This window comes from Diuraphis noxia, unplaced genomic scaffold, assembly GCF_037042655.1.
Source record: "Diuraphis noxia isolate RWA-SAM2 unplaced genomic scaffold, SU_Dnox_SAM2 contig0004, whole genome shotgun sequence".
NCBI lineage: Eukaryota > Metazoa > Arthropoda > Insecta > Hemiptera > Aphididae > Diuraphis > Diuraphis noxia.
Genome location: NW_028301714.1, coordinates 72,135,955 through 72,280,133, shown reverse-complemented (window position 1 = coordinate 72,280,133; position 144,179 = coordinate 72,135,955). Strand labels below are relative to the sequence as shown.

Here is a 144,179-nt window from a genome sequence, read left to right as displayed (position 1 = left end):
ATTTGTGGTCACGCATTTTATAGTCGTCGACGCGTATCAGTGTTAAAGAAGTCTGTTTTGTTACCTATTTTATTATTTTAAATATAAAAATAACAAGGAATTAGTTTTGGCGGCCAAGAGTCTAAATGGCTCGTAAGAAGCCTAAAAAAAAAAAAAAAAAAAAAATATAGAACAATTGAAATATATTGGACTTTCATTTCACTCAGGAATGACGTGTGCTATGGATTAACTTGCCATACAATAAGTAACATTACAATTATTGATTCCATTTATCTCGTTGTGTTCACATCAAAAAATATTAGTAACAATATAAGTACGTACGATTTACAGTAAAAACAAGAGTAATACTGACTAGAACACAGTATATTAATTACATTAATTAATGTAACTACTTTTATTTTATTGTTAATCACAAACTTAATCCATGAGTTTTTATATCTCTATAATTTGTAGAAAATAATTGTATTCTATGTATTTATAAACTTATTTATTCCGAATTTTTGATTTTTATATTGATCGTTCTATTTGGAAAAAAAATTGGAATGTGTAAGCTTATAAACATAGAATTCAAAAATTTTCTTCAAATTATAGAGATATAAAAACTCATAGATTAAGTTTGTAATTAGCAAAAAAATAAAAGTAGTTACATTAATTAATGTCCTACACCGTAGTATAATATATTTTACCTAATTAAATTTAATTTTACATGCTATTTATGCCATTTAATACTTTATAATATTTATTTAAAATTTTATGAAGATCCTGTGCAATTGGAAAAACATTGTGATTAACACTGATTCACGATTAAGAGAAACACACATAGTTATTGAGTGTTTCCACTAATCGTGATCACATCATCTATCAATAAAACATTTCACAATAATGTACGGTTTTTGTGAATTTGACACATACGTCCAATTTCATTCCAAAAAAGAATCGGTAGGTATTTAAGTTTTTCAAGAATAATATTTATTTTAAATCTTCATCCAAAATAATAGTTGGATTTTCGCCACCTCTTTTTTAGTTGCTTGTCTGATAAATCTGCAAAATTAAAATTAAAGGCAATATTAACTGATTATTGTTGAACAATTTTAAATATCAATACTATAATTCATCCAAACAATATTTGTTGTACACATGCGTATCTTTTTTATCTTTAATAGATTTTTTATTTTTTATTTATAGATTAAGATAACCTCTATATTAAGGTTTTGAAAGAAAATCGTATATATTATTATTGTTCATATTAAAGTGATCATATAAAAAATTATACATCATATTTTAAATATATGAAACACTAACTTTCTATACATTTATATCTTGTTGGTTTAATGATATCATTGGGTTCTTCTTTTACTATTTTGATACTTGTTCCTGACTCTGGGTTAGGCAATTCGTCCTTTACACCATTGTCCTATTATAGAAAATATACTGTCAATATTTAGTTCTACAACTTAACTAATCTCATATACCTACTGCATCAAACATTATATTTTTACCTTTGAACAATATATTTACCTACCTATAAAGCTATCTTAAGATAACCGAATAATAACGAATCATATTATACATTTATATAACAGATTTAATCACCCTTATATAATACGTTCTACCCGTTTCCCACCTCAAACATGGCCTACGATAAGTCGGTAACATACGCCATGCTATTATATACATTAAATTAATTAAATGAAAATAAGAATAATACAACTACCAACATTAAATCATGTAATGGCCGGCTATTAAGATAGTCACGAATTTTAATTCTTAGATACTATTCAAAAAGTACTATAAAGTATAAACTTTCTATTATAATCTAAAATCAAATGTTACCATGAATGTCGGTCCGACATTATTTATTAAGACCGTAAAATTGTGCACATTATATGCACTTACGAAAAAATATGCACCAACCCACCAAATATGCATTTATATGCAAAATTAAAATTGGTCTACGGATTCAATAAAGTCTGAATCGCCGACATTTCAAACCATCTTATAAGTGCATATACTTGCATAGGATCACCATGAAAATGCATAAAATTCGTCTCTAGTTATGACTCTAGCCTATAATTAGGTACTAAACATGGATTTAGAAATTAGTGAAGTTTTCGAATCGAAAATTAGTTTTGTAGTGCGCAATCCAGTACCGCCTAATATATTTGATAAAATACCCGAAAAAGTAGGTAGGTATTATAAATACCTTATTCATAGTGGGTGGTATAAACAGGTAGGGCTGGCCCCGACAGAAGAATTCTGGGCCGTTTACCTCCCAGCCCGCCTCTGATGTCGACGGTGGAGAGTGTGGTCTTGTAATAATCTCTTCCACTATAACCGATTCTGATACCATACATTTTTCCATGTTGGTTCGTCTCATCGGTTGATGCATTAGCATACGCGAGTTTGGTAAATTCTGGTGGAATGGAATTGCAAGCTTATTGTTCGATTCGCTTCCTAAACGAACGTTACGTTAAAAATATTGTTAATTACTATTGTAGGTAGGTCGATATAATAATATGTATTATAATATTACTTTTTATTGAGTCCAAATTATTGCTTGGTAACTTTTTATCTAATATGAAAATATTTTTGATTGAAATATAATTAAACTCAATATATTTTATTTATATGAAAACTAACCTTCTACAAAATGTAATGTTTGTTTTTTCATGACATTATTTGAGTTTTTATCAATTATTTCGATTCTTCTTCTTGACGATTTGTCCTTTTCACCATCGTCCTATTAAATTAATAGAAAAGATACTATCAAGATTTAGTTCTACAAAATAAGTCCTATAACCTATAATCTAGCCAACCAAACCCTTTAAGTGTCCATTTATACAGACTGTACAAATTAAAATAAATATGACATAAATAAATAAATATTTTGATTACTTTTACAATTTTCACGTCATTATTATTTAATAACTGCTTCTGCTTGGTAATATAACGATACAATAACCCAACAACGCTTACAGCGCCAAACGTAATTCCTGCAACTATAAACTTTCTTAACATTTTTTGAACGCAAATTGTCAGCAAATGTATATAATATTCAAATGAACAATTAGAAGAATTATATTGAATGAAATAATGTTTGCTATGTTGTTGCTATGTATTTATTATAACAATATTTGTCTCCAATCAGCGTTGCCCGGACAAAAATTTGTTTTTGTTTAAATGCATAAGCATTGATTATAAAATACTACATACACAGTATATTTTATATATCAATGGTATAAGTTACAATAACATTATTATTTTTTTTTTTATTAATCCGAAGTCCGGAAACAATAACAATTTGTTTCTGCAATTAGCAAATGAAATACAATGATTTATCGTTTTCCTATTACTATTATATTATGATAATCTGTATGCTGTAACAAAAAGCTATTCTTAAATCTCAAAAAATAATTTCTTAAATGTTCAATAAAAAATATCGAGTTTACGATTGTTATGACTTATTATTATCAGTGTATTTGTAATTGTATGGTCCCTTATGTCTAAAATAATTTTTTTTATTAGCTTAAAACATATAAGTTATTACAAATTAAAATTACATATACGAGTATATAGTATACAATAATATGATATCCTTCTTATCTAGATGATAGTATACTTTTCTCATAGAAGTTAATGTCAGAATTATTATGATGATTAATATTTACTTTAAAAGTAAAGCCTGGAAGAAAATAAAAATAAAAATTTAGTAAAAAAACAGCAAATTGTATTAATTAACTTTCGGTGTTTGGCGTATAACACCAAAATGACATTATAAAATAAATTTATGAAAATTGTGATATATTTATCTACCTAAAATCGGAAAACTGATCACTGGTCACAACGACACAATATACCTATTTATGAATTTCTAAAACATTTTAGATTCTGTGCGGAGCAAGGAATGTATTGATTTTGCCATGATGTGTGTTTTAGATTCTGAACAAAGTGATGAATGTTTTGATTTTACAATGATGTGTGTGTGTTTTTTTTTTTTTTTTTGTGTCTGTGTACAGCATTACTAGTCGAAATAATGCTTCGATTTCAAACTTTGGGGGTGGTTTCCGATGTAAAAGTGAATATCCTTGGTGCATTATAGAGGTCAAAAGTAAACATCTTCCAACAGTTTTCAAAAAAATCGAGAAAACAAAAAAAAAATGACAGAAAAACGGGAATTTTCACGCAAAATCAGTTTTCGACCAAATCGATTTTTTTATATAGTTGTAATTCAAAAACTAATCACTTTAAATACTTGAAATTTTCACCAAATGTTTATGTTAGTGTTATCTATCTATATATATATATATACTTATATACATAATTTTCAAAAAATTTTGACTTTTTTTGAGTTATTTATAGACCACTGAAATTTTCGATTTTTTTTGAGAATTTTTTTTTGAAGTGTCGGTAAAAAAATGTTGGACGACCAAAAAGACTTGAAAATTTAATACACGGTTTCTTATGAGTTGTTCTTATTGTAAATTAAAAATCGTAAGTCACAATTTTTTTTAATAAGCGTTTATAGTTCAAAATTTTACGAAATCTGTCGAAAACGCGAAAATTTGCAAGTAATTTTGAAGTTGAAAAATCATAAAATCTTTTGCGTTTATAACTAAGGATTAAAAATACAACACTAAGTTTTTCATAAGTTTTCCTTCAAGTAGCTATAGAGAAAACTCGAAGCATCATTATAGAAAAAATTTTAAGTACGTTTGAATTTTAAATTTTTACGAAATAGCGTAACGATAACGATTTATCCTCAAACGAATTTAAATATTTGTTATTATTCAAAAAGTATAAGTCGTAGATACGTGAACATTTTATCAGTTATTAAGATTGGCATTTTCTTTACATGATTTAATTTTAAAAATATTTTGACTTTTTTGAGATATTTATAGACAACTGAAATTTTCAATTTTTCTGAAAAATTTTTTTGAAGGGTTGATAAAATTTTTTGGCCCCATCAAAATACATGAAAATTGAATACAAAGTTCCACATTAGCTATTCTTATAGTGGTTAAAAATTTATAAAAATACATATGCACGATTTTATTTTATTAGCATTTGAAGTTCAAATATTGACTTAATACGTAAAAATTACGGCAATGTTCAAATTATCTTGGATAGAAATTCATAAAAGTTTTTCTTTTTAATTCTAAGATTTGAGAATTTAATACAAGGCTCATAATATATTTTTACAACAGCAGTTGAAAAATAAAATAATTGTATAGCCACAATTTTTTTTTTACATGTATTCAAATTTTAATTTTGACAACATACGTAAAAATCACAAAAATTCGTAAATTATTTTCTCCTAGAAATTCATAAAAAATTTTTCTTTTATACCTAAGATTTGAAAATTTAATACAAGGCTCCTAAAATAGTTTTACAGTAGCATTTGAAAAATAAAAGAAATATATAGTCACACATTTTTTTTATAAGCATTTACTGTTCAAATTTTGACTAAATACATAAAAATTACGGCAATGGTCAAATTATCTTAGATCAAAATTCATAAAAGTTTTTCTTTTTAATTCTAAGATTTGAGAATTTAATGCAAGGCTCCTAAAATATTTTTACAATAGCAGTTGAAAAATACAAGAAATGTATAGTCACATTTTTTTTTTACAAGCATTTAAATTTTAATTTTGACAACATACGTAAAAATCACGAAAATTCGCAAATTATTATAAGCTAGAAATTCATAAAAAATTTTCTTTTTAAATCTAAGATTTGAAAATTTAATACAAGATTCCATACAAGTTTTTCAATCTTTATTACAAAAAAAATGTAAGGTTATACAATTTAACACCAAGTTTTCCGAAAGTTTTGCTTCAAATAGCTATAGAGAAAATTTGAAGCGTCATTACAGGAAAAATGTTTTGAGCGTTCAAGTTTTAAATTTTTATGAAATCGCGTAATGATAACGATTTATCCTCAAATCAGGTATTCGTATATATTATAACTTATAAGGTATTATGAATTATGATAACTACATGATAACTAAACTAATTGATTAACCATGCCTTATGCAAAATGCGTCTTAATTGAAAAATAAAATATTTGTTTCAAAATAGAATATATGACAATATTTAAATATAATATATCCTAGACTGACAAATCATCTCCGTTCAGAATCGTTTTTCGTATACAATGATACCTATCATTGCATTCAAATTTAATCCCATCCATTACAGTAACCTACTGTACAGCAGAGCGACATCCACGACTTACCCGCTTTTTTTTTATATTTTTCTATATAATCGGGATAAACAAACTAAAAATTAAGGGAAAAACGGGAAATTTTACGCACAATCAGTTTTCGACAAAATCGATTTTGATTTTTGGTTTAACTTTTAAACAGATTTTCTCCAAATGTTTATATAAGTATATTCGCAATTTTCAAAAAATTTCGATTTAAGTTGAACTATTTATAGGCATATTTTCAGTTATTTTATAATATATATTTTTTTTTAAATGTATTTCATACCCCGGCATTTTGCATTTTTATCATTTTGATATGTTTGTTAATAAATTGTCAACGATAGTATAATAAGAAGTCACTCGTTATGTAGTAAACAAAAAAACTAATAACGTTTGCTGTTGATGTTTTTAAGTTCAATAATAAAAAAAAATATATAATAGTAATATTTTTTTAATCTAATACTCTATGGCTAGCTATACTTACCCGATACCCGATGGCATTGACAATTATTTTAATTATGTTTTAGGCCATCTAAGATTTTAATTAAATACGTTTTGTCTTGCTTTCTCTTTAGTACGAAAAGTGCAGCGATCGGTACGGTTCCATTTTTGTCCGATCGCGTTTGTCTTGGACCACGTTCATAAATTAGCAACGAATTATCATCATGACTGTACCAAAGCTCGGAGATGAACTACAAAAACCCGTGACAATTACAGATGATGATTCGAATGGAGCCGATAAGCCAGATTTGAAAGGAGATTGGTTAAATTTTTTTTTATTGTTGTTGCTGTATACGATGCAAGGAATACCATTAGGCATAGCATCGGCAATGCCAATAGTTTTGCAAAGCAACAAAAATGTATCTTACAAAGATCAAGTAAATATCTGATTTGGCATTAAGAATTGAGTGATGTCTAATATGCGATTAATATTGTATAATTTAAATGTATAATAATATACTTTTGTATACGATTTATCGAAGTTTTGTGATGTACTCATATAAAATTGTAGCATACTTACACGTGGTCGTGTTTTGTTTCAGGCTTTATTCAGTCTAGTTGCATGGCCGTTCAGTTTAAAACTGATATGGGCTCCTTTGGTAGACGCGCTGTACGTACAAAAGATAGGAAGAAGAAAATCTTGGCTTATTCCGGTTCAATATTTAATGGGTAAGTGTATATTTATATAAATGTATCCGCCATACACGCATATATTCAAACGAGAGAGTACTTAACCTATTTGATATATCTTTAGATTAAGTCATGATTTGTGTATATTAGCTGCATTTTTCTGATTATCGGTGGTATGTGTATTTCACGATCACGAATCCAAGCATTTGAAAAACATAAAACTCAATGCTGTAGTGTATACTAGTGTGGTATATTTTTTTTAAATATGTCCATTAAAGCATTTCCGTATATTATAATATAGCACAAGATGATTCTGTTATTACGAACCACTCATAATTTTAAAAACTATTAATGTTATTAAAAATATTTTTCGTACATGATTTCAAGTTGTTACGAAAACGCGCTAAAAAAAATTTTTTTAATGTTTTTTTGGCCTTGTAATATTTTATTTTATTTTTTTACTTTTATAGAATGATAACATACAGTTTTCATTTAATCTTTGAAAGCAGATATATCTACAAGTATTTCAATGCATATAAATCGAATTTAAAGCTAGCAATTTGTGAGTTTTAAGTATTTAAAGCATAGCAGAGTGGAGTGGTATGCCGCGGTTACCTCGCAAAATATTTGTTCATTAATCCACTCATTTGAACTTTCAATAATTAGATATAACTCATAAAAAACTCTTCGTGAATTCGATTTTTACTTAGGAAAATGCTTAATTTTGGAAAATGAAGTCAGAATTGTATAATGACATTCAAAAAGTGAAAAACATAAAAAACTGCATTTCATTATGAGTGAGAATAGTGGGAATCATGTAAATTTTGTTTTCAAAAACATTTATATTATTTGATATGATGAGCGTTAACGATACATACTAGTGGAGTGTGTTGTCCATATATTTTATAAAATCGTTTATGTCAAACAGGAGCATGCTTTATTTACATGGCGGGCAATATCGACGAATGGTTGCCAGAAACGCGAAAGCCAGAGATACTGAAATTGGTATCAGTCTTTTTCTTCGCGAAAATCTTGGCCGCCACTCAAGATATAGTCGTCGACGGTTGGGCTCTGACAATGCTCAAGAAGTTAGTGTGTTGTTAATTTGTTTATTATTTCAAATTAGTACAATATTTTGCTATTCGTTTTTTTTTTTTTTTTAACAGGAATAACGTAGGCTATGCTTCTACTTGTAATTCGACCGGTCAAGTGATGGGCATAATGATAAGTTCTGTGTTTTCGGTTTTATTGACTTCGGAAGACTTCAGCAATAAGTACTTACGGATTCAGCCGGGCGTAGGAGGAGTGTTCACTATGAAATGTAAGAATGTAAAACCCATTTTGGTAGATCTTTAGTGGATGGTAAAAAAAAAACACTGCAGACTGTCAAAATTAAAAATAAAACTAATTCTTAAAATATATAGGTTTATTCTATGTTTGGGGTATTCTATTTACATTGATAACTACATTGATTGCAATTTTCAAAAAAGAAAAAGATAACAGATTAGAGGAAGACCACGTAAAGCTCAACATTGTTCAAAACTATTCACTACTATGGGACATTTTAAAATTACCTAGTATTCAGTTATTGGCAATAGCGTTGCTGACAGCTAAGGTAAATATTGTATTATTACCTCCAAAGCGTAAACTATGTTTTTTTTAAATATTTTTTTCACATTAATTTTATAATTGATTTAATAACTCTCTCTATATAATATATATACGTATTTCAAATCTTCCATACTGATATCATTACATACATATTTGACCTTTTACAGGTTTTGATGAAATGATAGGCTAATCCATTTTCTGAAATCAATATACACTCAAATTTTTGTTTGATTTTTATTCTTTTATCAATCAATAATAATGTGTATTGTGTAATTATTAAAGATTGGATTTGCTGCAACTGACAGTGTGTCGATTTTAAAACTCATTGATGCAGGAGTACCAAAAGACAACATTATGGTTATACACACAACAATGTTTGTTGTAAAAATGATTTTGCCACTTGTTGTAGCGAAATACACTTCTGGTCCAAAACCTTTGAACGTATACCTATCAGCAACACCCATCAGGTAGATATACTTAAATATCTATAATATTGGAGGATATAACTGTTCAAAAATGCAATAAATAAAAATAAATCTGTGTTCATTCATTAATAAAATTATAACTATGAATCATCTAAACCACAATTAACAATCAATATTGAGTGGGTACACATTTCGACTACGATTTTGCAATACTCCATAGTTCCATTTGAAAATTGGGTCAAACTGTGGTTAGCAATGTACTCCGAAGGTAACAGAAAAATAACTAAACAATTATCTCCATCAACTGCATTAATTTAATTTAACTTCAAATTTACATTGTTGATAAGGCACTTCACTTCGTATGGTTAAATGTTGAATTAAACAATAAAAATCTCCCTACATCGAGTAAAGTCGTAAGATTAATAACTTTGTTTAATTATAATTAACAAATATTACAAACGGAATGTGGCAAACAATTACCGAATTACGTATCAAAATATATCATAACTTCATAACTTCTATTTATAATTCTAGGCACTGTTAATATTTCTATAAATATACATATATAATACAATCAATGTATTACCAAAACTATACGGTTACATTGAAATCTATCCTACTGTGTCCTACTCAGTCTACATTGAAAGTTAATTAGTATTTTGTACCGATGAAATTGCTGCATCACCATATTTCGTTGATTCTTACATGCCATATTTACCAAGGCAATATGGTACATACTTGATTAGGTGTTAATTTTGACCCACATTGTTGTCACCCACTGAGGCCTTATTAATTGAAAGTAATGAATAAATAAAACATACAAGTTTTGTCACGTGTTTAGAGGTTTAGATTAGGTGAAACCGAAAATATTGGTTATGTATATTATGTATTGTATTTTTACGAGTATTTTCAAATATAATTAATATTGAAAATCTTCGTAATGTTCTTTCTTTCTGGCTTATACATTTAAAATGTGCCAATAAATTATGAAAACCAGCCAACAGCCAAATTACGTATCAAATATAATTTTATGTATAAAGATATCTAAATGTGCAAAATTTTGTGCAAAAAAACGAGCATTTTTGGTCAACAACTGAGAGGATGCGTAAAACAATGAATAAACTATCGACTTTTTCTGACTTACACAACTGACTGTACATAATTCTTATAGTAACGTATTTATGAATTTTTCGCCCCAGGTAAAAAAAACAACTTCTTCTTCTAACTTAAATTTCTTTAGCAATAGGTTTATTTGTAAAAAAAAAAAACATGATGGTTTATTAGTACCTATCTGAATATCATTATTTTTTGTTATCACCCAAATAACCTAGGTACCGTATTATATCAAAATCCTCTCCAAAATTTACTGCCCAGGGCTTGTGCCCCCTTGGCTCCACTAAATACGTCATTGTATAGTATGAAATATAAAGCTAGCAAATTTGACAATATAGATTTTTTCAAGGGAACTAAAAGTATATGTAATATATATTATAAGTAAAATTTAGCATTCTGATCGATTATATGTGACAAATTAAAAATGGAAACAAAATTATTTAAGTTAGTTGTATTTATTTCAATTAGTAATTTTCTAAATTCAAACTAAACCAAAATTTGTAAAAAATATATTATAATAAAGTTATAAGTTAAAACGCAATATTATGTGTTTTGTATTTATCTATTTGTAGTTTTTTTTATTTGGATTTTTTCAGTATTTACACATTTTAATCTTTATTAAATATAAAAATAATATGTCGCTCATATTTCACGTAGATCAGTTCTGCCACAATAAAACCAGCATGCACACAACGCTATTTCACGAAAAAACCTTGTACGAAATTTCACTTAGATAATGATTTTCACGCGCAATTTGGGAAAGTCATGAATATGCAAGAACTTGTTTTTTAAAAAATCTTGACAATTCGGTAAAAATATTGATTTTTTAATTTGCCATGGTTTATAATTGATTTTATGTAGAGGCCTACTTATTGTTTGATAACTATTAAATGGGAATATGCGTCTTATGAATTAAACATTTAATATTCTTTGTAATATATTAAGTAATCGTCTTCATAAACATATTGTTTTAATGGTTTTTAACAATACTTCGACTATTATAAATATGACTTACACAATTTTCAGTTCGATAAACAATGTTAGATTATGACCTACGTATATAGTTTTAAATCATAATGTTGATATGTTTTTTTTTTTTTAAATAAAATCGTTTTGTCTCTCATCTTGTTTTGATGCACAATATTTCCTTTAACTTTTTCAACATTGATGTTTGTTTTAATATCAATTTTAAATTTTATCATTATAAAATTCTCGGGTTTTTTTGTAAATTCTTTTAAAACTATAATACTCTGACAATTTAATAGCACATTGTGTTTCTGGTATTTTTAAGTCATGAATTCAAAATATTATTGTTTCCAAACTGTATTTTCAATCTCAAATCATAAAAAATTACTTATTATGAATTACTATACTTATTTCTTCTTGTAAGATCTTCCTTATTTTTATGTGTACGATGTATACGTAAAATGATTAATTTAAATAAAAACTCAAACGAGTACCTTGTTTCTGCGAAATAAATATTATGTTATATGTACCTATTGTACCTACTAAGAATAATAGGTTAATTTCATGATAATAAGTTTGGAAAATATAAGAGCTATGATGAACTTAAGTCTACTATGATGAAACAATTAATGTAATTAATATTAATATATTAACACTTTATAATTTGTAAAAATTGTCTGAGAATAATAAACATAAAATTTAAATTATGTTTATATATTTTTAAACAATTTTTTAAAGAATATTATTGTTGTTATATATATTTTAATGACGCAGAAACTACTTTGACCTTGATTTAGATAAGTAAATCAAATATTATAAAAAAAACTCTTTATGTATGGGGGTTTTTATTTATAAAAATAGAAGATTGTTTTATCATTCCTTCCGAACACTTCTTAAGTTGTACAAAAATCACAAGTATCTTATAGTATGGTTTTTAAATACTTGATATAATACGTATATAAAAATTCAAAAATCTGGTTTTGAATAGCTGCATTATTAAACAAAAAGATGGGGTAACTATAATACTTGTTAAATATATATAATATATTTCTGGTATTTATTTTATTAAAACGTATAATTAAACACCAGTATATAACTGTCACTGTATTTGTGGCGCTTGAAGAAAATGCTTTTATCAATTATAAAATATGTACATTTATATTATAAAATTCTTGGAAATTTAAATGGTTTTAAATATAATTTCAGATTACTTTGGAATATTTCATTTTTGGTGTTTATTTATTATACACCGACATTAATAACAATAAACGGGCTTGTTGATATTCCAATATTTTACTATGCAATTTTAGTATTTATATTATCAATACATGATGTGAGTAATAATTATTTATTAATTAATTGGAGATTACGCAATTTTAATTCATAGTAGTATTCATTTTAATTTTAATTCAGATAGTTTAGTGATACATTTTGTTATCAAAATGTATTACGAGAATATCATGAAAAATTTAAATGTAATATTATGTAAATCATATATCAATAACGGTGTGATTTAATTTTTATAGATTCTAGCCAACATTATGACTGTAGCTACATTATCTTTTTTCTCTCGAATAAGTGATTCGCGTTTTGGTGGTACCTATATGACATTATTGAATACACTTTCAAATCTAGGAGGAGCTTGGTCGTCTTCAGTCGCTATTGGAATGATAGATTTTCTAACGTTTAAAGAATGTTCTTTAGACCACAAGAATAATTGCTCAACGCCAAATCTAAAAAACGTAAGAAATTTAATTATAATTAGTTGAATAATATATTAAGCAATGACAATAATTATCAATATTATAACTTGTTTGTATATTATGATATCATTCTCAAAAATGTTTTGTTTGATCTTGTCATGGACTAGTTGATTATTATATCTAAATTTTCTGTATAGGAATAATATGTGAGCATGTGGTTGTTTTAGGATAAGCAAAAATTATTTGTGTAAGGAAGTTATTCAAAATTGAATTTAATTTGGCTATATACATTTTAATATTAATTATAAATAGACAAAGCAGATAAAAGATATGTATTATTTACTTGTGTTTATTTCTCGAAACTTACAAATGGTGTTTTTCATAGTTTTTAGATTTAAACGATTTGGTGATGAAATTATTAGTAGCTATTTTTTTTTTTAAACTAGAAATTTGAACAATCTGTAAAATAATAATTTAAACCAAGAACAAGTGATTTAATGATTATATAGAACAGATAAAATAATAAAGGTTAAATAACAACAATACGTTAAATTAAATTAAGATTATTTACATTAGTTCGGACAGGAGACTTGAGTGAAGAGGCTATCCATTGATAGTACTTCCATGGGTATAGATATTTAAAATTATTTTTATTTTTTATGCAATTTGTATTTACATTATTTCATATTTTTTTTTTAGATGTGTAAAACAAATGGAGGGGATTGCGTTGTTATAGTGAATGGTTATTACGTAGAAACGGCTGTGTGTACCATTATTGGAATCGTTTGGTTTTGTATTTTCAGAATTATCCTTAAAAACGTTCAAACTAAGGGTCCTTCTCATTGGTTGGTCAATATAAAGAAACCTTCCAGTTAGGAAAATGAAATAAATGTATAATATTTCTGATAGTGATGAATATTTCAAAGGCCTATTATTTTAGTATTATAGATCAAAAATTGCTATTAGGTTCTCTATTGAGACATTACATTATAATATTAGTTGTAATAATTTGATTACTGATTATTCCTATAATGTTAGATTTGTATCTATTTTGTGGTTGTGCCATAGCCGCAGCATACCGGTTCGTTAGAAATCAAGTTAATCTTCATGGTTCTATGAAGAAATAAAGAGGTTTGCTAACAAATATGTGAATAGAAGCTAAAATCTAGAAACTAGAATTTGTACGCAAAAACGTGATCGCTGAACGACTTTTCATCAAGTCTTAGGCACAATCAATCGCTTCAAACGCTTGAAGCCATACAACATAGTTTAAGTCACTATAAAAACATTGACTATCTCATTAGAGATATAACTCCAAAACATGTATTAAGTATTATTATTTATAACTTTTACATCCATTTTACAATATACCTACTTATAATGTATTCAAGTAATTAAATCGGTTAATTAAGATGATTTATGATAGTAAAGTATTTTATAATTATATTTTGAACAAAGATATTCAACATATTATATTATAATATGAATGATACCTTAAATTATTATTTTTGTATTTTATTTTATTTTTTTTATTAGGGGAAATTGAGGCAACATAGGCCATTGGGTGTAGGGAGATACACGGTGGGGATTATTTTTGTATATTTTTGTTTGTAGGTTTTAAAGTTGGTAGGATCCTAACATGTGTTTGTGTATGTGTGACAAGAATTTGTTGATAAAAATCCCGAGTGCAGATCACCCATCTGGGAGCTAGCAACTGCAGTCAGTACGTATGCTCAGTGCGTTTCCACAGATTGAGCGTACGAAACCGCCTCACCAACCCACATTGTTTGTTTTAACTATTCAAATTATTTCATAATAATATAATAAAAAAGCGGGATAAGTCGTGAATGTCGCTCTGCTGTACAGTAGGTTACTGTAATGGATGGGATTAAATTTGAATGCAATAATAGGTATCATTGTATACGAAAAACGATTCGGAACGGAGATGATTTGTCAGTCTAGGATATATTATATTTAAATATTGTCATATATTCTATTTTGAAACAAATATTTTATTTTTCAATTAAGACGCATTTTGCATAAGGCATGGTTAATCAATTAGTTTAGTTATCATGTAGTTATCATAATTCATAATACCTTATAAGTTATAATATATACGAATACCTGATTTGAGGATAAATCGTTATCATTACGCGATTTCATAAAAATTTAAAACTTGAACGCTCAAAACATTTTTCCTATAATGACGCTTCAAATTTTCTCTATAGCTATTTGAAGCAAAACTTTCGGAAAACTTGGTGTTAAATTGTATAACCTTAGATATAAATACAAACAATATTATGAATTTTGAACTACAAAATAATTTGCAAATATTCATGGTTTTGACAAATTTTTGTCAATATTTGAAATTCAAATGCTAATAAAAATTTAATTTGAATTTCCGGTGGACATTTTTTTTGTGATAAAGATTGTCTATAAATAACTCAAAAAAAGTCGAAAATATTTGAAAATTAAACTGTATATAGACATAGGCGCACATAGGGGGGTGCTTGGGGGTGCTTAGCACTCCCAGGTTTAAAATTAGCACCGCATAAACTATTTAAAATATTTATTACATAGTCATATCTTTTGAAATATTATTATATAAATCTGTTTATGTATATCAGGATATTTTGAAAATATTAACAGTTAGTTTATCAGCAGAAATGATGGTTTTAATGAATAGTCTACCAGCCAGCTTTATATATGAAGGCATGAAAAATCAATGTTATAAAAGTTCGTTTCCAAATGTCTGTAAGCTATTGGAAATAACAATTCCAATTTCTTCGTTAACGTGTGAACGCTCCTTCTCAGCTATGCGTACATTGAAAAACTGGTTACGCACCAATATGGGCCAAGAAAGATAGAAAGATTTACCAAGCTATCTACGCTTAGCATTGAGAGAGATCTTACCAATAAAATAGAGGGGGAAATTATAATGCAAACATTTGCAATATCAAACAGAAAATTAAATTTTGTCTAACATTAATAATTAATGATTACATGTTATTATAACTTTTAATATAATATTACAAAATATTTATTTTTATTTTTAATAAAATTTATAATTATTGCAATGCAATTATTATAGTATCAGGGTGGTTTAGTGGGGGGGCTTCGCTCCCCACGGGTCTGTGTACTATAAATTATTTCAGCACCCCCTAAATTCACACCCTATGTGCGCCTATGTATATAGATATCACCAACATTAACATTTGGTGAAAATTTCAAGTATTTACAGTGATTAGTTTTTGAATTACAACCATATAAAAATATCGATTTGGTCGAAAACTGGTTTTGCGTAAAAATGCCCGTTTTTCTGTCATTTTTTTTTTTGTTTTACTCGATTTTTTTGAAAACTGTTGGAAAATGTTTACTTTTGACCTTTATAATGCACCAAGGATCTTCACTTTTACATCGGAAACCACCCCCAAAGTTTGAAATCGAAGCATTATTTCGACTAGTTATGCTGTACACAGACACACAAAAAAAAAAACACATCATTGTAAAATCAATACATTCATCACTTCGTTCAGAATCTAAAAATTGATGTAATGTTTAATAGAACAACTAAATAAATTCATTAGTATAATGCATCGCAAATGTGTGTATTATTTTCATTTATTCATTATTAATTTTTTTGTGTGTTAAATGTTGAATACATTAGTCCTAAATAGTTCTAAAATGAGACATTTATAGACTTATAATGCTTGAAATTGTAATTTTTTTAGTTAGTGCTTATTTGAGGGTAATTGCTACATCGATTAATACAATTTTTTTATCATAAATTGTGATCAAAGTCGAAAACCGTTTGTAATGTTGTCAGTTACCATAAGTTAGTTAGGTTAATTTTATATTCCTATAATACCAACATACTTTACTTAAATATTTTCAAAACTCTAATTTTAAATTGATTTAGTAGGTTATAATATATTACAATTACATGTTTTCCGATTTGGTGGATTAAGAAATACGAACTTAATTGACACGGCATAATACTACTTCCTTAACCGATTGGTCATGAAAATCACAAATAACTGCCAAGGTAAGAATTTTAATCTGACAATATTAAAAGAAATCTGCTAACGTATTAATTAGTGCGATCAGTGCGTACACAGATATTTTAATGGTGAGGGATTATAAAAAATTATGTTTATAGCGTATATGCACATCTATATCAAAAACATTTTTCAATTATTTAATTTTATTAATTATATAATTTTTTATACATTTATATTTATGGTAAAAAATACAAAATAATCACCCTTCAGTGTGTACCCCACTATAGGTACAATTGGTGAAAATCTTCCGGTCGAACGCAGATGCTAGGAGTAGGTTATTAATATGATATAATATGTTAAAATATTAGTGTATGGGAGTCAAATAATAGCGGTAAATATAAAATAATGGTCTAGGTTAATATTTAAATCAGAAATTTATATCTATTGGTAAAAACATTACGTCAAAATCGGATGAATATATATTGTTGTATTTACAAATTACAAACGCCTGTAATGGCTACCATAATGGCATAGAAGAACGTGGAGAAATAGATATTTAAGGCACCAACATTTTTATTTTTTATAAGAAGTGACAATTTTGTTTGCCTAAATATTTTCCTGTAGTTTACGTTACTGTTCACCCACCAAATAATTGCAAAGATTGTTTTTGAATTCTTTGGGAGCTAGTTTATTTGTTTTTATTCATTATGATATACAAGTATACAACATTATTTTACTAGTTTATTTTAAATAACTATTATAAAAATTCAAGATACAGTTACTTTGTATAGAACGTAATTTAATTCTTAGTTTAAGAAGATTATTTTCATGATTATATTATTTAAATTATTTCTGTTGAAAATTATATTTATACCTGTTCAATTAGAAAGTTTTCGATGTAACTTGAATGAAATGTATCATTAATTCCAAATGGAATGTTCAGAACAAGGTGGATCGGTGTACTATAGTCAGCAGTGATGTAGTAAAAATTTTGCTGCCCTGGGCATTGGCGTATAAAGAAATTATTTTCACTACAGGCAAATTGACCACTGGCCAAGCATAGTACTAATATTACTAATATAGACATAACTAGAAATTGTTTAAGGAGCCGACTGGTCATAATCATAACATAGACAATGGAAAAAAAATTGCGCAATATTATGTAAAATTCATTTTTCTAAAAAATAGAATGCACCATTGACGTATGTCAATATAATTTTTAATCATTGGTGGTCATAAGTTATCATAGCAAGTGTATACATTTTAATCCTAATTTTCATAGTTCATAGAATATCGAAAAACAAAAACCTTAGATACTTATAACATAAAAGTATGTACGGGAAACGGCAGGGTGAAACTACAGGTTGTCTTAAAAAGATCCGACAGAAAAAAGAATTATGTTAATTAAAAGTGTGACAAAAATTGTTATTATATGATAAGTAAATAATTTAAGAAATATAACCAGCAAATTCTAAAAGATCATATTTTAAAAAAGTTATTACGTTTCAAATTAATTTAACAAAAAAAATGTTGAATTTTAAAAAAATTCTAAAAATAAATTACTTGACTTAGATGAATCTTTTTATCATCGAAATTGTTCTTATAATAAGATTCACAAATAAGCTATTTTAAATTTATCCAAAATAATTTTTATCAATTTTAAGTTTTATATTTTCAGTATTAAAAAAAAAATTTAATTTTATTAAGAAATAAAAAAATATACTAAAAATTAGTGTAAGTTTCTATGAATTATATAGAAAAAAAAAATTTAAAAATATTGAATACAACACAAGTTATCCACCATATGTCAGATCATCGTCAGACACCCTGTATACATAAGGCAATATGTATATAATGTTTGAATTGAACATATAGTTTAACTATTGCCCCTTACACAGGAGCCTTTTATACGCTATTGGCTCTGGGTAAACATTTTCTTCGTGTCTCCGTCGTTTTATAGTAAATCATGTTTAAAACATCAATTTAATTTACCAATTATCTAGTCTATTCAAAGAAAATTATTATAAACTTTAATAACTTTTTTTTTTTTATTATTAAAAATAGTACATTTACAATCTATACAATGGTATAATAAGTAAGTGTGATGAAAAAATGAAAAAATAACATTAAATACAGAAAAGGAAGGCTCCCAGCAGTGCCACCTGACAAGAAATTAGGGTTTTAATTTTTTAGTATTTTCTCCTTAGTTGATTTTTTTTTAAATTATAACTTATAACAATGAATTATACTATTGAAATATATATTTTTACTATTCATCGAGTAAAGTACATAAATATATTTATTTAAAGTTAAAACAAATAAACACCTGAGTTAAATTAAATGTTTTGATGAGCTTTCTTCTGTCAAAATAATCAGTTGACATGATGTTGTCAACTGATGTACTCCAATGTCTCCAATGTTAAGTTTAGTAAAAAAAAACAACCATCATACATGAATGATATTTTATAAATTTAACCCATCTAAGAGTAAGTAAGTACTAAATGAGCGATCCGCGGAACTAGGTCAACATATAAATGTGGTACGTAATATTATGTGATACGTTATAATTTTATCATTAATCATTCCTTAAAATATGTTGTACCTATAATTACAATTTTTAATGATATGACGCATAATAAAATATTTTACACCCCAAGTATTTTACACCCCAAAATTGTTATTATATATTATTGGTAAAATATATAAAAAGTAATAATTATAATTAAATATATAAAAAAATAAAATCTAAAGAATTATTCAAAAAATTTTAAACATTCGTCAAATTGTATACATACATATATACATATAATTATTAATACACAGGTTATATATTAATTAATTTAAAATTTTTAATACAGTTGATCATATTGTATTGTCTGTATTCATATATAAAAATAAAATTGTTAATATTATAATATACATTGAATAAAAATAACATAATATTTTGTGGATATTATCTTGAAATCAATTGATTTTTGTCTTACACCCTAGATATGTATAAGTATAATGTATATACTTTGTACAGGGTGATTCTTTTTTTAAATGTACATGTTGTAGTATGAACTACATGCTATCTTGAAATAATCTAATTTATGTATATTTTTAATTTAAATTTTTTGTTTAATAAAATCAATACATTCATTACTATTTAGAATCTAAAATATATTTATTACTATGAACAATAAATAATAACATATAACCTAGCTTTGTATTAATAATTATATATATAATATATACAATATGACCAATAATGTGTAAACATTTTTAAATAATACCTAATTTAATACTTTAATTTTAATTTTTATATATTTAATTATTGCAATTTGATTTTTTTTCCGTGGCTTATTTTTCTGTGGATTTTTTTTCCCGTGGATTTTTTTCCCTGGATTTTTTTCTTGGCTTTTTTTCCATGAATTTTTTTCCTTGGCTTTTTTTCCTACATTTCTGCTCAGTATAATTAATATTACCTACAATAATAATATGTACCTTGACCGTTTCATTACGACACTGCCGAACAACAGAATAAAACTAATCATTGCCAGGTATTCATTTATATTGCTTATAATTCATCAATTCATGTAGAATGAATTATTAAAGTATATTTTTCTAAACATATGTTGGTAAATATTAAGTTTGTTTTATCAAGTATTTTTTGTTGTTGTAAAGTAAAACAAAATGTTTTAATATCATGTAAGCAATCTAGTAGTAAAAAGGTTAAAAAATTTGCCTTTAAATTATATTTTATTGAAAAGTAATAAGTGATAACTAAAGAACGGATTTTTACTATTTAAATGAAATTAATATTTGTATTTTCTGTTTAGGTATTTTAAATGTAGAAAAGTTAACTATACAGTCGAGTATGTCTCGTGAAATTTTCAATATACGTATACAAATTGCATTTTAAATATTTTAGTACGCAAAGAAGTGAATATTTTTAAATACCTACTTCAAAGATAAAGTAGTCATATTTTTTTATATAAATCCTATTTTGTGGGTTTTTTTTATCACTTTATCGTAATGAACGCGTGGGTATTTCGACAATTACGAAAGTAAAAATTTTAAAATGTATATTATTTTACAATTGTTTTCACGTGATAAAAGGACAACGATTTCGTATACGAAAGAAAAAATGTTAGTTCATAAATACAGTAATAAAAACTTTAACGCAATATTATATACTCAAATGAACAATGTTATTTTTGTTCGCATTTAAATAATTTGATATTTTTACTTTTATGCTAAAATTAAACCCGTTGTTTAGTGCGATAGCAATTACCAATTATCATGACCAAATAACTTATAAATATACGTTATTGATATAATGTAATTAGTTATTTAGCAAAGGGTATTATTAAATTAAGCTGATCGTACGTTTACTCCAAGGTTAACATAATTATATACTAATACACTTTTTTTTATATTTATATTAATCTTGGGTATACCCTTTTGAGGGGCAAAGACATGATATAAATTGCTTAGATAGTATAATAGTATTATAATGATACCTAACTACTCTCCTGTAATGGACGATAATTTTAAATACATTCGCACTCAGCTTAATTGTAATAATAGATAGTAGTGTTTTTTGATCTTATTTCCATTGCGGTTGACATTGTTTATCCCCTATTATAATGTTCGCCATCATTTATTTAAAATAATATATATATATTTAAAAATATATAACCTTAAATAGATAGATATATTTTGGAAGTAAATTTGGCGTTTAATATTTTTTGTGCATATATTTTTTATATGTACTTTATAGACAAATATTTTCTATTATAATAGATATCGTTAAAATCATAATGCAGATAAAAACTAAATTTTATTTACATCATGGGTTTAAAATATTGTTACAAAAAAGGAAATAAGGAAATCGAGCCATATGAATGGAAATCGGGTCATCAAGAATTCAATTATTTATCATGATTATATATTTATATGGGCGATATTGAGCTCAATAAATACTTATATATCCATTATAATGATTGATGGACTTCGGGTTTCACATCAGGTATTATAAAAATGTAAGAAATGATGAGACTCGGAGAGATAAATGATTCTATCATGTAATTATTATCTTATGCCCTTATATGTAGCAAAGAATTAAAAAAAATTCATTTTATACATTCCAGAAATACTACACATGCTTTATTCATTTAAGAAATGAAAAAATCTGTAGTAAACGTTCTGAATAAAAATAAAATAAAATATTATTTTTTATTTATTTATCATAATATTTAACATCAGCAACAAAGGTATTAGTCACAATTAGTATACACACATTTTTTTTTAAATTTTATTATACATATAGGTTGGTTTTTCTAAGAATTAGAATGGTGGTAGCGTCCGGTCCGAGACTGTGTCCAACGTAATGGGTACGTTTGAATTTTAAAACAATTCGATTTTAATATTATTAATAATAAATGGAAAAAAAATATTATTGTGCTTAAATAATCTGTTTATTATACTATTTAAAAACCGTTTATTATAACTAATTTGAGAGTACAAAAATTGTTCAATACTTGCCCAGTATAGTCAGTTAGAGTCTTCTACGATTTACAGCAATATAGGTAGAACAAGTAGGTAATAAAATAATTGACTGTTACAGTGCCACAGTGGACTCATTTAAAAACACAAATTACTTAAACAGTCGAGTCCCTAGTGAAAATATATCATATAAATGTATTAAAAAATTACATAAAATTAATCAAATATCTTTAATTTTTGATAAACAAAAATAATAAACATTTTAAATCAGGCTCTTTAAAATGAAAAATATATTATGATTCATTATTTCTAAATAGTTGATATTTTTGAATTTTAAATGGTATGAACGTCATTCGTGTTCTTAGGTAATTTTGATACTGAAGATGGTCCGGCATGGTGAATATTTTGTCTCATTAAATTTAAATCTTCAGTTGTCGGAGCATTATTTATATAATTTACATTTTACAGCAAGTTGTTTATGTACAAGTTTACTTAGCCAGTAGCTTTTCACGAACATTTATCTTTCATTAATTATCATAACTTAATACGATAAATGTCAGAACACGATTCGGACACTTGATGATCTTTTATAGGTAAATAGTTAAACGTTGGTACTCAACTCGGTCTATAAAAATAACGGAACTCATTTCGAATTCACTGTTATTTGTACAAAAAAATCGACACTCACTATGTGAATATTTTATTATAATAATTTGTATAATATTTAATTTGAAAAAACATATTTGCATGTATCAACAATATCATTCATTACAAAACAAGTTTTCATTTAATTATTATGGTAGTATTGTTGAAATAATTGAAATAATATGTTGGTTATTGTACGGTAGCATTGATTTATACAGGTATGTATCTATTTGAAATCAATGACAGTATATACATAATAATAATAATATTAGCTCTAATTTATTAGGACCAAAACGCCACTGTTCCCTTCTCCACGACTGTCCAGGCGTTGCGTTATGTGGCGAAATGTTTTTATAAAATGTGGGCGAGGAAAACATAATAATATTATACCTAGCTTAGACGCCGCACCATAGCCGGTGACGTGACGCAAATATCTCGACGTCCATGGACAATATTCTAATATACTGAATACTCCATGCAATTCATTAAAAAAAAATTGTTTTTTTTTTCATAATTCATACTGTACTATAAATCTAATACCTATTTGTGTATTAATATTTTGGATTAAACTATATAAATTAAATTGTTATTTATGTAATTATGTGCAGTAATAATAAATAGTGCCTATATTAATCATACATAATTCACGAAATGTCTATAATTGAACACAATATTATATCTCAGGATATACGACAAGAGGTATTAAAATTCTAAGGATGAATCATTTCAGTTTTTTTTTTATATATTCATGGTACCAAAATGATTTCACGCAATTTCAAAACCATTACTGAGCCAACTATAGGAGCTATATATAGCTATTAATTATTATAGTGTTTTAACTGCAGTATGTCGACGATGAGATTTAGAATGTTGACACCTAGTAAGGCAAACAATTATTTTTGATGGATACGTTCATGGAAATTATTAATATCACAGCTTAACGATAAAGACTCTTAGTTTATGCTCTGTGGTTTTAATAATTAATACGCGCAACATTTTGTGCTATGTATAATTATCTTTTTATTGTTGTTTGTTCCTTATAACGCAATATATTATAATTATTGACTAGGTATTGTTATCAGTTTCATCTTGGTACTATTAAAGTTATTTCCTCAATGGTTGGATCACAGACAAAATGTTTAAATAAAAAAAAAAAGATAACACAGACTCAATAGTAGATTAAAAACACATCTTGGCGTTTTAACATTTTTTTCAGACTAAAAATGGGGTTATAAAAAATAAAAACAGGTGCCAATTTATACCAAATGACGTGCATGGAGCACGCTGGAAAACGTCCATGTATCCCATTAATTAGCTTATCCGTATTCACCGAAATGCAATACTTCTTATACAATGACAGTTAGCTCAGAACCGTACAAGTGGGACGTAGTCTGAACAATTAATAAATTAAAAGATGCAAAAGAAAACGAGTTTAATAAATAATAAAACAGTCGATAATTTTCCATCAGAGTAGGTACATATATTTTAAGTACACACACACACACAAAATTCAGTCATATCTTACTATAAAACAAAATTACTATATTCATAATTTATAGCGATGTCATTCAAGAATTATTTTACTCGATACAACAACATGGTTTTAGTATGTAAGTATTATAGACTATAGTACAAACTAATTACCAGTACATGAAATGGTTATAGGAATTTAAAATCGGTTACCGGTAGATCACACGATTTACCACTTACTAGTCTGTTGGTAGATATATAGTGACAAGGCCGGATGTAGGGAAATCGGAATTAGCCCATCCCTGGGTATAATATTTTCTTAGGTATTTCAGCCGTAAGATGTACAGCTCACGTCGATATATTTTCTTATTTTTTTATTGTTAATACATTCGTAAGCAACAAATCAGCAAAGTAGCAGACCAAATCATTTAAGGTACGTTTTGTATTTTTTATTACTAATCTAAGATGACTGATGAAGGAATATTGAAAGGATTAGTTTTACATAGATTTCGAATTAAAATAAAGCTTATTGATAATATTAATAAAAATCAAAAGTTCAGAAATAGTTAATAAGTACTATAAAATAAAGCCGTTTTGTACCTAATAATATGATTATGATTTGAATATTATTTAATACCAATACTTTTAACAATATTTTATCGGATAATAATTTATTATAAAATAATTATAAAGGTAAATCGATTAATATAATATGCACGTAAATATCATCCGATGATCATAAAAAATGACCACATTAATATTTGTGTATTCACTTGTAGATATTTTTTCCTCATTAGAATATTTTAGGTATCTATAAGTATTAAGTTGGTAGGTATGGAAATATGAATTGTAATTGCAACCGAAGGAGTTTTATTTTTAAGAGTACTTATCCGAGTATCTTATAATTAAATATTTATAATTTATTTATTTTAATTATAAGTATTTTGTTATCATTTTTGGTTGCTAAATGACAAAATATTAACCTAGATCCGGCACAAGAGACCATACATTGTATTTATTCCGTTCTTATTCTCTTATAAATTATATTTTATAAATATGAAATTAATAGTGGTTTATATTGACATTTTTAAAAGTTTTTAATTTTCATAAAAAATATTATAAAGATAATAGCGTTGAAATTAATCACATTATCTTCTCGTTTCAGTTCTTTTTCTGTCAATAAATGTATTGCTGTTTTGTGTAACTATCATTAATTTTAATATAAAATAATACGATTATTTCATGGTTATCTACAAAATAGATGGAATTCTGGACATATAATTTATAAGCTATAACTCTCCATGATAATATTAATTTCCATTATACTGATTAGAGGGTTGAGTGATCCTTTTCTCTTCTGATTAGCATCTACGTCTTATACGAGTGTTATACATTTTAATGTATAAGATTAGACCTAGTTTTTATTGCCGTGGGAAGTAATGAAAAAATAGTGAATGAGTTTTTTGATTGAAATATACATAATATTAAATATATACGAGTATATAAACAAGTAAACGATCGATAAGATTTATAACTAAAAAGCTATTATTATAATACCTCATGTCTGGTATATTTGACTTAAACAAATTAAAAAATACACCGAGCTTAACACAAATTTGTAGCATAAATATTAATAGTATATCATTACCATACATATAAACACTACATTACTCTGACTCTCTTGGCTTTAGACTCTGAGTGGACTGTGAATGTTTATTAGCTTTACGATGGATGCATGTTAAATAATTTTTTTGTCCCTTGCCACCGTCTGTATCAATAATAAAGCTTTAATTTTAACTGTAATTTTTTCTCTGATATAGATTATGGTGAAAAAAAAGAAAAACTGTAAACTAAAGATAACATGTTAGGAAATCTCTCATTAGAGACACCTAGTGGCTTTACAATAATATTTACAATTTATTACAATGACATTTTATTTGAGCAATTTATAAAAATTTTAAGTCACGGTATCAGTTCCGCATGAGTCGTCTGGTTGGATTTCCGGGAAGTGCTGGTGTAGCAAGGTCCTTGATGAGCTGGTTGGGGTTGGATTGAAGTTTTGCGTGGAAGCGTTTGTAATATAGAGTGGCTGTATCGTTGACAGAGCGTATTTTGAGATCAGGGTTTATAATGTTATTGGAGACATACCAATAAGGTGCACCTGTAATTAGACGACAGCAGATATTTTGGAAGACTTGGATGGTTCTCTTGTTTGATTTTTTGGCAGACCCCCATACTACCATCCCGTATGCCCAAAGTGGTTGTATGAGAGTTTTGTATAATAAAATTTTAATGTTTAATGTTAGATTTGAGCGCAGGAGTGACCTTACTTAGTGGGTGCAGTCTTGAATTCAACTTTTTGCGTTTATTCTTGAGGTGAGCTTACCATGTTAGTCGTCTGTCTTTTGGTAATTTAGCAATTTGGTATAAATATTGATAATATTTTATTCAAACTGATATTTTCAATGATTTAGACTAATATTAAGCTTTTTCCTATTCATACCTTATAATAACAAAATAGATTTCAATACAGTCTGACAGACCTCTTCTGCACAGAATCATATTTTTGTATGAAAAATTTAACAAACACAGATCAAAGTGATTTATTCGATGATGAGATACATTCGTCACTAACAATTGTACAGCAAGAGTTTGACTATACTTGCCTACTATTTCAAATTACATGTTGAGGATAAACGGCGGTGCATTAGATATTGTCCGGGCCACAATACTTTGGAAAACTTGAAATCTTTTAACTATATATGATTTTTGCAAAGCTCTAGCCCGTACGCTAAGAAAGGTTTAAAAAGAGTTATATAAATTGAAAGTTTTTTTTTGAATCTAATATATTAAAGTGATTTGTAATTAAACCATGCACACGCGCTGGTATTTATAATCTTTATTTCAGTTCGAAAGATTTGTTTTAAAAACGATTATACCGATAAACGATAAACTATTATATTGGTGCTTTTTTTTTTACTTTTCAGAACATCCTTGGTGTTAATGTTCCGTAACAAGTTGGTCAAATTTAAAATTAAAATAACATTACATTTCAAAAGATAAATTAATTAAAATAATTACAATATAACGAGTAGTATACTAATTATAGTGATTTTCAAAAAAAACATGTTGTGGCCGTTATAGTGCATGTCGTTGTTGTATTATTAATGTATGTATGTAAGTTATTATTAAAATACCTGTAAAACTATTATATAATACGGTAATAATAATCGAGAATTATTTTAAATTTAAAAAATAATAATAATAAATAATAATAGCATAATATGTACTTCTACGCAAATATTATATAATGTACCAGCTGAGTGATAAATATTTATCTATTTCCTATTTGATTTGATTAACTTTATTTACAAAATATGTCACGACATAAATTTAAAACCTACTTATACCAATATAAACCTCAATATCACAGCTAGTTTTTTTTTTGGGCACATAAAAGTATAAAAAAAAATCAGGTTTTCTACTTTTGATTTAATTATGCCACGTACCTATATTGTTTTATGTAATATTATGTAATATTGCGTGCTGTTCAACGGTCGGCGGTCACAACATAAATTATTTGAACTTGTCTGCAAAACGTATTCCCGGAATTCGGATAAAAAATTATTGAAAAAATAAATTCAAAGTGGTATTTAGAACAACTGTACAGTGTACGAACAAATTTAGATTCCCCGGTGTGGTTAAGTAGACCATTTAAAAACAAAGCGCGCCGACGAATGTCGTTGAAATGTTGTCTGGAGTAAAGGCAAGTATAAATCTTCAATGAAATAACGCAGCTATACTCGCAGTTTAATCACTACATTTCAGCCATATATTAAGTATATTAAAGTGTAATATATTTATATTGGCAAGGAACTGTAGCTTTTCGTTCCAATGATTTCAGACATTATGTCGTGTTATTTTGAACATTTTTAATATACCCACTCAATCGGAACCATGGCTAAAATCTTCTGTGTAGCGCTAGGATCTATAAATTAAAAATATAAGCGTTCCGAGTGGACAAGTTGTTCCTGAACTAACCCGTTAAGAAAATATTCACTTCACGTCTTATACATTAAAATACGTACCAATATATAAGATAATATTATGCATATGATATATATATATATATATATATATGTATAACATAATGTATACACTATATATAGGTGCTCCGTGTCTCAATGAAAATTATTCACTAACCAGATTATCAGGATCGTATTTACCATTTTTTATTTTTTTTTAAGCAGGGTGTCTGGTGCACTGTGTTTGTTCTCGTACATACCAACAGGCCGCCTACTTTATAGTATAATATATTCTTCTGTAATACCCGTATCCTGATCTAACATTCTAACCTATACCTATGTATATGTATCATGCCATCAAGGTGTGAACTGTTGAGTACTTGAATGGTGAGATTAAACTAATAATTCAATTTTTAATATATTTAGTTGTCACACAAACATTGAACATTTCAATTCGACTGTAATCAGCTACTATAATATTATGATATTATATTTAAGTGACACGCAAACAACAACGAAACTTTTTTCGTTTTTTTGGTTAAAGTACAAACATATTATAAAACTGCTTAAAACTTAAATTGCATACGAACAATATTACGAATTAGTTAATGGACATTGGCTGACGGCGCAGAAACAAGTATTGTCAACTGGCGGGCAATAGGTTTGCATTAATTTACGTATTGTATATTACAGGCGTGAGTTTTTAATAAAAAAAAAATCACACACCACATTAATCATATTTTATTAGAATGATTAGGTATAAAGCTAGAGGTGGTATTTAGTATATCGAGATACCGACAATCGTCAAAATACGTGATGTAGGAATGCATAGCTAATTAAATTAGTTAGTAATACAGAAATTTAAGTTTTACATTTATAATATAATATATATTATACTCCATTGAAAAAGTGTTGAAATAAATTTGATTTTACCGATCCTGAATATCTTTAAGAGTTAAAAGTTAAAATTATATTTATAAAGAACGCTTTCACGTTGATAAAGTCTACCATGGCTAGTGTGCATTATAGTTACTTCTCGAGCGATTAATGCGGAGCCACTCATATTATATCCATATTATAAAATAGAGTCCCTAGTATATTTATTGGAAAAAAAATTACGACATTGCAAGTATAGGTTTAATTAATCTTTCTTTAGACGAATTCCTTTGGTCAATCGTCTAAATTTAGCAAACGATGAGAAGCTTTATGAAAAAAAAAAAAAACTGTTTGGGAAAGGAATTTTATGAAAAGTTCGAGTGTCATTCTTTTTTTAAGAAGAAACTATCACTGCACGAGATTTTTAGATAGTTGATGGCTTGGATCAAACAAAACACGGCCATCCGTTAAATTATTTGATTTGGATGGAAACCTCAATTTGAATTTGAAACCAGTTTTCTAAAATTAACAACAACAGGGCAATAACGTGGTTATTACCAAAAAATATACCTAGGTCATTGTACTCGACCACGCACAATACAATTATTTAGAGTTATACAATACTTACTATGTATTTAGTTTCGGTACTGGTTTGCATCGTCCCACTTATGTATGTGAAACTATTATCGACTCTGCGGCGGCGGGGGTGGGAGGCTTGGATGTTTTGTTTTCCTTCGGCCACCCACATAATCGATATCATATGCGGATCATACTCATAAACGGTTTGATTTACAAATCCATTAATTTACAAGACCTACCGTTTCCCAAACAAGTCGTAGAACACAGGAAATAACGTGGTCATAATTAAACGCCTTCGAGTAGGTCACACTCGCATCACACACGACATTTCTATTCATTACTAAATGAAACTATAATCACAAATAAAATATAAAATATAATTAGAACCTAATAACATAATTTTATCGGCTAACGACCTACCTAGTCGTTGACGCCAAAGATATTTTGCTACATGATATTATTTTAATCTGTTAAAAAAACACACACACATACACACGCACGCAGAAAAACAAATTCCTAGTATTATTTTGTTTATTTAACGTAGCCTACCTACTTATAAATAATATTACAACCTTGATAATCCTTAATTTATTTCAACCTCATGGTTTCAAAACGTCATATTGAATAACATTTTTTCCTGTTGTCGTTTTTTTTTTTTTTTTTTTTTTTTTTTGGGAGTGTTGAATAGTCCTACGACGTATTTTAGATAATTGGACATTTTGTTTTTTATTCCATTATAATTTTTTTTTTTTTTTTTTTGTTAAATCTACCGAAAGAAAATATAAAAACATCAGTTTCTAAAGAATTCAATTATTTTTGTTTCGTTAAAATTAAAAATAATAATGTGGTCCACATATTGAACGAATGGTAAATCGTACACGAATACAAATTTAAAAGGCCACAGTGTGACTGTTATTGTATTTTCTCGAAATATCCTGGGAAACCGAGAAGAAAACCCACGAGGAAGCAAACTCGTTTTAGACAAAATATTTTTTCACTACTCTTATGTGAACCGAGATTTGTATTTTTTAAATAGTTATACTTTCGAGTGTAGATAAAAATTTCAGATGACTACGATATCAATGGCATAATCGGTTCCATCGATTAACATAACTCTTACCAGTACCAGTATTTCATTGTTCGTTTGCAGTTTATCAGACAGCAACACTTGTGAACTATAAGACAGTTTGCTCATACCAGAAATACTGTGGTTTCTAACTTCTAGTTCGTCAGAAGTATAATTATATTTGACACCGCTATTTAGGTATTTCGTCTAATCCAACGCGATCACTGTAGTTGCGATTAACCATTAACCTGACCATCACGAATTCGTGCTACCATAACCTGGCGATTCAGCACCCTGATTCCGCGGATTAGTGAGAATACGGTTACAACTGATAATATCTAATATTATGTGACCAACTCTGACTTGATTTATGATGGTCAAATATGTGAGTAATTGTGATTTTTTTTTGTTCTCTTATTTTATTTATTTTTATTATAATCAGTACCTACCTATATATTAAATTCACTTCCAATCAATATGTTAATTATTATTATTGTACATATACCCTCATATGTGTATATACCTACGTAATATTGCGTATACATAATAATATGTATACGTATAATGTAATAACTAATAAGTAGTAATGATAATAATAATATGTAATACGTTGTTAATAACTAATAAGTTATAGTGATAATAATAATGTATAATACGTTGTTAATAACTATAATAATAATTATAATTAAAATCTTCGGGCGGTGAATAATATTAAAATAAATAAATTATGGACGACCGGTACTTTATTGCGCATTTTCGTGTTTGATTTTTGTAAAAGTAATGTTTTTTATTTTTACATCAGTTCAGCTAACAAGACGTATCTACATAATATGATATATTATTATAATTATTATTTACTATTACACTAGTGACATTCCTTTGGACGCGTGTTTAATGTTGCTCGTAACTCACCTCAAAGGCTTGAACACATCCAATAATTGGCACGCCAAATGATTAACTGTTGCAGCTCGTACTTTGCACATTCCTCGCGAACTTACCTCAACCTCGTGGTTCCGGCTGGCTAGATGTACATGTTATATAATAACCATAAAATCAGTGAAAATGAAACTGGACATCATCTAAGGGCGAAGGTCGCAACCGTTAACCGATAACATTCCGTGTAGCCAGACGCTGCGGATAACTGGTTTTAAAAATTTAGTATCGTTCCAACATCAAATAGGTACTGGCTATAAACCTTTCAGTCTAACGTAGGACTTTGACCGTTCATCGTCGTACCCACTATTATACCTTTCTTAGCCCATCTAAAGATCGCGGGAAATCTTTACATTAATTGCATCATTCTCAGGATGTTTAATAAATCGAGCGATGGATAATATTATAATGTCTTAAACGTTTTTTCGTTTTTAACTCACACGTAAGGCATCATAATTAAATAACTCAATTTTTTTTTTCATATTTATCTTAAATCTTTATTGGGTGGAGGCAAACACGTTCAGAATAATTGTTCACAAAATTCTTACTTTATGAATAACTCAGTGTTTCAGAAGATAACAATTAAAAAAAATATATATAACAATAATAATATTTAATACGTTCGAGAAAATTATGTTAAATTACAAATGTTATCTCTACAACAAATAATTTATATAATACTGTATTTCTATTAAATATTAAATTAAATGGATATTATTATATAGGCACTTACCAATACTTATTAAAACTAATGTGTTACCATTTTGTATTTTTTTATGATTATAATATACCATATAATAGAAAATAATTATTATATGGACAAATTCAAATAAAATTGCACTATTTTGTTTAGTATCACCGATCCGTGTTCTCTAGTCAAATTTACAAATCAAATCGTTTGTTAACGACCAAGTTCTATAATATAATAATAAACTATGTTTAAATCAACCAAACACAAAGATGAATCAGTTGAAGTATATGAAGTGCCACTCAAATCTAAGTCAGAAAAGCCAAACTTGGACGGAGATCGGTTGAATTTAATCCTATTAATAATACTATACACAATACAAGGATTTCCTATAGGCGTATCTACGGCTCTTCCGTTGATTTTACAGAGCAAAAAAATGGTAACCTATGATGATCAAGTAAGTGCATATATATACTATTTTTAAATTATACGATACTTCATTATTTTATAAAAATTACTTTGTTCACCTTAAGTAACAATGAAACATATTTTTATAGTATAAAAAACAAAATTATATGTTTGTTAACTTAGATAAAGTGAATTTATTTTAATTTTAGAGGGCGCTACACCCGCATGTGTTCTCTGTTTCTTTCAAACGCATAAAATGACAAATTTTACATTCTCAATAATTTATTTAACTCAAGGATATTTAATTTAAGACCGAATTGACTTATTATCAAATTTAGGAGCGCGAATATTATCTAGTGAGCCTCGTAGATTTTTTTAGATTTTTATCTTAAAGCAAGTTATGAGTAGTTTAAAATGCTCAAAAAAATATACCATTTTAATTTTTATAATTAATTATAATTTTGATAATTTAAATCATAACAGAGTTAAATAGATTATTGAGAACGTACAATATACCACATTATACGCGTTTGTAAGGGACATCGTATGCAGGTGTAACGTCCTCTTAAACATTATTTTTTAAGGTTTCATAAAATAATTATTTTTAAAATTAAAAATCACCATACAAAAAAAATTTTAATTACTTTATGCACTTTTAATATTTGCAATGTAGAAACGATAAAATTGTCCATATTGAGTTTTCATTTTATTTATGTCTAACATCTTTAATTAGATACAAATTTTTTTATCAAATATTATAAAACAAATTAAAAAATAACTTTAGACTAATTGCTTGATTTACTGTTTGTAAAATGATGAAAATGCGTCGGGGATTTATATTAATTAATTATAGAATATTATTGTTTGTTTTATTTTAGGCATCATTTAGTATGGCATTATGGCCTTATAGTATTAAACTCTTATGGGCTCCAATTATAGACGCACTCTATATAAACTCGATTGGTAGACGAAAATCCTGGCTATTACCTCTTCAACTATTATTGGGTATGTAAATTTAATTTTTTCAGCACATACCTATCAAGGTATGATAATACTAGGCACAATATTATAGAAAAACAGAGTGCCTACGATCAATCAAATATTTGAAATACAGTAGAACCCCTCTCGTACGCCCTCGGCTAATCCGCCGCTCCGGTTGATCCGACCATAGTATTATTGATATGAATACTATGTATGTAATTTAAAAAGTACAATTTAGATTTTCCATTTTATAAAAGATATATACAATTAATTGCTAGTTTAATATTTCCCTTATTAGTCTTAGCTAAGTCTAAAATGTCATTTGCTAAACAAAAATCTATAATTAGTTTTTTTTTTAAGTATTGTAAAATATAATAAATTTCTAATATAATCTTGTATGTAATATATAAATAAAAATGTTCTGTATATTCTGATAATCCGACCTTTTTCGCGTTCCGACCACACCCCCAGTCCCGGAGGTGACGGATTAGAGAGGTTCTACTGTATATTTAAAAACAACATTATTTTAGTTAATTAAATGTTTTTCAATATGTTGACATAAAATATCAACACGATACTCATACTTTAATAAAGAAAGTTTACGAATTATTCACTCTTTAATACATGTAAACCTAGAAATGTTCAACTATTTTTGACATCGAACAGGGGTCACATTTTTTTATATGGCCTTCAATATGGATAATTGGTTGCCTGAGACGGGACGACCAAATCTTACGATGATAGTGCGGATGGTCTTCGTTGTTAACTTTTTGTCCGCGACACAAGACATCGTCGTCGATGGATGGTCGCTGACGGTGTTGAAAAAGTAAGTACCTAACGCAATGGGTTTCTATATTATTTAAAATTATTGAGCTTTAACATTTTTCTTATTTTATTTTCTCTTTAGGAAAAACGTGAGTTATGCCTCAGTGTGTCCTTCTATAGGAGTACCAATTGGCATGTTCTCTGGTTCGGTTTGTTTTACTTTGCTGGTATCTGAGGAGTTCAGTGTCAAATATTTCGGAACGAATCTCGGCACAGGAGGAATTATGACTATGAAAAGTATGGAAATAAAATAAAATTTAATATATGTACAACATTTTAGTGGATATTTGACTTATTTTTGTTAGAATCAATTTTTCATTAAAATACTTACATTATACTTTGAGTAGTATAAGTTTTTTATAATTTCTTTGTTCATACACAACTGTTCTTAAATATTATAACTTTTTGTGTAGATATGATAAACAAAGTATGCAGATTTTTAATTAATTTATCAGAAGCATACTTTTATATTTTGGTCATTTCTAACAATTTTTAAAAGATTATTAGTTATTTTTAATCTTTAATTGTATTGTGATTTGCTTAACAATACATGTTCTAATTATTACAGTAAAGGTACATTATATGGTGTATCATTATCCACACCCACTTTTTATCACCCACTGATCTGTTTGGCTTACTATTGTTCAACCCACTAAGAAAAAATTTAAATTGCTCCTATGCAGGAAGGGCCATCATTTTTTCCGGTTTCTTTTTATTACCTAACGGTTTTTTTTTTTAATTACATTAATACATATTTTTTGTTTTTGTTTCGATTCGTTCACACTATATTCTTAACTAAGCACAGGTACGTTTATTTTATCGAAATTTTTGAAACTGACTATTGACTATTTAAATATTTTCATGAGTCTATTATTATAATAATTGCAATCATTTTTGTCTTATATTTTATTTACTTAGGTTTTTTTAGTATTTGGGCTATCATAATTTTGATGGTAACAGTATTCATTGGATTGTTTAAAAGTGAAAAGCATAAATTGGAAGATAACCACAAAAAAATCAGCGTATTTGAGAATTATATACTATTGTGGGACATTATAAAGCTACCTCGTGTTAGAGTATTGGCAGTAGCATTGCTGACAATAAAGGTGAATAATAATAACAAAACATACCTACTGACGAATATCTATTTAATTTAAACTCTGACTTAAATACAGTAATATTATTACAATAAATGTATACCAAAACGGCTAAGTATACAACACATTTTATTTTTAACATTAAATTAAGAATTGTATTTGTTTTATTTGACTATTTAGTATTTGTTTGAAAATAATATAACCTCTAATGTTTTTTTTTTTTATAATTTTATGATCCAAATAAAATTATAATATGTACCTATATCTGAGTGGAGATACGAGGTACACCTCTTTTGTACGCAAAAACCTGTCAATAAACCCTGGCCTTTTGGGAAATTCACTGGATAAACCACAACTGATCGCATTAATTTATCCATTTTTTACAATCTTGGAGACCTCAAATGTTCTCAGAATGTTTATTTTAATATTATACAAAGACATTCAAAATGATTATAAAATGTTTATTGATTCCATGCCATAATTAAAACATTTTTTTTTTATATACATGCATATAAAATGTAATCCTTATAGAGATTTATAATACTTGATAAATAATCTTGCATGTATATTAATATTACATACGAATATATGAATGATATTTACTAAAACTATCAACAGAGTGACAGGGCTGTGAATATAATGATGTTGTATATTTTATTCTAAATTAAAAATAAATAAGACTCAAATTTGATTTAACTATTCAAAAATACAAAATTTTATTTCGCTTATTTTAGTGTATTTTATTCAGTTCATATCAAGGCATATACTTATCTAGCTTTTAGTTAATATTTGGTTGCAAAATTATAGATTTGGCTAAATCGAATACCAATATTGTACTTGAATATAATATATTGTTTAAAATATTCATTATGTACATCTACATTTTTCAAAAATATATACATACATACATATTTTTAAAGCTAGGTCATTTAAATTTTTTTGATAAAAAAAGTTATGTATAATATATATATATATATATGCAGTCAGAATATTCTTTGCATACTATTTATTACGTTTTAAGCTATTATATATTATTTATAATCGTGAATTAATTTTATCAAATAGATTTTCCATAAATTTACATATTTTTGAAACCATTTAAATGTTCTCGTATTTTAGTGTGTAATTTCATGCATATTTAATGTCTTTTAGCGGATGAGATTCATAGAATTGACTATAAATATATTTGAAGCATCGATTTCGAAATTTGAGCACTTTAAAATTTAAAAACATAACACTACCGATATAGGTACATTTCATAATAAGTCACCTATTGATTCAATTAAAAATTATCAGAATTTTTTTTTTTTAGCATATTTAATAATAATTTATTGGTCATCCAGAATAAATCACATTAATAAATACACTATAATGGTCCAACTGAGGATATTATATTATAAATATATTATTAACATTATTGTATTATGATGTTGACATTTAACAGTTAATGTTTCTTTATCGATAGAATGGAATATACAAGTATTCTTATAATGTGATATTTATACAGTTTCACTAAAGATAGATTTCCCCAATTGCGGGAAGTTATTAATAAAAAATAGTTTCTCTGTAGTCCATTTTATTTAAAACGCTATGTCTTTGTATTCTAGATGGGATTTACTGCTTCGGAATCTGTAACAAATTTGAAATTAATTGATGCTGGTATACCTAAGGATGACATTATGATGATCACTTCAGTAATGTATGTCATGAAATTCGTTTTTCCAATATTTGTATGTAAATATGTTACTAGTTCCACACCAATGAGTTACCATCTGAAAATTACGCCTATCAGGTAAATAAAAGTAATTTATTATATTGTAAGTATAATGAAATTTATAAATTTTAATGATATGGTAAGCAATATAGTCAAGCATGATTTTTATATTATTTTATATGGGTGATGCATAAAATATCTACATTTGTAGTCAGTTATAATAACGTTAAGAATCGTGTGCACTTGTCTTTCGTAACTACGGGAATAAACTAACACTACATATCTTCACATTATCATGGATAACTTAAGCTAAGTTTTATGTTAATCGATATGCAATGGTATTATACAATAATTTGAATAGATGAGAATACTACGAAAGCAATATTATCATTCCTATCCGTGTTTTGAAGGCCTCTGAAATATTTTAAACATGAATTGCAATATTTCCAGCAATAATTATACAAGGTTACTATTAACAAGTGCTATTATCATAAGTGCGTGAGTTGGACCGTTTGTCAGCTGAAAATAATAATAATATTCCTATTTGAATATTAAATAACATCTTTATCTAAAAAACAAATAATAATTCCGAATGACCCAATTAATTTTGACATAACGAAATTAAACATATTCAATTATTTTAATTATAATTATAAATTATAATAAATGATGTTAGAAAGTATATTTCACAATATATAGCATAGACAGTATATAATATATATAATAAATATTTTATATTAACATATGGTAGTAAAAATAGTATTGGTAAAAACCCGCAGGACTAATAAAAAATATAAATTTTAAACACATTTTAATGAAACTCAAGGACCTAGTTAATCAGAAATTCAATTTTAATAAAAAAATGAATAATTAAATATAAAACATATACAATCATGTCGTCTTAGTACTGTCAAGAATAGCATATGATTGATTATCTTAAAGACTTTAAAGTCAAACTACTATATATATGTAGGTTTACGGTTAGATTGATACTTCTTATAGGTAATTATAAAAGTTTGAAATCTATTCAATTACTCTATACTTAACTATGTTAAGTAATATAAAAATATATCAATTTTATTCAGATAACCCATACAGAAACATATTTATATGAAACTTATTTTTATAATTTATGTGATAAATATTCAAATTAGGTTTGTGCTAAATAAATGCACTAGTCCGAAATCTTCATTTAACCATTCACTTACACACATTGCGTAACCAATAATTTTTTTTTATTATAGTGTAGTTTTGATCTTGTAAAGATAAAACTATAATAATCCGTATTCATTGCCAACCAAAAAAGGTTGTAAACTTGTATGATCTTAGTTCGTCTTACTATTCCCAAGCGCTATGTGCCAGTGTGCCTAGCTAAGTACAAAATGTCGAAAATGTGTACGTAAGAATTTACGAAACTTGAATGTTACTTGGATAAATGAAACAGCTAAACTATAAGCTATAAAGGTAATATCGAGTTTTAGTTATAATTATTTTAATTATTTGATATATTAAAACCGTTATCATCTAACCAATTTTACTAACCGAGCATAATTAATATTTACTAATGAACAAATAATAAGGTATCAACGTTGTATATTTCACTACTTATTATTAAAGAATTAAAACTTCTAAGTAAATGCGTTTAACATAAAAATCGTGTTGAATGATTGTTGGGCTTTAATAAAAATATATTTTCTGATATGTATTTATTTTTTTTTTAAGTTAAGGCTTCGAAATCTGAGGTCATATACTTGAGGTTTTTCTATTGTAGGGGTTACGAGTGGTACAGTTGATACAGTTAGTTAGAAACACGTCTACAGTGGCAAGAATTTTGCTACTAAGAACCCATGTGGTCACTTATCCAGGAACTAGTGGCACTGGCCGGTGCTAATACTCAGATCACATTCGTGAACGAAGCCAGTCACCACGCCATACCAAGCCACTTTCTGATAGTTTTTGATATTAATGACCACAGGGCATAATATGATTATGATGAGTTATAGCCTTTTTTTTTTTTTTTTTTTTTAGTTTTTTTTTATATAATCTATTAAATTGATTATTCATAATTTTTGTGTGATGAAAAATCATTTTTAATTTCTTATTTTGAGGAATACAGTGTTGCCTTGATATCGTGTTGATTAAAAAAAAGATATAAACATAATAAATAATCATTTAAAAAAAAGTATAGGTAACTGAACTAACAGAAAATGCCAAAATGTTTTTTTTTAATAGATTGTTTACTTATGTTGGTGTTACATAAGTATAAAATAATGAGTATAATATATAAATATTTAATAATATATATAACATGCATGGTTGCTGAATCAATAAAAACGATTAAATAATATAAGGATTAAGGAGTGATAAATGCTGCTACACAAAAAATCAACTTTCACCTGTGTGTAGGCACATATTCTAGCTTGTTATAGGGAAATGGAATTTTCGTGTTATTCACGTAAGTACTAACGATTTGTGTTTTTGGAGTTTAACTTGCGAACGGGTGAAGGGGGCATGACTTGAAAGATGAGAGAAAAAATGGTTTAAAAAATAAGTTTCAGTGAACATTTTTGTTTTTATAATATAATATAATCTGTGAAATAACACATTGCCGTAAATGTATTTACCTGCAAAACACTAGTAACTTGTCACTATGTATGATATTATTGTATTTTATGTGTCTAATGAAATAGCAGCATAATATATTGTTTTAACAAAATATTTTTCAGATTAATTTGTGGTGTTTTATTCTCTGTGTTGGTTTATTATACACCAAGTTTAATATACAAAGATGGACCTATTATTACCATACCGTTATATTATTATCTAATATTAGGATTGGTATCTCTTATAAACGAGGTGAGTTAATAAATCTATATCAGTTAGGTAGTATTATTTCCTTGTTTTAAATAGCCCTTTAAATGTAACGCCTTAAATTGTATACCTAATATATTGTTTCAAGCTAGTCCTAAATTGTAACTATTATATTATATAATATATATATATATACATATTTTAATTAATTGAATTCGTATGATACCTCTATATAAAATAAGGAGTTATATGTAGAGATATTTATTAGAATAATACGTTCAAATTAATAGTCAAACCAACTTTTGAGTTGGTATAAAGTTTCAAGTAGAAACTGTACAAGTATCAATAGTATAGTTTATAATAATAAATTATCATAAGATTATATTATTATTTATGCTAATAATAAGTATAATATAATATTATAATTATTTGTTTTTTTGACGTTAAACAGTATTTATTTAAGTTATGGGTTTTTAAAAATAAATAATAATATTAAATTTTAAATTTTGTTTTAGATGTTGAGTTTATTTTTGATGCTGACACTAATTGCATTCTTTTGTAAAATAAGTGATCCCCGTTTTGGCGGAACGTACATGACACTATACAATACATTTTACTTTTTGGGATGGTTAATACCAAATACATTTGTTTTGAGACTGATTGATATTTTAACTTTAAGCGAGTGTACTAATAATGTCGAAAATACCTGTTACACGAAAGATTTAAAAAATGTAAGATATCATTGAATATTTTGACTGCAATAACTATAATAAATATACATAATCGTTGAACAAATTTAGTGAACATAAAATATCCATAATTAAAAATTCATATTTTTAAGTTGATTTTTTAATATTTCTTTTTTAGCTATGCATTACAAATGGAGGAACTTGTGGGATTCATGTGGATGGATACTATGTAGCAATAGCCATGTGTACAGCTTTTGGGTTCATTTGGTTATTTACATTTAGAAATATCTTAAAAAATTACCAACTAGTGGACGCTTACCATTGGATGATACATGGAAAACACCTAAATAATGATGAAGTAAATGAACCATGCATTATGTCTTCAGCGTAATTTCAAACGATGGTTATACTAAATATATGGAACTTTAAGTATATTTTGAATATTATTATTGTGTAAATTAAAACATTTTGGTTTTGCAATAAAAATTTAAAAATCATTTATGTACTTAAAACACATGCTTAGGCAAATGCAGAATGAAATGCTGCAAGAAGTTAAATAAAATTATTTTGTTTGGTAAACTTGTGATTTTTTTTTTTGTACCAAACAATTATTAAAAAAACCGGTTTTTCTATTTTGTGTGTATAGGCATTCAATATAGGAAACCTTGGTATACGTCTTCCGAGCGCACTTAAATATTTACTCATGAAAAACGTCAAACTACTGATCAAATGATTAAATGTTGCTTATAGTATACTATGATATTATATAACTTATAATAACAATAATTAATATTATATTTATCTAGTCACCTTGATAAACTTAACCAACTTAATATTGATGAAATTAAAAAGAAGATACACGATTTACTGAATATAATCTGCACAAACATGGTAACTAAAGTTTGTGCTATAATTTTAATATCGAACAAGATTTTCAAATGTATTATAGAAAAAAAAAAAAAAAACGAGTAGTAAGCGAAATAAAATTATAACACATTTTTAAACTTAGTTTATTGTAAACAGAGATCCTTTGACGCCATATTTTCTCCTTAATATTTTAATATTCGAACTAATTGTATTAATTACATATTATAAATATTTTTATTTTTATTTTTAATATGAATGCTGCGCAAGATAAGAATAGTCTCTGAACACGTTATTATTGACAGAGTAAGTTAGCGTATAAGGGTCCTATAAGAAAGATGCATTCTGTAGTAGGGAACGAACCAATAATGAGCAATCCAAAGTTTTCAATTAAGAAGATAAATTGAACTCCTACGATATATGTCTTATTACTCAAGCGTTTTAAAAGTTTGCAACATAATATCATTCCAGTATGGGAATCAAAACTAAAATCCGTATAAAAAAAAAAAAAATAATACCTTATTCTTTCTTGCTATCCACAGAACTTACATTTGAACCGTCGATTGAGTAAGTATAATTAATTGAGAAGCGATGCCTTAAAAATGACATTTTTTTTTTTACATTAAATAGTAGTCCAATACTACGAGTATTAAACCACGAGACCAGGTTGTTAAGATTATTCTTGAGTGCAGTGGAGTCAGATAAGTTTTCAATTTTCCTAAAAAGTTTTAAGTAGTTGGCAAACATGAGTAGTTCTTAGTTTTTGACAACCTCCTTAATGTAATTTGCATAGAAATAAAACGAAATCGGAGATGAAGACCTCCCTGACGAACTTCAGAAGAGTTAACCTTAGTTATGGAGGATTTGCAGCTGAATACATAAACTCATTGAACTCTATTAGACAGATAGGATTTGAATCACAATAGCAGTGGCTCATTAACCCTAGATTTAAATAGGATCTCAATTAGGCAGCCATGGTGTCAACTCTAATAAAAACTTTAGTAAAGTCTGTGAAAATAACATCTACTTGGATGTACTTTTCGATAGCCCCAAAAACAATATTGTTAAATACCTACCATTAAATTCATAGTGGCCGCGCGTGCAACCAGGTCTGAACCCATATTACTAATCGATTAGAATTGATGAGTTATATGTGGTTGGATACTTCTCAGAACTAATAGTTCAAAAAGTTTAGATATGTGGCTCAAAATTAAAGCGGGTCTATAATTTTGTACATCAGCCTTATCGCTAGATTTAAATACCTTATTTTGAAAATAGAGGGTAAAACCTCGCTATTGATGGAACGCCTAAAAAGTAGCCACAGTGGAAAACGTAATAAAGACTTTACATTGTACAAGAAGCTCTTGACAGGGTTTCAAGGCCTGTGGAATTCACATTTTTTAGACAATCTTGATCAGCGTCAACATCATCAACATTGAATAGGCTGTACTGAAATGTTTACAAGAACTAAGAAGGTTATAGAACAAACATGGAGTAGGACGGTCATTAGACAATGGAACGGTTATTAAATATTATTATTATTAGTTAATGTCGAAAAGAATTCAATTTTTGTTTAAATAGTATATATTTAATTAAGTATTCGTCATGTTTAAATTAAAATTAAATGATGAAAAAATAATTTATTTTGAACCAACAAAATATTCAAAAATAAAAAAAGCGGGTAAGTGGATGTCGCTCTGCTGTACATAAGGTGGTGGGGTGGACCTCTGACTAGGGTAGGTTAGATTTGAATGCAATAATAGGTATCATTGTATACGAAAAACTATTCTGAACGGAGATGATTTGTCAGTATAGGATGTATTATATTTATATATTGTCATATATTCTATTTTGAAACAAATATTTTATTTTTCAGTTCGGACGCATTTTGCATAAGGCATGGTTAATCAATTTTTCCAAAAACATTGCATGTAGTTATCATTATTCATAATACCTTATATTATCATAGATATACCTGGTTCGAGGATAAATCGTTAACGCCATTTAATAAAAATTTAAAACTCAAACGCTCAAAACATTTTTCCTATAATGACGCTTCAAATTTCCTTTATAGCTATTTGAAGAAATACTTATGGAAAACTTAGTGTTGAATTGTTTAACCTTAGATATAAATACAAACAATTTTATGAATTTTGAACTACAAAATAATTTGCAAATATCCATGGTTTTGACGAATTTTTGTCAATATTTGAACTTCAAATGTTAATTTAAAAAAATTGTGTGTAAATATTCTTATAATTTTTTAATCACTATAAGAATAACTTATGAGGAACTTTGTATTAAATTTTCAAGTATTTAGATAGGGCCAAACAATTTTTATCGACACTTAAAAAAAAAATTTTCAGACAAATTGAAAATTTCAGTCGTCTATAAATATCTCAAAAAAAGTCAAAATATTTCGAAAATTAAATCATGTAAAGAAAATGCCAATTTAAATAACTGGTAAAATTTTCAAGTATCTACGACTTATACTTTTTGAATAATAACAAATATTTAAAATCGTTTGAGGATAAATCGTTATCGTCACGCTATTTCGTAAAAATTTAAAATTCAAACGCACTAAAAATTTTTCCTATAATGATGCTACGAGTTTTCTCTATAGCTACTTGAAGGAAAACTTATGGAAAACTTAATGTTGTGTGTTTCATCCTTAATTATAAACACAAAATATTTTATGATTTTTCAACTTCAAAATTACTTGCAAATTTTCGACAGATTTCGTAAAAATTTGAACTATAAACGCTTATAAAAAAAAATGGTGACTAACGATTTTAAATTATTTTTAGCTACAATAAGAACAACTCATAAGGAACCTTATATTAAATTTTCAAGTTTTTTTGGTCATCTAAAATTTTTTTACCGATACTTCAAAAAAAATGATCATAAAAATCGAAAATTTCAGTGGTCTAAAAATATCTTTAAAAAAGTCAAAAATTTGTGAAAATTAAACTGTATATAGATAACACTAACATCAATATTTGGTGAAAATTTAAAGTATTTACAGTGATTAGTTTTTGAATTACCTACAATCATATTAATAAATCGATTTGGTGGAAAACTGGTTTTGCGTAAAAATAAATAACGGTCAGGTTAGAATGATTAGATAGAAAGAGTGGCTAACCTAACAGATTTGTGAATAATATTGATTGACGATTGTTATACATAATATATGTGATCCAAAAGCTTCGAAAGAGATTTCGGCTTACACTCGAATCTTCGTTAGAGCATGATAATTGGTTGAACACATGAGAGTATAATAATATTTCGTGGTTGTTTTTTTTTTTTCAAATAATAATAATATTTATTTCCTACATTAATACTGTATTACATAGATAACATATTAACATTGATAAAATAGTAAATTAAAATATTGTTGGTCACCTCTAAGCAGCGGTGGCTGTGCGGAGGTGAATATTCTCCATCTGAGCTTAGAGGCGCCGACTTTTAGATATTAGCGCGGGGGCAAACTCTTCTATGAAGTGAAAAAAAATTCTATAGTATGCTGTTGTTTGCTTACTGGGAGGAGTAATTACCAAATTGTCCCTTAACTCTATTTTAATACTCCTCTAGGGTGCTATAAATATATTTGTTTATAATTTATAAATAATATTATTTGAATTGAAAATTTTTAGTTTATATACTATAATGGTAATAAAATCAGTTCCGTCTCTATATCTCGGGAAAAATTGAAATGACAGATGTATTTTTAGACAAAATATAAAACCAAATAGTAGTGAGCGTCGAGCGATCTATAGTATTTATAGATCATATTTAGGTAATAAACAAATATCCAACCGTCGATGTTCTAATGAATATTTTCATGTTATAATCTGGTATTTTAACCAATTAATTATTATTGTACACAACGGGGCACGGTGGCGAAATAATACTTTTGCCCCCGTTAAATCAATGTACGGAGGCGATGGCCCCCTTTGCCCCCGCGGAGTCGGCGCCTATGTCTGAGTTGATAACTATTGAGTAGTCTGATCGAGATAAATCTAATATGTTCAAATTAAGTAAAGCTAATACAAAGTGCGATTATTAATTATTAGATCTAATGAAAAATAGATTTTATGAAAATAAAAATATTCTCCTTAACGTGGTGAGATACTACATTAGTTACAGTCATGTATATAGTATTGCATGTATTCTACAAGGCTTTATTTTTACAAAAAAAATGTAGTTTTTATTTAAATATTTTCGTAATAGTCACGATGTTGATTTTTCTCTTGGTTTTGAGTTTCAGATCGACATTCTTGTTACGTTCGAGTCTTGAATGCGTTTAAATGGTAAACAGTATTTTGTTTTTAAATAGTAATCACTCGGTATATTAAATGTCTAAAAATATAACCTATAATTTGTTTTAAATTTTATGCAGGTAGCATAGTTTTATATAGTATTAATATTTCAAAATTATGCTTTTATTGCCGAACCTTAGAATTCTTCAGCCTTAGAATTTTTATTTTTTTAATATTACTTTATTTTTAATTTTGTTATTTAAATCAAGTGTTGGAATACATAAATAGATTTATACGTTTCTTTCTGGAGTTCTTTCTTGATTATTGGTTGGTACCTAAACAATTTTCGTTTCATAAAATATATATATAACGAATTACCTACACGAATCGTAATTATTATCGATTTAGTTCTATAAAAAACTACCATATTAATTATGCCGATTCTATAACTTACCTTTTAGATACCTATTCTATATGTCATTAATAAAATAATAATTATGAAATGATTAAAGACTTATTAATCGATAGGTACATAACCGGTTGTAATATTAATAAGTTGTGATTAATCTAATTTAAAGTTACAATACCGTTAAATTAATGCGCCTTCATTTAACAATAACTAAAAATCTTCACTTCTACGCCAACGACCATACCACGTTGAATACACCAGTTCTCGTCCGATCACTGAAGTTAAGCAACGTCGGGCGTAGTTAGTACTTGGATGGGTGACCGCTTGGGAACACTGCGTGCCGTTGGCTTTTTTTTGTTTGTGTATTATACAAAATAATTAAAACTTTGTATATCAAAGTTTTAGTTATAGATTTATTTTATTAAATACTTCGATTTTTATGCATTATATTATATTAAAGGTATTTTTAAATATTTACTCTATTCGACTGTTGGAGAAAGTTAGATAAGATTGGATATTTATAAAATATAAATAAAAAAATAGGTATATAATAAAATATAATAAGATCATATCATTCATAGAAGTTTTAACACTTAATTTCATATCGCTCATGGCTTGTCATGTTCACGAAATTCTTTTAACCCTTTAGGATAAGTAAAACTGTTTTATACATTTAGCTTCTATTTATAAAGATATATTGCTTTTAGTAATTTATTATTTTATTTTTCTATTAGTACTAAATGATACGGTCTTATTATATAGGCATAGGGTGAACCAATTATTGCATTATAATATACATAATAATTATTATAGGTAATAAGTCAATGTCGACGTGTCATATTTAGTATTTGTAAAACTATAAATTATAAAATAGTTATAAAATTCTCAAGTATTTCACAAATATTAAACTTTTAACTCTTATAAAAAAGTTGATATTTTATTTTTGATTTATTTCAATATTATTTTAAAGTAAATTTAAGGCTGATATATAATTTATTTATAGATATTTTATCCAAAAACTATATCAGTCGATAGTATGATAAGCGAAAAGTACCAATATAGTATACATATACATACTATATGTATTATAGTGAAAAAAAAACGTTATCAAGCGCAATAAGAAAAAAAGAACGTGAAAGTTATCTAATCAACTTTTTTTTATATAATTGTGCATTTATAACAGGATGTTTAAATGGGTAATTCAAATACACTTTCAAAGAAAATTAAAACTTATACTTAAGAATTGAAGTAATACGTAATGATATTCAGATTAATTTATAGAGTACGAGTGATTCGTAGTAGTTATTACATCGGTCTGTATATTATAACTTATAGTGATCGCGTAAACGTAAAAAATAAATGTAAAATTATAAGTAATTACTGGCTGTTTAGGCGATGACCCGCTGGTCACAAAACGATAGCGTGCATTCGACTGAACGTTACAACCATTATATTATTTTTTTTTTTTGTCGACGAAAAACCCTAATTATTATATTCTGTTTGAATTATATAATAATAGTTAACTAGACGTCTTAAATGGGCTGCAGTGCTGAACTTTTCGAATTCTTCTCGTAATATCATCGATATCTCGACCGATTCCGTCCGCGATTGGGTAAATCGTAAATACCACGTTCGTCGTGCAGTGATGGCGACCAAATACGTATTATAAAATAGGCAATCGCGACGGACGTATATCTATAATATTTATATTATTATTTTAATATCTTTGAAAAACGTCCAACTCGAACGCTTTCGTGTCAGCAGTAACCTACCTACCTATATTATTATTATTATTATTATGCACGTAAACGTTCGTTTTTAGTTTACGCATATTATGATAGTTAATAATATTATTACATACCTATACCTATCTACATCGTCGTAATGCTGGCCGTGAACCTAAAATAATTTATCATAATACAATGTCAGTGTGTTTAAACATTCGAGTCGTTTAGCGTTTAAAAACGAAGCACTACAACATATACCTCGGTATAGGTAAGGTGTGGTTGGGTAGTACGATTATGAGGATTGTTGTTATAATAATAATATTATTATTTCACGCTTAAAAAATATTATAGTCTCGTCGCGTGCGCTGTCGCTGACGTATAACGGTTGTTCGAGATTTAATGGGTTAGAATATTATTTAATATTTATATATATTTAAAGTTTTCCTGACGTTAAATCATCGAAACTTTGGTACCAGTATAAAATATTTGCGTTCTTAACATTTCTATACATTGAATAAGATTTTAGCAAGATTCATAATTTTTAAATTTTTAAATTATTTAATAATTATTGTTATGTTACACATCCCTAACAGCTATACAATGTATTCATACAAAATAAATTATATTTACAATAATAAAAAAAGAGTTGATCAGCTAATCTAAAACTTCAAATAATGTTATGTTAATGTATCTATATTACTATATACTGTCATGTATTATGTTATACTACTAACATACAGAACATTCAACATAATATTATGATGTATAATATTTTCGTGTAAATATGAAAGCCAACACACTGTTTCATCCACTTATTATAGTATAGTGAAATCGCTCCACATTATTTTCATGACACTAACGTGCACGACTTCAGAAAATGGAAAATGTTTTGAAGTTTTTACGAGGTGAATGAAATTTATGTAATCCACATTGGCGTGATCTCTTGTTTAAGAATTATTATCATTATAACATCTATAACGATAATAATAATATTTATTATAAATATTATAATGTAGGAATATAAATATTATATAATATTAAATATATAAATACGTTATAGCTACATCATAACTTTAACTCTAGTTTCAATATATGTTCTATAACATGGAGAAAAAATAATTACATGAGAATCTACAAAGTTTTTGCTACGAATAGCTGAATAAATCTTTTTGACCATTAGTCATAACTAAAAAATATCTTGAATGTAAATGCGTAGACATCGATTATTATACTACAATACTTTGAAGTTTAATCAACTTGTATTTTAATTTTATATGTATATTGCTATCATATAGTTATTCAACTTTCTTTATTGATGATCAGATAGTTTGGCGAAATTTATTGATTAGATACTATATTATGTTATTATTAAATATAAATATAAATGTATTTTATACAATACAAATAATATTGGTTACAAGTATCAAGATATAAAATAAAGATAAGTTTAAATTATTACCAGTATAGTAGGATTAATTTTATACTTTTATTCCTTGTAGTACTTTGTACCTATTTTTAGTGCTAGACAAATAAATTCTGCAAAATATATAAAAAATTAAGAAATCAATTTTATCCACTTGACTATAAGTGGTAAATTATTTTTCCATATTGTGTGGTGAAATGTTATTTTCACCATATTATGAAATAAGCGATTTTACTTAGTCAATTCGACATAACAACAACGAATGACGATAAGCGAAGTTCAATTGCGTCTAATACATGTGACTGCTGTGGTGGTAAAAATTAATTACACTTTAATTTCATTCCATAGTACTTTTGTATGCCTATTGATCATATTATAATGATATTCAATAATCAGCCTTTCTTTTTTAAGTTAATTACAATAAATTATTCATTTTAACAGTTGATATGTTAATTCTATTTACATATCAATCGTTTTTAATTATCTTAATTAAATAATATTAGGTATATTATATTTCACGAGTTGCTATCGATAAAACTATCGATGGAAACAAAATAACAATAAAACGTAGAAAAAAAAATGCTCGAAAAAAAAAAACATAGATCAAAAACGGTACCTTCACATACTTACACGCTGTAGTAGTAGTGATTAGTGAGTATAATTGTGTTCGATGGTTTTAGAATGAAATTAAAAACTCATATAGGTCGTATATATAGTACGCCCGTTTTTTAGCACAAATAATAATTACTATTAAAGCACTCTACTGTAATACATTAACAACGATAATAATTATTTACATACGCGCGTCAAAAACTATTACTTTATCATTTACTTTTCGTGCGGCGACAGTTCTGTAATTTAATGTTTTTCTTCTCTCTCTCACACTAGTCAGGTCATATTCCGTTGCCGTAATGAAATAAACGAAATTCACATTGTACATCGTTGCATTATTGACTACTACAGCATTTATCGTTTTACAAGCGTGTAGTACAGTTATTTTCGTTAAGACAATAATTTGTTCGCGCATAAAAACAAGGGGCTAGGTAAATTGGGTCCAAGATAAGTTTGGTACATTTTGAAAGCAGAAAATTGAATCCCGGTAAAAAACAGTTAATAGGTAAGTTGAGTCCAGGGGAAAAAAATTATAGATCCCGGCTACTAATTAAAAATATAAATAATAAATGTCATTATTATTATAATATATTAGGTACCTACATTTTATATCGATTAAAAATATTAGTTATTAAAAAAAAAATGTCATTATATAGGTATATATATTATATATAAGGTGTCACGCGAGGTCTTACCCATTGCGATATCTTCCGAAATAATGGAGGTATCAAAATTTTGGTTTTGTAATAAGACTTACAGGGGTATAAGAACTACAATTATTTCATATTTTAATTTATTTTAATGTTTATATGACAATATAACAAAAAAATATATACGTACGTACATAATATTAAGATACCAGCTGATACGTACGCACAAGCCTTACTTATCGATATCTTCATTACTTTTAATCAAAGGTACGATAGTACGATGTTACAAAGTTATCGACTTTCAATAGCTGTGATTACTGTAGGAATTTTTAAGAGTGTATCGTTATTTTATCGTTGGAAAAAAAATTACATATTAATTAATAATACTTTATAAATAATATTATTTTTGATTTTGTTAATTACTAGCTGGGACTTACAATTTTTTTTTTTTACAGGACCCAACTTACGATCTATACTACCTTTTTTTCCCCAGGCCTCAATTTACCGATTAAGGTAAATCATTTGAGACCCTATATTTACCAATCCTGAAAAATAAAACCCGTATAGGGCATAGGTCATAGGCTATTGTAAACAAACATAATAATATTAAGTTTCACTCTTTTTTTTCTCCCCATACGTGCGGCGCGGCGTTCAGGTGATTTGGAAAATACGGGTCACAGAGAATTCGAAACGACGACGTCAATTCCGATGATAATAAAATTATTAATTAATAATCATCATGAAATCGTTACACCGGTTTCGGTCGGAATTTCGGGACCTAAAAAATCGAACACGAAGTGTGATGACGGAGTCAATAATTTTCCAATGCTATGACGAGACTTGGAGGAAAAACAATATTACAGTCGCTGCAGAGATCATTTATATGAGATTTTCGCATGGCGTACATCGACGATAACTCCGTTTCAGGTAGTATGCGATTTTTTAAATTTTATCTTTAAATCGAAATTACCCATATTAGTAGGTATAATATTACAACCGAAATCAGTGAGGATTTGATGTCTATCGGTATTGTGTTTATCTCGAGAGTGTATTATTTACGTATATTATACGATGTACGACGAACGAGTCATCTCCGCCGAAATAATAGTACACAATCAGTCGATCTCGCCTGTAGGCTTTATACCGTGACTAGCTGAGAGCTGTGGGCGCCTACTCCATAGTAATAATACCTAAAAATTATTATTATTATTATACGATGACGTCGTTGACACGCGAAAAGACGTTCTCCTTCTTGGCACGATTCCCCAAACTCGTCGGAAACGAAAAAGAAAAGATAGGTACGGTGAACATTGTAACAATATTCAAATACGAAGCGTTTTCTTTATATAATAATAATAATTTGTTATCGTGATATTGTTATAATTGCAGTCGATCGATCGCGGCAACCGGTTGTCCGGCGCAGAGGTTAAGAAGCAATAAATATTCGTCGCGGCTCATTATAATTTTATATACTTATTGTGGGGTACCCATGTATTCTATAATGTTATTATTATGGTCAAAGTGTGTGTGTGCGTGTGCGTGATAGCAATCGACCATCGACGGATCGCTTTCAAAAATGATACACGCTCGACTCACGTGTGATATTACTATTATTATTATTATAAATGTTATTTATTTATTTTTTTCATTCTCAACGAGGCGCGTATTAATGTTAATATTAAATTATTTATTTCCGTCAGCTACCGTCGTCGTTATCGGGTAAAAGTGCAGCGAATTTCTCTCCGCAACTCGATGATGCTGACGATGCGGGACGGTCGACACGATAATATCATTATTACTGTATAGGTGTAGGTATACCTATACTCTAACCTACCTTGGCATATCGTTACAACAACTGCCGGTCGCCATCACGCCGCGTGTGAGATTTCCAATAAACCATGCGATATATTATATACAGCCTGCAATAGTGTAATATATTGAACCTATAATATGTATTATGGGCACCTACCTACCTAACCCGATAAGGACCGGCTGAAAGCCAATTTTTGCCAACAAAACGGCGAAAACGCGTTCGAATTTCTAGCGGCGTTTACGTAATCCGCGTGGACGACGAAAACGCGCGACCCGCAGCGGCTGTCGAAAGTAAAATATTATAATATTATATAGGATTGGGATTGGAGGTAAGGTACGCGCCGGAAGACGTAAAAGACTTAGGGCCATTCTTACAATGCTCGGTTAGTGCCTGATAACACTAACCGGAAGAATTTATCATGAGTTAACCGATAGAATTCTACCGGTTAGTCTTAACCGACACTTAACCGGACATTGTAAGAACGGCCCTTAGAGTGCAACACGCGCGAAATGTGTATTTATAGTTTATATATATTCATATACGTAATAATATGTAATAACTATGAGTAAGCAGTGTTTTATATTATTATATTGTGTGTTACATTTATTTTGGCATCAACGCCGAATACGGATGAAGACTGCGACGGCGACAGCGATCGTGGTTTTCAATGGGAACGAATCGTGGATAAAAAAAAAAAAATTAAAATAAAAACAATTTCGATGGTATGAGATTTCACTAAAACTATATAATATACAACAATAATATTATGGTCGAATAAGATAACAACAAAAATAAAAACATAATTGCAGGTCATAAAATCCGCGTACATAATATCACGCAAAAATCAACCAATCGATTATTGTTATGATATATTATTATTATATTAACGATAATCGATGTAATCTTCCAATGATTATATTATTTAATCCTAGGCACGCACATTTATATGTCACAATTATAGCGTTGATTATAAGTATATAAATATTAAATAATACGTACAATAATATGACGTATCATATATGTAGACATGTAATTTGTGAACGAATGAAATATTATTATGCATCTATTATACGTATCTACGATATGCGTGATAATAATATGCAACCATTGGCGTCTTCACTTACAGAGACAAAATATTAGTTGTGCTTGTATATAATATGATACGCACTGCGTAACCGCGTATACCGTGATGGTATACGTAAACGCAAAACGGTTAAATAATAATTAGGTATGTGATGTGACATATATAACGACGTGTATCGTTTACACCGTTCACGCTGGTTTGTTCGTCTATATAGTGTTTTTCGTAAACGAACATTATATTACACACGCGTACAATATGTAGATATATCGTATCGTTTAATTACCAGTGGGTGAACAAATAATTCAAATGACCTTAAAAATGCCCACATTCACATATTCCAATGTCCGTTCGCGAACCTAACTACCGTTGTTGCAACGAACTTGCACACAATAATAATCGTATTATATATTATACTATATTCTATTATTATTATTATTATATTTGTCTAGAACGTGATCAAACACAAAAACATAATTCAATATTTTTCACGCACAAGTTCAATGTGTGTAATGTGTAAACCATCCGCCGACCAACGAACAATATTTCATATTATTATATTGTTAAATAAATCTATCAAAGACGTGCGCAATAATATTATACATCAGTGTTTCTCAACCTTTTTTTTACGACAACACACTTATTTAGATTCATAAAAATGGTAATACACGAAAATAATTGGTAATGGATTTTTGTAAAAGTGACATTTATTATATACATAATATACTATATCGTGTAAATTGAGAATGAGACTATTTTCACGATTGTTTTTCTCATCAATGGTTTTTCGTCATCACATCACAATGCATAATTTCACAGTTGCGTAGGCAAGATTTTTTTTAGTTGTGGGGAGAGGGTGCTCATTACTCAGGTAATGCTTTTACACAGAGTTGGTTTAACTGAGGTCTCCAATTATATAAGTTTAGCATACTGATTTCGAGGTTTTATTTAAGGTTTCGGTTTTTATATGGCCATTCAAATTTGTATATGCAGTAACTTTCACAGACCATAGAAATAATTTTCTAATCGCGAGCATTCGCGACCCATCACCGGCCGAGACAACTGTTATATACTGGGAGATTGATTTTTATTTTTACTATATCTACCTCTATGGTTGTATAATCATTATTGTACGTAACAGTATTGACTCAATAAGTTCACCGAATATTTATTAAAGCAAACAATATATTATATGCGTTTAAAAGTAAAGTAAAGCATATTGTAAAAAAAATCGAACAGGCTTAAAAATCAGAAAGTCGATGGACGTTAAACGAAACGACCGAGTGTAATAAAATAATGATTCACTGCGTAAAGTATTTCTACGAATAACAATAACAATTATCGAGCGATACCTAGCTATAATAATATGTAATATTATTATTATACGTTGCGGCCATGGAGAAAAGGTGTTTTCGATTTCCGACGTCTATAGCGTACGTCATGTTTTTATATATATATATGTACCTATATGGCATAGTTGTACTGCATGTTGAATTGTTGATATTACACAAACTATATTAAATTTAATAATATCATTTTCGAATTAAAATTTTCAACTCGTGCCGCTGCTGCTATACATATAGCTAATAATTATAAATTCACACAAATGATGTACTCGGAAAATTTTTAGATTATTATTCGCCTAAGTGAAACCCAATCTAATATAATACTTGGCAATAAATTGTGGCGTTTATGAACTTTGGACTTTGAACGGTCTTATTGCTTGTGTCTCGAATTAATGTGTATAAAAAACGGCCAAATGTCTCTCTAATAATATAATATAGTCGGATCGTTGTTGTTTTTCCACTGTATTTTAGTTTGATTGTTAAAACGTTACATATTATGATAATGATATTATTGCACTCGGAATGAACGACGAACGTTTAAACCGAACCGTGACATTAGTCATTACCTAGCTACTCATTATAGTACGTACTTCGTACCCATATAGGATGATTTGTGTGTCTGTGTATGGTTAAAGCACGGAGGATGTACAACTATATAATACACTGAAATGCAAGGCAATATAAATATAATAGGCCGGAAAAAGTGTTGTTTGGAGTGTAATTCAAAAACCCGAGTCACTGAAATAAACGTTAACTACACGACATTAGTGCGAGTGAATGCGTTTTTCGTAAAGATAAAAAAAAACAGTTATTCCTTTTTGTTTTTTTGTATTATTCTCGAATTTTTGCGTTTGTACGTCTTATTCTAATTGCTCTGTCTCGTATTTGGTGCGAAAATCTGACGAATGATTTTGAAGTTTTAACGGTACCGTACCGTTTTACGCGAAGAATTTGTCCTCAAGTAGGCGTAAATTACACCCATCATCATTATTGCGTATACCTACTACCTATATAGATATATAGTATATATACATGCAACTACATTCGTCTAATTATGACATGTACAGGGTGATTTTACCAGAGAGTATGCTCAGCCACTTTTTCTTCAATAATGCATGCAGTTATTTAAATTTTTATTTTTGTTTGGGATTTATAAATATTATATTTAAAGACCATATTTTCAAATCTTCGAGATTTTTCATATTATTATATAGAAGTGAATATAGAAACTTCTGTTTTTTGAACGAGAAATTCTCTTTTCAACGGTAATTTATTCAGTGGATAATTTTTCTGAAAAAATAGACGTATCAGATTAAAAATTTGGACGAGTAATTTTTTTAGTTACATATTTACCTTTGTGTTCTGAGGATTAAAGGTCTTTGGCGTAATGGGTTTATAATATATGGGGACTTTGGTGATTTAAACATTTTAGTCGTTATTATTAATCTATCAGCATTAATAATATTTGTAAAAATGACCATTGTATAATTAATAATATAGTTGCTGCAGTATATTTGTATACTGTTATATTATATATTTTTATAAAAAAATGTTTCAACACTATTATTCAACAAACAATTAAGAAACAATGCAATAACCAAAAACTACTCATTTGAATTTTTAAAACAATTATCCACTAAAAACCTTATAGTAAAAATGTGATTCTCATTTGAAAAACTAAAGTTTATATTTCCACATGACATTTGTAGTACAAAAAATTTCCGAATATATTTTAAAATTCCAAAAATGAGAATCTGAATTAATTAATTATCAAAGGAAAAAATAGGGGTGAATGCTTAGTGAATCATCTTGTGTTATAAACAGTGATATAAATGGGATATGTATGTACATTTAGGTGTAGGTATGCAAAATGTTTTCGCTTCCCCTCCCCTAGTGACTTCTCAAAAACCACTCTTATTAATATACATTATAGTATATATAATATTAAAAATAATTATGATCATAACTTGTATCTATTATAGTAAGTAGGTACCTAAAATATGTATTTTTTTTTGTTTATTTATTTAATCGGTATATTATTATTATCATCAGTAAAATTTTATAATAAACACAACTCAAAAACTTTTTTAATTATAATGGTTTATGACGCTATGAGTAAAAAAAAGACAAACTGAAAAATTTGTTCTGCTGTATAATAGATGGTATAGTAGGTATTACTGTAATTAATTACTCTAATTATGTTTAAATTAAATTCAATGATAAATCTATGTATACGAAGAAAAATGAATCTAAACGAAGACGGTCTGTGAAGTGGTCAGCCTATATGTTATGCCGGGAGATGGTATTTTGCGCCACTTTTATTACTTGTAATTTGCGCCACGAATAGGTACATTTAAGTACGTATGTAATTTGCGCCAAAATATAACATGTATTTTGCGCCACATATACTAATTAATTTTGGTATTTTGTGCCACTAAAGAAAACAAAATGGAATATGTAATTTGCGCCACACTTTCAACTTTAATAGCAGTTGGAATTTACCAGCAGATAAATTTAGCGATATCGCATAGGATATACAATAATACGTTCTGATGCGTCCGACGCGTGTCACATATCGTCTCAATATCGTCGAATTATTTATAATTATGACTGATTTTTATATGTTTTATTAATTAACGACAATTTAGATGTTTAATATGCATGGAGTTTGATTTTTTATATACATTTATTTATAATTACGAGTTTAATATGACTGATTTTTATAATATGTTTTATTACTTAACGATAATTTACATATTTAATATACATGGAGTTATTTATATTATTATAATATAAGTGGCGCAAATTACTATATTATAAGGTGGAAAAAAGCGCAAATTACAATTTTAGTAGGTACTCTAGGGCACAGATTACATAATTCCTTTTTATTTAATTTTATTTGGCGCAAATTACAAATTTAAAAAGTGGCGCAAATCACCAAAATACATTTTTAGACGTAGCGCAAATTACATATATATATATTTTTTTTTTTGGTTGACTTTGGCGCAAATTACATACGCCCGTTATGCCTAATGTCTATGAAATAGTTGACAAATTATTGATGACAAATTTCGTCAAAAACTTTAATATAAACGCCTATTGTTATAACTTATAACTAATGTAGCTATGCATTTTCGGTATTCCTCAATAAATGCTGAAAGAACAACTCAAGAAGAACCTTGTATTAAAATGTTAAGCTTTTTACTTGAGTACGATAATATATTTTACATGACTTGAATAAAGTTTAAAAAAGTAAAACATTTAAAATGTTTATAATAACTTTAAAAGAGACAATTTATTTTTGAAATTTATCTTGTTTAGGAAATGGGAATATAAATATTTAATATTTCAAGATTATTTCGAAAATTACTTGGAGTTTTTTTTCATTAATTGTCTACATGAGAAAAGACTAGATAAACACACCAATCCAGCAGCAATTCAACTACTCGATAATTTTCAAGACATTAGACGTCTTATTAGACTAAGGCTGGGACCTCTCCACTGGGAGTGATAACCCAAACAAGTTTTTTTGTATTTATGTACACCTCTTAAATGTATTGTTGAAGATCATTGATCCTTATAATAAAAAAGCCTTCGAATGGTTTTAAAAATGTCAATTGTCTCTAAAAGTACACACCAATTTTCTACAAAAAAACTTTTTTTAAAACGTCTACAGAGAATTTTTTCTACTGTAAAAATGTTATACATAAATAGTGTATTATTGTAAAACCAATACTGCATTCATCGTTCTACTTATAATCTAAGACATAATATTATCTAGGTATTTCTACTAAATTCACACAATGCGAAACGATCTGTCGCGTTTGAAATTGGCACACGTCCTATATAATAATAAGAATAATATACACGTCATCGTTTGAGGGAGGCACTATATATACGACGTGTATAATATAATTTTTTTTCTGTTGACCGTTTTATTTGCACAGCATACTGCACAAGTATGTATTCAATATTCATATATATTATATTAGTATAATAGCCACGTATACAGGGTGTAACAGAATAACTGAAAAATCGAATTAAGGTACTTGATATGACACCTGAATTTAGGTATAGCTATTATATTTAATCATCTTGATTTCACATTCATATAATCGCGTATATTGATATTTTTTAGTTTTTTTAACCATCGATTGGAACAAAAGTCACATTGCACTCGGTCGGTTATAGTTATATACGTATTTTGTCAGTTATTCCTGTTACACCACCCTGTGTAATGTACCTATATCTTATTCCCTCGAATACCGCCCTAATATAAGTACCTTTATTCAATCTGTCCTTCGCTGCTATACGTTTACAAGAAATGTCGCGCACCCCCCCCCCCCCCCCCATCCAGAACGGTAAACAGACGAACATTTTATATGCGTGCCTGTATACAGTGCTTGCGCTATATAGATATATGTATATAGCTTACAGGCATGCAGTTATAGGCACGTAATACGTTTATGTGCACGTTTTGACTGAACAATGGGACTTTGACAAAAGGGGCACCCGCCAATACACTATAATAAAAAGGCTGCTCCGCTGTTTTCGCATGCTGCTGTTATTATTTATACATCTATATAGGTATAAATATATATATATATATACTTATATAAATATAGTATATATATATACTTACGCAATTCGTTAAGCTGTTCGTATTAATATACTCTTGAATAAAATATTTTTAACCGTTCAAACGAGTTGTTTTTTTTCCTATCGTGTATAGATCGAGAAATATATACTGAGAAAATATAATATTATAGTTAGCTACCTACGAACACATAATATTAACACGCCTATCATATTATTATATTTTATACGGCGATTTTGTATCATGCGCCAATTAGTGCTTAGGATGAATTTATTATAAGATTGCAAATAGAAAATATGTTACGTATTTTTTTATGTATGTGCGTATCGGTATCTGTAAACTATTTATATGTTATTTTCAATTTTACTTTATTTCACGATCTTTATTATAGGTAGGTGGTATAATCGTTGTAAATATCTCAAACTTTATCGTGTTAAATCAGTATAACAGAATGTGATTAAAACTTTACGACAGTCCTTGTACGCGCCTAAGCAGGTTATACTATAGGTACACTATAATATTTTATCAATCTCTTCTATGTGTAAATATATTTATGTTTATTGAAAATGTCCTGTTTTGGACTTTCCGTTCTATACAGATTAAAAAAAAAAAACCTATCGGCGTATAACTTTGTATTAAAAAGGTAGATACCTGCAATTTGTACTCGATCGATCATAAGTCGTATAATGACATATACTACCTGAACACAGTTGTATTGTGGCTAGTGCCTAAAGTGTTTTTTAAACGAATAAAAAAGTGAGCATAGAAAAAATATGGAAATCGTACCGAGTGCAAGAAAGTTGTAAAATTATAATTTATCGATTTATTGATCCAATATTTGTATAATGTGTGTGTACTTAATAACATTATAATGTTATTACGTTTATTTATTTTCGTATTATGTTTACGTTGTTAAAAATAACCTCTTATTATAAAATTAAAACGAGCATGTCTCTTTAAAAAATATGTATAACTTTACAAATGACCTACGGGACTTTTCGTGCATATTCGACCGTTGTTGTATGGTCTACGCGATTATGTTATACAAGTATAATGTTTATACATACATAATATATTAATCATTGATTGTATTATGTACAAAACGTTATGCATACGCAGCTATCGGAATGAATATAATATGTATGTATATGTGTATATACTATATATATATATATGTCTCTAAGCTCTAACTATCTTTCTCTCTTTCTCCGCGTTTCTGTATTATAATTACACGTCGTTGAACGGTATTGCACGTCACGGAGAAAGGACGAATTATTGTTGTTGTTGTACCAACTTATCTATACATATATAATACAAATGCGCATGTATATAATATAATGATAGTATTATATTGTGTGTACCCTGCCTGTATACATCAACCGCACGATTCGAACTGTGTCGTTCGGTTTCCCGCGGTAGTGGATAATTGATTTATTGTAGTGCACAGACGTCTGCTCGTACTTCGAGATACATATTAATTAGACGAATTAATGGAAACGAAATAATATAATAATAATATTAGCTCGCCAGTGTTGTGCGTTTGCATATTACCGTGGTTATAGGACGTTAACCTCGGGAGAGAACGCCGCGTGCCTTGCTGCGGACTACGGTCACTATATACATAACATACGATAGGTTTAATAATAATAATATAATATGTATATTATTATGCCGTAGAGACAGACGAGTAATATAGTATTAATATTTAAGACTAATATATGCGTTAGTTTCCAGTCGATGTACATGATACACGTTCAAACGAATCGAAAGCATTACAGAACGGATTTGCTAATTCGATGTCATTTCATTGCTCTGTTCGGATGCATTAAATACAAAATATAATATAAACAGCCGGCAAGGTCGGTATAGGCGCGCTGCCGATGGTGGGTTGTCGTGCGTATTGCATTCCAGCCAAACAAGTTGGTCAACAAATTTACTAATTTAGTTCAGCGCAATATCATTTATTCGTGTATTATTATGATTTATTTTTATATAATATGTATTTTTATAATTTATATATAATATATAAATGTGTAATAATACACTCTAAATCCATTAATGGTGGGTAAAAAAATTAAACGTTTTAAAAAATATTATTCTTATTGGTTACGTCAAATAACAGTTTAAAAATATAAATCGATTACGTATTAATTAAGCGAACGAAAATACCTGTACACGTAATAACGTTTCTAAATAATATCTATGGTCGTAATATCAATCGGGTGAAATTTTAATATTAATTTATTTGATAGATTCTCCTAGTGTCGAATACCTACAACTATCATTGGTTGTGTGCTGAATATATTTACTTTAATTTCAATTACTTATTTATATTGTTAGTGCTCATACAGCTATATATAGCGATTATAATAATATCAAAATATGTATTGTTTTTCAATACAATACGTGCTTAAAATAATTATTTGCAACTATAATAATAGATTTTATCTACAGATTAAAATGTAATATTATAATATTATGTTTAAAAATCAATTATGACAATCAAGTGATTTATACATAATATTATAGTCATAGGTCAAATTGATTTTATCCTTAATTACATCGATGCCCCACAACTGCAAAAGTACCAAACGTCCAGAAATAAACATTAGTCACTAGAGTTATCATTGTTTATTACAATAAATTGTGGTGAAATAAAAAAGATGTAAAATATATAACACATATTTAACATTTATCAAATACTATGAAATTAACATTAGTATCAATATTTGAACTTTTTTTTCCTTTATTTATATATACACAATCTGTTCCTAAAAGATACAATAAGAGTATTTGCTATAAGTTAAATAAGTAACATGAGAATTTGATAAAAGAAGCCACCCAATGATGGCACTTTAAGTTTTGAATTAATATTTTAAACAAAAAAAAATTTTTTTTTTTCTATTTTAAAAGATCTCTACACCATTTGCGCTTTAAGCGTCTTGAAGGATTTCCAGGAATAGCATTTGTTGAGAGAGCTTTAATAAGAGGATTGGAATGAGAGAATAGACGATTGTGGAATCTGTTATAGTAAATTATTGCTTCTTCTTTGACAGATTTAATTTTCAAATCAGTGTGGTGGGTATGATTTGAAACATATGGGGGGGCCGGGGGGGGTTGTTAGTTTTCTTAAAGCAATGCTTTGGAAAGCCTGGATTCGGTTTATATTCGATTTTTTAGCATTTCCCCAGAGTTGGAGACCATAAGGCCAAATGGGTTTGATAAAGGTTTTATACATTAAAAGTTTCATATTTAGGTTTGTGTGTTTGTTATTCAGTAGTAAAGTTTTGAGCATACGAAGTCGGAGGTTTAGTTGAAGTCTTTTTACGCGCGTATGATGGGCCCAGGTGAGTCGACGATCTAGGGTTAGGCCGAGGTATTTTATATTTTAACTTACGTAAAAATCTTCTATTTTTTCATATTAGTAAGTAGTAATTTATTTTTTGAATAATATTCCTGAAATTTAATGGTATGATAAACTTAAATTATAATTTAAAATCTAGTTAAAAAAAAAATTTTAAAAATACGCGTAATTTGTATTTTTATTTAACACTAAATTTCTCCAGTCTCCAGTCTAATTTAAAATTAATTTTAATGATAATAATAAATAATTTCTACCTACTATTACTAAATTATAGATTTTTTATAATAATTATAACAAATATTTTTTATTTACTTTTCTCTTATTAGATGTCTATGATTCATTCTGTTATAATTGATTTTTAAATGCTATACCTAACTAAGTAAGTATCTACTATAATCTTTTTTCGTCTCCACAAAAAATGATGATTAACAAAATATGACCCACTAACTTAAATAAATGATTTTAAGAGATCTAAATTTAACATGACGTATAAATATTATACAATTAATAATAATCATACAAATAATATTTAGAAGAACATTTTCGAAAATCAAGCTACTACACATGTATAGCCTATAATACAGTTATCACTTATTATAAATAGCAAGTCATCAGATATAAGTTTAGTTCAATGTGCCCTTAATAATGTATACATTTACATATTATACAGGTCAAATAAAATATCTACTAGACTTATAATTTAATAGATACAAAATATATTTATCAACACAAATATTATCATTAAAACGAGTGATTTGAATTATTTTCGAAATTCATATAAACACAGTTGTCATAGCCACTATGTTATTGTCGAATAATAATATGACCTTAATAATATTAATGGCATAATTATTATGCCATTAATTTAATTGTAACACGCATCAGGCAATTGGATGTTAATAAACAGCAATTAATTAAAATATTATAGAAATAGTCAATTACATCCATCAAACATGCTATATTACTGAATTTATTATTATTGTTTTTTTTTTTTTTTTATCTATCCATATTCCAAATTCAACTTTAAAGGCCATTAGTTACATTATATTTAAATTTTCGATTTAATATTTATATATCAACATATTTTAGACATATTGCAGCTTATAATACATTTTATTGATTAAAGTTTGTGTATGACTAGATTGTTTGAAATTTATTACAAAATATAATTTAACAGTTATTCCCTAAATTTTACATAATATATAAACGAATACTCGATATTATATGGTACTCAATATCTTTTTTAAACTTTTTATAAAAAAAGTATTGGAGGTAGGTAAATAAATAATGTAACTGAAACATAATATTATGTAACTACCTATATAAAGTAAGTAATGTTATGATTTTGATGGAAATTATATTATAAATACTAGTAAATTAATTAAATACGGTTAATTTAATGAATATCGGAATATATTATTTTATACGTTATAACAGGAAATTCGTTGGAATTCAAATCTTTAATACTTAAATCTGAATAAAAATGAATAATGATATACCTACTTAATCGTTGTTTTCAAATATTTTACGACAATGTTTTACTTTTATCTTATATTCCTATAATTTTAACCTGATTTAAATAAGGTGCTAAATGATTAGTCATTATTATGTCTGCTGATAGTAGTTTCCAGGGTTCAGCGAACATATGGCAAGAGAAATTGGATACACATGTGTCGTACCGTACATCCTATAACGAACAACGTGGGTAGCTCGTAAAATAATATTTTTGCTAAGTTAAAGAATAATATATTTTTTGAAACCGAGACTTTTGCGGCAAATTATGTGATAGGTATGATTGTCACACACGTGGACGGAATATAACATGCTTTGACTACTATACCGACTTTATGGCCAAAGTGAATCTGCTGCAGTTTCCGTATTATAAATAATATAAGTATTAGGTATATTCGTTCGAAGTCTGTAGCGTAATTTAATATATTAAATTGGTACTTATAATAATTATAATAATTATTTTTTGACTAGAGCCCATGTCATTATATGAAAATCTTTAATTTAATAAAGAAATACGGTGAATAAATACGTTTATATAAAATATTATTGATATTATACATAATACATTAGTTGTATATTATTCATGTAAAAATGAAGAAAAACATGGTGATCCATGGAAATGTGTTTGGGTCAAAGAACTTATATGTAAGCATTCTAAAATACAGCGTCGACGATTATTATTATATTATTTAAAGCTTTTTTCGTAGGTATTAAAATATTCTCACATAAAATATAACTTCATAATACTATTCTCATGCCATTTCATTGTTTTATATTCTGTGCTACCTCCGATATTATCTAATATCTTAAGGATTTGATAAAATCGTGATATTATAATGCATATGTTGGTTTGTGCATCAACTATATTATTCCAATATCCATTGTACATAGTTGTATCATACTATATTTATCCTAAAATAATGTATAGTAAAAATATTCAACTGAAAAAAATAAGTCGATGTTGTGCACTTATACATAAACCATGTTTTATATAATAGGCACCTTCTCTTCTTGTTTACCTTGAAATATTATAAGAACTGTCATCAACTATGTGCGTACTGTATATTATCATCAATATAAAATCAACCATAATAACATAAGGGCATTTAAATTTTCTAAGCTATTTATGCATTTTAGAAAATCATAACATTAAAAAAATTTTGGGGAAAAAATAAGAATGTACTTTTAGGTTTTGCAAAATCTATCTACTTATCAGTTTTGCAATCACGTGTTTATATATATATATATTTTGTAGTTTAATTTTCTAGCATTTCTTCTTGTTAAACGAATGATCCAAAAATTAATTATAATACTATTTATTAATATTTACTACTTTAGACATTTATATTTTAATTTGATTAGTAACTTTATAGGTATTAATATTAGGTACTAACTAGATCTCCACAGGATTGTTATTTTAATACAAGGTAAAAGTCAACATGTTTACAATATTTTGTAGCTTTAGTCGTTACAACTTAACAAAAATTAATTTCAGTTTATTTAGTTTTTATTATACAAATTAATCATCTACCTATGTTACTATTAATTAAGTATTTGTTTTATATGCGTCAAATAAATAATTACTGCAATAATTATTCATTGTATTATGTTTTGTTTGAATATTATAACAACTTGGATTCTAAGTAGATACATACTAAAAATATAATACTTTGGTGTGTGTTAAAATAGCTATATGGTATAAATTTCAGTTTCAAGTAGTGATACCAATAAGTTTCATAATATAACTGAATACAAATTTAATATTACCTATATTTTGTGATAATTTTGTAACAATAAACATGGTTATAGACGTTATAGTGTTAGACTTTGCGATAATTAGTACAATTATTTTGTAAAAACTTTTTTTTAATTTTCGATTACGCATGAAGTTAGATCAATTAAAATAGTAAATTGAACGTATAGTAATCGTCATCGTACTTCTTAGGTACCTAATTTAAATTACTTTATTTCTATATAATATTAACGTATGTTATTGAGTATATTATTGTTATATATTGACGTATAATGGACGTACATATAATATTGTATATTTTTTAAATTTGAAATTAATAGTTAAAATCGTATAATTAATAAAAATATGCGGTAAATATTTTGATGACATGTAGGGAAGAACAGAATAATTGAGAAAGCATTTTGTGGACCTGTAGTACCACCTGATAGATTAAAGTCTCTAGGCCAATTTCATTTTAGACATCTCTTTTTCAGCCCTTCTGTGGCATGATAATTGCTACTGGTAGAATCGATGTACTTTTGCCACTAAAAAATAAATGTCTTGAAAAATCGACGAAATTCTGGATCAATCAGTTGAAACGAATTGACAAAGTAAAATTTATTAGGAACCAGGTTTGTTCATAGAGTTTAAAGCTTGGCAGATCTTCATGGTATTTGTATAAGTATCATTGAATCACACCGGTGTGATAATATCCTAATTAATTTAGAGCTTATTGCCTGTGGATAGCTTGGGTGCAAAAAAACTACAAGAGCAAATGAAGTCTGGAGTTGAATAATTTTATTTTATTTTTAAGACGTAGAGCCTAATTTAAGCATCAATCGAATGTCAAAATCCAAGGACAGAAAATTAAAATAATAAATTTAGGTACCTACTATACTATATGTATTTTTACTGTCAAATAATGAATAAATTTAACTAGTTGCTAACATAGTTAACATTTTGCTGACAAAATTTTAATAATTGATTTTATTATCATTTTATATTCAGTATTATAATATATACTTAGTAAAACTACTAAAACTAAACATATTTTAATAATATTCATCTGTTCAATTTTATGAATTTTTCGTAGTGGTTTAATAGCGATAGCTATTTAAAAAAAATGTATTGAAACTCATAAAAATATAATTACGTAATGTATCGCGTAAATATATACATAAATAATTAACTATGAATATATTTCAGTATTTGAACGAATTATTTACTAATTTAACGATGATAGTATGAAGAAAAAAATTCATACTAAATTGTGATGTATACATATATTCTTTTTCTTGTTTAACATTTGATTAAAGTAGGCTAAAAACCTGTGTTGTTGAAGCCTTAATAAATTTGAAAAAAAAAAGTATGAAGAAAATTATATAACAATATTGATAAATAATATGAATAATATTATAAATTTACTTACATAATTTTTGTTTGAATTATTACTATTCATAACGTAAAGTATAGGGTTGGTCGTGTTACAGGTGATCCTTGACTTTCAATTTTCCTGGGACCAGGAGTTATAATAATATACAATATGAAAAAAACAAAGTATCTGTTCTCATTTTGAATCGGTCGACGGAGGTATTACCTATGTCCTATTTTGATTTTTAATTCAATATTAATCAAAAAGCAATCAATTAATATAATATACGTGAATTTTCTTTTATTATGCAGCCGTGGTTCTAACCAAGCGATTAAATGTATAAACATTATTAAAATATAAACTATAAATACTGTAGCTAATTAATATAAAAATGCTTGTAAATTACATATTATATTATTAAACCTTTATAATATGCCTGTGATAATAATATAAGATTTGTAATTAATTATTAATTTGCATACCTATAATATTTTATATACTACAATTACACAAATTACAAATATGTTAATCTTCCTTCTACATGTGTTGTAACTTGTAATCTTAAACCGCGTTATTTTATCATTACATTATACTATAATAATACAACAAATAACAATAAGAGTCCGAGTTGTTCAATTGAAGATAAATTATTATTGTAATTTGATGATGTCAGTCGTCCATCACTGAGTGTTAACAACACATTACGGTGGATTCGTCAATATTGTGTTGTAAACTTATTATTGTACTGGTTTGTGTATAAAATATTATATAGTATAATACGCTGCACATTATATTTTCACAATAGCTTTATAAATTATAAAATTCTTTATTAGACATAAACGATGACACTAAACGAGATTAAATAATATAAATAATAAATAGTATGAATAACAATAATAGCTGATACATATTTAATATTAATTTAATCCAAATAAAATATTTATAGGTTTTTTTAACCTTAATGAGGTTTAAGGCTTAACATTTAAATTTTACAACCTCATTGGCTGAATGCAGTCAGATGGTTTTGTGTCATATTGATCTTAACCTTTGTGGGATCCACTTATTTTAGATTGTATCAGGTATCTAAAATATAAACTTAGTCTTTGGTATTACAATGCTTTCGTTGTTTTTGTTTTACAGAATATTTTAAGTTAGTTATACTAAATTGTTATTTTTTCCAGTTAAAAGTGTTTAATTGTACTTATGTTTGATTAATCAAATAGATTTATTGGTTTTATATTTTTGTACATAAGTCTCTAAATTCTGTTAATTATTATTTGTATTTAATTCATATTATTATTTTATGTATAAATAATATTATTTTCTATATCAATTAATAGGTCATGCATTATAATTACCTATATTTTAATTGTTTGTTTGTTTTCTTATATATTCGTTCTTCGAATTTTCATTTAAGGCAGTTAGTTTAACAGAATTTGTTTTTCTTTTGTATTACTAATGTTGTAATGCATTGTATAATGGTTATTTTGTTTATTATAACGTTATTTTATCGTTTATTTTTCTCCTGTAATGACACATAGTGTGATTTGCAGTGCAAAAGTCATCCACCAGTAATATAATGTTGATAAAAAAAAAAGTTACCGTTGTAAAATATTTAAGATTATAATAAATTCAGTACCTATTTAAAACCTAAGTTTTATAATTGTACACCTGAATTCAAGATATTGACAACTGTTATAAACAATATAAACTAGGTATGAACATAATTAAATTATACAGATAGCTTATCTGAATTAAAGGCAATAATAATTATGTGTTAGTAAAAAAAATCTGCTAATTCATTTCTTTTACGTTTGTACATTCATAGCTTACTTATTATGGCAACGTTGCTGAGATAAATTTACGTATGTTGGATCTGGATGCATTGAAAATTCGTATTCCATGATCAATCGACCAATGTAAACACAATCGTTTATAGTGCATTCGAATAATTTAGTTTATCGAATAATATATAATACAAGACTAGTATACAACAGACATTTATAATTATTTGTAAATAAGTATCTAAGGGGGAAAGAGGGAGTGAGGGGGTCTGGTTGGTTAAAGAAAAACAGCAGATTGTCTGTATACATGTATAGAATTATAGAAATATATATATATTATAAACTAAGATTTTATTTACTCGCGCAGAATTTTATTCGATTTTATTTGTAATTTATTCGTATTTCTCAAATATTCAAACTACGTTAAAATATATAACGTTTTAACGCATAAAAAAATTAATGCGTTCAAAATACTTAAAATATTTTATAATACGCCAAACAAACACCTTTAGAATTTATATACAATATACATGTACATATTTACTATGGTTATACACACTTAAAGCGGATTACTTATTCTACGGATATTTATTTTCCGTTTCAAGTGTATGGCTTACGGTTAAGACTTAAAACTCTACCAACAACCAAGCCCGGATCAATTTTAATTGCATTTTATACACGCTGGCAACGCAATAAATTCGAGACGACAGATTCGTTTTCACACAATAATATTATAATATTATATTCAAATAGGTATGCCTACGCAGTACGCGTGTCTGATATAAACGCGTGCTCGTCAATCTCCGTTGTTCTCCAAGTACCTACAGTAAAATATATGGACCGAATGGTTTTTGCATGGTTATGATATTTAGTAACATATTATCTTATTATGCTATTTACGAATCCGAGGCACCATACAGTGTATTACAATAATATTGTATTATGTTCGATCCCGTTACACCGTGTTATTTTTTCGGTATGCGTATTATAAAAAAATATAATGCGCGCGTGTAAGCTGTTCGCGTTCGCCGACCAGAGATTTGTTTTGTTCTCGTCGCCACGTGGTGAACCAGATTTGCAACCATACGTAATAATATTATTATACTAACCAACACGGTAAAAAAAAATCTTTTCGGTCTCGGCTGCATTTTTAACCGTTCCCTATAGTGTATTTACATTGTAACTGGTACTACTAACTGCGTATATTGGTTATACGAAAGATAATACGCGAGTGCACTAAGTGCAGGGTTATTATAATTATAATAATAAGAAGTAGAAGAAGGAGAGGGAAAAGAAGAAGAAAAAGAAGAAGAAGACGAAAACTCGAGTGAAAAATATTTCGTCTTCGCAAGACGCCCGACGGGTTAAAATATAATACATAATAATAATAATATTATTATAATGATACAAACGATTTTTTAACCGGAGCGAGGCAGGTAAACCGCCGCCGACGAAAGATGGCGCTGCTCTGTTTGCGCGGTCCAGTCTCCCCGACGACGACTGCGGCGGGCCCGCTCCCCGCTCGGTCCGCGGCGCCGACAACACCGCGGTAACCACGCATCGACACGACCGACGACGCCGCAGAGCCCGCACGGCGTCCGTCCAGGTCAACTGGTTTTATCGCGTCGTCCGTTGCGTGTTTTTCTATCATTTAAACCGTTTTTCCCGTCGCCGTTGGTGTTATCGTCGTTTCAATATTTGGCACGTCCGCCGAACGCAGTGTAGTGTCGCGTGTACGACGGTGTGCAGGTGTCCGTCGATCGGCAGTTGATTTTTTTTTTCGGTCCATGTGTGCGTGCAATACGCTGTCTGCGCGACGAGTAGCTGCAGGTAAACGGGACAACGGCGTGTTATAGGTATTGTTACTAAACAGAAGTGGTGCCCGGTGGTCGCTGTGGTCGGCAAACGAACGCGGTACGACGACGACGAAGTGCAGTTTTTTCTTTTCCAACGATATATTATTATTTTCGTCGTTGACGTTATTATATTTTATTTAACGGCAGCACACCTGTTGCCCCGCGGCGCGGTAATCACGTTTTTTCTCGGTTTTATTTGTTTTTTGCGCTATGCGTTTCGCGACGGTTGTTGCGAAGATCCCGACGACGTCGATCGACGCGGCTGCTGCTGTGGCGGTGGTGGCTGGTCGGTAAACGAGCGCGGTTGTTCCGTGCCGACGACGTTCATAGTTTTGACACTGCGGGACATACCTACCCTACGGTAACCTGCCGCTCGTCTGATAATATTATAACGGCCACCGCCCGGCGTCGCCATTCGGTCCATCGTCGAGATGCTGTGCGCCGAGGAACTGATCGGGGGCTTCGACGAGGCGGACGCGTCGGCGTTCAAGTCGCCCATCCGCAGACTCGGCTCCACCAGGAAGATACTGTACTTCAACAGTGAGTACTTCCTAATATATACGATTCGAACTGCAGCATGTCTGAACGTGTAAAATTATGTATTACGCCGTGTCCTACATGAATCCGACGAGTGCGACTCGTGCGAACGAATTCTATTCTGACCATGCTGTTCTGTCGCAATACGATGCGTCCGATGCGACAAAATACAAACTGTTTTGTTTTTCGTCGCGTAGGTCGGATTCACGTAGGACACGGCGTTAGTGTTTATATTATAGTCGTGACCCGCGGTTCATTGAGTAACACGTATATTATAGTGTCTGTACCTATGGGTTTAGGACTTTGGGTCGTGGACGAGGTTCACGAAAACCGCAATGCGTGCAGCTCTTCGTTTTTCTTCGTTTTTTGTGGTGACGCCTAACCGATACTGCGTAGGCGTCATGTTTACGATATTTTGGGAGTACTTAGACAGGCTGGCGCCCAAAGACTCCGGTAATATATCGTTGCTGCTTGAGAAAAACTAGAGGACACTTTGGCAATGTCACTTTTGATGTAAGCATATTTTTTGTTTTCAAACTGATGTCGCGAAAACTTCATTTAATTATTATCTTTTTATTTTCGTATGTACATACTGTTTGTGGGTGTGCCCTCGAGTATCTATTATTTGTTCCCTATTTTGTTCCGTAGACCGAAACGGTTAGTCAAAAACGATATCCTTATGTCTACTGTTTACCGTCGTATCATCGTCGCAGTTTTTGGCGACACGGTAACACGCGTCGTAGGTACTGGCTGTTATATGATACATATCTGATTTCCCGTTAGTTTTTTTTTTCTTGATCCAATGTAGGTATACTACGGATTTACGGTGAACAATTTAAGCGGTTTTTATTTGAAAGTATCGGAAAACACAATTGGCCTAGTGGTAACGGCTGACTGATTTTCACAATGATGAATTACTTAAACATTAGATTTGAAGTGGAGAAAGTAGGAATTTTCATCATGGTTTTTATAAATTATGATAAACTGCTGTATACAACGAAAATTGAGAAATTATCAAATTCACAATTCACACGTTTTTAGATTGTGTGAAAATAACTGGAGTAGATCTGAATTTAGCGAAAGAGTAAAGATTTAGTGTAACCCAGTAATGTTTGCTCGACTGCAAACTGAAAACATAAATTAAAATGTAAAAAAAAATAATAATACAAGTATCAAACTTAACACGTAAGTGGTAAATTTAGAAGCGAACAAAATTACTGTGAATAATATTGATCAATACTATAATGAATAAAACTACTATCTGAACAAAATACATGTATCTATAGGACGCATGCATATTATGAATACTATATTTATATGTATATATAGGAATACGTATATTTGCGAGTATCAACAAGTGTGAAAAGTGAGTTTTAATGAAAATGGGAGTGAAAGTATGTTTTCTTCAGGAACCAACATAATTACATATTGTGTCTTATGAATTAAGCTTATAAATAAAGCAGGTACCCACTCTGATAATATTATGATATTTTGAATTGAGATGATTAATTAGTAAATACTAAATATATTCGTAGTTGAATCGTATTAAAATATTTTTAACATTTTGATATACCTACTGATTGTAAGAAATAAGAATAAAGTTACACCTTGGGCAAAACCTACATACTAATGTGTAATTCATATTGTGTATTAGTTTGATATATTCATATGGTATTATGGTAGGTACCTATGTACAAATTATATAGTTTTATATAATATTATTATTTATTACTTTATTTTGGTATCACATTGTATACATATCAAATAGAGAGCGGGATAGCGAAACTGGTGATTTTAATGTATCATTTTATATTAAAGTCGCCCATCTATTTAAATAATTGAATAAAATATATCAAATATATTATACTCGATAAGAATCCAAGACATTACTTCCTTTACATCATATTGCCTTCTCATTAAAATTAAAAAGTACAATATTAATTTGACAGTAGGCTATCAGGGTAGTTTTTTGCAGTAGCATCGCTGATATTGACAAAAATGCGTTTTATTATTATTTCGTACAATCGCTCTTCGACCTTATGTTTAATTAAAAAACCCACGATAGTTTATCATATATTTTATCATTTCTTCGTCAGAACCTATATCTTAAATTAAAATTGAAGTAAATGTCAGTATATATATATACCTATGTTTATATATTAAATTGTGATGTAAAAATGCATGGAGTAAAAAAAACATGAATTGTAACAATTCCTGTTTATCAGAAAACCTGCATAGAGTTCTAATTTCTAATGCTATTTTTTCTTTAACTGTTTATATCAATTTTATACCTAAAGTTTATTCGAGAATTATTTATTATATGATTGTGAAATAGGATGATTACAATTTATTCATATAAAATGTATACATCTGGATTGATTTACGGTTTGTGTTTTTTTATGATGAAAAAAATATTATCAATTATGTATTAAATATAATATTTATAATAATATTTGCAGTTATAAAAAAATGAATTATTATTGTGATAGAATGATCGATTGAATTTATAGTAGTTACCAGGCAAAATAACATAAAATATATCATCATTTAACTAGGTATTATTAGTAAAAGTATGTTTATGATAACATACATTAATCTAACTTGATGATTTGTAATATTTTAATTACCATAAAATAATGATAAATATAGAAAATAAAATAATAATATTATGGTAATATGTTATGTGCCTATGTTATACTTATATCATAGATTATATGTAGGTTTATAAATCCATTTAAAATCTACAAATGCATATATAAATATAATAAATGGATAGGTACCTAAATTAATAATATAAGTGTTTATTCTAAATAAAAAATTATATATAGTATAAAGATTCTAGTAAAGGTCAAATATACTTCTGTGTTTATTCATAGGATATGATGCGAATCATATTATATCATTATTTTTTCCAATTTGATAATATTTCACGAATGTTCAATAAAATATATTGTACTTAGAAATGCCAAATCATCTAGTTCATATGAGTGCAATATATCAGTTAGAGTACTGTAATTATTGTAAACAATGTATATAAAAATTTTTTATGTAGATAGTGTAGATTCGTACTATATTAGGAATAAGTAATATAGATCTATTGAATGAAAAATATTTGTTTATTATATTACGACGTGTACATGTCCAATCGTAAAATTAACATAAGACCAACTTCAGTCTCAGTTTAGTTCTCAAACGGAAATACGTATATTGTGTATATTGTTATTTTGAAAGAAATATTAATTTTTACGATATAGTTTATTTTTATTTTCATTTTCATTGTGAAAAGCCAATGCAGCTGCATATCGTATTCTCTATCGAAATCTCTAAACGCGTTTGTAAAAGAGGATTTATAGTAGTCTAGGGAGTTTAAGGGCTGCTATTGTTAAGACATTGACAATAGGGTGAATGATTTTTATCTAAACTTCTTGACACAACTCGCATACAGATACCCTATGTGTAATGGTAAATTTAGTTTAAAATTAATTCCTGATGTTCGAAAGAGCTTCTCAATTTCATATTGTTGTTGATATTGAACAATAGACAATATATTATTTCAGTTGATGTAGGCGAGTAACATTCTGACTTACTGAGTGAATTTATTTATCGGTTACTAGTCTAAAAAACGACAATGTTTAATTTGTCAATAATAATAGTACCTATATTTTATTTTGTGCTATCATTATGAGTGTAAATTACTCTGTGTAATTTATTATAGATAATAATTAACTAAGACGTTAGGTTATCTTTTATATAGTTTCTAAAACATTTGTTAAAACATTGCCTTTTTTTTACAGTTGTTTATATTTTTATCGTTGAAATATTCTAAGTATTATTTTTTGAATATGTACTTGTTTAGTTAAATTTATAACGGGTACCTAAATAATACATAATAATTATGAAAGTAACATAATTTGGAGTTAAAAAATGATTTCGACGTAGAATAAATCCATGTATGTATTTTATGTACTTTTGATCACAGATAATATTTTTGTAGAAGGGTGATTCAAGTGCTTTTTTTCGGACTATAGGAGGATTCACTAAGATCAACGCAATTTAATAGATGATGACCTGTACATAAATTATCTTTTTTTGTCCTCTGATTTTTGAATATATACGAGGCTATTAATGTATATAATATACTATCAATGTTGCCATTCAATAAAATATCTTTTCCGTTATTGTTAGAGTTATGACAATGTATAGCGCGAAAAAAAAATGAAAAATATAAATACCAGTCAATGAACATTAATACATTTCCATGTAAGAATAATGATCAAAATACTACACGCGAACCCTACTTTATACACAATTCGTTGTTGCGGACTTATAGTAGGAAGTTCAGCTGTCAGCGATAGAAATTAACGTGACCGTAAAAGATGAAAATATCTATAGGTCCTATATGTTTTTGTCGGTTTTTTTTCATCACTCCACGTTGGTGAGCAGATGTTCATAATAATATATCCTTTCCCTACGAGACGGCCACCACCATTGGGCTACCATATGGGCTGTGTGTAGTGTTTGACACAAAACTAATTAATCATTTAAAACAGTTGAATATAATATGTCACATTGTCGTTCCCTGATATTATTTTACCAAATTTATGAGTATTTAATAACAAAACTAATACACAATTAAAGTAGTATAATTTATTTTCTTCTTATACTACAGAGATATAGGCTATATAGACTATAATTTACTATGTTATGTATAATTATTAGGTACATTTGATTATTTGTATATTATTTAATACGTAGGTACTGTTTTAAATTTATTTTAAATTCAAGAAAGTAATATGATTAAAATATTATTAATTTGAACCTTAAAAACTCATATCTTGTTTTTATTTAATCGAAATAAAATACAAAATAAATGTCCTTATTATTTTATGAAAAATTAGCGTTATTGTAATATGTATAAAAAAATATTTAATTATGAGCTTACCAGCGTAAAAACATTTTTATATTTATTATTATAGGTAACAGTTTTGTAATTATTTTAATTACACTAGGTAATAAGTTAATAGCTAATTTCCAGCCCTGTACCTATATTTTATTTACTATGCATTGTAATTTTTACTAAAAATATAATGAAATATTTATTTTTGTGTAATATGTTTCAACATGAGCACTTAAAATAATTTCTTTTAAAATGAAAACTTTAATTAAGTTATCATGTAATTAATAATAGGTATAGTTTATCTCATTGAATTTAGTTGAAACACTGAGTTATAATGTGTGCCTATTACAATATGTACATATTATGTATTGCATTTTTCCTAATCGTAGTTACTAGTTATGTACGAAATGGACATACCTTTTTAAAGGTGATTTGAGACAGAAAATGTTTGTGTAATACACGTGATTTGAAATAAATAGATTTGAATTAATTTTTAAACACTGATATTATAGGTTACGTACTTGTTAAGTCAGCTCAAATATTCATGTTAACTATTATTTTGGATTCCAATCGACTGAAATGGAAATGTTCGTTCCTAATCTTTATAATTGTATGCGTTTATGATGATTGATAGATTTAATACGATTTATTTTATGAACCCGCTAAGCAGGATGATCATTTTATAAGTGAAGATTACCAACAATGATTTAAGAAGACAAGATAAAATAATTTTACTCATCATAAAATCTTTTAAGCTTTTGATATTTAAAACCATTTTATAATATTTAACTTTTATTTTTTACAATATTATGTACCTAACATAGTGACTATTTAGGTTAACTTATTTTTTAAATTATAACATAATATAAAGTTTCATTTTGAAATTCTGAAACTGATTATTAATTTAAACTTTTTAATGAATATTGATTGAATGTTGAACGTATTGGGCGTATTTAAGCGTCTTTATTTTAAAGTTAATTAAAGCGAAATGGGTACCTAGGAAATGATGTGTGGAATAATTCGTGGTGCATTAACCACTCATACGATAAAAAATAATCAACCTTTATTTAATTTAAATTTAAAGATTATGGTTTTTAAGTAAACTACAATTTAAAATACATATTCTTCTAAAATAATATTAGATTTGGGTTTAATATGTATCAGAATGTGAGAATATAAAGTTAATTAAAATACTTCTCATTATTTTTTCTTTCAAATTATTTTTATATTTAATCATAAAATAAATGAATTAACACTTACTTAAAGAAGTTTAAAATAATTTATAAAATCTTAAGTAGAATCCAGCTTAACTTGTCTATACATAGTTTGTTTATTTTTATAGCTATTTTTTTTTTTAATTTCTAAGCCACTTTACAGTCGGATTTCCTTTACTTATTTATCGAGTTCTTTATTTTCGGTGTAAAGATTATTACCTAGCATTATCATGTTAATTATTATAGTTATGGGCTTATGGTTTTAATGAAAATGATATGGGATCTACTTAGTTATATATAATATTAACAAGTGCTGAGAAATATTTACTTTTGTTTAATGTTGAACGCGCCATAATAATTAATGACAACTAAATATTTGAAAAAAAATAAATATTTTTTTGAGTTTATAATTTTTATTGAATAACTCAATTTAATGGTTTTATATTTAAATTATAACCCAATGTTTTGGGTAAGTATATTATACCCGATTGAGGTATACTTACATAATAATATGTTAGATTAAGAATATTAATCGGTTACATGCAATGTCCTAGTATTTTACAGACTTCTTATTTTTTGAATTAGTCCAATTTTTTTTTTATAGATAACGATTTAAAATCTTATTTATGATATATATTAAGTATTGTATGACGTACTGAACGATTTTAATTCAGAAGGTGAAAATGTATATTTAAATCTAAGCTGCATGGAAAAAAATTGAATGCATTTATAAATTGACGTAATTTCATTAGTTTGTATCTGAATAATAATATTTATAGTAAAAAAACTAAGTCATAGTATTATTATTTATAATCTACAAATAAACAATTAAAGTAAAACAATATTGTAAATTATTAAAATAACAAGCTAAATTAGTAAATCAACCGCTTATAATCAATGCTTTTTTCTTGTGATATACAGTTTAGTTTCTTAGTTTTACTAATGTATACATAATTTATAAAGTGTTTACTTATCCCTATTATATTATTGTAAAATATTATTATATTATTAAAAAGAAATCAAAATTTTTTTGTGCTTAAATACAATACCGATGTAATGATTATTAGGTATTTTATAGTAAATAAAAAAAAGATGTGGTTTGGCTAGTAAATTTTCGTTTTACTGCATCTTACTAGTTAGATTAGATTCAACACTAATGTTACTCGTTTTGACTACGTAGTGATATATATAGTATAGTTTTTAAAGAGTATCGAATTTATAATTTTTATGAACTAATTTCGTAATACGCATTATAGTGGTTTACTTTTTTTTTATGAATTGATGTTTTTAGTACCTACCTAAAATATTTCTCTTTCTTAGTGTTATTTTTTTATTTGAACCATGACATAGACTTATATTTAAAATGAAACTCTTGAGAACTATTATAGTGACATGACGTGACTACCAGAATAAAAGAAAAATAAACTGAAATGAAAAAACCCAGATGCTGAAGTAGTGCTGTTAGGATCAAAAGGGGTAAAAGTAAAAAAAATTGACATCATTTTGTGTTTTTATCGTTACTATTATTAGGCCGTGACGATTGCCATAGTATTATTATATAAATAAGTTGTATTTTTAGAGAAATTGATGTCAGTAAAATGAAAATGAAAACGAGATATTCCTCAATAATTGAAAATTTAAAACATTTGATCACCTATTACTTATGAGGTACAGTTAATAGTATATAGACTATGCTGTTTATTTGAAAAGAGTCGGAGATTGATATTAAAAAAAAAATCATCACCAAGGTAAAGGCGCAGTTCCAGTGTTTCATTGGATTGGTAATGAGGATGTAACGGATTAAATCTAAAACGTTTACTGTATAACTACTCTATAAAAAATTTGTCCGTTTAATGTACAGCAGCGAACTTATCTGAATTAGTATGAAAACCATAATACATGATAATGTTTAAAAAAAAAAAAAAACGGGCCTTAAAAATATGTTTGTATATACAAGAAATTTGTAATAAATAATGTGGACAAACTTAATGCTATACACATTAGGCAGATATGATCTAATAATTGAATATGCCATGTATATTTATGATATTATATTAGGTATACTTTTTTATTCCTAAAGAGTTGTTCGACTAGGTAGCTCTATATTAATAAAATAACGTGTAAATTTAAGACAAGTGATGACTAAAGAAACGAATCCAATATCATGTATTTATATATTAAATTTGTATCAAATATAATTTTAGAACTCTATTGTATCATGCAACTTTTAATTTGACATGTTTGTTATAGGTACTATGCATTATATATTTGATGTTTATTTTTCCATTATTCGTCGGTGAAACAAGAGTTTTTTTTATTATCAAGTAGATTGTAGCTTATACACTGGAGAGTGTTTTGATTATACAAGATGAATCAAAACATTATTTTTATGTAATTCTTAAAAAATACTATTTGTTATAAGGTTTCTGAATAAGACGTAACTACAATTTAACAATACATACAACATACAAGCATTGGATATTTAACATTATTATTACAGGTTTAATTATATAATTATATGGTATAAGAAAATTCACAAATACAGGCAGGTGCCCATCATACTTAATTACAAATTAACTTTCAATTGAAATTGTTACCTATTCCATGTATGCATTATTATGAACTTTTATTTTTTGCTTTTTTAATTTAGGTACAAGCATGCAGTTAGTAAGTAGTATTGTCGAAATTATTACTGAAGAATAGATTACTAGTGTTTCTTAATATTTATATCTACCTACAGTTAAAAAGAAAAAAATATCTAATTTCAGTATGCTTTATAATACTAAATATATAGTATATACCCAATAGAGTACACTGTAACCCCACTAACCTAGTTAAAAATAATATGCGTTGGCTGTTCGCAATGTAATACCGGCACACCCTGTATAATAAATTGAACGTGTGAGTCAAGGTTTATCACCATTATTTGTCAAGGTCATGTTACAACGGGTAATATTATGTTTTGTCCCCCACGGACGCAGGAAATTGATGATATTCAATATATTATTATAATGCTTAATTCGTTAGGATTTCAAAAGCCGCCCCTATAACTTTTTCTCGATTTTTTTTTTTTAATAGACAAGAATTTCAAATGGAGGTACAACAATATAGATAGTATTTTTATGGTCAGTTAATAAGTATGTTTTATTACATGCAGTTTTAAAAATACATAATTTGACAATAAATGTAAATATGCGAGGACTTTGTCATCAAATATTGATTTTTGTGTTTCATTTAATAAAATAATATTTACAATCTGTGACTCGGCCTAAAAACAAATAAGATAATTTTTGGTATACATACATTTTTTTGGAATAACTGGAAACTGAAATGTTTGTTAGTTTTAAGACTATATAAATTGACAAATTATTACCATTATGAACCACTGTATATAGTTTTATAAAGCAAAATCATATAGTTTTTCTTTTTTTATGTATATGTTTTTTATTTTTGCCAAAACTGTACAGTCTTTTCATTAACAACCAGGAGCACGTTTGTCACGTATAGTTATAAAATTTATAATTCCCGTTTCATAAGATAGTGTTGTTTTAGATTGTATCATATTTATTTTTATTATGTAGATATTTATTCCATAATTTTTTTACATTTAAAATCGTATTTATATTTTTAGATTTAGATATTAAATGTAACAAATAGAAATATTTTGAACCACATTTATTATTTACTTGACCACATTTGTGAAAAGTCAATTAATCACACATTACACATTTTATGCATTTGCGATAAAATTATTTGAAATCTAGTAATATTATAAATAGGGATTAAAATAATATTAACATAAACAAATAACAAATAAAAAAATATATAGACTAAAACTATTATTTCCATGATGGGATTATCTGCATTTTGGACTTGGGTTATACAAATATATAAAGCAAATTAAAGCATTCTCTCTACTAATCTAATTGTTATATAAAAAAGTTTTGGTTTTGTGCTAATTGCACATAATGAACTGTGTTCCTAAACTGTACTTACTATAAAATATAAGACTACCTTGGTACTTAATCCTTGTGTGAGTGGCATTTTGTGGTTTGAGCACTTTAGGGTTTTTTATTTTGTAATTTACAACATACAAATTGTGTTTTGGTATGTTGTACACTACGTCACTTTCTCTTTTTGGTTCATATTGAATTTCTATCATGTTTCAGCGTCATACGTTTCTCTAACCGTAAAAAATCGGAAGGTCTATTGTGCATTTGAAAATACAATAGGTGATTTATTTTTGAATATGTTTTCGTCAAGTTCATACATATTGTATATTATTTTTTATGTATATAATACACACCATACCAAGTATGCTAAATTTACAAGGAAATAAATCAGAAATATATCCGAAAGGTAATTATTTCCCACAATGTATATGGTTTACACGATTTAAATGTCATTAAAATAATATATTATGGATTATTTTGACTATTGAAAACGATATCTTAGTAAGCCGTTGTTAATGTTATAATGGGTGGTCTTCTGGTCCTTATATTGATGTAATGATGTATCATATAAAATAGTATGCTTTGTTAGCGGACCACGTGTTTTTAAATTCTGTTTTCTGTTCATTTTCACCCTTATATCTTAACTACTAACATCCTGATTCCATTTAAACGTGTGTTTATGTTCTTGTATGTTATGTATATTTTCTATGTAGTGATAAATCACATAGTCTGTTGGCTGTTATATTAAATATCTTTTATTTTAGCGATATTGCGTGAGTTCGGGTGTATCTTTTCTATACAAATAGATTTGAGATCTATATCTTATTGTTGTTCGATACGTTATCAATTTATGTTCGTAGGTTCCTAAATACTAATCAATATGTATTCACTTAAAAGGTAATTTAACTATACATAGAAGTTATACCTACCTATATTATTTGTCTTGTTCATTTTTTTTTTTATATCATATAATAGAGATAAATTTATTTGATTGTTGTTTCATATGATAAAAATCGATAAATTACTTTAGTTGTAATTTAAAAATATTTTTATATAAGTACTTATTTTTAGGTAATCAAAATGTATAATTACAGTACCTATATTAAAGTATATATTGTATGTATACGGATGTTATCCGTTGTTGTTGTTGTTTCAACTCAAATGATAAAAAATGTATGGATTCATGTTTGTACCTATATTATTAGGTACTACATTTAGTCGGTTAGTGAATCGGCAACATTGTAAATAACAGCACCTAAACGAAATAGCTGTGCCTATTACATTAAGTAATCAACCTTCCGTGAAGTCTCTTGGTACAATTACTCTGGTCTCTGACTTATGTTTTTCATAAAATATAATATGTAACTATAAATATAAAATTATGATGTTATGACTATCTATTAAATTAAGATAATTTAAAAATATTCATACTAACATTTCAAATAAATAATTTCAATATTTTCACTTGTTAATTTATAATAAATTACGTAAATGATTTTACATAAATGTTAACTTTTAACTATCATATTATTAAAAATAAAAAATTAGAAGCAAACTTTGGCGAAAAAAAGTAATTGGTTGTTTTGGTGAAGTGCAACAAATAGATTTAATGACTTATCCTTTCATCAACACAATAATATTGCATACTAAATTTACATAAATATTGAATTAATTATTTTTTTCTAAGAATAAATAGATAAAAATAGTTATTCATTATTATAGACTTTAAGTTTTAGAATTCATCTGCTGCTTTAGGGAGCGTTTGAAGTATTGATAATATCTAAAAAAAAAACATTTGTTTATAAACATTTTATTGGCTTAAATGATTGTTATGTAAAAAAAATATACCTATGAGTTAATAATTTGTATTTAAAATGTTTGAATGGTATTTGTATGTTGTCACTTTGTCAGAGATAAAAATGTGTGTTCTAGACTAGGCTATAAACTTATTGGTGCCATAAAAAAACATAACACTTAAACTATTTTGTTCTGGATAGTGGTTTATTAAAGATTTTATATTAATGATCGATTCGTGACATGGATTCAATTCACGTTAATATACGAGTCACGTTTGACACCAGGTTTTCTTACGACTTAATTTTTTCAACATCCTGGAACATTCTCGTCAAGTATATTATATGCTCATTGTGATTCGAAAATAATGTCTGTGCGTTGTACGTTCATATATGTATATAATATGAATTATATGTACAATATTAGTGCGTATTACTATTGTGTTGTACAGCCGAGACCGATGAGACGATTTAAACCCCGAATGACCTCGATTCGATTTCCAGCTCACTTATAATAACAACTACATTATCATTATGTTATGGCGACGGAGATAAACGTTTTTTAAACCCATTCAAATTTGATTTCCCGATGATAAATTGGCTGGACCCCGTATGAACGCACCCGTGTGGGCTGGTGGGAGGCGGGGGTGGGTTGGCGATGACGTCATGATGTTATTGAAATCCTTGTGTGGTGTCGTGGTATGGCAGTGCGTAAACGGCGCATTTCCCCTGCGACCGACGGCGACGGTCGGAAAAGCGCATGATCCAAGAATGGGATAAAGCGGGGAACTCGGTCCGGCGGGCGGCACACAGCTTCCAGTATCGCACTCGCAACAGTTGTCGACCGTATATTTTTCGCTCTCCTTTTTCTCCGCGCCGTCTTGCAGTTGTGCACAGTATATTATACACAATCGCATCACATCACATCGCCGTCGTCTTATACTATATAATATTGCGTCGCGGGCTTAAATATCCTCCGTCTGCGGTACCAGACCGAAAACGTAGGTACCGATGAGTTACGCAGCTGGCGAATAACATGTTCCAGTGTATTGTCCAGCCCAAGAATACGTGGAGCAGGAGCAGCCCCGAACTCCGAGAACTCAGAGTCGTCTATCCAGGTTAGGACCACTCGTCGCGAATGTATAAAATGTTTTCGTATTACCACCAATTATTGCCGTTGAACGATATCGAATAGGAATACCTACTAGACATTCGTCGGATTGCGCGCGATTCCGGGCCGGCCAGTCGTTTTGCGCTGATCGAGAAACGGACATCCTGTAAGATTGTAGTTGTCGCTGTTGCGCGGGTAGCAGTGCGGCAGACTGCAACAGAGACGAATCGCACACACTAATAATATATCGCTATAGCCTGCACGTCTCGCCACACTGCTTACCCGTGATGACTGTCGTAATCACCTACCATATTATATTGGTATTATACCCGTATACATGGATAACCGTAATGGTAAGGAATGTTCGTGTTTCGTGCACGGTTGACGGTTCATTTGTCACGTGCGTGTTGGCCTAACGAAATAATTCGGTTTTGCGTAGTTAGCCCGTGTGGGTACCGTTGTAAGCGTATTTCGCTGTTATACGCATGGCAGGACGTGCCGGAGAGATCGATGACACCCGTTGCGGCGTCCGCGGCGGTAGAGGGCGGTAACGCTCTCTCACCGGAACGTCCGGAACCGATTGTCTGCAGTGATTTCCGATATTAAATAATAATATCTCAAATGAGATATTCATCTCGCAGAGTATAGGTAATCGATCTTATAATTTTATTAAAATGTTTGCTCGATGTGATTATGCGCGCACCCACTTCAATTACAATCCCTATAGATTTTATGAAATTCAGCGTAATAATATTATTATAATTTACTTTCACCGACTTATCCATTGCCGCAGATTATTAATTATGTAAAATGCCATTATTTTTTACAGTGTGAACACATTTCTTTTAATTTGTACACCCTTATTTATATATATTTAAATATTACTGTTCGTCTGTTCAGGCTAAATGAAAATCGTAAGCACAATGCTAGTGTTATATTTTTATAGTCGTATATTATGCCAAGAGTGCCTAAGGTCAAAATGTAACTAAATACTTCTAAATTACCATCTATGAAGATCGGTGAAACGTTATATAATATTTGTCCTCGAAAAACTTATTAAGTATTAAGTTATTGTATTTCGTTATTAATAATAGGTAATTTACAATAAGGTCAATTTTAGTTTTAATATAAATTTAATTAAATTCACTACATGTACATTTTACTCTTAACATAAATATTGTCCATTATAATAATATCTATATCATATCATTAAGTACAAAGAATAAAGTCTCAATATGGTTATAAATAAGATAAACAAATTTATATACAGAAGATAACAAAATCATCTAATTTATATGATTTCGGAACATTTAGAATGGTTGGGAAATAATACAAATCTATGAATATTGTATAATAAATCTTATTTTTTTTATTAGAAGGGAGGATAAAAACAATGGTTAAGTAGCACAACTGTATATAACTACAAGTGGTTTACAATGTTTTTTTTTTTGTTTTAATGCCATGAAACGGGTTGTGAATATCAGCCAACAAAACGATAATTTCACAAACATCTACTCTTCTACTTACATTACTTGACCTCATAATATATTTATATATTATATAGCACCGTATTATATTACTTAAAGATAACTTTAAAATTGGTTTCACAATGCGTCGTAATACAGAAGTAATTTTTTTATTAAATATTTTTTGTACCTACAACAATTCGATAACATTCAAGTCTTAATATTAACAAATAATTTAGAATTCGTTAGCACACAAGCTTACTTAACAATAATACATATTTCGGGTTGTTAATATATTATATTATGTCAATAATAGAAAATCAAAATATTATTGGTTACAGTTTTTTCAATATATTATACTATAATATATTTACTATAGTATGCTTTTATTCTTTTATTCTAAATTTTTGTGTGTAACATCAATAATCAAATCATATAAGATTTTTAAAACGATTGGTATTTAATTTGGCTTATCTAAAATTAACTATGTTTGTAACTGTTTATAATGTAATTCAGTGCTTCTCAACCTGTTTTGCTATAGGGACCCCTAAATTTAATGTAAAACTGTCAAGACCCCCTCCCCCTCAATCTTTTCGATAGTTTAATAGATTATTATTATTATTAGATTAAATTAATCAAATAACTCTAATATCAGATAAAAATTTCTCGATGTAATAAAAATTGTATTATTATTTAATAACAGTAATCTAACATTAGACTTTATCGACAATGATTAATCATATGATCGGTTTGATATAACTAACTAACCGAAAATATTTTAAATAAAATAAATAATTCAAGGCCCCTCAGTCATATAACCACGGTCCCCAGGTTGAGAAGCACTGATATACATAAATGATAGTAGAATGCAGATAACTACGAAAGTGGAATATAGCATGTGATATTCGTTATTATATATAATTTATTCAGATAAGAAAAATTTTAAAATTTCATGAAATTGTCGGCAATAATTTTTTGTTTTAGTTTTTATTCATATGATTCATCATACATATAGCCTCTTTATATTTTTCCACCCTCGTTTTTGTTGAGCATTCAAAACATTCACAACCAGTGATTTTGTTTGCTCTTGTCAAATAGAACGACCATTAAAAACCCTACCCTCGTATAACTATGGACAATAGATGGTTGGAATATTCTTATATTTTCCCTTTTTGAAAGCTTTTTTTTTAATGATATTGTTGAACAAATAAAAATAGTTATACTTACGGGTGGAAACGTTGAAAAAAAATATTTCAGTAAATCCATGTAAAACTAGGATCACTATAGGTCACATTAATTTTTATGGATATCATAAACCTTAGTTCGTAAATCATCGTTTTCAAATATATATGAACACATTACGGGAAATGGGTTTTATTTTTATTCCCAAAATCTGTAAATCGTTTAAGTTATGGGCATTGACTTGACTATCAAGCAAACGACTTGTGATCCGTTGGTTAAGTGTGTACATTATTGTAACTAAATCATGATTTACAATACCGTTGAAAATATAAACGTAATTTTACTCATATTTGTGTGATTCTACTTTAGTTACTTTACTATTCCAGAAAGTCAATAACTAGTATGTTAATTAAAGAAAAAACGTGTATGCAATATCGTATATTAAAATTATAATTGTGTTCGGATTCGTGACTGTAGTGCACTTGGGATTAACTTATTGATAACTGTACATGTATTTGTATTTATATATCGTATCATTTTACGATTTTATATATGTTTTAAGAAATTCTGTAAAGTACCTCAATATTACGTGATAATAAGGTGTACATTTAAACTAATAAGCGGATGAATTAAATTTATTTTTAATGTAAAACCTCACATTATTGTTAAAGTTTAAATTTGAATAACTAGAATGGCAGTCATTTCAATTTTAGTGGCAAACAAATCATCAGAATCGTATATAATATAATATATTTGATAATTCTACCAAATAAAAAAAAATTGATTATTTAGAAATATTATTCAACATTATACGACTGCCGCTATGTGTAGCGCACATACATTACACGCATTTAAACACTGATGATAGTATAAAATGTGTTGAGTGAAAAAAAATTTGAAGTAGCAAAAAATAAACAGTAAGGTTTATATAAGGGCCCTAGAAATTATTAATATAAGAGATCTGAGTTGAGTTGTAGTAAATTAAGAAATTAAAAGGAAATCGTTTTCATAAGTGTATTTTATGAATTGTGGTAAACAACCCTCATATAATATACCTACCTAGAATTAAATTTAATCCAAACTTGCAATATTTTATAATTAGGAGAACTTTACTAAAGATTTCGCGGTAGAAACCAAATTTTAGTTTTGAACCATTATTTTAACGTTATAATATCTTACACATGTATAATTACAATGAAGTACTTTAGTATCAACAATTTTGCAACATTTTAATATGTATAGTTTATTAAAACTGAGATATTTAATAACGTTTAACTGATATCCGGAAATACATTTTCAGTTTTCATATAATATTTTAGTATCTATATAAGTAGTAATTTATGGAAATAGTGTTTTTATACTGATAGATTTATATAGAATCATATGTATAATGTATGCAATATTAACTAATAAGGTTTTTGTATTATTTCTTACCTTGAATGTTTATATTATTATGAACTAGATTTTTTACGAAGTTTGTAATTTTTTGTTAGAACAAACGAATAATAAGTGACGTGAAAAACAGGCAACTCGTACTAGATGTGGTTATAAGGTCAATGCATATGGTTTTCGTCTTTCTGAAAATAGGAACTACATTTCCGTCACCAATCGTCCTTAGGAGGGGTCGGCTTGTAGTTGAAGGGTGGCCAGTGTGAGTCACGCTATATGTCGTTTCGTCTTCCCTCGCACCGGTCGAAACACTGGTGTACGTAGTCGTATACACCGACAACGTTTCGTTGTTTTTTTTTTATAACGTTACTTTTTACTCCAATAATTATTTAATATTTGAAAAAAATGTCAGTGGTTTGGAAACGATGGAAAAACTGAACTGTAATTCTGTCGAACAATTTATTGTGTTATTTCCTTCTAATTTATTATACTATCAACTTTCGGAGCAAAGACATGTGTTTGGATCTCGTTTTATGCGACCATATTATAGTGGTAAACAACACACGATTCTTTTACAATGTGTATTAATACACATATAAGCATCGATGTATCCGTGTATGTTTGACATGACTCGTACGGATTCGTTCTATTTTTCAACTCTTAGTCAACCGAAGGAAGCATATTATATTGCACCATGCGGATGTTGCGTTGTTTTAAAACCAATTCTTGTCCCTAAATTAATTCCATTTTTAGATTTGATATTTTATTATTTCAATGGTTTTTTCTCTCTTTATTTCTTTTTTTGTCTAAGCTTAATTTGGTAAAATCGCATCGAAATTGTTTCATAATAATAAAATTGTAGAAACAAAAAATTGGTTAATGTTTACACATAAATTATAACTCCATATAATAGATTCTTATTCTTTAGATTTTGAAAGTAAAAATAAAATCATCTGTACATATTTTTAACATAAAAAGTTTATTATACAAGATGCTTTTTTCCAGAATGAATTTACGCGAATAATTAACATTTGACGATATTGATAATTTAAATATGATAACGGGGAAGAATATAAATACCTTATTTAATTAGTACGTTGATAAGTATATGAAAATACGTAACAATCATAATATAAATATTAGTTAGTGAATATTGACTATCAAAATCGACAAAGATGATTGGTAGAAGCAGAAAAAAACAATTGTTCTGTATTCATATAACTTTTTAGGCCATGTATGTTTTAAATAATACATTAATATGTCGTGAGATGATTTGCATTTCCTTATACTTCCATGTAAGTCTTTGGTGATTGTGCACCTTTGATAAAATGTAATTTACAAGTTGTTCGGAAAATCAAGTAGAAAAACTATTTCTTTACATCGAGCCATCTAAATGTGTAAAATAACGTATATATAACTAGTTAAAACGAAAAGTTTTTAGATATTTTATCTGGAAAATTATGTTTTATTTGTAAATGCGTATTTAATACAATAATAGAAATGTTTTCTAGTTCTAAAAAAGTGTTGTAGGTAGGTGTTTAAATTTAAAAATGTTCTTTTATTATGTAATACTATATTACAATATAGTTACCATATAATTGGTGTATCACATTCTTATATTATAGGTTTAGCAGTCATGTAAATCGATCATGTGTTAATATTAATAGAGCCATTCAGGAAGAATAAGAATATGATTGTTTTCGATGTCGGGGTTAATAGTTTTACGCTCTAAATAGGTAACCCATTGTCTGAAATACCTTATGAATAAATGCAAGATACTGTTTTTCTCAGGCGATAATGTATTATTATTTTTTTTTTTTTGGAATCTTCAATTACATTAAGTACACCTCTTTAATGCGTCAAGGTGGCTTATTAATTGTTTCAATTTATATTTAACTAAATATATTAAATCATCGAAAGTTATGAATATTGTATAGTTAATAGATTTGTTATTGAAATTTCAGTCGAGGACAATTGTAATGTTTGGAAATTAATAATATTATAATTTTTATACAATTATAACTATAATGATTTACTGGTTCATATACACGTGTTAGTTATTTTTTTGTAGAAAGTTTTTGTTAGGATTAAATAATTTGATATAACTAAGAACAAAAAACAACGACTTTGGTTTTTCTTAGTTTTTATTAAGTATATTATTTATTTAAATTTATCATTTAACAACTTATTGAACGCTATTTTAGTTTGAAGAAAAACTTTTTTTTATATAATATGCTTTTGTATAAAAATAATTCTTAACTAGAACAAATCGTATAAAAATGCATAAAACGGTTACAAACTCAGATACAATATGTTTTTTAAACAGCTATAAACGTATTTAATAATTCCTAACAAATTATTAAATTGATAAAATTTAAAATATTAAGCAAAATATTATTCTTTATAGGTCAATATGAAAATATAAGATGTAAGTATGATCTACGTTTTGTCTGCGTACCATATTATTTACATCATATTGTCACTTATACATTAAGTTACTACTTATAATACACACATTTATCAGTAATATTTACTAATAGAAAGTAAAATGATGAAAATGGCAATGGCTGGAATTTATCGACATTATTGACAATTAGAAAATAATACAATAATATTTTTTTATTACATTATAAAAATAAGCATTTATGAATGTATACTTAAATTAGACCAACTTATGGCAGTATAAACTTAAATTTTGTATGGGTTTTACTGCTGTTTCACGTTTTATCAAAACATAATATTAGATGGAATAGTTAAATTTATTATGTGTCTGCATACTATTACCTGTTGCATGAATTATAATATATTATAATTTTCTTGTTTAATATGTAAAATAGCTTAGAAAACTTAATGCATGTCTTGCAATAAAAACCCTGACAATAATAGGTATTAAATAATCACTATAAAAATATGATGATGCGTATCGCATATTATCTTGATGATTATCTATTGCAGTTTAGATAAATATAGATATCGTCTTTCGAGTTTCTAATCATATTAAAGTAGCCACACTTCGGTAATCACTTCGGTGCGTATAATATGTATTTAATAATCGTATGTTATATTAGTCTTTATTTTCATTTATTTTAGTAAAATTCGTTATCTTAGGCGTTTAATAATTAATGAAAAAAAAAAAAATTCAACTAGAGCACTAGACGCATAATAATTGCACATAATGCAGTCGTTCCAAGGTACGTGCATTCTGCATAGGTGCCGAAATGGATGATGATGACGTTTGTATTGCACCGTTCGATTTTTCGTAGTAAATAATATACAATTTTGACGAGAAAAACGTGTTCGTGCCTTATATAATAATATTATACCATTAAACATGATACATCATTATTATATTTTACGAACCTTTATAATATGAAGATAATTTATAATAATATAATGGTAACACACCGCGGCGGTTGGACAATGACCGCGGTTCCGTTATGACCGTGGAAACCCCGCAGTTTGCCGCCGCCAGTGCAGTTTTCTCGATGGATGAGGCGCAGCTCGGCGGAGGCGGTGGCATTCAAAACCTGTAAAAATACGGTTTATTTTCGTACGATTTTTTTTATTGTCGGTGTTGTTGTTCGATTGTTCGTTCTATTATTTCGCGCGCTATATCGGTTGAGCCGTCGTCGTCGGTAGGAAAACGAAAAAAAAAAAAAACCACACATCTAATAGCGATAGAAAAAATTATAATAAGTATACCAGCCATTATACCTGCAGCCTTCCGATCGCCTCCACCGACCGCATCGCCGTCGTCGTCCGTTGTAGTGTTGTTGCGTATTGAAAATTTCGTTTTACCGTATAGTTGGCATAAATCACGTAGCACACCTCCCCACCTCCTCATCAACACCGCCCCGCCGACGACGAAAAAGTCACGGGCCGCAGCGAGCGGAGAGCACACGACGCGCACGGCCAACGCCGACAGTCTACGCGCACGTGTCGTACGAGATGGTTTACGATGTCGTCGTCATGTGACGTTCTATCTTGTACAATAACAACAATAATTCGTGTGTGTGTGGGAGAGTATTATACATATTATTATTAGAGTAAAGTTATAATTATTATTATTTTTGTATTAATATAACGCTATTATCCGTTTCGTGTGCGCGTGTGACGGCGGCGTATCCGAAGACCCTACCCGACCGAGTTACGAAACTCGATATTAATATTATAATAATAATATAATATCAGTATAATTTAACATAACTATTATTACTATTATTATTATTAATATTATCGTATTGTATTGAATGGGGAAGATGTCTTCGGGCACCGCGGGTGCCGCTGCAGCCGCCGACGAGAGGACGATGACCGCAAAGGGTAAGGTACCAAGGGCCTGTTATTATTATATAGCTGTTGGGGGTTTTAAATAAATTATGATGGTTGTCGTATAATAAACGTGACGTGTACAATGGCTTCTGACGCGTTATCGTCTTACCCGGGGAGTCGTGTTGACGGTTTTTTTCTCGTCCGGATACGAGAATAAAATACTAAAATGGAATATACCAGTATACGTACACAACGGGTTGAAATGTTATTTACTTACACACCTCCTATGTGAGGCAGATGGTGCTCTACAATGCACTAATATTATAACGTATTATTACGGCGTAATTTCAAACAATTTCATATTGCGAGGATTGAAATAGGTAAACGGTTTATATGGTTGTTACACGATTTGAATTATGTCTTGTGAATATTGGCTAAGTTCTCGCAGTACCTGGGTATATATATAGAATACTGTTGCTCAAACTTAAATCACAGTTTTTCACGATTTTTATTTTTAATTTGTATTTTTCCATCTCGAAATAAATCCAATTAACTTAATTCTATAGAGAGTAACTTATTTTCTCGTGTTCATACCTATTATTCTTACCATGTTAGTGAAATCTCCTTGCTTGATTATATAGCCATTACATCAATAACCAAAACATAATATTGTGTTATGCCTACTGCTGTCACGTAGAAATTACGAGTTTAGAGTTTACTGGTTGTAGTTTCTACTAATAATTTTATTTAATCGTGGTGATTTTTATTTATTATCTATTTAAAATTTTCATGGTTGAAAACTTAAATGACTTATTAATATTATTATTTATTTCATCGTTATTTTTCGTGTGAACTATTCTTAATAATGTAGTTAATTTTAAATCCATTATTTTCGTCTTGCGTCTTTAATATTCCTAACAATCAATTTATAATATTTTTCATGCATTTTCTCCCAAAGTTCTGACGTCAGTATGAGGTTACCTTGAAACTTTTGTGCCTTTGTGGTGTCATATTATTATTGTTATGAAAACAAGGTGATTACTGGGTTCCTACAATAGTGCATAGTCATAAACAGTTACTGAGGTTATACATTATAGGGTTGATGATTGTCAAAATATTCGAAGGTTTTTCGTTAACAGGAGCTTTTATAATATTATTCTATTTTTTAATAAACAACATTCCTTAGAATAAAAAAATTGAAATAATAAATAGAAATCAAAAACTTCTTTTCCAATAATATGATAAGTTATTTCGATTACTTTATTTTATAATTTATAGTTACTATAATAATAGTTATCGCAATTAGAATATTACTTATCATATTTATTATATTATACATTATTCACCTATAGTTGAAAACTATGTAATTATATCAGAATATTATTATAGCTATGTTTGTTTTGGCTCTATTCTCAATAGAATTATCTAATTCTATTGTGTGTATATTATATATATATATATATATATATATATATATATGTACATTTATAACAATATTATCGAGAATTGGACTCTTTCTATTATAATAGCTTATTTAATAAAATCATAAATCATGTTGATGTTAATTATCCGTAGAGTATAAACAAACACAGTTAAATTGTCAATGATACATTGATACTACGCATTTAATCACCATATTATAATATATTATAACTTATAACTTATAACCAATGATTGTACTTACTGATGTGAAAATGCATTTGAATTATCTTCAATTGATTTAAATATTTAAATACGAAGTAGATATTATATTTTGTTATGTTAGGTATTCGATTATTTATAAATCAATTTTGTCCAAATTTACGAAAGATAATTATGTAGAATAATTTTAACTACATAATGAATTATCTTTATTGTTGTTATGAAACGAATAATACAATTTAATATGTCCTTAATACAATTTATTAATTAACAACTATTTATAGATAGACAATGAATTTATTTTGCATTGAATTGATACTTGTTATTTTTTTGAGTTAGTTGTTACCAATTTAATTTTCTGTTCCAGTGAAAAAATATTGCAGACTTTTTTTTGCGCAAACTAAACAATAACATGAAATGTGTTATTGTTTATTTTACGTTTTTAACTAATTTGGCATCGATTTAATGTTAATACGATTTTAACTGTTTACTTACGTAAAGACTAGTTGTAAATCTAATACAGAGGTACGTAAATTATTTTTAAAATTATTTTTATTGACTGTAAATAGTAAGTTAATGTATTCCATGTAAATATACCAAAGTAAAATGTTCAATGTACCTACTACCTACTACATATCTGAAACATTTTACTAAAATATCCACAACATGTTAGTTGTATTAACAAAGTTTTTAAAAAATATTTATGTATTTGATAATACTATGAAGGTTAAAATTGGAAAAACTATCAGTATTTTCATACTATTATTATTATATTAGTAATATTTTATTTGCTTAAGTCTATAAAGAAATATTAAATTGTTTAAAACCCTTACATTGAGTTAGTTTCATAAATAAAGCAATTTGAGATTATATATTCATTGAATTTTATTCGTTTTTGTTATTATTTAATTGTAATAATTAATAATAATACAGTTTTTTGTTGCTAATATTTTACTTGTTTTAAAATAATGACTTTTAAAGTTGAATTTTTCCACGCTTGTTATACATTTCCGGTATAATATAGTATCGAGGTCAGACTTTACATTGCTCTACCTTTTACAAGATCACTCGTATAGTTATTAAGATACTCTGAATATTGGAAGACGTAACGGTGATATAAGATATTAATATATTATATTGTTCGTTGTACAAAGGTTCTAGCAACTTCCTAGTTAAATGTAATCTATTTCCAATTGGTAGATAGTTGGTCTCTACCTACTTATTATTATATTAAATCCTTGCGTATTTTTCTATTTAATTTATGTCCACCTATTTATTTAAACTTACTTTTTTTTAGAAAAACGACTGCAGTTATAAATTTATATGATGCATATTATAGTATTTATGGATCGTGTTTTAAAAATGACGTATTGAAATTTGTATGATATCCAGCATATTATATATAAATGACGTGTCAAATATTTTATGGTATCTTTTTAATAATATATAACGCAATGATAAATATTATTATCACGTAATAATATTTTCACGAAATTTAATTATAAAAGCATATTATAATAATAAATTTCCTTTTAAAACCTGCCCTGATGAGTCATGATCGAGACGATAGACGTTCCCCTTTTGGCGTTTTTGATTGATTCCGTTTCCTTTTTTTTGTTCTCTCTCACTCTCTCTTTTTCTAACTCCGAAGAACATTATATTTATATATATTAAACACACGCACAGGGGGCTGCTTCTTTTCCCCTCAACATGGTAAGGTTTTTTGGTGATTAATTATAGCCATTTGACTCCACCCTGTACCCGTATTCTTTGACGAAAAGACCTCGGTAGGTTCTCTGTATACGTGTTCAATTTAATAGCTAGATAACATATTATATGCGACACGTTTTACGTTCTAAAGGGTCAATGAAGGTGAACTCGGGTAATTTTTATGTTTCTAACAAACTGATAAATTACCAACACGATTATCTAATTAAAGTCAGTGTGTCGCTTTAAACTCGATGCACAAATATCCAACTCGTTCTCGTGTAACAATATCATACTGTAGTTAGTATCTTGTACCTACTATGACGTATTCCGTCCTTCGGCGATTGAAAATGCTTAATTTTTCGGCTACCGGAAAATTATACGCCTAGTCGGCCACTGTTAGGTCAAGTTGGGTCGCTAGACAATTTTATTTTTATTATCTGACACGTTCTCCCGTCGATGACGGACGAGCCCACCCGTGCGTTGCATCGTTGAATCTTTCACAGCCGGCGTCATTTAAATATAGCCACTTTGTATTTATTGAGTATATTTACCTACTCTGACGCGTACAGAGGAAGTTGTGAGGGTCTACAGCGAGTACTAATTTTACAGTGTCTTCGTATCAATAGAATGTTTGATGGCGGACGTGCCCCGTTGGTAGGCGGACAGCCAGAAAGCACCCTACACCCTTATCCTTCATATTCACCCCCCGCGGTGTCGCCCTTATCACAATCGATGGCCGCACGTTTTGTTGCGCGATATCATCTAAATTAAATATTATTATTTGTTGGTCGTATTTGTCCGTGTTGCCACACACATACACGAATACACAGAGGGTGTACCGTTATTATTGACTGGTGGTAAACAGCATGGTATAATTTGTTTGGTATACAGTTCGAAACGTATCCGAACGTTCAACTATCGGAACTTATGCATTTTGATCGGATGTAATATTCGTCTGTAAACAGGAATAATATGAAGAATGCTCAACACGATACGTGTTTCCGTCTCAGTTCGCGCATGTGCTTTGGCTCGTGATTTTGTGCATACTGCATTGTATATAATATAAGACGAAGAATTGATATATTATGCAAGTGACGTCAGGTTGGATTTACTGTCGGTTGCATAAATTATAAAATATTATTATGTATTATATTGTCCCTTAAAACAAAAAATGTGCGCATTCGGTCGTCGAACATTAACTTTTTATTCTTCCGTCTACTACCGTCCGTGCATAAATGTTGAGCGACGCGCCGCTGGTAAAATGTGCATGGCCAATGACGTATTCAGTGCTTTTGAATGTCATTACGGTGCATTTACGACATGTCCGTGTGGGCTGTGCGATATGGCGTGTTGCGTTCTATTTTTAAAAATTGGAATCGTCGAGCGTCGTTTCGCCGGCGTATTTTTAAACCGCGTGCTGATCGACGCCAACGTGCCTCGAAAAACGCTCTCGTATCACTGAACGATATTATATAATACAATAGCGTATGATGATGGTTACGGTCTTGGCGGTGATGGGCGGAGAAAAAGCACGCGACATGAGCCCCAAGGTCGTGCCTTTATTCCACCGCCGCCTTATATTTGGCGGCAAAATATTACGAATCTTATTCATTGGCCTACCAAATGCAACTCGCCTCATCCGTGAATCCGTAAAGAGTGATTTTCAAGAGTGGTATATTATATTTTTATATAGCGATCAGTCTGTGACGAGACCACTGTACAGGAAACTCGTAAATATTCACATCGATAATGGATGAGGATATGGGGTTATTCGAGACTTGAATTGGGGGAGTTGGAAAATCTAAACGAATTATGGAGGCGATATTATCCTGCAGCAACATAATACAGCCGAACAAAGAGTGTGCATTAACTGCAGAATACTGAAACATGCAAAATCGTGGTGCCGAAAATAAGAGTTATTTGTTATGTTAGAGAGAACTGAGGGATGATAAAAATAGATTTTAAAATGATCTAAACGGATATGGGGGAGTTTCGTGATGACTTAAATTATTTTTAAATATAAATAAACGACATTAAGATTGCAGTAAAAATAGTTTCAACCCTAACATGTCGTACATTATTCCAATGCATCTATGTCAGTATGTATATAAGTGTTAAATTAAATATTATTAACTACCAATAATATATTATGTTGAATATTTTTATAACATTTTTCGTTTAATTTTTTATCATTGTAAAAATGTTATGTAAAATGTAAGAACTTTTTGTAAAGTTTGATCAAAATTCGTATCCTGAATATTTTGGATCATGATTAATGGTTTATATATAATATATAAGTCCGGGTGTCAGGAAATGTAGGTCAAGTCCATTTAAACGAGTTTGTAAACATTTACGAAATACGTTAACTAGGAATATTTAACCTCTAACAGACGAATAGACATTACCTTTCGACCAGGGATTGTAATTTCCAAACTTGGTTGTTATACTTTTATGAACCGATCAAGGTTTTAATTTAATAATTACATTTTTTACATTCAAAGTTTATCATCATCGCGGTAAATAAACCACAATATGTAGGTACTTAATAATATTAACGACGAGTTTACCGTCGTCTAATTATTGATTCGAATCAATAATAAAAATTAATAATTATGTATATCATCTGTAATACGTAGGTAAGTTATACGTATACCGGATGGTTGATACCACTTCGACCTGTCATATTTTGTCGTAATTATAATACTATTATCGGTGTGTTACGTTTATTTTCCGCTTGTATAAATATTACATTATTATTATTGTACGTGGTTGATATTTGTTTGACACGTGTGTTCAATGAACACAACGGACATTCGATGGTGGTTCGTGCATAGCACTTATATCGCTTTAGAATAGTATTTCAATATTAAGAAATTTGTCATAACTTATAACTTATTGACTATTGTAAATTATTTACAATTATTACGTTTATATTATGATGGCGTTAAAATGGTTTGAAATAAAATTGGTTTTAAAATTTAAAATTCTTAAACTACATAGTGCGAGCGTTTTAACGTCATCATATAAACGTAGTAAATGCCTAATTCCGGTGTATTTAACATTTTGCTCATGATCATATATTATTTTTCCCAAATACTCTGCGTACCTAGGAAGTATTGAAATCGTTCTTAATTGGTCTTACACATTCTTCACTCTTGAATTTTAGAATGTTATTATCGCACTACAATAATAATATTATTACCTATTCATTTTATAATATGTTGGAGAGAAATATGAAGCCTTAAAAAATCAACTTAAAGGAAGCACCTGGCTACCAGTGTTAATTGTCGGTAAGAGCGGAGGGGGATATTATTCAACGATATCAAAATCGTGTCTTCCGGTCCGAGGTAAAAGGACTATACGGTATCCAACGAAATCTCAAGACTACAGCCTATTGTACAGTCACTATAAATATATAGGTATTATGTTTGCACTTAACAGTGACTTTTTTTTTTGTTGCTTTTACCATTAGTTATTATCAGTTTCTATATACTAGATATATGTATATTATGTGTGTTTTCTAATCCAGTATAGTGACATTTTGACGTACACATTTTATCATTCGCGGTACGCCCACGTCAACACGAAATGTACGCGTTTTATTGTGGCTCAACGACAACATTTTTAAAACATAAACATTGTACCTCACGTTCGAGTTTTGTATTTACACTAAATCTTTTTATATACGCGTTTATTCGATGCGAAAGAAATAAACAAAAATATAAGTCGTTGGCTACATAATAAAATGTTACATTATAGTATGATGGTTCTACGCGTGATTATCGACGAAGCATTTTAAAAATAATTCGATTCTTTTAATGCGTTTCGGCGCGTATATTATTCTGTTGTCGGGCTCGTTATATATGTATATACACATATATTGTTGGATCAACTGGGACAACTTCACTTAGGATGAATAACTGTCATCCCTAACAGCCGAAAGGACGGAGACGTTGCAGGGGTTCCACTGTTCAAACACGCGCTCTTGTCCTACCCGAATGTTTACCCAGCGATGAAGAGTACCTAACCACCTAATATTGGTCGGCAACGAAATAGCCGTTTAACGTTGTAATATCATATTTAATGGGTTTTTATAAAATAGTGTCCATACTCTTGTAGCTAAAACTCCGGTGACCTCGGAACCGTCGGAACGACACCGCCATATTTAGTCTGGGACACACAACCACCGATATTAGGATATAATATGTGATTAGAGTTCGTATTGTCATTTTCATCTTAAAAAAAAAAAAAAACAAAATATAATGAATGAAATTCTCATTTGTCCTTGACTATTATAACGACATGCGTGGTCTTGTGATCTACACTGTATTAGGATATATTATTTAACACCCGTCTACGGTGTCTATAATAAATTATGTTAATATATTATTTCAGTGGAAGTATATTCTAGACCATACGTTTATCGTACCTACTGTACAGTTAGATAACGCATTATGTAGGTACCTAATGGTTAATGTTTCTCGATTGCGGTATTGAATAATATTCAATTTACAAACCAGAACTTAAATAAAATATTCCAATTTCTAATATGAATAATAAAACTATGGTCCTATGACGATATATTTTGTTTCATGGGCGTGTTTAAATAAATTACACCGTGTCACTATTATTTTTACATGATATTAATAAACCAAATTGCCTTATGTTTCTTATTCATTTATGTAGAATTTCGAAACTAAAATGGTATCCCAAATTTCTCATCAAGATAGCTTATACTTGATTTATATTTACATTAGGTGTGCATATTACACAATGCAGGAGGTCAAAAGATCATTGTGTAGCCCACGTTTTTTATTGTTGATATTTTTCAGTTTTTAGTGTATCTTCTAGGCTATTGTTAGAATTGCTTGAATCCCTACGTCTTCGCCGTGTGTAAGACAGCTATTTATTTTGATTTCCAATCGTTAGAATCATACAATACATATTATATTATCTGTGCAGAGTTCATTGTAACGACAAATCATAAATAATAATACAATTATCATTATTATTTACTGTAGGTTGATGAAATAGTTATTGCGTTCGGTGGTTTTTTTGTTTTGTTTTCGTGATTTGTTTTAGGCATTCCAATACTAATTTAATATTTTTTTACCTCCTATAGATATCCGCCTCCAGCTTAACGAACATCTACGATGTCTGGACAGTCGAGTCGAAGCACAAGTATCCTTGGTATCCGAACTTCAAGATTACTTCAGAAAACGGGCCGAGGTAGAAATGGATTACAGCAAAAGCCTGGATAAATTAGCTAAAAGTTTACAACTACGCCACAAAGAACAAAAACAAAAGTGAGTGCATAAACACAAAGTAATCATAACATTGGTTAAGTTGTTTAACTTTTATGTCACTGAAACTGGTTTATATAATAAATTCGCGTATTTTTGTATTATTCTACCATTTCTTTTTGCTAAACATTTATCAAAAATATTATTTAAATACATTTTGCAACTATTCAAACATATCTATTTCTTGTATTGGTATAAAAAAATGTTCATATTAATATTTTTATTTATAATTCAAAGTAACAGATCTTGTCACTCGTTCATATAAGAATGTTTTAACATTTTGAAATTATACATAATCAAAAATTAAAGGCATGATTCATGAAGTTATAATTAAAAAATAAAATAAAATAAATGAACCAATTAATTTAATTTAAAAAATAAATACTTAAAATTAAATTATTTCATAATATTTTATAATAAACATATCATAAAAAAGTTTTCGATAACTATAAACAATGATATATTTTAATAATATTACTCTAGTACTTGTCTTTGTAACACTGTGTATATTTTTTATCAACTATAAATTGTTAATTATTATAGGGTTACAATAGGTAAAATTTAAACATCGTGCAATATAATTAATGTTATATTATACTATTATATAGTAAAATTTCTCATGATGTTTTAAGTTATAAATTAAAAATTAATATAAATATTTATAATTGTGAAATTTCACTCGCCACTTTTTGTGTTCCATCGCCACGCCCTCTCTGCACCTCATTGAATATTATAACTTGAACGTAGAATATAATTTAATACGTGTACCTACTGTAAAATATTCGAGACAGCGTTAGTGTGTTTAAAAATTATCATATATTTTGGAATTAGTATTACTAACTATGTACGTCAATGAAAACAAAACACATTAGCTTAGGTGTGTGTGTATCCTGTGTTTTTACGTTAGCAGGAAGGAATGTAAATTAGTTTGTTTCATATTTGTATTGAAAAAACTTGCATGTATGATATCGTTAACCTTGTGTGTACTTAGGAGAGAGCAGTGGTCGCTGTTTACCAGCTACTCGTGTTGGCAGCAGCTGGTGTTGCAAACGAAAAATCTTAGTAAAGATCACGGGGCGCTCAGTGAGCTTTATTCTACTCATCTAGTCAGCAGATTGTCTCAGGTCACTGAAGATGTGCAAAGGATATATAAAAGAGTTAGTATAGAAAGTCCCAACACGTCTCATTGACCGCCACCTTAACTAATTTTTTTATTGCTTGAATTATTAGTGCCGAGAGATTTGTTACGAAATCCACGAGGAAATATTACGGGTTCTTCACGAGCTGCATACCACCATGAAAACATATCAGTCGTATCAGGCGGAAGCCAAACAGGCAGAAGCGAAGCTTAAAGTGGCTGAAAATCAAAGACTGAAAATCGAACAGGCAGTTCCTAAAGAAAAACTCGATAAGTCGAAAAAAGTTAAACTTATCGGGAAAGAAGTTCAAAAAGTAATATTTTTTGTTTTACTTATTTTCAACTGTATTTTATAAGCGTTGTAGGTATTTACTAATTATTCATGCTTTAGAGAAAGAACAAATACTTCGACGCTAAACTAAAAGCATTGAAAGCTCGCAACGAGTACATTCTGTGTCTGGAAGCAACCAATAGCACAGTTCACAAATACTTTGTCGATGACTTATCCGATCTAATGGACTGCATGGATTTTGGATTTCACCACTGCGTGACCAAAGCTTTAAAGATGCAAACATCGGCGGAAGAAGGTCGTATTCATTCCATGCAAGCTGGCCTAGACGCTACTAATCTAATTGTCTCAGCTATGGACTCCGGTGTGGACAAACAACGATTTTTAGAATTTAACCATACCGCGTTTATGATACCTAAGAAATTTGAATTTCAAGGACAAAAAGATGAGGTGATTCTTGTGTGATTTATATGACTTTTTCAATATTCTACTTACAACATATCATATATTCATTGTAAATTGTATAGTATGCGGAACCAGAATTGCAAAAGTTGCTCTGTGCTGATATGGAGACGAGGTTGGAACAACTGAATCAAAGAGTTACGAGCCTGCACACAGAGTCCGACGAGGTGTGGAAAACATTGGCTACTGCTGAAAAAACTCTTCTGGAGATGCTTACTGCCAATGACTACGATTGTAGCAATTATTTCGGTGAAAAAGCGATTCCGACGAGCAAACCACCGGAAACCATTAGTATTAAGTTGCGAGCAGACAAACACGAGACTGAAGAATTTTATCTAACCGTGAGTACCACTGAAAATGTATTCGAATATTTCAGATTTCATTCCAATAGGATAAATATATATTAATACAATATCTGACTAAAATAAATAGTACTTGGGCAATATTATATATATGCGTATTAAAAAATATACACAACATGCGTATATTATACTACGCACTTTGTATATTTTATTTCCTGTCGAGACGTTTTTAAATAATAATTAGTCATTATTTTTATTTTTAATGCTGCACACATGCCGATTTTTTTTACATTTTCTCTTTGTTCTTTGTTGTAGAAACTACGTGATTATCTCATGAGAACCAGTCGAATCGTACGTCTAGATGCCAAACAGCAGCACATTAACGAAACGTTAACGTCCATATGTTGCAAGCGTCCCCAAAATGGCAACGTCGATTTGACGCCCGCTAAACTTACTCCTCAGCGACCGTTGCATAAACCGATTGTCCGAAGGAAAAGGATAGGTAGGCTACAGATGAACGGTCAACCAAAACTGTTTGGCGGGTCCTTGGAGGAATATTTGGATGCAACGAATCAAGAGATACCATTGGTTATCAAGAGCTGTATTCGAGTGATAAACTTATACGGTAAGATAATTACAATTGACATTTGATTTGTCACGGTTTTCGTCACTAATCCAAAATTTTACCCGCAGGTCTTCACCATCAAGGAATATTTAGAGTGTCCGGTTCACAAGTAGAAATAAACAATTTCAAAGACGCTTTCGAGAGGGGCGAAGACCCGCTTGCTGATATGACGGACGCCTCAGACATAAACTCCGTAGCCGGAGTGTTGAAATTATATTTGCGTGAACTCCGAGAACCTCTTTTCCCAATCATTTATTTCGACCAATTTATGGAACTTGCCCGTAAGCTTTTTACTTTCGAGCATACAAGAAATAGCCTTTGTTTTTAACAATAGAAAAAAATTAGGGATAATATGATCTGACATAGTTTTCATACGTGTTTATCTGATAAATATCATGTTTCCATAAATTATCCTGTTCATTTCTCACACGTAAAGTTTTATAATAATATAATGTACCTAAGTTATTTCTAAGTGTTGGTATTAACTTGGTGTGCTGTTTGAGAGAAATAGTTATCTACCTATCAATATTTCAATAAAACTAATTTTATAGTTTTTATTTTTGAAACTGCTATATTATTATATTTATGGTCAAAAATAAATGAAAGATTGAATTATTATATTAACTAGTTTTAAAATCAAATGATTTTTGGATATATTTAACTATAAGTATGCGTAGGAGAAATGTGTTTAATGGATAACTTAATTTTACTATATTGTACGTGGGATGTGGTATTAGATGGATAACATATTATTTATTATAACGTATATTTTTTATTTCTTAAATAATTGTCAATTATTAAACTTGTATGAGAAAATATTATTGTTTCAAAAATAATTGTATAAACTATAAAGTTGTTTTTGCATATATTTACTTTTTGTTAAATGCTCTAGTTCGTATTTGTTTAAAAGGTTTATTATTTTTCAGAACTCGAATCACGTCATAAATTTGTGTTGAAAATGAAAGAACTCGTTCAAAGCTTTCCAAATCAAGTGGTTGTCATGTTGAGATATTTATTTGCGTTCCTAAACCAGTAAGTTTATACGTTTGTAATGGTACAGCTGTTGGTATACAATATTGATTAAACATAATATTTTGCTTATTATTTCAGTTTGTCCGAGTTCAGCGATGAAAACATGATGGATGTATACAATCTGGCTATTTGTTTTGGTCCGACATTAGTGCCGGTTCCCGAAGAAAAAGACCAAGTCCAGTACCAGAACTTGGTCAACGATCTCATAAAAAATATAATTCTATTCCACGAAGACATATTTCCGTCGCCGACGGATATCGGTGGGCTTGTGTACGAAAAGTACATATCCCGCGAGCCCGATGACGTTGACGTGGGCGATTCACCTTCTGACCATGCCCAGGAGGACATCGACTCTGAGGTTTACCCATCAGAAGACGGTACGTAGTGGTTTAGGTATAAAACTCATTGTTAGTCGGAGGAAACAATTGAAAAAAAAAAAACTCTAAGCACAACAAAAACGTGTCTTATTGATTCCAACGGAGCGAAACCGAATGTAATGAGATCAAATAACATTCTTTAAAATACGAAAACTAACGAAGCATAGCGATTTGGTGTCGGAATCGACGTAAATGATTTGAAAATATGAGTCACGACTTGTGGTGGCATTACATCATAAATTTAATTGGGTAACATCGTTAGTAAGTCAAGTCATTCAAATCACGTTGGTACTCGGTAATCACTTGAAATATACATTATAATAGATATCAAATATTTATCTTGTTTATAGAGATTTTATAAATATGGCTTATTCATATTTTAAGTAATTATTCTGACGAAACGAGACGTTTAACTAATACTATCATGTTTTTTTTTTCATTTTTTGTTAAGTTTTTTTTTAGATACTGGTTTAGAATAATTAAGATAGGTATTATAATCATTTGATAGTCATACTATACTTGTCTTTATCTATTGAATTTTTATTTTATATTTTCAACAGATACAAACATTTACTCAACTAACAATTGTTTTTTAACGATTATAATATTATATAATTTAGGTATAACTTTCTTTTTCGAATTTTATATTATACAATTTTAAATATGTTATTTTTCTTTTTTTAAGGATATAATATACTATATTTTAGTTTGAACTGTAAAACCATAATACCTTTAAGTTGGAAATCACCATGATTTTTTTTTATAAAAAAATATTTACAATCATAATGTTATAGTTTTTTTTTTTAATTTTGCAAACATATTTTTTATCAATATTAATAATTTGCATAGGTTAATAATAAAATTCATAAAATATACATATAAAAAAAAATTGATTATTTATCATGTGTTTAAGGGCTTTGATTGTTTAAATATGTCTATAACTATAAGTAACATAGTTCGATTCAAAATTATTGTTTTCAATTGTGATAGCTATTTAGCTTTTTCTCATGTAGTATAGTGTTGTTTAAAATTAATTCTTGACAATATAGCCTAAGCGAAACTATAGTGCCCAATTTCAGACTGGATAATTTCTTATTTGTATTTTATTTTATACTTACCATACTTATTTTAGTAAATAAGTCTTGTTTCAATATTATTTATTTACAATTAAAGTAATGTATTTGTAAATCGACGTGAAGGGTTAAATGTATATTTCATATTAATTATATGTATCTACTAAAATTGGGTTACAATTTTTTTGATTAGTTATGGAGTTTATTGATGAATCGCATACAACTTTTAAGAATTAAATATTATTATAAAACTGAGATAATTAGAAGTAGGATTATTGAGAGGTGATCGAACATGTTGCATACCGAATTCGCGATATATGGTATTACTTTTATATTATTATAATAAAATTACAATAAATATATTTTTAATTTTTGTATTATAATTTTTTTTTTTTGGGGGGGGGGGGGGATAAGATGTCAAAATTGTGTATTAGATATTGGATATTCTATACACTTTTTTTTCTGAGAAAATTTGATTAATATATTATAATAATATACATTACATTATATATACCATATAAATATTTCTATACTGAATTACTCAAAATTGTAAAATATGTTTTTATTTTAGAATGTGAAAGTCTGGAGGCTACAGCACAGCATGATTTTGTTGCTCGATCAGAAAGGGAATTAAGTTTCAAGAAAGGCGAAACTATTGCTCTTCATACACAAGTTTCTGGAGATTGGTGGCGTGGTTGTGTCAACGGCCAAGAAGGTCTTATACCGGACAAATATATACTTCTTAAAATCAGGTAAATGTCAGGCTAATTCAACAACCATGGCCATCTGTAATTATAATTATGTGAAACAAATGGATTTAAAATAGTATAATTAAAATAATAACTTTTGCAAGATAAATATGATTACCTAATTATATTCATTACATTTCTATAAAATGAAACAAATATATTCCAGTAATCTAATAACTATATTTTGTAATATTTTATATTGCGTGAAGAAATATTAAATAAATACTAAACTTGATTCGATAACAATTTAAAAAAAAAATTCTAAACCTATGTCACTCATATTGTATATTTTTACAGTACTCTGCTAATAAAATTTATTCGAGTGCCAAACCACATACATCATGTTAACGAATCTAACCTAAAGGAATTCACTATACAAATTATCATGGGTAGGCATATTCTGGTATGGGTTAGGTATACACGTATATTCTGGAAAAAACAAACGAGTAGGGGAGGTACTTATCCACATATTATTTTTCTAAGATTGGTTTCGAGATTTCCCTTTGTATTTTGAAGAGCATTGCAGACACGATTGTTATTTTATTTGATTTCAACAACCCATATTGTTATTTTTAATAATAATGCAATAAAATAATAAATATAAAGTAACTTTCTTTCAAAATATAGTCAGAAGCGAAAAAGATATTGAACAATTAAAAAAAAAAATTTTGGTTTATAAAGATTTCATCTACCTATCTTCCTTATCACTTAAAAGTAATCGTTCATAAATGGTCATAATAATATACCTAAAATGCACAAACATACAACTCATTTTACTTATATGACATTACAGATTACAATTTGTTTAAAATAAATTACACACAGCTAGGTTGGTTTTGTACAGATAAGATGAGTTTTGCAAAAGCGAGAGACTTTAATATGCAATAAAGTAATATTGTAATATTTAAATATCATCCTCCTCTAGAACTACGGATATTTTCTATTTATGAACTACCCTTGGCTCATGTACTTACTATAATAACATATTATATTATACTTAAATTCAAAGTAGATAAGAAACCTTTATGCCCATATCATGTTCAATGTATACAACATAGGTTGGCCACACGATGTTCTTTTAGTACATATTATCTAAAATTTTGCTTGTATGTATGTACAGAGACGAAGAACGTGAGAAACCTGCGGTTGAACCTTGCGCCAAGTCCATCACGTCCTCGGACGATTCGACCAGACGACGGACGTCAAGCTCAAACGATTCAGTGCTGTCCGAATCCGCTGCTTCCGGTTACTCGTCGCCGCCGCTGGCCGACGTTCCGTGGCCACCGAACTCGGTGGGCTCCGGGACTGCGGCCGGAAGAAACTCTGCGTCGTCTTCGCCGCACCGCCGAGCCGTGGCCGACGCGCCCACTCACGAGGTACTTGAGACCACCGTCTGAGTCAAATGCATTTTACGTTTTATTCTGCCGATTTTTTTTTTGTTTTTTTTTTTTTTTTTAAATATTCTTACTCTGCCCACTCGTAGAGATATCGTAGTTTGAAAAAAGTTTTTTTCTTTTAAACTTAATTATTATTTTTTAATCGTAAATTAGTTTTCTTTTGAAAATCTCTTCTTCCGCATCCTTTGTTTTTTTTTCGTGTAGTAAAATATTATTATACATAATATATTATATTATTATCGTAGACTTCGTGTGCATACCGTACATATAAATTTAATTTTAATTTTATGTACCCATAGTTGTGTATGTAACGACGATAATAATATATTGTATACGTAGATGTTTTGTTTTGTTAATGCGTAGAGGTACCTATAAATCTATATAAATTTCTACGAGTGTCTTGCGTGTGCGTTTGAGTGTTTTTACTACGAAAATCCCAGCCGGGAACGTTGTTATTACTTTTTATCACCTACATATTTACAGCATATTTACTGCTGTACTGATTTTATTTATTTACTAAGCATGATGGAATACATTATGAAACTTTATTATTGCGATTTAATTACTTGTTCTCAAACAATTTTTATCCAACGCCTGCTCACGAGCTTTGCATTTTCTGTGAGGCTTTTCACTCACTCTTGCTAGTCCGCTTTTAAAATCAAAAAAATCAAAGAAGCTCGCAGTTCGTTTTAACTCCAAAACAGACACTTGTGTGAATTATACTATTTATCCGAACGACACACTTATACCAACGCAATTATTACTGTATTATTATTATTATTATTATTATTTATTACTACCTAATAGTTTTAATTTATTTTTACTTGTAGATTTATTTATAATTAATATATAGATATGATTTCTACAGTGTTATATATAGTTAATTACGATATTGATGTAATTAAATCGTAGAATATTATCTCAGTACCATAGTCACAGGAATAAGTTATGTTCCAACATTTTAGTGTTTCGTGGACTTAGTAGGTTTATATCTAATATCTATATATTTTTTTATTATCGTTGTTTGCGCAACATATTATAATATTTTGTAAACCTCATGTAAAATTTTACGTAAAATATATATTTTAGGACATATAGGTGGTATAATATATTATATTATATTATATATTATATACATTTATATAATATTTTGTAAACATATTTTTTTTATTATTATTAAACGATATATGTCTGTATTTTATAATAAATCTGTCGGTTCCTTATTTTTCACCATGATGATGATGATGATAATGATAATAATAAAGTGCTTGTGCTTTTGGTCGACGGTTGCATTTTGCATGAACAATATGTAGACTGGACACACGACGACGACGTCGTGTTGTCTTGTTTCGTGCACGAACATTTTACTGGAAAAGTGCATCCGAGTGCACACGGCATAATACGCTTTTGCCCGCAGAGATGAATAATAACTATCATCGAACGCGTTGACCGCTAATATCGTTCGGACCTTATCACGTCGAGTGTAGATCGACAGTAACGATCCAACCGCAATATCGATTTATGACGTGCCCACTCGGGATCAATAGTGATCCACGTGATTCGATCGTTCTGTAAAAATCGAGTTCGATACATTTACTTTCGCACGCATATAATAGCTTATGATGACGAAAGACTTGTGTAGTAACCGTGTTGTTTACCGCGATAAATGCACGAAGTGACGTGTGAAGCAGTAAGTTGTTGAAAAAAAATAACAACAACAATAATAATAATAATAATATTCAGAAGAAACGACCATATAATTTGTATACTGTTGTATTGACTTATTTTGAGTCGAGAATTAAATATGGTCCGAAAAACAAGAGTTTCCGGTGCATGGCGAATCGTAATATAGTTTGGTTGAAAGATTGTTGAAACGACTTATTGATCACTCTTGCTAAAGCCATTGTGCATTCGGCGTAGGTATAACGGAGAGAAAAAAAAATCACAAACAATATTGAAAAGTAATGCACGATTGAAGAACTATTAATCAACTTGCTCTTCGATATATATGTGAACTATACAATTGCACTGTCTAAAAATCGTCCTAGATAATATACAACCAGTTTTGGGGAACATGCCGTTTACAGTGAACAAAATAAATACCTATAATATATACAGAGCAATTCACTAAGTATGCCCACTGGCATATTTTACTTAAAAATGCGTTAATATAATAATCTGATTTTTGGAGTTTTCGAGTATAATTATACTTTAGAATCATATCTTAAAATGCTTAGATTTTTTTTCATTATTCAATTATTTAGTGGTTCCCAAGTTTTTTTTCTTCAAATAAGAACCAACCTTTAATGTTAATGATTCTCTAAATAAAAAAATTAAATACAGGTTTCTAATCTACTAAACTGTCTGCACTTACTAAAATTAATTATTATAGTGCTTAATGAAAGCTTTGAATAAAATATAAAATATATGTTCTACAATATTAAGATTAATTCAAAAAATGAAACAATAATTTTTGTAATAATATTATTTCTGACTGTATAACATAATGTTATTTTTAAGTAGAAAATGTATTATAATGTTTATCATAGGCGTAATAAATGTATGCGAGTTAAAAAAAGATAGATCATGAGTTGTATAATTTTAGATAAAAACCATTCATTGACGACACTTTAAATTTGATTTGAATGTATAACATGAAAAATATAAATAGTTATTCATTTTTAGGTTATTAAAATATGCCATATTTCTACTAAAAATATATATAAGTCGAGTAAAAAAATCAATATTATTGGCTGATTGCAAGTACCTATAACCCATATTTAAAATACTATAAAATGTATTAATGTAAAGTTAAAAAAAAAAACTTGCTACAGGGTATACAGGTTTCCCCTGACCAGGGGAATTTAACCCAGCATTGCATAGAACTAATATTATAATATTATCTTTAGTCCTTTGGATCTACACTTATTTAAAAATAATTCTTAAGTTCCTCATTGGATTTTTTTTTTTTGGACAGTAAACATTTTAAAAAAAATTATCTGCATTCATCTTTGAAAATATAGTCTCATCGTGTGGACATACTAATAAAAGTATCAGATTTTGAATAGCCTAATTACTGTTGCAGGAAAAACGGAAGTGACATGCTTAGTGAACGTGTAATATGTATGTACCTATACATGTTATACAAACGTCAGTAGCGTATTATAGCTGTAGTAGAAACGAAAACTGTTCGCGAACCTGCCCGATGATTTATGCATAATGTTGTTGTCAAAAGTTTCTTTCGTCGCGAAGTCCCTCAGGGATCCGAAACACTCGAAATACAGCCAAATGATATAAAGCACCACCTCCTGACGACTATAGTGAGTGGCGGTGGCTGTGTCATCCTGTCAATTTGCAGCTGCAGTCGGGACGACGTCTAAACAATGCGGACCAGCATTGAACGCACTGCAACGCCGTACCTAATTAGGATTATTGTACGATAGTGCACCTTGTCATTTAACTTCTGCATATTTATATCATCGCATGCTGCTCATTAACTACGGTCGGCGTTCCAGATTTTCGTAATGCCAGAGCGATGTCTGTATATTATTATTATTTCATATAGTTCATTTCTTTAGTTTCGACCGCCGAAAATCGAGAATAGCAATCGCACCAGGACCACTATAAATTATTATCGATACAGATTGAACTCAATATTATACCATAATAATAATAATACGTCACTCGCTACAGTAATCCCCGCTCCATGCACCAATGCATGACAAGTCTTTAATGTGTGTTAGAAAACGTCGAAACATAAAACAATTATGTTCTGCGTCTGTCGTTTCGCAGTGACTTATGAAACGAGATGCGCATAACTGAGCTCGGAATTTGAAAAAAAAAAAAATTGATATATTTTTAGAAAAACGTGACACCGCGACGGGACTGCAGTTTTAGCTGCATCGCGCCTTGCGATAATGCGAGCATATTATTCTGATAGAGCTGCTGCAGTAGTAGTGTTATAATCTCTGTAACCTCTCGACGACAACGTGAAGTAATAACCGATTACCGTTGTATTGTTACCAGTTTGCCACGCTGCCGCCGCACAGTCGATCTTAACTCCGGAAATGATTTACAAGGCTTCACTCGCGCCGTCATCGCGGGTCACGAAGCCGACAGATTAACGTTATAGGACGGCCGCAACAATGCGTCGTTTAATCACTATACCGGCGAATAAAGAAATAAAATAATACAATGAGTGTATAGGCGTGCTCCTCAGTTCCACAACTGCGGCCGATACGTTCGAAAAAAAAAACGTGTATAATATTAATATCGTAATCCCTCGCAAGAAGAAGACAATATCATACACGCGCCGGTTTATTGTCTGCGAACCGATGCGATATTCTGTCGGCGTGCCTATGATATCATGATATTATACCGACATGTTATATACCGTTGTTGAGCTCACATAATAGTATGACGTACCATATACCAGGTGGCAGGACGGGGTCATTTCGCAGAGGAGTACCGAGGAATACTTTTATTATTCGTGCTGCCCTTCGTTTTGTACGAATTAAAAAAAAAAAATCCTTAACGTTTTTAAATTATTTAGTATGGGTCGTAGATCTCGGTGCCCTTAGAATGTGTTCGCGGTGCACAGTTTGGAAACCGCTGATTGCTGGTAATCTATCTAACGTTTTTGTATAGGGTGATTTACCTAGTATGCCTACTCGAAATATTACGACGTTTCCTATGAGATTTCTAAATCATTTGAGGAATATTATTTAGGAATTTCCTGTGTCAACACCGACAGTTGTGGTTTTTTTTTCCAAACGAGTACCACCTTTTTACTTTAAATTATTTAATACCTAAGTGATTTTTAGTTCTCATTTTTAAAATAGAAGTCTTTACCGTTTATCACCACAAGGACAATTATATTATGGAAGGTGGAAAAAATATCGATCATTCCAAAGTAAGGTTTAAACATCTTGTTGATTAAAAATTCCAAAAATCTGATCTGGAATGACTGGACTGTGAAAGAAAAAAAAAATGTGCATTATTATTGAATCGTCTTTTGTATATTATATTCCGCGGGTGCATAACGTTAGTGCACTTTACCGTTAAGTATTTATTGTCTTGATGTATATTGTCGAAGTTTAAAAATGTACGAATTTTACTATGAAAAATTAAAAATATCCAATTTGTAAATTTGAATTTTAGAAAACTAACGTGACACTAATCGCAATTTATTTTTATCATGCGTTTATGCTGTGGTGGATTTGTAGCGATATTTTTTCTCCTTGTAATTTGTAAGAAATGGTTTTTTGAGTTTTTTCTTTAGTTTAATGTTCAAATCGCGTATTTAAGTAGTCTACTTTTGTCTTGCATGTTTTGCTTCTTTAGATATTTAGTTAAGTTTGTCTGCATTTTATTTACACGCCTAAATAAAATAACTAAATCGACCTTACGCTACACGTTGTAATTATGTGATATTTAATTTCCTAGATTGTTTATTTTTTCATACACTAAATCTTTGTGAGCAAATTTTAAATTATCATCCATTATTGTTCATGTTTTTTTTTTCAAATTTAAAGTATTGCAAACGTATTAATTATGATGTGTACACAATTCGTGCGAGAGTTTAGCATAATGTTTTCAGTACAGTACAAAGACGTGTTTGTCTGGTTATTTTTTTGTTTAAATAGTTCGAGTATTTCTATTTAGTTTAAAATATTATTTTATGAGTGTTATAAATCATAAAGACAAATCGTAAAATATGCAAACATCTTTACACATAGATTTCGGTTATATTCGACTTACCCCTTACGATTTTATTTGTTAATTTTTTACTATTGAAACAATCCCACCTACGTAAAACATAAAATCGTTTTCTATGCATTTTTTCGTGCCATATTAAGATCTTTAAACACAATTTCATAGACCAAACATAAATAGTAGTTTTTATTATTTAAACTACCGTCCGATAGAATGATGTCTGGCTTGACACCGTTTTGGAATTTCGTTTTTTTTTTTCATTCTAAATTTATCGCTTTTATTATTATTATCGTACTTGCATGTAAGTACTTGTAGCAGAAGTATTATAGTAGTAGTAGTAGTTGTAGCTGTGACAGTTGCTTTAAGCATTCATCTGCTGTGACCGCTATCACATTTATCGTATATTACATTATTAATATTTTTTATTGAAATTAAAACTGTACGTTGTCCTGATGACTTAACTATGCAATAACGAGTCTGGGTGTGGGCGTGTGCGTGTGACGTTTTACAGATGGGCAGCACCGACAGCTTGGACTCGGGCAAGGACTCGGCGTTAGACGAACAGTCGCCACTGCACGATGGCATGCCAAAGATCCCCTGCAGGCAGCAGCCGCCGATCGCGGAAGGGCGCCGGAAACGAGCGGAAAAGTACTCGACGTCGTCGCCGCCACCGGTTGCTGCTCGCGAACACCACAACCGGTCAAAGTCGGCAGACTGCTGTGGCGTCAGTGCCGGCGACGATGACGGTTCGCGGGCCAAGACCCACGCCAAAAGCCTGAGCGTGGGCGACGACTCGTTCGACCACAAGATCCAACTGTGGCGGAAGCGGGCCGACTCGCAGGGATCCATCGACCGGAAACCGCTGCCCGCCGTCCGGCACCAGCTTCAGCAGCACTCCGTCGACACGAAGGCTCCGGGCGGAGCCCCCGATCTGGTCATGGACCTTCCGGCCAGGACTTCCGGCTGCGCGGTGACTCCGCAGGACGCGGCAGCCACCGCCGCGGCTCAAGAACCCGACAGCCCGGACATGGGCACGGCCGCAGAGCGTTTCGCCAAGCAGAACCAATGCACGTTGAAAAAGTACAGCAAACCATTGCCCGCCGTCCCACAGCTGGCCAACGGCGGCGGCGACAAGCCCGAACTTCCGCCCAAGTTGACCAAGCCTCCGCTCAAGGCCAAGCCGCAGATATTCAAAAAACCTGTCTTTCTCGCGTCCGGAAAAGTCAATAACGACGGACCGATGCCACCACACCATCCTTAGTAGTATCTACGTTCATCTATTCCTATACCGGATACGACCGCGACCTGTAGTGGGACTTCCAGTATTGGTTTCCTAGTGCAAAACTGTGTCGACGACCTCCATCCCACAAATAAGGATATATATATTATATTGTACGATCGCCTACAACGAATATTATAACGTTAATTATTTCATTTTTTTTTTTTTTTGCATACCGTTTAAGTAGGGATCCACCCACTAAAGCGACTGTTCTTCCCTGTGATCTTTCTTAGTTATGTTACCGCAAACACTCGTCAACCCGTCGCCTTTAACCGTGGGCTATACAGTTTGCTCACAATTTTGTTGGCCAATCAGAATTTGACTTTTGGTACAACGGTCGTCCCTGCAGTATCATCACCACGTAATATAATAGGTACCGCTTAGCAGTCGCCATTGTTGACGCGATCGTTTCATATAATATCCAAAAAAAACATTACGCGTGTAGCCTATTACATAATAGTAGTGCTATGTCCTAAGAATATTTCTAATCTTCGACAAACGGTCATTCCTTTTTCAAACCATTCTTATTAAAATATTTATAACATATTTATTTATTTAAACATTATTTTTTAATCGATATTATGATACCATACTAATTTTACGATACTATTACAATACGTCATTTTTTAGTAAGTAATTTAAATATTCTATGTGTGCATTTAAACGTCGTTCGCGTGAGTGTGTGCAGTTGCCTACGTACCCGAGTGTTTTACACGAAAACATGATATACAAACAAGAATCATAGCATATTTTATTGAATCGAACCTGATCTCATGTATTATAACAATATAATAAGTATAAACCAATAATTGTTATCCAAAGTTACTGTATTAGATTCTGCGGACGGAGTTTTTACGCGGCAACGCGAAGGCCTATAATGATAATACGATATATTTATTAATTTTTTCGATCACGCTCAAATCGCGTCCGAATACTGAATAATAATAATATTATATAATATGTGTATGTAAACGTAATTTACAAGCGCCCGTTTGGCTTGTTCGGACATTTTTCGAGACCGTTGTGAATGGCACTCAATCTGAAACGGTCTCGGCGAGACCTGCCACGAATGTCTGAATTCCGAGAGGATCGCACCGCGCCCGCTCCCACGTGGACAATAAAAACGTAATGAATTGTCGAGCTCATTGAATTGCGTCGAGACTGAAAATATTTTCGTGCTTTTACCCTTTTTAAGAGTGGAACGAGACTGATTGTATTAGAATTTTATGAAGAGATCATGATAATAATATAATATAATAATATGTGATTTGTAGATTTTGTTTAGTGCGCGGAATTCGAGGGAAAAAATGTAAGTCAAACTTTATAATACAGATTTAAGTGATGCCCAAATTTTGTGTTCCGTTTTCAACCAATCTGTTCGTGCGTGTAATATGTATATAATACTGTTTACTCCTCGTTGTAAGGTACCTAGCTACAATGTTCTCATCAGGACACCAACGACGTCACACTGAAAAATTACAACAATAATCAATATATTAGTTTTTGGGCGCAGATACTAAGGGACGAGGGCCATATTTTATAGGACCTAGATACAATAACGTTAACCCGGCGCCCAACGAATTGTATAACATGTATGATGAAATTATTTCGTTTTGTATTACGCTATTCCCATATATTGTATTATATTAATTATTAGACACTAGACATATGTAATATATAATATACACATTCCCATCTGAACGGCCCTCTTCCCATTTTTTGATCCTGGTTCCGTGCCAGTATTTGTTTCCACTGCGATATTTTATAAATCGCATTCGTTTTAAATATTATATTATATACCTTTTTAATATTACATATATGTTTAATATTATTATATATTATATCTAAGCGTACTTCCAGAAAAGATTTTGCGTACTTGCATCAAAATCGTATTATTATTATTATTTTTTTAAATTGTTGTAATATTATTTTTACCGTTATTATTGTCATTATATTTTTTATGTTGCAATACTTTGGACGGGTAAATTATGTTAACGTGTGTATAACGACTTGTAAACGCCAACACATTGGCCAACCGAAATGTATTTTCCATTTTGATATTGTTTTGAAACCGTTATTTTATACATAAATTCATTATTTTATGTCGACAGGGTGATACCATAAACATACTCGTCCTCCGCCAAAATATGAGATTGATGTATTATTGTTCTACCCATAAAAGTATTTTTTTAAAACGATTATTATTATTATTATCATTGCATTATTGATATAATTATGTTATGATCCGCGTATAAAATTCTAAAACAAAGAAATTTATTTTTTACGCTAAAAAAAAAAAAAACGTTTGATATTGTCGAAATATATCCCCCACCTCCGGGTGACGTTCCGACGAAATATAACAAAATCATTATTTTCGTCCCTATATTAATTATAATAATATTACCTACGTGACGTATATAATATAGTTCAATGCCCAATCGGTTGCCAAACGTTCCCCTATTTTTGTACGCGCCAAATGTCTTGTTTTTATTTATATAAAATAAGTATGTAAGTTATGTCCCAGTGCTCTATATCTCATTCTCTCTCCAACTGTCATTGTGCATCTGTCTATTATCTCTCTCCGTACATGTTTAAAGTATTTAATAAATTACATTATATTATATTGATAAGCGTGCGTGCATTTGTAACCCAGTGCGTGTGTGTGTGTGTGTTTATACATTGTTATCGTTGTCAGCATCCTGAAACGAGTATTGATTGTGCAAAGATACGACGTATGTAATCCGAAAATGTAGTTAAATCGAATCGTCGTATCATGTATCGAGCACCGCAAATGGACACCTGTCCTACTGCGTTGTAGTCATTGCACTGTGTTTAGGATTTTTTTCGACTTTTAGTTTTGATGATCCTAATCGCTGGTATTCTTCGTTTTTCTTCCAACACACTTTATCGATGGCGGTCTTCAGTACATCCTCCATTTTTTCAACTTTTTACATTATTTTGTTTTGTCAATAAATAAATTAGTTAATTAAAAATCATTCAACCAAATTCAGAGCCTTTTTGAAAAGAAAATTAACACTTCAGTTATATATCATACATTAAACATAAAATTAATACACGTAGATCTAGTATTAATATTATACTTTTTTCGCTCGATTATCGACAAGCGTTTTACCGATCGAACAGTGATTGTGTTCCCTGCTCTACTCTCTGTTAATGATTACAATGGGCTTTTCGTAGATCGTATTGTTTTATGGAAGAAGATCGAGAAACGACGGACGCTTATATGAGAAATGGTAATTATAATCGTGTTGAAAACTTTTCCTTTGTACAACGCCCATAAGTTGTGAACCAATCGAAGGCCACGTGTTTCCTGATTTCTTTTTAATCCTTGATTAAAAAAGTCTGTCTGACTTACACTTTTTACGTATTCTTGCCGGGCGCTCTTATTATATATATATATATACATAAACCTACTATTCTACATATTATTTTTTGTGTACGTTTTCACGTTATTATTTGACTTGCACACACACACACAGATTACCGACGAGTGACGAGTAAGTTTATAACGCACGATACCGTTGCATACAAAAATGCCGACTATTATTATTATTATTATTTTATACCGTTGTCGACAAAAACGCCTGGCACGTGCGATACGCCTTCCATCAGTCGTCTTCTGATAATAATAACGTCGCGTAGTCGTTGGATTCGAGTGTGCTTTGAACCCCTTTTGCACTGAAAGAGGGAGTACACAAAGTCAGATGCTTATTATTACTATTATCATCTTCATTACACGTGGACAGTGTCTGTGTGTATACTCGTGTGTGTGTGTGTGTGTGTGTGTGTGTAAGACGATATCATAAATTAACAAAGCGTGTAATTGCGGACTACGATCATATTATATAAACCATATACCACGGGGTGCGCACAAGTACATATTAATATAATCATTCATAATAATATTACAATAATTATTTGTATATAATAATACACGCCATACGATGTTAATATGACAAAAAATGTTAACGAAAATGTTATTACTTTCAAATAAAACTAATTATTATACAGTACCTATATCCATGTATTATATTTGTCGTCGAGCGATGTTGTATATTTTATTTGTTTATTTATTGTGTACTATACGCAGTATCATCTAAGTACTTGTTCGTTTAACGCAGTGCCATTGCTGCGTTGTTAGATTTTTTTAATGTATGTGCCTAGATTATAGTCATGAACCATAATATACTACTCAAGTCATAAGTTATAGGTATTTTTTCTCGACATGATCACCGTCGACGTAAGAATATTCTTTTAAATGGCCGGCCATTAAACGTCTTTGGCACGAAGAACGTTTTTTAAAATAAAAATAATAACGATAATGATTAAAACGTTCGATTATACGTCAAGTCGACTGCCGATTCTGTTTTTGGACGTCGAAAAGAAATCCTCCGTCGTGCGTCCGGTGCAGTATCACCAAGGATCGGCGTCCGGCAGGACGAGTGAGAGAAGGGCTATAATAATATTATGTATAACATAGTTTTGATTTATTAAACCGTATAGCTCGCGAGAGACGAACCGTCTTTGGCTTTGAGCTGCGGATGGGTAGACGCGTACGTTATAATAATATAATAATATATATATAGGGAGAGAGAGAGAGAGTTTTGAAGATGATGAATCGTTTGCGCGCGGTGAGCACGACTGCGCTAACTACGGTGGCGGTGGCTGTGGTGGAGGACAAAAACCCGCGAAACTTTGACACCTTAAGACCGGAGACCGGAAGACATTTCGACGTTGGGGTCGACCGGCGGGATGTAAGTAAGTATACGGCGGCAATAAAACACGACTGCGCCAATAATTAATTATATTATATTTCGCATTATGTTGTATAAAATTTATATATATATATATATATATATATATATTATTATAATACGCGTTGGGTAGTTTGACGGACGGATTATAAGCGCGGGAAAACAACTGGTCGCGGTGATATTATATTACGGCGGCACGGGCAACACCCAACTGCATGTTATATTGTTTCTCGTCGGATGAGCAATTAATAATAATAATTAGGTATCACAAAAAAAATATGTATTTTTTTTGTTTTTTTTTTTTATGTAAACGACAACTAACTATAGGCACGAACGAGTGTGCGAGACCACCGCCACATTCCTACGCGACGTGAATCCGGTCGCGTATCCGAGACCGGTTAAACGGGTGACGCGATTCTATGGGTAAATGTGATTTTTTTATGATTATTGTTCTTGGTGCAACATCAACTCTGGGTTAGTAGTAAACACCAAAATAAATGTTACCTATAAACATATAAATAAATACAACGGTTTTCATGGATTAAGTTGTACATATATCAATACGTTTTAGAAATGTGATGATTTTGTCGGTGTGGTCTTCGTTTGTACTGTGTCCGTTTTTAAAGTGATCAAAAACAGGTAAAACTACGAATAGTACGTGCCACGTGCGTACGAATCATTCGATAGTTTATGACGTGGAAGATGCTAATTTATCATTACAGCCGTCAGAAATTCTTTTATTTTTTATTTTTTTATGAGAAACTTGTAGAAAGTAAGTACGTGTATGATATACTTTGGTCGGTACGCGATGCGCAGAACATGAGTATTTTTTTTAGTACAAGACAATATATACGTATGCAACCCTTTTAATAGATTATGTTTGGCCGTCGTACGGTCAAAATGACGTGTGTTCACTAATTTTGAATGTTAAAGTGCAGTACGGTATTTGCTTATTAGGTATTCAGGTATATATTGTATGGTAGTAGGTAGTATATACGTATCTAAATGTCCCGAAAACTTTTCGCCTTACTTTTCAACCGAGACGAATTTTATTTTGAACATTGTGTATACGTACCTACTGATTAACACGATATTGAATTTAAGCCCTCAATACTTAATCATTGTTACCTACATATAATTAATTTGTATAATTGATTATAGGGGTTGTGTGTTAAAATGTATTTTTCATTAAAAAAAATATAATAAAGGGATGCAATTACCCGCTTCCTGTTACACAATAATAGAACATGGTGGCGGAGAAAACTAATTTGTGCACCTAATAATGTTTTTCACACATTTTGTAACTCTCCGTTTGCTCAAAAAATTAAATTTCATAAACAATAAAATTCCATTTTTTGATGAATTTTAAAATAGTCTTTAATACTTCATGTATGTACACGATGTACCATATGGATGATAAACTGAACAAAAAAACATAATATCAAAGTTTTAGTAGATAACGATATCCTCAACGATGAATAGTAAAGATAAACAATATACCATAAGGGATGAATAGTTTCGATATTAATGAATTTGGGAAATTAATAAAAGGAAATAAAGATTTCTGAAGTCTTAGTTTGTTGATAAATCTAAGGTTACAATCGACTAACTATAATGTCATAGTAAAATATGATTTGATAGAGTCTCTCGAGTTAAATTTATTAGACTAGGCGAAGAAAAAATTTAAAGGCGCTAATTTTAAATAATAAAAAATATAATACGTATTATATTTAGCGTGCGATTCATTAATGATTACTGATTAGCGTACAGTAATCGATGTTTTCAATTTTTTTTACCAACGAGGGAAGAAGTACCTTTAATACACATTGTATTCCAAACCGTTGTTATTATTATATAGCAGAAAATATGTGTTTACTTTTTTTTTTTAAAGCGTAACTATTGTTTGTAAACTTTAGCGAAAGATGAAATTAATTGTCATTTAGGTAAATGTACGCAAACCAGAAACCCTAAAATATACAGTATTTGTCATGTATAACCTCTCTTCGTACGATGGTTAATATTTGAACTACTACAGCTGAAACTCCCAATAGAGTGAGTGTTATCAAAAATATCAACTCCGACCATTCAACGGACAGTACGCAATTATGTAATGGTATTGTTAATAACATATTATTATTGTAATTTAGTTTAGTGCAATATTAATACTAAATGCACTCAAATATTGTTCCAGACGAAGTATGAAAACAGGAATTGTACGAAGTGTCCAATAATTTTTATGATCAAAATAGGAAAATATAATTAATACGTACTTTACATTTCCTATAATTCCGTCCGGAATTTAACAGCACTATTTATTTATTTTATTTTTGAACATACCATGGAAGACGTTGTGCGTACACTTGTCATTTCCGTCTAACTTGGGCATAATGTTCGAAAATGGACGTCCAGTAGTTTCAATGGTGTGTTTTTAATTAAAATTTTATAGTGGATTGACCCTATCATCAAACTATGAAATGCACAGAAATTATCTGTGTTCTCTCTTGAGTTTTTTACGATATTTCTATTTATAAATTAACTGTGAGCGTTTTTAAATTATTTTATTTTACATGTTCATAATTCATTAAAAACCCAACGAGAAGACACAGACAAAGCTCTTTGATCTAAGTTTTTTAATTCGTCAATTTATTCTAATATTTAAATTTATAACGTAAAATTGGAACTACTGGAGGTACGTCGTACAATTTGGTATATTACGCGTTAGTTGTAAGGCGAAGACTGCAATAATACTACAATACATATGGATGCCAAGTGTTCTTAAGACTTAGATAAGTATTAGGTAATATGAGTTTTTTAACTATAGATGACAAACATCGACATTTGAAAAATGATTTAAAATGCAATCAAGCTGGAATAAAAATTATTTCTGAGAATCCCATTGGTTTTTAAATTACCCAAAATATGATTTTTTGATTTGATTTTCAACTCGTTTAGTTATTTGAGTACCTACTTATAATATATTTTTTTTCGCTGTTCAATTATAACTTAATTCAATAGAATTTTTATCTGCAATGTTCTTGGTAATCCTGTAAATTCTCAAACATAAGTGTTGTTTGTCAATCGATCGATTTTTCACTATAAATTACGGAGGCAGCATAAATCACGCCAATTTCGCGTACTGCAAAACGTTGAATCTTTATAATATACTTCGATAACACATATTTTCCGAGCTCAAATCCGCTACAATATTATGTACTGGCTAATCATCAGTCGTATGAAATATTTATTTAGCTTTATTATTACGATGTGATTTATATAATGTCTACATCTCTCTCGACTCGTGGTGGTATACCACTCGACGTGCGACTGCGCCACGTGGATTCGTAGAACTGTGAATTGTAATTTATACAGTCTGAAAAATATCGAGCGCGTATTACATAGGTATAGTATATGGATCTGCAGGAAAAAAAAATGAAATAATGACGTGTCGTAATAAATTATTGTGGTTTGAAACAAAAAACCAGTAACGAATAAATTAGATTTCGTCGAAACTTGTTTGTCGAAAACCGACTTTTTTTTCCCTGCGTTGTGAATTACTTTTTTTACCTATGATTATAATATGACTGACGCAAACGGCGATCAATGTCGGTTAATTAAAGTTAATAATTATCGAGAAATGCATATTATGTCTGACAGTTGGGCATTTGTTTTATGATTTTGCACAACCGACGATGATCGGTAATAATATTAATACGATACGAGTTTAATCCAATTATCGAGGAGCGTTAAATCGAAACGAGTATTCGAAGCGATTTTTTTTTTCTAAAAAATATCATATATTTTTGTAAACCGTCAACCGTCCGTGCAAATTCCGAACGTGACAACATCACATTAGTTACCTATAGTACGTCAGAATCGACGAAATATAAAACTTGGCGGACGCTGTTCACCCGAAATAATTTGTTTTGAGTATTACGCGTCGATATATTATAATGACGTGGACACAGATGAAAACGAAACAGACTGCAGTAGACATAGAAAAAACAAATATAATGTGTGTCCTATAATGTATATATAATATATATATATAGATAGATAGGTACATAATATATGGTAATTTATTCGATAACAGTTGATAGTACACAAAAGCAAATTTGAGAGTATCGAATTTCCCATCTAATCGCAAAAACTCTCATCTTTTATTTTTCACAGGGCATTTTATAAATATATATATATGAACTATACCTAATAGGTACAATAAATCTTATATACGATACATCTTAGGTTAATATGACGTACCAAAACCATACGAAAAATCGTGACTTACTTTTTGGTTTATCTGCCGCCGTCCATTGGTGACACTCTCGGGTGATAAATCCTTAAAATGCTTAAGAGGTTGTACTCGAGTCGTACGTGCATAATTTTAATGTTGTTTGTACGAATCGATGCACCACAATATTTGGCACCTGCATCATATTTTTCATATCATGACGTAATCATTTTTACCATAAATAGAAGAGGGCACTCTGTGGGCGATGTATATTGTTATTAAAATGTTTTTTATATCATATATTATTGAATTTTTCATACACTTATCTCCAGTTTAATGATCTTAAACATTAGTATAACATGTTAATATTGTATTCACTTTGTTTGTTGTTCGTAATTACTTTACATAGTTAAGATTTTTTAAATTACGATTGTTTATATTAAGATAATTACTTAGAGTTTAAGTACTTATTTAATATACTCTCTAAACAATATTACCAAATTCTTGTTTAAATTGTATTTTAAATTATAGATTATTGCTGGGTATTAAAATAAAAATTATTTAAATACGTTTGAAACCGTGAATTAAGCATGCTCGTAAAGTGAGCTTTTTACTATAAAATATAAATATTTTATTAAATAACGTTGGTTTATGCAAAATATTATTTATTTAAATAAGAATTTTTCGATCAAGCAATAAAACAAGATAACGGTATAAACTGACCAGGTCTATGTGACCTTTAAAGAAAATAAAGTATTATTGCCTACTCAGTCACATTAATTTATGTATATTTTTATGTTAATTTATAATTTTCACTTCGTTCCTATATGATATTAGGCTAATTAAAATCACTTAAAAATAAAAAATTGATCATAACCATACTATACATTTTGTTTGTAATTTAGAAATCTGCGAGTAGTGTTAAAAATAATATGACAAAAATCTAACCTAAAAAGGTTGACATGTCCCGATTGTTCACTAATCACTCATGAATCCAAACAGATTTTAACAAATTTACTTGAGGAAACAGTTTGATTTTTGTGTTTATGGGATATTTTGGAGGGAATCAATAAAAATTCTAAATGAAAAAAAATATTACTCTATTTCAATTGTTATTTAATTATGACAACTAATTGCTTTTATTCATCCTTACGGATATTACGTCCGTATTCGATGAAAATTAAAGAAGCCTTTTAATATTTAGGACGTTATCAATATTGTACAACAAAATTGAAGTTGAATTACCACATAAGACCAAGAGTGGTCTATCACGGTGTCAAAATTGTCAGACCTTAGGATACACCACTAACTACTCCCGTCATACCTCTCGCTGTGTTTAACGTGGGAGGAGATCATTCCTCAGACAGTTGCGTCAAAGAAAAAGTAGCATAGTCGAGTGCGCTCTTTTCGAGGGTGATCACGCTTTCTACTATAAAGGGCGTCCAAAATACAAATTTTATCTTCTCAAACATTGTGAGATCGCTCAGTGCAGTCGTCAAAATTCAAACGATGTACTCACGTCTAACATTCTCAAACCACTACCTCACCCTCTCCAAAAGCTTCATACGCCTTCATCGTCGATTTTAATAATATCTCATTAGCCAATAACTCTACTAACGATAACATTTTTTCCCAATTTATTTCAGAACTTTACTCATAAACGAATTTCCTCATTTCCCGCCTTACGGCCGTACTTCACAAATAACTTACTTCATATTCCAAATTATATCCGTCTCCATAACCTAATTACCAATTATATCAATATCATATTCACCGACACCGATATTTGTTTTTAATTTTGTTTAATATATAATTGTTGAGCTATAATAATGTACATATTTAAAACTAATAATTATAATTATAAAATACTTAGACAGTTTTCAATATCGGTGGTAGGAATCGTATGGTGGAGGTGGCGTAGTACGACACAGAATGATTGGGAGGATCTGGGGAGATAAGAGTGATGATAATCGTGATCGGCGACTAGATATATGACTTAATAGCCATGAAGTTGACCCGTGTCAAAGAGGTCTTTGTTTAATGTACTAAAATCGGTTACGTTTGTTAGGACATATTCGGAGGTACAACATTACTTTGTTTTGCCACATTGTGTGATGAGTTGAGCTTCATTTGTGACGAAGACGTTGTCTTGTTCATTCATTGCCAAGGCTTGGAAACGATTTGGCTAGACGAAAAATTTACTTTTTTTATCCTCATGTTTTGGTGAATTAGTGGAAGTCGACTATAGAGCTCTCTCTGATGAATTTTCTATCGTTTTCTTTTTTGAATTTTGTTTAAAATTCTGTTTACAATGACAATTGGTGAGACAGTATTCTCCATTTGAGCGTTTTAATGACTCAAATAGAATAACTGGTTTGATACGATAAGTATTACTATATGGGTGTCTGAGCCCGACTATTATGTTTTTAAATACATTACAACACGAAGTACCTAAAATATGTTAAATGTAAAATGTATATTATATTTATAAATATACGGCCCTGTGTTCATTCGTATTTCAAAGTTCTGAAAACTTTGTTTCAAACGATCTGAAATATAAATGAATGGAATTATTTTAAAATACGGAAGTCGAAGGGGGACGCACATTAAGATATTTTTCGCTGATAGATTAATTTTTTTACGCTTTATAAAATGTAATCTCTTTTATTTAAGTTTTAATTTTTATGATATTGAACTCCGAGTTTAAGTCTTAACCGCGTAATAGAATTGTTACTTTTTTTTTTTACTTTCAAAGAAAATAACGGAATAAACCAAAGTCCGTTCGTTGACAAATTGTTCAAAGTGACTTTTATTTTTTATATATAAACTTTCAAAGTTTTTCCTTCATAATTTTGATCCGAAATATTAAACAGTTTTGAGCTTGGAATTATTTTTATAAGATGCTTAGAGTAATTATTGGTATTTTTGTTTTATTATACACTTAAGTACAAGAAATGAAAAGCTGAATTATAGTACTTTTTATGAAATAATGAAATATTTTTCATCACGTTTTTATGACTTTTTATGGAAATATTAAAATTATGATATAGTTGATTGGATGTATAATGATATTTGACAGTGAAAGTTCTAAAAAATAAAATCAAAATAAGGATTATCTACAATAATTTATATATTTTTTATTCGGAGTTATATCGACGTTACATTTTCAATCATAAAACTGCTTACTATAATATTAGTACAAAGCATCACGAATGATATTATAGTTACTTGCATTGGTTGTTTACTCATCTACATATAACTATATAAAACATTTTTATACGAATTATACTTGGAAACAACAGTGATTTGAAATTCTGATCGTGATGGGCACCAAGCACACTGCACAGTTATTGTATACTGCATGTGTAATAGTTATTATTGTGCAGTGCTCTTATACGGTGGTTAGTTTTAAAATTTTATCAATGAACTAAAATACATTATATTTTTTAGATATTATATTATATTATATTTATTATATTATTATTTTTTTTATATATTTATTTATATATTTTTATTTTTTGTATATTCAACACTTTAATATTGTTTTATGGTAATATCTAATCACACGGATTTTAATGGGAAAGGATATTAAGTTTTACGATCTTGATAAACGCACGCTTACATGATCCGTTTGAAAATTTGACCTGTTGGATGTTGTCAACACACACGTAATTTTATGTTGGTGCCTATTTAAATGTCAACAATTCATATTTTTAGATAAATAATTTGTGATTTTCTAAGGAATATTATTTTCATATCTCGTTGTCTACTGTGGAAATAATCAAAATCGCCATGAATGCACGCTCCCGGAGTAGGTTATTCAAGTGCAATGCTCAACCTTGACGTATTCGATTATGTCGAAATCGACGCTCCCCAAACGATTGTCTTGAACACGAAACAGCACATTTGTTTTTGGACTAACTAAAAAACTATCTTACGTATTTTGGAATATGTGCTTACGGTCGATTTATACTGGTCGCGACGAATTTAGACGGAATTAGAAATTAAAAATTTCGAATTCTGACGCAACCGATTTCGTACAGTGATTTTCGAGATATCTGCTCGAGGTAACTGCATAATAATATTATAATAATTCACATTATCGTTTAATTATATGCAGACGACACTCTGACGTGTGTGTTGTTTTATTTCATACACCACAATCCATAGCTGGTAATAACGACATGTTCCGTTTGTTATAATATGATTGTCGTCGCAATAGTTCTTGTTTGGCGTATCTTACGTATTAAATTGATAATGACGTAATAGTATTAACAGCAGTCTATTTAAACATAATTTATTATGTTCGGTTTCTGGCCGATTTTCCGTCATGTTTTCGTCGCCATGGTTACATAATATCATTAAAAACATATTATTTTCGATTAACATAGATTTTCCTTGAAGAGGAGAAACATCGAGTGACGCGCAATTGTTTTCTCGTGTGTTTTTACTACGAAATCATGAATTTGATATGATTATTTATGAAACGAGTTTTATTAAAACACAATATTATGTAGCACTTGATCAGTCGTTGCATTTGGTATGATTTGCGGATCGTGTTTATATTGTTTTTAACAGCCATCATATTATTATACTATCTTCTAACCTCTTATTTTGGTACTTCCACGACCTCGGTTTCCGTGATTATATTAAGCAGCAGTTTTTCGCTCATTTGCATAAGAGGGTTTACGAGGCACAATGACTGCCCGGTATAGCTGAACCAATTCAGTAGAAAACTAAAATAAATACTGCGTGCACGGTGTACAATTGTTGAACTCGGAGGGTTCTGAAGCTGGCTATTAAATAATAAAACAATATTAATGATAGGTATTCGTGCAAACTATAGTCTAAAATATTCAGCAAGCATCGATGTGCATATTGTCGGCAGTGTCACGGGAATGAATGTTCAACCTCACTTGGTAATTTTTTTGTACCACAAGCACAGATGTATAAAAATTAAAAAAAAATGTTAATTTAAATATATATACAATATATACATAACAAAAAAAAAATTTAAATAACGTACATGTACACCACTGTCAACGAGTAAGTTCAACTAAACTCCGACATCTATTAAACCGACCTCAGCTGTTATAGGCACGTACGACGTGTGAGGTCTTCTGCAAGGTTAGCCTTAGGTATTTCTCACTCAGCCCGACTCGAGACGCCATGTCGCCATCGTGGCGATGTCCATCGGTCATAGTTTGTTAATCGCCTCTGTGGCTGCCGATTCGACATGATAATATTGATGTCACCGCCGTAATCAACGAGTATAATATTACTGGTACAGCTTAAAACTCTTATCGTAGTATAAACGTAGAATATAATATGAGATGAAACGTCGAAATAAATCGTAGACATCCGCAGTAGTAGACGATATTACATACTGTGAAACCTTTTTATTATAATGAAGCACTACGGACAACGAAAATCATATTATAAGGAAATTCGTTAAATAAAATAAAATCATATTTGGTTCTCAAAAATATTTCGTTAAACAACAGAAAATGTTAAATGAAATTTTGATATTGATTTATAAGTTATAGGTATGGAAGTTTTCAGTGTCATAATATGTAGACATTAGTGTGTGAATGATAATTATTATTTTGAGTTACGTTTTTTGTTATTATTATCGTCTTTTGTTTTTTTTGTTAACTCGTCGGCTGACGTTAAAATAACAATACGATGAGCATCATATGCCTGCAACACCGTGTTACAAATTTACAATATTATTAATTATAATTAAGGAATTCGTTTAGTAATCTTGTTTCGTCCCCGTCTACAGCCTGTAGGTGAACCTTATCGTCCACCCTTATACTCGAACAGTATAAACCTACATACAGGGTCATTCTGCTGGCGACACAAAGTATTATGTAGCTATTTGAACGACGTGTATATAATTTTACGGATTGTGTGTTTATATCCTTATCGTAATTAGATTGTGTTTCGATGCGACGTTGCTCATATTCTATTGTCACGTTTGAAAGCATCTCGTATAGTTTCTAGGACTTATTACGTTTACGCCGATTAGTGCATAATATTACCTAGTGTATTATTTTAACGTCCAAATAACCGAATTCTGTTATTTACCACTATTTTTAAAAATTATATCTAAGATATGAATTTTATTCCATCAACACCGTAGAGTCCTATCATTATAAATATGATGAGTATTGAGTAGGGAACGGATTTATATGCATTTTGCATATTTTTTTGGTTAGTCCAAAAGATTCCTGAGATAAAAATCTGTTTTACATACTGAAGATTAAAAATATACTACCAAGTAGAATATTATTTTAATATTTTGATATTTTATAGGTCATATTAATGCAAATATAACGATTAAAATTTTTTTTTACTTTTTTAGAAATCATAAGCAAAAAATTTAACATTTTTTTATATTGTAAGTCCTATTTTTTCATTTCAATAAAAATGTCTAATATTTTATTGCCTTCGTTGACATTCGTCGAAAAAACTATATATATATATATAATTACATATTTTAACTTTTAATAATGTTTTTTACTTTCATATATTCCTGTACTCATGTTCTAAATAAATAATAATAAATATAAATATATAAATTTCAAAACTTATTTGTGTTATAAATGCATATTTTAGGAATTTTTTGAATTTAAATGTTTAAATCAAAATGTTAAAGTGCATATTTTCGAGCATATCTATGGCATTTGCAATGCATAATTGCATATTTCTTAGAGCATTTTTATTGTTTATTAGGGCATATAAATCCGTTACCTAATGATGACGAAAGAGTATTTATAAATGTTTTATTCAATTATAAATATAATTTTTTGAAATTTTTTTCTGGATTATTTGGAATATTACATACATTCATACATATAAATATGGAATATGATGTTTTTTTACCGTTTTTACCATTTTATTAAAGAGTTTTTTTTTTTTTTAATGAATGATTTATCTTTAAATGTACGAAAATAAAAATACAATTAGATTTACAATAAGTCAATAACACATTGCATTTTTGAGTGCTGTGTGATGTCTTAATGGAGTGATAAGAGTTGTTCTCTGTATGTTCATAGAGGATTTAACAAAGAGATCCAAAAAGTTCAGGTGGGAACGTTCCATTCAAAGACATATTTTTTTACTGTGTAACACAAAATTAATATGTTCTAAAAAAATGTAACGTGCATAATATTTTCTTAGCGGATTGATACTTTTCTCAACTTATGATAATCATATTATGTCATATTTTACAGTAAATATTTTCGTATGAGCTACAAATGGACGGTTAAAGACTATAAGTCTTCCCGTAGAAATCAGCTGTGTACATATAAATAATATTATGTACTATTGTGATCGGTGAGTTGCAGAGTATTAATTAGAGTTGGAGTCTGGTGATACAAAACGGGAATTTCTCCGGGACTCGAAAGTCATTACTACCCCTCCCTCGTTCTTCCCCTGTACAGTTTTCAGTAGTGAAAGGGTTGCAATCGGATATAATACTGCTGCTCGCCAATATTGATGAAACTATTATTATATAAACCATTCTACGTTCACATTCTGTCATCGAGATCTTAAATAATTGTACGATTGCAATTCCAAAATAATCATGTGCATATATACATTACATACCTATACATAAATAGTTATATATAAAAAAAAACTACATTTCAAATTAAATCATTTTGTAAAATTTACGGGAGTTGTGATGAAAAATAACCGTACTAGGTTGTATTAAAACAACTTATATAAACAATTGTATGCTCAGAATAATTTACAATAATATTATAACGCACATTTATTAGGAGTTAATAATTGTTATTCAAATATTCTATTGTTGCTTTTATAATATCATGACATTAGTTCATTATGAACAATCGGTCTAGTAAATAACAACGATGGTTCTAATCGACATTTGTTCTAATTCAATATTGAATTTTGCTAAGACTTCTAAATCTCCTTGAAAGCACTATAGATTTGTTATCCTAGACCCTAGTTGTAAGAAACAAACATAGTATATAACTATTGAATGATCTCCGGCATTTAAATTGGAAGTGATTTTGACCGCTTGAAAGACCATCGTCTATAATCAAATAACAGTTCTGAAAGTCGACAAGCACATATTATAATAGATAATCCATTAAAACAATATAATATGTTGTTTACACCGCTCAACTGAAATAATAAGTAGGTGCTTACTATATTATTGCACAATAAATACTCGTGCACTTTATTATATTATTATACTATTATGTAAGTATATAGTCATAAAGCCCGATAAAGGTAGGTATACAAAAGGTCACGCTATGTAACGCATATAAGTAATATGTAAAAATCTATCTTAGTATAATATTTGCGCATACTCTTTCAGGAATATAAGAAAATAATAAAGTCAATAATTATATTGTAATGAAATCCATAGGTATACAAAAACCGAGGATATGTGAGTGTGCGTATACCCACTGTAGACGTACATGAATTGGAATTACAGAGTAAGCTAATATTTATACCTAATATTATAACCTAGTAATGTGTTATTATTAAAAGGTATAGGTAAGTTTTAATATTTTTTTGAATTGTAGGGACTTTGTGTTTAGTGTGGTTAAGCTCTAAGTCCCTATGTTAATTGTTTTGCTAGATATCAAAAAAATAAAAAATAAAATATCCTTTTAAAATAGTGTAGACTATAGTCGCGGTCGCGATAATTTATATAATTACTATACGATTCTATGTTCTGTTCTATTTTAACTCACTTAAAAACTGAATTATCGTAAAAATATTTCTAACAAAATACAGATAATATTCTTACCATCAAATTTCGTAATAGGTATATTCACTACTAATTTTTAAGCTAACGTAGTAAAACGTGAACTTCCGAGTGTAAGTTTTCTATGTTAAACGTTTGTAAGACCGAGACAACAAATACGGGTGTGGCGTCCTCTTAACAAAATAATTTACTTACGATTCGTAAGTATTCCTCGTTGATGAAAAATATCGAATAGCGTGATATGTTTTTTTTTTTTTTATTTGTACAACTGTTACTGCAGTATATTATTTCTATTGTCGTTGCTGTATTAAAGATAAAACTCTTGATGATCATTAATCTTAATATTTGTTGATAATTGAAATTTATTTAAAACAAATATTGTTATATTATGATAAATTAAAATTAAAATTTATAATTTTTTTTAATATATAAGTATAATATTATAATATGCAAAAATCATATAATAATTGATTTTTTTTTTTAATTTCAAGTGAAGTATACAAACTACCCTTGGGCACAATAAGAATACCTATGTGATAAGTGAGAATTTATAACGTGAAACCAAATGAGGGAAGAAGCCATCCAGCGAAAGAACTACCTATTTGTTTTTTTTTTTACTATTCATTAGGTAAGTAAATCACAGCACTAATTTTTTTCAAGCTCTATGGGGAATTTCCCAGAATTGTTTAAGTAAATAGATTTAACATGACTCGTGAGAGGATTAGTAGAATAAGGAGACAGTCTATTATGAAATCATTAGTAGAACGTTAGTGCTTCAGTATGAACTGTTTTTATTTAAATCTAAAATATAGTAATTGTTAAAATAATATAATTTGTATTGATGTAATATACTGAATTATAAAAAAAAATTAAAAATTAACTGATGCTGTACTGTAACTATATCCAGTTATCTAATCTAATTTATTTTTATTTAATTTCAATGTTTTTTTGAAAATATAATACAAACTGTATTGAGAAATATATTAAAAGTTTATAAAATTAGTCATAATATTCCATAAAATTAAAATTTAATACCTATGTAGAATCATAAATAAATAAATACGAGTAAATAAAAAATAAAAATACATCTAAAATAAAATTGGATTTTTATAGAATGTAATGAAAAAAATTTAATTTTAAATTCGTTTATAAAACTTAATCAATGCAGGTTTTAATAAAAATATGCAGAAACTCAATAACATCCAAGCCTTTATAATTAACTAATTTCGTTCGTAATAAAATAAAAATATGTTTGTAATCAATATCGTGTATTTTTTGACCAATATTATACTCGAGAGTAGAGGTCTATAAATAATGCACTTTTACGAGATTGAGTGTTATTTTTTTAACAATTTTCATAAACCAATCTATAAGTATCCATTCCAATAACATTTTGAGATGAATTAACAATTTGAACAACCTAATAATTAGTAATTCGTGTTAGTGTGGTTAAGCTCTAAGTCTCCATGTTAATTGTTTGGCTAGTTATCAAAAAATAAAAAATAATAAAAATATCCTTTTAATATAGTATAGACTATATTCGTCATCTATTTAAATAATTAATATAATACGATTCTATGTTCTGTGATGTTGATTAAGTTGTTGAATAATAAAATTATGTCTTCTAATTTATCAAAATAGAATCTCGCATTTATAGAGGCTGTCGATTTGTCTATAAATTGGTTTTTGATTTTGAAAAGTTATATAGTGTATATTATATTTTTAACTTAAAAATAGAACGTTAAAGATTTTTTTTCATAAAACGTGTCGTGGTACAATCGACTGCTGGTTTGGTGGGTGGTACCAATTCGGTAAACAGTGTGTACATGTACCATCTCTGTACACGTCTACGAAAAACGTTCAGCGCGTCATTAGACAACTGCAATAATAATATTATTACTGACCAGTGCCATATTCAGAGGGTGGGCTCTTGGGCTTAACTCCCTCCCCTCGAAATCTTAGGTGTGATATTTTTTTTAGTAATGCGTAATAAGTTCATATCATAATAATAATATTGATGTGTGAACTTAGATTTAAAATTGTGACAATTTACATTAATATTTTAAATGCACAATACATTAAATAGTTTCCTTATGTATACACTATACATATATATATATATATATTTTTTTTATTATTTTCTATTTTCCTTTAAAATTAAGTATAAATATTTAAGCCCCCCCCTTCTCGAAAACAAATTTTGGTACGGTACTATTACTGACAATAATACTATGAACTTGTTAGCACATGCTGGGTCGTTATATAATACGATTAATACCTAATTGGCGGGTTGTTCAAGACTATATATAAACGATGGCATAGTTTATTACGATTTGCAACGCGGAATGAACAGAACGGGCAATTTTCGCCACATAATGATATTTTGCCCACTCAACCCTACCCCCGACGACAAAGCGAAGGTCTATGTGTGTGTGTTTTTTTTTTCGACGAATGTGAAATCCCGCCGTAGACGATGGATGCGCCGCTACCATCACCGATATACACTTTATATAATAATATTATTATATGTACATTATTTTGAATCCCACACGGAATACTGTTAATATACAGAGTGATTATTTTAACGCAGGATACTCAGTATTTTGTGAACATTTTTTAATAGGTTTTTTTAAATTTTTTGTACATTGAGTTGAAGCCGTTGGAAAAAAATATAGTTTTGTTACCGTTATCGTTTTAAACTTTTTACTTTTTTCAATGACAACATAAATTTTGAATTTCATAAGGCAAACCGATGTGCGTATTTTCCTAAGAATTTGAATAAATCAACATTTTAAACTAGTATATAGTTACTTAGATACATAAGTAATGTTATAAGTAGATATTTAATGTTCCGATATAAGATATAATGTATACATGGTGACACACTAACTATGCTTAGCCCTTTTTTTTCAATAATTCAGCCATTTAAAGTCTGATTTATGAGATATATTTAATTTCAATACTTTTAAAATTCTTGAGATGTTTATATTAATTTATAAGTGTCATGTGGAGATGCATAATTATGTTTTTTTCAAATGAGAACACCCCTTTTTAACGACTAATTATTCAGTGAATAATTTGTCTGATAAATTCGACGTATCAGAATTAAAATTTTTACGAGTAGTTTTTAAGTTTTTAAACTTTATGTTCTAAAGATAAAAGTACCATAGTAACGAGTTTATAAGGTATGAACACTATGGTGATTTGAAAATTGTAGTCATAAATATCAATCTATCAACATTCAACATCAATAATTTGTAACAATGGCCATCAAATAATTGTTCTAGAATTACGTTTATTTTATATATTTTTGAAACCATTTTTTTTTTTTTTTTTTTGTTATATTTTATTCTAAAATTTTAATAACTAAGAAACTTAATATTTGAAACAATTATCCGTTAAACAATTTACAGTAAAAAAGGAGGTACTCATTAAGTAAAACAAAAAAATTCAAGAATTTAAAACAATTGTCTTGGAGTAAATTTGAAAAATCCAAAAATCCAAATTAGAATAAAATTCAAAACTTGAGGAAAATATATGGTTGATTATGCTTCGCTTACATCACTCTGTATAGTTGACCAACACGTTGCCCAGTATTCTCGTTCCAATAGATCCCACAATCAAAACTTTAAATGAAATGCCTCCAAAGTTGTGAATTGTAATTACTTAGTTGTGCGTAGTAAATTTTTCGATAAAAATTTTATTTTTATGCAACGAAATACGCAGAAAAACACGGTTTCGTATTATAAATTAAACATAAAATAAAAATTATGCTTCTTTACGTCATTTAAGTACTATTTATGCATTTCGAAAATATTGTCACCTTTCTGCACGAGTATTGACTTCATATCGCGCTGCTTTTTAATGTATGTTTTATCTTTAAAACCTACCAGCTGATGTTAATATAAAGTGTTCGATTGGATTTTTCCAGATTGTCTCGAGTTTCAAAGAATCGCGCTGCATGTAATAATATGATATCATACCGCATCATGGTGCAGATCCAACGATATTGAACGAACGCACGTGCGATATTAAAACGTTGATATTATAGCGGCGGAGGTGATATAATAATATTATATTATGCATATGAATAGAAACGACGGAGACTCAGACGGGGTGAATGCACCGCGACTACCACGACGAAATAATAATAATAATAATACTAATATTATAGCGCTGTTCCACCGGGTCGCATATACACTAGCAAGTACACAATATGTATGTATACAATATTAATAAATTACTGTATATATAATATATAGGTATATGATGGGTAGGTACTACTGCCGTGTAGTGCGTCGTTAATATTTCGAATTTCATACGCGTTTCTGTGATTTGACGTTTATTATTTATTATAACTTATATCACAGTTGTTTTGCATTCTGAATGAAGCGACTACGGATATACGCACTTGGTGTATGCCGTAGGTATAAAAAATTATAATATCGCAAGTCTCGTAGCCGTTGGTTTTTTTTTTTAGTGGTTGAAAGGCTTTCGGACAGCGATTTCGATGTTTTTTAGTGATCTGCGGTACGCAGTGCGATCTATTACAATTATTGGTACATATTATTATGAATATTTTGATACAGTTTTGCAAGTAAAATATAATTAGTATTGTTGATTTTACGATATTTTGCTCGATTATCCCAGCGATTTCGTACATCTATGATGGTGTGTTGAGAAATCTCGACGAGTGTGGTTTGATTTCAACAGCACAAAAACGACAATAATACAATTCGTCATTACTATAATATGCAATATGCTGCACCGATATTTGCAAGTCGACTTCTAGTCATGTCCCTATCTGAGAGGAATCATTGATTTCCACCCGAAATATACAATATTATTATGTCACAAAGATTTTTATATTTTTTGTCAAAAATACAACGATATAAGTTGTTATTATTTTTTAGATTTCAAATTTTGTAAAAAAAATTATATAATCATATATGTTGAATCATAGTAATCAAGTCGCAATACGTATAATATGGTAAGCACTTGAAAATAAAGCCATTGTAATTTAAACGACTCTGTCCAATTACGATTCTTTGAACAACAGTTCATATCGAACTTTAACTTATCATGAATTTAGATAAACAATTTCTTTTTCTTTTTTTTTTATCATCACATGGCATCAACAACCTACACAGTTTTTACGTAGGCGTTGTCTGAAACCATTTAATTACTTTATTCAGTTTCCAATAAAACGTATTAATACTATAAAATATATTTAGATTTAAATCATAGGATATTATACATTACGTTGAGTTAAAATTACGATTATAAAAGTTACTTAATATTATATTAATATGAGTGTTGATTGGACAATTAAAAAAATAATAAAATCGTAAGCCTTTGCGCATATTCTTCTGACAAAATTAACATATTATTTTTAAATCTTTATTAGTTGAACAATATTGTATTATTATAGGACGTCAAACATGACGGTCGGAGAACACAACAAGAGCCGGACGAGGGTAGTTATTATTTTATCCCCCATCCACACACACACAGAAATTCACTAAAAGATACATGTTTGATAATATGGTTATAAAACTTTATTACTATTAATTCAATTAACAAGTGTATTTTATATATCATCTTGCCTAGTTTACGATGCTGGACGTTTGCTGCGGAGAAGGAGAGAGTAATAAGTTGTCGAAATCGATAGTATAATATTATAATATACAGTGTCGCGAGAAGTCGTTTATGTATTATTATTGCACCACGGCGTCGAAGGGGCGGTGGTTATATGTTGTTATTGTTTTTTTTTTTTTTTAATAATCGCGTAATGCGTATACATACGTCGTACACGACGGCCGATAAAAAACAGTGAACAAAAAAGAAAAACAAACGAACGATGCAGATAAAAAAATCAAAACGTTCACTCGGTATATTCATGTCACGTATTTTTATCAATCGCAGTGTTTCTCTGATTGGTCTCGAAACTGAAACGTTCTACCACTATATCATCACAACAACGCTCTAGATATCTCGATCACCGAGTGTTTATACGTCATCCGGTCGTTATGTATCCAGCCAAAACGTTCTAAATGACACATAATAATAAAATATTATTTTATTGAATTTATTGTAACTTGGCTGTAAATAAATCATCAAATTGTTACTCCACGTGTTTGCTTCCTGCATAGATAAAAAGTGATCTTCATATTGTACGGATTTTCGATAGTTATGAATTACCATATTGGATCCACGTGTGGGTACTCAACATTTTATTCACATATTTGAACAGTGAAAGAGAAAATAATCTTATTCCACATTATTTAAAATTTAGGGAGAGCCAATTTGATAAAGAAACTGATTTTTCAAATTGAAAAAAAAAAAGGTTAATTAGTTGGAGAACATCATGCGAGATACCGCCCTCAACGATTGAACATTAAAATATGGTATAGGTACAATGATATGTCACGTATTGGTACATCATTGAACACAATGTTCAACATAATGACATACTCTTAATCATAGTTATTGTGTTTTTCATATTACTTAAATAGTCTTCGTTATGAAAACATGTGGACTAATCATTATCTGTAATCGAAACTTTGGATGATTAATACAAAATTAACTACATAGAATGATCGCCATATGAAAACAAATAAAAACAATTGCGTTCCACTAAAATAGGAATATGCAATGATCTTGTATTGTGTATCATTTTATATATGATAATGTTATGATCAATGATTGATTACGAATATACGTTTATTATACTATATTTTATTATTTCAGTAGAAATTAATAATTTGTCATGCTCTGAATTTTTGGAAAAAATCAAACATACTCATATTATGTGTAAAGAACACAAAAAACACTTAAATGCATAGCATCCAATTCAAACCTACGGTTTTCATATAATTCTGTAGTCGTTCGAACCGAATCTTTACAGCATTTGTCTATAATAGAATCACATATAATAAAACTGTCGGATAAATCTAAAACACCAAAATGAGTCCCAGAATCGAAGCAGAATAAAATCAAAGACGAAGACCAGAATGCAAAAAAAAATCGCACATTCTTAAACCATTTTCGGAATTATACCGCCCCCGATAAACGTCATTAGTGGTAATACATTTGACCATGTGTGTACAATACGTAATTTAATAGTATAATGTTAATATATTGTGTACGAATCGCTTTCGACAAACGTTTTCGATAATTTATATACTTATATATTACAGTTATATTATATTTTATTTTATTTTCGAGGTTAGTTTTTCCAAGCCTTATGGCCAAAAACAAAAAAAAAAGCACCAGAAAACGGCATATTATTATTATATTATTATCATATATACGCCGTTTAACAATATATAAACACTTGCCAGAGTTCTAAAAACGTGTGATTTCATCGCGAATAAAAGTTTATAGACGACGTTCGTTTCCTCACGAATCGAATGGAAAACACGTTGTTGGCCGACGGTATAGTAATAATCATAATAATAATAATAATAACAATATACGTCACATTTACGAAAAGCGGACGGACCCGATTCGACCGCCGCCGAAGCAGACGTCATAAACATCGGAAACTTTTCAACTCGTAAACGCATTTGACCGGCGACGGGAGACGTTATAATATATTATCGTTATATCGATGCTGTGGTTATCGTTGAACGATCAAAGGCTTATTAAATCGTGCCCAAAAACGATGAAAACGACTTCTTAGAGTTATTTTCAGTAAGCATATACAAATCGGCACATTTAGATAAGAATAAGAGTGAAATCGATAAGTCTATTAATCGATAGAATTAAAGAAACGTATACAAATCAATTGACTGCACGTGGCCAATGTGAATATGAGTTGAAATATCGTAGACAGGTATAACTGTAACTCGGCAAGAGTAAATCACATTATTAAAAATAATTTATGAGTCCAAATATTCTAAAATCTATTGATGCAACAATAAATTCAGCTCTATTTTAATCAAATCATTAAATATTTGAATAATTATAGTGGCCTAAATACTTTGGCGTTCAAATACGGTTGATATGAAACCTCAGTATTATAATAATAAAATAAACAAACAATTACCCACTTGTTGAGAGATAAATGTTCGGAAATTGGCTTCATGTGTCAAAAAAAAAAAAAACTGTAACGCTATTCGTAATGTAATTGATCTTATTTTCAATACATTCATTACTACATAATTATTACAATATTTGGGTAATTAATAAATAACGAACACGATCGTAGAAATCATTCTTATACAATTTGAATAGTATTAATAATATTATTGTATCGATAAATTAGTATTAACATAATTTACAGGACATAAAACTAATGTGCACTATATGACGTAGGTACAATCGCACAATATGCAATCATTATCAATCTATGAATATTATCAAAAACATTTTCAAAAATCAAAAAAACCTGTGTAATGACGTCTGTGCCTATTTGATTAAAGATATGTAGCATTATTAGAAATTAGTATTAGAATGCATTCCAGAGAACAAAACCCGATCAGCAAACTAGATTGCGCATATTTTTCCAAATCGTTTAAAAATATGAGGTTTTGTAACGTCAAAAAAAAAATTATTATCATAAAAATGTCACTGTTTTATTTATTATTTATTTTTTTTAATGTAAAACTTATGAAAATTGAGATCTAGAATATTCTGTCTAAAGGAATAACACAATATCTCGCAATGCGTTAAAAATTCATAAAAATACTTTTACGAAAATAAGTTACTGAGTTAAGATAAGTAAGTTTATGCTTGTTGAAAATTCATTTGGAAAACCAAAGCATTTGTGATGATTTATGTTTAAAGATTTTTTTCAACTATGATGTTTTTCAATTTAGGTTTGTGAAATATCATAACAAAATGTAATATTCTTGGAACAATTCTTATTGAGAAAATAATATATTAAGGTTAAGTGTACGGTATTTTTTTTATTTCGAACAGTATGAATTACTGTGACCAGCCGTAATATTTATAAAAACAAAAATGTACGTATACTAAACGTAGATAATAATAATAATAATAATAATGATAATATCGTATTTTACGATGACGTGGCTATAATGTTGAAATAATATATTATGCCCGCCCATTATCCGAAAAGTGGGTGTGAAATATAATATTATCATTATACTTATAGCTACTGATCGTCGACGCAAATCACGAAGAAGGGGTTAGCGGGGTATAAAGTGATAACACGTAACATTTTTATGAAAATTATCTACGATGAAATGTTATGCAACGTTAATACAATAAATATCGCCTGACAACGACGGTCGGATTGAACTTTACATCAATATTATGTCAGCCGAGCCGTGTGAAAAGTTGTTTTTTGTTATATTTATTATACACTGGTGATTTTAATATACATCAGATTTTTTATCAATGTCAAACTGTTTTGATAATGTTCATATACCATTTAAGTCTTTGATGGCCAAATCTTTAAATACGAACGATTAAATCCTAGGGCTGAGTCTGGCGAGGTTGAGAACAATGTTCGATTATGCAGAAAAATAAACATATTATAAATAGCATTTATCTCGCAGTGCGCATGCATAGGATTTTGATGACTACATCGGTACATCCGGACAATATTATATATTGGAGTATCATCGCCACAGTGACGTAGTCAATATTTTTAAATGTGGGGCAGGAGTAACTATGTTCTTTCATAGTTTTTGTTAGGTTTGA

At 29.0% G+C, this 144,179-nt stretch overlaps 4 protein-coding genes and 1 non-coding gene across 9 annotated transcripts in view; 4 read left to right on the top strand and 1 right to left on the bottom strand.

Annotated features, from left to right (window-relative positions):
- Window positions 1-14,655, top strand: part of LOC107163040 (acetyl-coenzyme A transporter 1-like) — a 15,055-nt gene extending 400 nt beyond the window's left edge. The window contains exons 2-10 of the mRNA XM_015510256.2: window positions 6,780-7,082; window positions 7,248-7,374; window positions 8,264-8,423; window positions 8,502-8,656; window positions 8,760-8,950; window positions 9,229-9,413; window positions 12,657-12,783; window positions 12,977-13,192; window positions 13,853-14,655. Of these exons, the coding sequence (XP_015365742.2) occupies window positions 6,870-7,082; window positions 7,248-7,374; window positions 8,264-8,423; window positions 8,502-8,656; window positions 8,760-8,950; window positions 9,229-9,413; window positions 12,657-12,783; window positions 12,977-13,192; window positions 13,853-14,029 (1,551 nt within the window). The 5' untranslated portion in view covers window positions 6,780-6,869 and the 3' untranslated portion in view covers window positions 14,030-14,655. The remainder of the gene's footprint in view (window positions 1-6,779; window positions 7,083-7,247; window positions 7,375-8,263; window positions 8,424-8,501; window positions 8,657-8,759; window positions 8,951-9,228; window positions 9,414-12,656; window positions 12,784-12,976; window positions 13,193-13,852) is intronic.
- LOC149056460 (uncharacterized) lies at window positions 674-30,602 on the bottom strand. The gene is made up of 6 exons (XM_089227623.1): window positions 30,289-30,602; window positions 2,641-2,740; window positions 2,534-2,572; window positions 2,204-2,454; window positions 1,303-1,414; window positions 674-1,041 (listed from the first exon to the last, which is right to left on the bottom strand). Exons 1-6 carry the CDS (start codon window positions 30,418-30,420, stop codon window positions 983-985), a joined length of 693 nt encoding a protein of 230 aa, XP_089083749.1. The 5' UTR covers window positions 30,421-30,602; the 3' UTR covers window positions 674-982.
- An 858-nt stretch (window positions 30,603-31,460) lies between these two features.
- LOC107163052 (acetyl-coenzyme A transporter 1-like) lies at window positions 31,461-42,030 on the top strand. 3 transcript variants are annotated; one of them, XM_015510279.2, is made up of 11 exons: window positions 31,461-31,690; window positions 32,273-32,485; window positions 33,092-33,383; window positions 34,213-34,339; window positions 34,982-35,141; window positions 35,223-35,377; window positions 36,059-36,246; window positions 37,845-38,029; window positions 40,678-40,807; window positions 41,278-41,493; window positions 41,630-42,030. In XM_015510279.2, the coding sequence occupies exons 3-11, from the start codon at window positions 33,174-33,176 to the stop codon at window positions 41,840-41,842; spliced, it is 1,584 nt and encodes a 527-aa protein (XP_015365765.1). In that variant the 5' UTR covers window positions 31,461-31,690; window positions 32,273-32,485; window positions 33,092-33,173; the 3' UTR covers window positions 41,843-42,030. The 3 variants fall into 3 exon arrangements, with proteins under 3 accessions (XP_015365765.1, XP_015365766.1, XP_015365764.1); XM_015510280.2 differs by lacking the exon at window positions 32,273-32,485; XM_015510278.2 differs by lacking the exons at window positions 31,461-31,690; window positions 32,273-32,485 and adding an exon at window positions 32,492-32,680.
- A 5,183-nt stretch (window positions 42,031-47,213) lies between these two features.
- LOC149056459 (5S ribosomal RNA) lies at window positions 47,214-47,332 on the top strand. Its single transcript, XR_016191812.1, has one exon. It is a non-coding gene; the product is annotated as a 5S ribosomal RNA (ribosomal RNA).
- Window positions 47,333-71,562: 24,230 nt separating this feature from the next.
- On the top strand, window positions 71,563-120,793 carry LOC107163020 (SLIT-ROBO Rho GTPase-activating protein 1-like). 3 transcript variants are annotated; one of them, XM_089227962.1, is made up of 13 exons: window positions 71,563-72,392; window positions 102,137-102,320; window positions 103,309-103,474; window positions 103,548-103,769; window positions 103,847-104,194; window positions 104,272-104,547; window positions 104,824-105,133; window positions 105,202-105,414; window positions 106,060-106,165; window positions 106,244-106,542; window positions 108,187-108,367; window positions 109,485-109,740; window positions 115,988-120,793. In XM_089227962.1, the coding sequence occupies exons 1-13, from the start codon at window positions 72,284-72,286 to the stop codon at window positions 116,735-116,737; spliced, it is 3,420 nt and encodes a 1,139-aa protein (XP_089084088.1). In that variant the 5' UTR covers window positions 71,563-72,283; the 3' UTR covers window positions 116,738-120,793. The 3 variants fall into 3 exon arrangements, with proteins under 3 accessions (XP_089084088.1, XP_089084089.1, XP_089084090.1); XM_089227963.1 differs by lacking the exon at window positions 71,563-72,392 and adding an exon at window positions 85,069-85,364; XM_089227964.1 differs by lacking the exon at window positions 71,563-72,392 and adding an exon at window positions 93,500-93,714.
- Window positions 120,794-144,179: the final 23,386 nt, after the last annotated feature.

What these genes read in the sequence shown, in the direction of transcription:
- LOC149056460 (XM_089227623.1), bottom strand. Translation starts at nt 30,420, where the DNA reads ATGATATCGATTATGTGGGTGGCCGAAGGAAAACAAAACATCCAAGCC. An exon ending in TAATTTGGACTCAATAAAAA is followed by an intron (nt 2,455 to 2,533) that starts GTAATATTATAA and finishes ACGTTCGTTTAG; the next exon opens with GAAGCGAATCGAACAATAAG. An exon ending in TACCACCCACTATGAATAAG is followed by an intron (nt 1,415 to 2,203) that starts GTATTTATAATA and finishes TTTCTATAATAG; the next exon opens with GACAATGGTGTAAAGGACGA.
- LOC107163052 (XM_015510280.2), top strand. Translation starts at nt 33,174, where the DNA reads ATGTTTAAATCAACCAAACACAAAGATGAATCAGTTGAAGTATATGAA. An exon ending in TCGCTGACGGTGTTGAAAAA is followed by an intron (nt 35,142 to 35,222) that starts GTAAGTACCTAA and finishes TTTTCTCTTTAG; the next exon opens with GAAAAACGTGAGTTATGCCT. An exon ending in CTGAAAATTACGCCTATCAG is followed by an intron (nt 38,030 to 40,677) that starts GTAAATAAAAGT and finishes AATATTTTTCAG; the next exon opens with ATTAATTTGTGGTGTTTTAT.
- LOC107163020 (XM_089227962.1), top strand. Translation starts at nt 72,284, where the DNA reads ATGCTGTGCGCCGAGGAACTGATCGGGGGCTTCGACGAGGCGGACGCG. An exon ending in GAAGATACTGTACTTCAACA is followed by an intron (nt 72,393 to 102,136) that starts GTGAGTACTTCC and finishes TACCTCCTATAG; the next exon opens with ATATCCGCCTCCAGCTTAAC. An exon ending in TATATACTTCTTAAAATCAG is followed by an intron (nt 108,368 to 109,484) that starts GTAAATGTCAGG and finishes ATGTATGTACAG; the next exon opens with AGACGAAGAACGTGAGAAAC.